The sequence below is a fragment of the Nicotiana tabacum genome, chromosome 22 (assembly GCF_000715075.1).
Source record: "Nicotiana tabacum cultivar K326 chromosome 22, ASM71507v2, whole genome shotgun sequence".
Classification (NCBI taxonomy): domain Eukaryota; kingdom Viridiplantae; phylum Streptophyta; class Magnoliopsida; order Solanales; family Solanaceae; genus Nicotiana; species Nicotiana tabacum.
The window spans coordinates 202,528,570-202,672,748 of NC_134101.1; the positions used below are offsets into that span (position 1 = coordinate 202,528,570).

At 39.7% G+C, this 144,179-nt stretch overlaps 1 protein-coding gene and 2 long non-coding RNA genes across 6 annotated transcripts; all 3 read right to left on the reverse strand.

The window, feature by feature from the left end:
• Positions 1-24,840: 24,840 nt before the first annotated feature.
• Positions 24,841-71,356, reverse strand: LOC107811953 (4-alpha-glucanotransferase DPE2-like). 4 transcript variants are annotated; one of them, XM_075243651.1, is made up of 24 exons: positions 70,969-71,107; positions 70,735-70,828; positions 69,981-70,362; positions 69,156-69,273; positions 69,023-69,075; positions 68,782-68,909; positions 68,555-68,678; positions 68,258-68,454; positions 56,582-56,660; positions 56,425-56,463; positions 51,328-51,447; positions 50,973-51,074; positions 50,804-50,887; positions 50,461-50,703; positions 50,232-50,357; positions 50,075-50,149; positions 49,915-49,986; positions 48,191-48,310; positions 47,956-48,053; positions 47,585-47,744; positions 47,385-47,483; positions 37,310-37,507; positions 36,046-36,139; positions 24,841-25,254 (listed from the first exon to the last, which is right to left on the reverse strand). In XM_075243651.1, the coding sequence occupies exons 3-24, from the start codon at positions 70,332-70,334 to the stop codon at positions 25,037-25,039; spliced, it is 2,901 nt and encodes a 966-aa protein (XP_075099752.1). In that variant the 5' UTR covers positions 70,335-70,362; positions 70,735-70,828; positions 70,969-71,107; the 3' UTR covers positions 24,841-25,036. The 4 variants fall into 4 exon arrangements, with proteins under 4 accessions (XP_075099752.1, XP_075099751.1, XP_075099753.1 ...); XM_075243650.1 differs by lacking the exon at positions 70,735-70,828 and having other exon boundaries at positions 70,969-71,356; XM_075243652.1 differs by lacking the exon at positions 70,735-70,828 and having other exon boundaries at positions 35,985-36,139; positions 70,969-71,356.
• LOC142176356 (uncharacterized) lies at positions 29,377-29,743 on the reverse strand. The gene is made up of 3 exons (XR_012704869.1): positions 29,669-29,743; positions 29,530-29,556; positions 29,377-29,417 (listed from the first exon to the last, which is right to left on the reverse strand). It is a non-coding gene; the product is annotated as an uncharacterized LOC142176356 (long non-coding RNA).
• A 32,833-nt stretch (positions 71,357-104,189) lies between the features above and the next one.
• Positions 104,190-108,427, reverse strand: LOC107829102 (uncharacterized). The gene is made up of 2 exons (XR_001657838.2): positions 107,931-108,427; positions 104,190-104,478 (listed from the first exon to the last, which is right to left on the reverse strand). It is a non-coding gene; the product is annotated as an uncharacterized LOC107829102 (long non-coding RNA).
• Between the last annotated feature and the right edge of the window lie 35,752 nt (positions 108,428-144,179).

Consider the following 144,179-nt stretch of genomic DNA (forward strand, 5'->3'; position numbering starts at 1 on the left):
ATTTAAAGGCAGGCAAGCTCGAGTCAAGGCCTGACTCGGAGACTGAGCCTAAACAGCTGGGCAAAATACGGAGGCCTCGATGCCCACTCACGTCAAGGATTGCACTTAAAAGCTTCCAGGCCCGCCCAATAAGTTCCGGACCTACGGGAATCCCGCCCAACTCCAAAACTAGCCCGCTTGGTCAAAAGCAATACAGAAAGAGATGCAGAAGAAATAAAGCTTCAAGTTTCCTCTTATCTTACATACGCAAAAAAGGGGCACTCTCCATCTACAGACATGCTCTACATATGTCAAATACAAAGCGGGAAAACGGCAAAATCTACACTCTGCTCCAAAGGGCTACAGCTTGTCGGGCTCACTCTTCGCGTCGTCAGCAAGAAGTGACCGCGCGTCACACTTGTCCTGCCTTGCTCAAGCCAATTCCTCCGAGAGAATGAAGCCCCTTTCACTGATCTCCTCGAGTACCTCTCTTCGGGATATGCAATGAACATATTCCTTGATCCTCTTCTCCCGGTCGAGGGTTCGCTTCAGCTCAGCTTGAGCATCAACAGCGTCCTTCATATGAATCGCCATCTCTTGATCAGCCTTGGTTCGGTTTAATGTCGCTTCAGCCCGGGCATCAATTATCTTAGCCCTGATATTCGAGAGATCAGATTCGAGTTTCGCAATCATATCCGCTTGAACTTTGGCATTGTCATAAGCCAAGCAAAGTTGATCTTCGAAGGCAGGGACCTTGGCCGAGGCGCTTGTATCCTCTAAAGTCTGAGCTTGCACCTAAGCCCTTAGCTCACCACAAGCAGTTCTGACGCGGTCAATATCGCCCTTAAGGTACTCCGAAGCCTTCGTCTTTTTCTGCAGCTAATATAACAAAAAGGGGGTTAAGCTTAAGGGCCAAAGGGAGCAAAGCACGAGCTACAAAAAGTTACCTGCCCCATCAAATAGCTCTTGTAATTCGAGCTCCGGTATGCCTCATATCGCCACTGCAGCAACTCAACCTCCTTCTCCTTGCTATGGAGCCTAAGGGACTCGCCCTCATCCAGAATTTTCTGAAGCTTGGCCCCTTGATGGAGCAGCTCGAACATAAGCCTATCACAAGCTTGCACAAAGAAATCTCAATAGAGGGAGGAGGACACGGAATATAGGAAAACTGCACCTAAACTCACCATGAAGTCAAGCCGACGGACTTCCTCGAAGTCAGAACACACTCTTGTTGATCCTGACTCTTCGGCCCTAGAAGAACTGATCTCTGGCAAAGCATGTTCACTCGGAGGAACTGCCGCTCGGGAATCAGATACTCCGAGAATAGCAGACTCGGACGGTGCAGTGCCCACAGAAATACGGACCCATTCGGCACCACTAAATGCTCCTCCATCCTACGGGTGCCAATCTCGCTTATCATCGTCATCCCCCAGCTCGGAGTTTGATGCCTCTTTTTCCCCTTCGGAACAGCACTGTGTCATCCCGAAGAACCGCCCAATGCCTACAAACGGAAAAGCCAGTATAAAATAAAAGAGGAAAATGTTACCTCAAATATACGAAGGCCAAGGCAAAGGCAACGTGTGCGCATTCCTTGGTATTTTGCTCCCCATCTAGCACGGAGTACAACTCGTCATCGACGCTCGTCGCAGGTCAAATGGGTCACCAGCCTCGGGATCCAGCCAGGCAGGTTAAGGACTTTGCCCGGCGTCCATGAAGTTGCTGCAACAAGGGAGACAACATTATTACTCAACTGATTTTCGCTATAGACAAAATCTGAAAAAGCACCAAACGCTTCGCTCACGTGTATAATTCCACCTTTCGGGAAATGGCAAAAGCTCCACGGGGATAATGTCGATCGTGCGGACCCGGATAAACCAACCGGCCCACTCTCGATCCCTGTCCTCTTCGTCGTCAACTACAAAAGGCGTGGACGAACGACACCTAAGGGTTAGTAGGCCCTGGTGATGAAAGGGTCGGTATAGCCTGATGAGATGGTTAAGCGTGAACTCAAGCCCAGCCTTCTCCGCAAAGAACCTCATCATTAGCACCACCCGCCAAAATGACGGATATATCTACGCCAAAGTAACCCGATACTTAAAGCAAAAATCAATCACAACCCTATCAAGGGGACCAAACGCGAAAGGATTTAGGTATACGCTCAAGAATCTGTCAGTAGAGTCCGTAATACTCTCATCCGGGGGAAGCACCTGTAGCACTATCCCCTCGCTCCATCCACAGTATTTTCTCACCATCTCCGGATATTCCCCTCTTATCAAAGACACCATCTTCAGAGCGAACTCCCGCGGTTCCAGAGCACCGGGAGCAGCACTCCCCATGCCTTGCCGAGCCGGCCCCAAAGTGGTTGCCATGACTATGGTAAAACTAACAGATCATACCAATCGCATGCACTAACACTTTTTACACCTGAATAAATGAAGAACCCTATGCCATAGCAAAAGGGCATCTATCTAAAAATAGTGAGGTCTTGCAAAGAAGCCGAAGCCGCCCCACATATATGCGAGAAGCAGCGACGACTCGCCTACCCGAAGTGACCCCCGGGAAACCTACAGCCTCGATGCATATCGATGGGGTGATACCCGATCCCGAAAGCATACTTTTACAAGAAGCCAAGACTCGAGGAATCGTCCATATTATCTCCAATATCGAGGTAGCACTCTACCCCGAGGATCCCCGCCAAAAGGAAGTCGGACTTCGGGAAGTTTTCAACGCCAACACTCAACACGAGGCGGTACCTGATCCCATGGTTCCCTTTCTAAAAGGAGGAATAAGCACAGGAATCTCCGACCACGAAAGCTCCACGAAGGTCTGAGGCAGCGCTCAAGTATAGGCAACTCTTCAGCAGAAGTTTATCCTATGCATTTTAAGAAGGCTATCTGCATCAAGATCAAAAGGGACCCCCAGGTACCCAAAGTTGACCATCATTCAGGATAACATCCTCGAAGGCCCAAAAATTCGGTGTATTATCTCCATACAACTCGGAGGGCCCTGATAGCCTGAGCATATCGGGTCAACTCAAGCTCGGTCCTGGGTATGACGATGGGCTCGGGGAAGAGCCATGTTGATATGGCGGTAGTCTCGGAAAGGATCCATGTCGATCAGTAGAGGATCGGAAAGAATGCTTACGCCCAAGTTAAATGTCAGCAATCAACAATAAAGGAAGACATCCAAAAAAGCCTCGAAGGACACGGAAATACGCAATTACAAAGCAAGAATCAAAAATAGAAGTCAATGAAGTATATTCATATTCATAAAGATCCATGTACAACAGCCCTTGAGGGGGCCTTACATACAATTACAAAAGTCTACAGAGATCTACAGGAGGAACGGAAGGATGTAGATTTGATGAAACCCGAGGGCCCGGTCCACTTTTGAAGATCCATCTCCAGTATCAGCATCCTCGGGCACTGGCCTCCTCGAGGATGATTCCTTCGGCCTCCACCTCCTCTAAGTTCCCAGCTCAGTCCCCCAAGGGATTCCCCCCCCCCCCGGAGAAGATGAATAAGAGGAAAAGGAGGGGATGCAGAGGAGGCAGACAAAAGAGACATGGCCCGCCAAAGCCGAAGGTTGAAGATTCGACGGGCCTCAGCCTCAACGCGGCCGGTAGTGCCACTTTATCCCTTGGTAAAGAAAAAACCCTAGGTATGAAGTGCCACACCAGGACTGGGTAGGAGAGTGCGCAGTGGTGCATAGTCCGAAGGACTGTCTACATAAGAGGGAAACCGACTCCCCGTCCGTCATCATTTTGAGCCAACATCAGCAGCAAAGACAAACATATCAATGACTACAACAGTAACGGGACAGCATGATTATGCTCGACAAAGGGAAGTCCCGGCAAAGGGCCACAACATGATCTGAGGGAGCTCCACCAGACGGCCTTGAGGCCATGAGCCCCAAACATGATGTTCAAGGATAGAAAAACATGATAAAAAGGAATAGGCAAGCAAGCCAATGAAGGCACTGGGATAGGAAAAACAACACCAAAACACCCCTATTTATCGGGGGTTACGGCACGATCATCAAGGCTTTGGAAGATTGACCGATGAGCGCAACTAATACATCCATGAAAAAACAAACCGACGGCGGTACCTTCACCTTGGAAAGCAGGAATCAGGAGTACATTGAATGAGGTCGAAACACATAAGCCCGTGGATGCCTAGTTGTCGTAAAACTCACGCCAGGAGTCGCATCATCGGCATGACGTCGCAGTAAGAAGCTCGAGGACTCAAGTGTCAGAATCATTTCCCATAACTTTGTTATGGGAAACGCAGAGACTACTATACGCGGAAAAATCAGAGGACTTGATTTCTCGCTATCATGTCATTTTGGAAGAACACCTTGAGACCCCGAGGATAGGAAGCCACAGCCGATTTCCTGACCTTGGGACTCATCGAGATCCGAATCAGAGAAGATGGAGATCGAAGCGAGGACAGAGGGGGAAGTTCCTGAGGCACACGGCTAAGTTTGACAGGGCCGCCCATCCAAAGCCCCCCTGAGGCGTCGCGTCAAGCTATCCCATCTCTATACTTTGTAATTAATGCCCATGTACTTGCAGTCGAGTTCCCCTTATATATAATGGGGGATCACACTACCTTGTAAAGGGTTGATGTTGCTCTATTTCTCCACAAGTGCAATAATATATCTCTCTCTCTCTTTTCTTCCTAACTTGTTTGTTCTACTGGCCCGAGGCCATCCTTATATTCATTGTTCTATTACTTTTTCTTCATCATATAGCTTAGTATTGGCTGTAAAGAGCCTCGTTTAATTATATCTTCAATTGTTATCACATCCCCGACTATCCCCAGTAGCTGGAATTCGACCCTGACATCAACCCCGAGTCCTCCATCGACCAGACCTACGCCCGGGCAGCAGGCCCTTCAGTTCGATTACTATCTCGTTTTAGCTTACATTTCATCATTAAACTCCATATTATTAGCATCAACTTCTTTAACAACTAGCTCGGAAATAGATCACGTATTTTTAGAATCTCATTTACAAATTTAAGTGTTGTTACCATTTTCACGGTAAACAATAATTATAACCAACAAGAGCAACAACAACAGTATAATCTAATATGAGTTTCTCCGATTATCATAACAATCATATTGAGCGGCAAGCTCGTTTTTACTCATAACAAGATATAAATTGAATCCAACTCCTATTCCATAAATTAGTTTACAACCTTCAAAACATCATGCTTATATGTTCTATATATTATTTCTAGAAACATCCACAAAATGACTTTCAAAAAAGCCCCATACGTGTAGCACCTTAATTTTTATCGTCAATCACTTGTTTTTCATCTTTTCTTCTTCAATCAACTTAATTAACACCTAGAAAAGCTTAATAAAATTAGCCAAAACATTATCAAATTATTTCTCACCAATTCCAGCCACCACAAACCATATATTTAGCCGCAAAACACTCCAACCAAAAAGACAACCATATCACATGTTCCTTCAAGTGTTATCTTATGGATTTTCACTCAAACAACACAACCAACACAAGATTAACCATAGGCACAATAAAAAAGATGTTATACATACCTTAGACAACATCTAAAACTATAAACCCTATCTCAACTTAGCTTACAATAGCCCTTAATCACACCACAACATTATAGAAGCATTCTCCTGTAGTCTTTAACACCTTTGATGATGATTTGAGTTGATTTCCTTTGAATTTGGTTCTTGGGATCTTCGGATATGTTATGGAGGGTTTAGGAGAGATTGAGAGTGTTTTGGTGTAAGTAATATCTGTATTTTATTTTTGATGAGATATAGGTGATAAGACCACTTATAAGCCCATCGCCTCAATTCTCCAAGCAGGTGGGTACGCTGCCTAGTTGGCTGGCAGCTTGAGCAGTGCAAATTCGCACACTTGTATCTCTCTACTACGATATCGTATTGACAAACAGTTTTTAGCGTGAGAAACTAGACACATGGGGATTTAATTACATATAAATATCTCCCTATAACTCTTAATAGATTGCGATAAAACGATGTCGCAACCTGGCATATAAATATGCCAGTTTCTCCGAAGTGCGGCGACGTCACTTGTCGACCCTACTTTAAAAATCCATATTTCTCTACCCAGATGTCGTATGAATAAATGGTTTAGACCGTTGGAAACTAGGTTCCAAGACCTTCATTTTCGTGCATAATATTTCCCAAAAAGACCTCATATAACCCATAAAATGTATTGCTCAAAATGCTTCATTACAAGACAAATTCTTAGTCGGTTTTTCCGCAACTTAAATCCGATTTTTGCCAAACTTTATATTTCATATAAAACATCATATATAGCCACATGACTTTAAACTCATTTAAATCATGATTAAAAAGTCTTATATTCATCTTAACTTACTTAACACTTCGGTAAACCTTTCTTATCCTTGTAGAAGGATTTCGTCCTTTTTGAATTTACATTAGATAATCTTATAATAACAGTAACCTTTGAAGTACGGGGTGTAACATGCACCTAACACATTTTACATATGAATTATCACTTGAACTTCATGTTCATATTTTTTTGTACGATGATCTAGATTTACTCATAATAATTCATTTCATATATTACTTTTCATCTGCTCATTTTCTCCCCTTAATGTTGGGATGACCAACATATATCTTCAATATTCTTTTGGGCCCTATCTTTGTGGATTGTTGTGGAACAATTAAAATATTTACCACACATCAAAAAAATTTGAATGGGTATTATTGGTTCCTGAACTGAACCAATGATGATAGAGAGAATTTATCACAACTTGTTAGCTTGATACGTACAAGTGTTGTTATATATTAAATAATACATTTCATACCAAATTTCTTTTTGGAAATTTTATTCTCATAACCAATGGTTTAGTTATGATTAGAGTCATACAGGTTTTGCTAAACCATCCAGCATTGTCAAAACCATCATAATTTTATAATTTGAAATTCTGCTCTAATATGTGATCAAGAAACCTTGCAAAAGTCAAATTGAAAGTTGAAACAAATGCACATGTGACCATAGATGCACCTATTAAACTATAAGTAACATAATATATATATATATATATATATATATATATATATATATATATATATATATATATATATATATAAAACCTAATATGGTTTCAAAAACCAAGGGATACAATTCCAACTAGCTAGTATAATTACCAATTTATTAAGAGAACAACTAGCACAAGAGAATTCTTGAAGAATCTCTTATTTCTTCAATATATGTCTATATTAATTCTCAATCCTTTGTGCATGTCACGACCCAAAATCCAATTAATTTTGGTGGCACCTAACCCAACCCATTAGGTAAGCCAATTAACAATAATCCAATTCGAATGAGATTTACCGAGAAATAAATGATGAAAAAGCTGAACTTTTATACAACAACTCAAGGACTGGTAGTAAAAATCATGAGCTTCTAAGAATTAGAGTTTACAAAGCTGGTATGAAATAAATACACCATCTATTCGAGATATACATAAACAGATGTATAAATCTAAACCTACCAAGAACAAGATATAGTTATAATCGGAATGTAGGTACATCATCAATGCTAGCTCCTGCCATGCAAAATTGTAGTATGAGTACAACCAGCCCCATGTACTTAATAAGTAACAAACCTAACCTTAGGTCGAAAGTAGTGACGAGCTCAAAAAATGGTCAGAGTACAACACCAATAGCCAAGAACAACTCAAAACAATATAATGAAAGCACTACAAGTAATAACTAAAAAGATATTATGCTCAGCTCATTCATAGGTATGCAAAAATAGACATGCTTTGCAGGTATAATAGTAAAAGCCAAGTCTTACACCGAAATCACCAAAATATAAGGGTATATTAGAAAACTGTGATTTGTTTCCCAAACTTTCAACAATAGATAAGATATTTCATTTTCAGATAACAAGAGGAAAGTACATCTCTATGCTTACATGTCAATATGCATGTCAAGTCATCAATTATCATGCACTGTCTAGCTAGACCAATATACATCTCAATGCCTACATGTCAAATGTACATGGCAAATCATGAATGTCACAATACTGTATAGCATGAGAAAAATGCATCTATATGCCTACATGCCAAGTATGCATGTCAAATGATTGATTTCACGGAGATATTCCCAAGTTCTCTCACCCTCCAACATACTCATATTGTCTATCTTAAATGTCCACTTTATCACACACATAGAGAACCACTCAGCACTTTATGAGTGCCTACCTCATAAGCCCTCTCACCCAAACACGTGTATATATATCATTATGTCTTCGCTCACTACTGGCATGTCAGACTCCAAGGGGCGAATCCTACCCAAGCGCTAATATAAATCCTATAAGGCTTGTTGTGGCATGCAGCTCGATCCACAATAATAAATAAGCCCATAAGGCCTTCTACGGCGTGCAACCTGATCCCTAATAATAATTATAATAAAGTCAATAAGGCCTGTTGTGGCGTGCATCTCGATCCATAATAATAATAGATAATCATAAAGCCAGTATGGCCTGTTGTGGCGTGCAGCCCGATCCACAATAACACTGACAATAGGGATCTCTAGCCCACCTCAGTCATCAATCTCTCGAGTATCAAGGGCTCACAATCTCATACCACTCAACCCAACAACTCCACATATGAAAAAGAAATGATAACATGCGATGTAACCACGAATGATGAACAGAAACTGAGACATGATATGCAAACGAAGAATCATGACTAAGTGTATAATTATAGTTAAATCAGATAACTCAAAGAAATAGAAATTGTCTCATGACTTTTTACTATCATCCAACCGTTATTAAGGATTTTGCTTGTATTCAATACATAATGACTGAAGCCAACTAGGTCTCAACCGAATACGCATATAGCCTAAACATGATTTTTACCATGAATCACACTTCAATTACTCTAACAAATAGGAATCTCACAGATTGAACAAGACTGTATAGAAACACAGTACATAAATCAACTCGGTTCATGTTTACCACAGTATATCCCACACGCCTATCACCTAGTTTGTGTGTCACCCCAACACAAAACCAACAACACGTTTCAAAGGGATTTACCCTCAATTCCAGGTTTAGAAGTGTTACTTACCTCGAACAAGCCAAATACAATACCGAGCAAACCAAACAATACTCTAGAAATTCCATCATGTGCATCTCGACCTCCAAACGGCTTGAAATTAGCCAAAAGAAACTCAAATACATCAAATAATACCTATGGAAACAATCCTAAATGATAAAGGTCGAATCTTTACATATTTACATAAAGTCAACCAAAAAGTCAAATCCAAGCCCGCACCTCAGAACCCGACAAAATGACAAAATATTACAACCCATTTAATTACGAGTCCGACCATAATAATTTCATCCAATTTTGACTCCGAATCGATGTTCAAAACCCAACTATTCTCCTTAAAAAAGTTTTTGATAAAAAAAAAACAATTCTCCAATCAAAACATAGATAAATTTACAAATGAACTACTGGAATCAAGTTAAAATACAAAATTTTATAGTAGATACTGACCCCCATGAAAATACAAGAAGAACGCCGCAAAAATCACCTTAATCGGAGCTCTAGAACTCAACATATGTTCCAAAGACCAAACGAACACAGTCTGTTTTTTTTATACACATGCATCTCCGCTTTTGCGCCCCAAAAGCCACATCTACGCATTTCCAGGTGTCATTTCTGCTTTTGCGGACCATATTTCGTACCTGCAGGGTCACAGATGCGGATCGAACTTCGCATCTGCAAAGCACTAGCACCAACTCTCTTCTCCGACACTAAAATGAGCATAACTCCCTCGGTCGAAATTCGAAGATTCTTTTTTCTATGGATCCATAATTACGATACGGATCTAATGTCTTAATCAAAACAGAAATGTCGTACTATTTATGCTTGAAGAAACAACGCTAAAATATAAAAAATGAGCGCAAAACAATTCAAACCAGTCGGTAACTCATCCGAGCCCCTCAGAACCCCGTTCGAGCATACCAAGAAGTCCCATAACGTAACACAGACTAACTTGAGGCCTCAAATCACGCATAACTACATCAAAACCACAAATCGCACCTCAAATTGAATTTAATGAACTTTTGAGCTTTCAACTTCCAAAGCTCATGCTGAACCATATCAAATCAACTCGGAATGACCTCAAATTTTGCACATATGTCCCAATTGACGTAACGAAACTATTCAAATTCCCAGAACCATAATCCAAACCCGATATCATCAAGGTCAACTCCCGGTCAAACTTGTGAACATTCTAAATCTTCAAATTGCCAACTTTCGCCAAAATAATGTTGATACCTTCTAGAAGCATCCAAATGAAAATTCGGGCATACGCCTAAGTCCAAAATCACCATACAGGCCTAATAGAACCATCAAAACTTCGATTCGGGATCAAATACACCAAAGACAAACTTAGTCTACTCATCTAACTTAAAGCTTCCTAGTTAAGAATTATTCTTCCAAACCAATCCTGAATCACTTGAAAACCAAAACCGACGATTCACACAAGGCATAATACATCATATGAAGCTACTCAATACTTCAAACAGCTGAGAGGAATGAAAATTCTCAAAACGACCGGTTGGGTCATTACATTCTCCCCCACTTAAACATACGTTTGTCCTTGAACGTACCAAGAGTCATTCCAAAGCCATCAAATCACTGTGTAAACCTACCTAAAACACCCTAGGGGTGGTCCCACGTCACCCCCAATCCGTATAAGCCTGACAACTCAACATAACTAAAGATCCTTACATCAACCTTAGTTTATAAACCCTAGAACCCGATTTCCAACATCCGCAATTTATTACAAGACTAGAATCCCGCATCTACACACTGTATAAGTCTGAACAAGATGTATCAACCCATAACCATAACCAAAGATGTAATCACATGATATACCATATAACTTGCAAATGTAGCAATAATTTTTTATCACAATAGTTTCTCAATAAAAACTGGTATCGGTAATAAACCTCATATCAAATAAAACCTCTTTCAAAACCTTCGTACACTGCCGATGATGAAAGAAACATGCAAAAACTCATAAACACTCATCAAATTAAAAAGTCATGGAGCTCTCTCTCGTCCACAAGAACCTAAGCCAAATTCTAAGTCGACTTCCAATATTGTTCTTCCAAACATACCGTAATCAAATCTGATAGCACCCATTCTAGGTCCAATGACCTTATCTAATCAAACACAGCTATTCTACTGACATGCCACACAACTACAACCTAAATCCACAAACCATGCAATCCATGCACCAATAAGCAACAATTCAAATGTACTCAACATGGAAAATGATGCAATGAGAGAGCCGTCCCGCAAGCTCAACAAGTATCACCACAAATGCAATATTATAACCCATTAAACATAATAGAACCAAGACACACAGATCTAACACAAAGGATCATATCCCAAAATAACCATGTTCCAATGCGTGACCCATCCAAACACCGATTCATATGAAATACCTCAAGCCACAATGCTCAAAATAAACAACCACATGAAATTCGACATCAAGTACACGAAGTGCATGACCATAACCATGGAGAAGCGAATAACACAATATACCACAGCCGAAAAAGAACATAACCAAGACTATCTCGCTCGAATTTCGCCTCAAGGCCCAAACAGAATACATCTAGTGTGCAAATAACCAACAAATCACAACCCATTATTATAGCATAGAAGATGAACACATACAACATATCGGAACACAAACAAACTTAACATTAACCAAATGGCCCATCCTTCAACAACAGCGATGTTGAGTCAACAAATTCGACCCCTTGTAGAATACACATCCTCATTAGGCTTATCAATGGCCTCCAAATCAATTTCGATCCTTCGAAATGAATAGATAACCCTCTTAATGATCCACTGAGACCTATCCATAACACATACCATCAGCTATCTAACTCTGGTCATATATTTATAGTCTACAACTAAGGAATAGTCCCCCTCTGAGACTCCTAGTATCCAAATCATGAGAACACATAAATCACCACATCCGATTCCAACTCCATCACTCAAATGACTAACACTTCTCTCATACACAATCACAAGAAATACTTCTATCATTCTTCTATGCCACATAGCAGAATATGAATATCAGCAATTGATCAACCAGGCGAGTAACGCAATACCAATGAAGCATCCGTAAGTCAAAACATAGGGCGCCTTCTGAAATACACACTCTTTTCAAGTGATACTAGACAGTGCCAGCATTCTTGTAAAGATCATAAACCGTTCATATTGTCTTAAACTCATGACCTTCCCTTCGAAATTGAAATGCAAACTTATACATAAAATTCTCAATTCCACACGCCACACCACATCTATCATGCCACCATATGAAAATACGTGTATCCCATTATCAACTATGAGTCACAAGAAGAATACATACTTAATCAACCAGAAACCATCCACTTGATCACATCCAGGAGAAAATCACAACACGCAACAAACTCCACATGCCTATAGAAATATCAATCTCAAGACGTGATAGAAATCATCGAGAACTCTTCGAAACCCATTTGCAGATAACCAAGCCATCAAAACTGATTCTTTCTAACTCAACAAAATCACGCAGGCCGCCAAACCCAAGAGTATTGCCACAAAGCACCGGTAAAGCCTCACCACATCATAAGAACCAAAAGAACCAATTATATCCATTACCATGCTAATCCAACCTACTACCAAATTGTCCTATTTCTCTAAGTTCCTTCTGAATTGCCTTCAAGTTAACACCTCTCCTTGTTAAAATACCACAATCCTCAACCAAAGCTTGCCACAAGAAATCCTAACATGAAACCACATCTCCCTAAAGCCATAAGCTTTTGTATTCCCTTTTAATCACCCTAAAGTACTAGAACTGAGTTACCCACTCTAAGGAGATCTTCTGTGAATCGAAAGCTGCTTCCTAACCTCTCTGATACTAAAATGTAAAATCTATAATTATATAGAAATATCGCGAGTCTCGACGCCATCCAATGCAAATCTCATATCCTAGCCATATACAAATCTGAAAAATTCTCAATTGAAACATATAAATCTTAGCATTATCTCGAGGTCGGTCATGTTCGGCCTCGATATTCATCGGTCACTTTGATTTTCGAACTTTGCAATCTGCCATCGGCCTCGAACCCAGTGTACTTTAGACTTATACTTGAAGTGGTTCCGCAAGCCCACTAAATCGAGCATACTTGATTTTGACCGTATACAGATAGTCCCCCCGTTTCTTAGAATAAGATGATAGAAACGACTTGATCCTCGATGCTCTGATGCCTCGACCATGATGACAATCTTGTGACGTCAATGACTGAAGTGATTGAAAGTTCACTTCTATGTAGTTCCTAAGGTCATTAATTAGAGGTGGCTGATGGTCGGTTGTTGGTTTCCCCAAACCGTTAAAGTGGCCTCTATAAATAGGCCAATTTCACAATTTTTGCAATCTTTACTTCCTAGATATACCCTTCTTCTGGCGCATCGTCAATCTGATTAGATATTTCTCGGGCTTGGCTGAGGGGATGTCTTTTAACCTCGACCACTTGATCAAGCTATACAGCCCTCGCCTTTATCGATGAGGTCTAATAAAGCTTCAACGTCGATCCTTCGAAATCTTTTTTCTCCAGCATCGATGAGGAAAAAGACAGATGATGGATGAGCTGGTTTGTCTGAATCAGGGCTTCTGATCTGATTCCTGCTGAGAGGATGTCCTTTCCCGAGGAGTGGAATATGAAACGTAAGTATAAACTTATCGATGGTAATTAATATCCTACTTTCCCTACTCTTTCTCGGTCTAATTCTTTTCTGATGATGTAGATGTCTCTTGGTTTCCTGGTGCGGTCCCGGACCTTGCAGGTTGGGTCCAGCAACTGGCCTCCACTTCTTCATATGCGGAACGCATTTGGCATGATTTGGCCAAGGATCGATGGGAAGCTAAAACCATGGTAAGTTCTCTTGTTCACATATTGATGTCTCTTAGTGAAATACTTACTTTACCATTATGCATGCCTTAGAGACGTTGTTGCTATGTGGCCGCTCCCACCCGATGAAGAAGAAATCCTGAAGCCGACCAAAGAGAAGAAGAGGAAAAGGGGTTCGCCTGCAAGTTCCCTGAAGACCAAGAAAAGTAAGGCTCAAAAGCCTAGGGTCGATCCCGTGGCCCTGTCTGTAAAAGTAACCAACACCTTTGGGATGACGAGGAGGGAGAAGATGACGACTTCCAGTTGGTAGCTCGGAAAAGAGGAAGCACTGGGGCTTCAAATTTTGCTGAACCAGTGATGGCTGATGCGGTTCGTTCTCGAACCGGATAAGTTTCGGAGGGGAGATCAAGCTGTGTCCCCAAGCCATCGGGTGGTAAAAATGCATTTTGCCTCGGAGGACAATAGGCAGGTAAGCCCGGGGAGCCTAGTTCCTAGGCCCTCCAAATAGAAGATAATATCCCAAGTGAATCACTTGGGATAATTAATGTAGATGGCTCGCCTCCAGGCCCTGTCTTTTCTGAAGGGCAATTTCGTGATGCCCAGGCCATGAGGGCTCCTGATGTGGGAATGACCCATGAAGGGAGTGATATTTTTCGGGAGTGCCTTGCAGGGGTCAAAGATGTTCCCCATCCCAACACCTCGTTTATCTTTGATAAGGCCCAAAGGTTCCTCAAACAAGTAAGTTTTTATCTTTATAATTACGCTCGAGTTTTTTGTCTTTATAATTACACTCGAGTTTTATTCTCGTTTTTCTAAGTCTTACCCTTTTCCTTTCAGTGAGGGCTGTGGCGCTTCATCGACAAGCATTTTCCGAATCTCGGACCGAGCTTGCCTGATGTGAAGCTGAACTTAAGAAGCTAGTGGAAGAGGGGGACAGTCTTAAGCGCCTTTATGTACAGAAAGGGGGGGAGGTCAGGGATCTCTGGATTGAATTGGCAAAGGCTCGTCAAGAATAGACCGAGCTTATTGAAAAGGTAATATAGCCTTTGAGGGTCTGTTATGCATTCATTTGATTTACCGACTAACACTTCAACTTTGCAGGCCCAGCAGAAGAGCGAGCTGGTGGAGCAGCTTCGAGAAGAGCTCAAAGTGAAAGAGGCCGAGACCTTGGGGTGGAAGCAACACATGGATCATCTTGCCTCATAGAAAGATACACTTCGAGACCATCTAACTTCGATTGAATGCCGGTTTAAAAATGCAAAAGGAGGAAAGCTTGGCCCGAAGCCGCAATATTGAGGAGCTCAAAGCTAAATCAGCCGATGAGCTTGCGAAGGACAAATATGAGGTAGAGGCATTTGTGTCCTCACACCGAGCTGAAGTCGAAGCTTATAACATTCGGACACAGGAGATCTCCATTGCGGCTGAAGTTAAATTATTATGTGCTCTTGACCACGCCAGGCAACAATCCCGGAGATAAACTCTCGAGGAGGTGCACGATCATGGATTTGACCTCTCTACTGATATTGAAAAGAAAAAACTTTGGAGGACGAGGTTGCCACTTTACTCTCTGATGATGAGGATTTCTCTAGTGGTTCAGAGAGCGGAGGAGATAAGGATGAAGTCCCTGAGGAGGAGTTCTCGAAGACACAACTCTTAAAGATGTGGCTCCCGAGGATGCATCTCCCGAGGATATGGCTCGCAAAGATGTGGTTCCTAAGGATGTGGCTCCTAAAGAAGATTAGGTTCTTTTGTTTTTATTTTTGTGTAAGGCCCTTTGTGGGCATTGTAAATACTCTTTATGAATATAAGGAATTCCCTTTCTTTTCGCTTTATCTCCAATTTGTATTGAATTCTGCTTTGTCTTCATTTGTGAAAAAATTTTGATGTTATAACTCTAATGATCAAGTGAACACTGACTCGGACTCGGAATATAACAAACCCTTAGGTTTTTTAGTGATCAATGGGCGATCTTTGAGTTTATAATAGAATACCTCTTAAAGTTTTTGTTAATCCTCGAGTATGCTTAAGTCGATTTAATGCGAGCTCGGGATGATGGGACTCTTGAGTCCAAGTTGAGTGAGAGCAAGGTCTCGAACTCTGCATGCTTCAGCCCTTAGGCTCTTTTATATTGGCCCTTAGGCTCTTTTAGGTCGGCCCTTAGGCTCTTTAAGTTGGTCCAATTCGGCCTCTAAGACGGCTATAATTTTTCCCTCTTTTCATCTAAAAGACTTAGTGAAAAATTCTTTATTCCTTAGCATGTGTTTTTGTACCCGTTAGGTTTTTTGAGGGTTCAGTCAATCGGAACCCCATTTGTAATCTGTTTGTGTTATGATTGAATACCTGTTGAGGTTTTTTTGAAGGTTGTTGTTATTGAAGCTTTTAAATTATTCAAGGGCTGATTTTATCGAAGCCCTTTTTTATTTGGTTTTGCCGATGGTATCCTTATTTAACCGGTTTTTCAAAGTGTTTGAAGGCCTTTAACTTATGAAAGAAGTCAGACGTCTATGAGCCGCATTATTTCGGCCGTAATATTTTTGTATGACCGTAGTCTTTAATATGGTCGTAACCTTCGGGTGTGTCTCTTATACTTGTTTCCCAATAACCTTTCAAACTTGTCCAAAAGATTAGTCCCCGAGTATGATGGCCTTGGACTTTGTGTCAGGGGGATGTCTCTTTGAGGTCTTATGAATTCGAGTTTAAATGAATCTAATGTGTTGACTATCGATGATAGTCCCCGAGTATTCGAGGTGTATTTGTGTTTTGGCCCTTGAGCCATTTCTCACAGAATTACAAGTATGTAGCTCATATAATAGTAGACTTCTTTGAGACACAAAGTGTTTTGATATAGAAAGAATGCTTCTTTGAATGATTTGATACATGTGTACATGTTTTGCCATCGAGGCTCGACTTATTTATAAGGACACGGTTCATTCGACCATTTGGCCCATTACAAAGTTTTCTGACCGAGTCCTTCTTTGGCATGAAGTATTTTCCTCGAAAATATAACCTCCAAGGGTGATGCCCCCCAATATTCGAGGTTGATTGTAAAAAAGCCTTGGATAATGTTGAATTCTTCTTAGGTAGAACATAGATGTTACCTCGTTAAAAACCTCTCCGGAAAAAATCGTTTAGGACAAAATCCAATCTAAAAGGAAAAGAGTGTAATGTGTGCTTTAAAACCTAAGGTCTTCGTGTAGATATGTGCCCTCGACGTCTTCGGTCGAACACCTGCAATGAGTTAGTCTTAAATTCAAATAAAAAATCAGAAAGTCATATCTCACCAGTAATATCGTTTGAGTAGTGATACATTCCAATTGTTTGGCAGTTGTCCGCCCTCCATCCTGCCAAGTTTGTAAGATCCTTTACCGACAACTCTGATGACTCGGTACGATCCTTCCCAATTCGGGACTAGTTTCCTTTCATTCGGGTCTCGAGTATAGAGGGTGACTTTCCGTAGAACTAAGTCCCTGATTCCAAAGTGTCGAAGGTTGGTCCTTCTATTATAATATCTCTCGATTTTTTTCTTCTGCGCGTCCATCCGAACAAGTGTTGCTTCTCGTTTTTCATCTAATAACTCAAGGTTGGTATTCATAGCCTTGATATTTGATTCCTCCGATGCATGTCAAAATCTAGCTCTGGGTTCCCCGACCTCGATCAGAATCAAGGCCTTGGAATCGAATACTAATGAGAACGAGGTCGCCCCCGTGCTGGACTTCGATGTTGTTCGATACACCCAAATAACCTCAGGTAGAACTTCTCTCCATTTTCCTTTTGCATCGTCCAACCTCTTCTTTAAGTTTTGAATGATAGTTTTGTTTGTTGACTTGGCCTGTCCATTCCAGCTCGAGTGGTACTATGTTGATAAGATCCTTTTTATTTTGTGTGCTTCGAGGAACTCCGTTACCTTGTTGCCGATAAATTGCTTCCCGTTGTCACATATGATTTTGGCAGGTATCCCCAATCGATACACAATGTGGTCCCAGATGAAGTCAATAACTTCCTTTTCTCTGACCTTCTCGAAGGCATGTGCTTCCACCCATTTAGAAAAGTAATCAGTCATAAACAAAATGAATTTAGCTTTACCTGGGGTCGTTGGTAGAGGCCCAATGATGTCGATTTCCCATTTCATGAAAGGCCACGGGGACAGGACTGAGTGAAGTTGTTCTCCATGTTGGTGGATCATCAGTGCAAACCGTTGGCACTTATCACATTTTTTAACAAACTCCTTAGTATCTTTTTCCATGATATCCTAGTAATACCCTTCTCTAATAATTTTGTGAATCAAAGACTTGGCGCCAAAGTTATTCCCACAAGTACCTTCGTGGACTTCTCGTTGAACATAATCGGTGTCCCCAGGCCCTAAACATACCGCTAATGGCCCATCGAACGTCCTCTGGTATAATGTTCCATCTTTATCAAATGTGAACCTATCAGCCTTGGCTCGTAGGGCATTTGACTCTTTATGATCCGATAGGAGTTTTCCATTTTTCAAATACTCGATATACTTATTCCTCTAATCCCAAGTCAAACTCGTAGAATTAATCTCGGCATGACCCTCTTCAACCACAAACCTCGATAATTGGATAACAGTCCCCGGGACCATATCATCTTCTTCAACCAATGGCCCTAAATTAGTAAGTGCATCAGCCTCACTATTTTGTTCTCGAGGCACATGATCTAGAGTCCACTCCTTGAATCGATGCAAAGTTACCTGCAGCCTGTCCAAATCTCTTTGCATCCTATCCTCTCGAACTTCAAAGCTTTTGTTTACTTGATTTAAGACCAATAGGGAATCGCATTTGGCTTTAATGACTTCTGCCCCCAGGCTTTTATCTAGCTCGAGACCTACAATCATGGCCTCATAGTCGGCCTCATTATTAGTCAACCTAGAAGTTTTGATAGATTTTCTAATAGTACTACTTGTTGGTGGCTTCAAAACAATGCCGAGCCCGGACCCTTTCACATTCGAGGCACCGTCAGTGAAAAGGGTCCATACCCCCGACGATGTACCCTATTTTATTAGAAGTTCTTTGTCCACTTCGGGTACAAGGTTCGGCATAAAATCACCCACGAAGTTAGCCAAGATTTGAGACTTGATGGCCGGTCAAGATTGGTATTCGATATCGTACCCGCTAAGCTCGGCTGCCCATTTGGACAATCGACCTGATAGCTCGGGCGTATGTAATACATTTCGGAGAGGATAAGTAGTTAGCACACATATTGGGTGGCACTGGAAATATGGCTTCAGCTTTCTAGATGAACTTATTAATGCAAGTGCTAATTTTTCTAAGTGACGGTATCTAGTTTCAGCATCTCCTAGAGTTCGACTTACATAATAAATAGGGAATTGCGTACCTTGCTCTTCCCGAACCAGTATCCCACTTATCGCTATCTCAGATACTTCCAAATATAAATAAAGCTTTTCATCTACCTTCGGGGTGTGAGGCAGAGGTGGGCTCGACAAATATCGCTTCAATTCCTCTAATGCTTGCTGGAATTCCGGGGTCCATACGAAATCTTGTTTCTTTTTTAGCAAGAAAAAGAACATGTGGCTTCGATCTGACGACCTCGAAATGAACCGACCCAGTACGGATATCCATCCTTTTAATCTTTGTACGGCTTTCACACTATCTATGATAGTGATATCTTCTATGGCCTTGATCTTGTTGGGGTTGATTTTGATCCCTAGATTTGATACCATGAAGTTGAGGAACTTGCTTGAACCGACCCCAAAGGCACATTTTTCTGGGTTAAGCTTCATGTTGTACTTCCTTAAGATTTTGAATATTTCCCACAAATGAGATAAATGGTCCTCTGCGTGCAGGGACTTAACTAACATATCATCAATGTAAATTTCCATTGATTTGCCTATCTGTTCCTCAAACATTTTGTTAACTAGGCGTTGGTATGTAGCTCCTACATTTTTTAGACCGAAGGGCATTACGTTGTAACAATAATTTCCAAACTTAGTGATAAATGAGGTCTTCTCCTAGTCCCCCGGGTTCATCTAAATCTGATCGTACTCGGAGTAGGCATCGAGAAAGGTAAGGATCTCGTGGCCGGCTGTAACATCAATCATGCAATCGATGTTAGGCGGTGGAAAAGAATCTTTAGGGCATGCCTTGTATAAATCCTTATAATCTACGCACATCACAAGTTTGGTCTCTTTTTTAGGGACTACAACCACATTTGCTAACCACTCGGGGTATTTTACCTCCCGAATGAATCCTATTTTAAGAATTTTAGTTACCTCATCCTTTATGAATGCATACTTCACCTCGGACTAGGGCCTTCTCTTTTGCTTCACCGGTTTGAATGTGGGGTCGATGCTTAGCCGATGTGTTGTTATGTCTGGTGGGATCCTTGTCATGTCTAAATGGGGCCAAGAAAAATAATCTATATTAATGATAAGAAATTGAATGAGTTTTTTCCTGAGTTCGGGGGTTAACCCCGTTCCAAGGTATACCTTTTTCTCGGGCATGTACTCGATCAGCATAACCTATTCTAGTTCCTCGACCGTTGGCTTGGTTGTGTCTGATTTTTCAGGAACAATGAAAGTTCGAGGAGTAAGGAAATCCTCTTCTTCGATTACCTACTCCTTCGGCTCGATCGGGGCTAGGATCGGTGATTGCTATTTGGCGTCTGCTTATCTTTGGTGCTCGATTTTTTTGAGTTTAAAGGCACTAGTATCGGTGTCACCTCATCGACTGCAAGCATTTCCTTTGCAACGTGTTGTTCTCCGTAAACCATTTTCACACCATTTACTATTGGGAATTTCATCATCTGATGAAGGTTTGAAGGTACTGCCCTCACATTGTGGATCCATGGCCTCCTGAAAAGTGCATTCAATCTCATGTCACCTTCAATGACATGGAATTTTGTATCTTGGATGGTCCCGGCCACGTTTACTGGTAGGATTATCTCCCCCTTCATTGTTTCGCTTGCTATGTTGAAGCCATTTAGGACTCGGATGCAGGTACAATTTGGTCATGTAGGTTGAGCTGCTCTACGACCCTCGATCTGATTATGTTTGTTGAGCTACCTGGATCCACTAGAACACGTTTAGCTTGAATTTTATTTAGCAAAATAGAAATTACCAGGGCGTTATTGTGCGGCTGAGATATGCCTTCCGCTTCCTCATTGAATGATAGAACACCCTCGAGCACATAGCTTTGAGTCTATTTTTCTCTGGTGATTGACACGTTGGTGCATTTGAATACAGGATCTTGTGGAACATCGACACAGCCAACGATCATATGGATTACATGTTGCTATTCTTCCTGCTCATTTTTTCTATTTGTGTCTCTTTCCCTGAAGTGGCTCTTAGCTCGATCACTGAGAAACTCTCGAAGATGACCCTCGTTGAACAATCGAGCTACCTCCTTTCTCAGCTGCATGCAGTCTTCAGTCCTATGGTCATGTGTGCCATGATATTTCACATCAAGTTTGGATTCCTTTGAGAAGAATCGATTTGTATTGTCCTGGGCCACCTGGTGTCTTTGATTCTTCCAATAGCTGACACGATCCCCAATGCATCTACGCTGAACTCATAAGTCCCCGAGAGTTTTGACCTTGATCATTTCTTCGATCGTTTCGAGGAATGTTAGGCCCCAAACTGTTGTTTCTCCGATTGATATATGGCTGATATCGTTCCTTGTTTGATCTTAGTTCCCAGTCCGTGTCCCTCAGGGCCTTAACTGCCAATCTATCAGGATGAACTGAACCCGAGGGGGCTCCCAACTGGTCGTCCTCGACCCTGATCTTTGACTGGTAACGATTATGTACCTCTTACCAAGTTATAGCTGGGTACTCGATTAGATTTTGCTTCAACTGCCGTGAAGCGATCGAACTCCGCTCGTTCAAACCCTGCATAAAAGCTTGTACTGCCCAATCATCCGAAACCGATGGTAATTCCATTCTCTCCATTTGAAATCGGGATACGAACTCCCTTAGCACCACATCGTTCCTCTATCTTATTTTAAAAATGTCTAATTTTCTTGTCGCCGCCTTTATGGCCCCGGCATATACTTTCATGAAGGCGTCTGCTAACATAGCAAACGAATCGATAGAGTTCAGATGCAAGTTCTGATATCAAATCATAGCTCCCTTTGACAAAGTTTTTCCAAATATTTTCAACAATATGGATTTGATCTCATCATCATTCAAGTAGTTTCCTTTAATCCCGCAAGTGTATGAGGTAATATGTTCATTAGGATCGGTTGTTCCGTTGTATTTAGGTATATCGGGCATGCAAAACCTTTTAGGAATGGGCTTCGAAGACGCACTCGGAAGGGACGGCTTTTGTATGAACCTTTTGGCATCCAAACCATTCAAGGTCGGGGGTGCCCCTGGTATTTGATTAACACGGGAGTTATAAGTCTCCACTTTTTTGTCATTATCCTCAATCTTATTCTCCTCGGACTCGATTCTCTTAGTGAGTTCCTCGAGCATCCTCATAATTGTGGGATCAGTCCCCGAGCCATTACCATTTGATCTTTCCAGTATTGTTTCAGTACGTCGAGTATTTTCTGGCTCGACTATACTTGGAGTTTTGTGTTAACTTTGAAGTTGAGCGATAGCAAGCTGTTGAGCTTATGGCATCTCGAATATTACTTGGAGGCTGACTCCCCCATCTCTTATACCCTATGTTCCTTGGCCACCAGATCGGGTTTCCCTGCGTACACTTCCTCTGGGGTCTGTGCCTAAATTCGCGTTCAAAGTAAGTGTGAACTAACATCAACTGGTTCCACATTTGGCATTTCCCCAGAGTTTATCGGTGGTACACCGACACCTACATTATTGGTTTCCCCATGAAACCAAGACCATCGTTGTCATGTACATGTGTGTTTTGCGAGTTTGACCTGTTTTAGCCTGAGAACAAAAATTCTCGAGAAGAACAAGTGTAAAGATAACGTGTGTTATGAGAATGAGTACTGAAATAACCACTATTATCTTTAGCCCATGGTGGGCGCCAAACAGTTTACCTCAAAAATACGAGTAACAGTTAAACTTGTGTATGGTTTTAAACATATGTGATTTAATTCAATACTAATTAATACCAAGAAGAACAACGTATCAATGAAAGAAGTAAGTAAAATCAAACCAATGTGCAAGCCAATCTCGACCTCGAGCTAAGGTGACCTCGAGGTGGGTCAAGAATAATAAAGTTAAAGGACAATTCTGATAAACAATGAGCAAGAAAGTAAAAGAGTATATTCTTTTGTCAATGATTGATGATGGTTACAAATGATTAGGGTCCCCTTTATATAATAGGAGAACTCTAAATAAGGTACATTTCTATTTACAATAAAAAATCTTATTGGGACAGCTGTCTAACCGCCTAGTACGGATTCGTACTAACTCGTACAAATCTATTCCTGGATTTACGCCACGATCTTGGGAACGTGGTGGGAATCTTGCTCTTTCTGTTACAAAGCCACAATGGCATTATCTCGAGGTCGGTCACGTTCGACCTTGATATTCATCGGTCACTTTGATCTTCGAACTTCGAACTCTGTCATCGGCCTCGAACCTAGTGTACTTCGGGCTTATTCTTGAAGTGGTTCCTCGAGCCCACTAAATCAAGCATACTTAATTTTGACCGTATACACCCCCCTAGTTATGTTCATGCCCTTCCAGTGTCATTGTTCTTTCTCTATCGCGATATAACTGCGATTGGAGAGCGGGACGCGCGCGTAGCGTCGATCTCTCCTTCTCAACTTTTGGTCAGCCCCACTACAATTTAGTGGTGGCCAGTTTCATGTCTTATTCTTTTGCATAGCTGAGAACATATCCTATACATAGTTCATCTTTTATACATCATAGAGATTCGGTGATACAGTATAGGGATCTAAACATGTACATAGGTTACTTTATCACATTTATTGCATATGTATTGATTTTCTTATTAGTGAGCCCCACTATTAACTATGCCTTTTATTGTTTCGGCTGTCTTTTAAGAACCATCAACAATTACCAATCAATCAATCATCAATACCTAAATCTTAAATTACTTAGATTAGGTACATGAATCTCTAATTTTAATGCTTAATAATTTGTCATTTAAGGTAAGGTAAAAGCTCTCTGAAGTAAGACGTACTTTAAGTACTTAACTTTAAAGATGTACAAATATGTAACCAAGTAAAGATTAGAGGTCCTTTTAAGTATTTAACTTTAAAGATGTACAAATACGTAACCAAGTAAAGATTACTAACAAACCTAGATCTACATAAATTTAATAACTATGTTTTAACCCTAACTATTTCCTCCGTTTCAAGTTATGCGGCAAAATTTTAATATGCACCAAGTTAAAAAAAATGAAGGCTTTTGAAACTTAAGATTATAAACATGCTATAAAATTTGTTCGGTTATAGACTTTTGAAACTTATAGTCTTAAATACACCATAACATTTGTGTGGCTATAAAAACTTCTGATTAAGGATAAAATAAAAAATTTAACTTAAAAACTTTCTAATTTAGAAAGCTCGCATGCTTTTTAAAAGAGACCAAAAGAAAATGCTTTCAACTGAAGTGGAGCAAGTAGTTATAGCCCATTGTGATTTTTCAGCTTTCATTATGTTCTTTTTTAGTTAAATGCATTGAAACAATAAATTATACATCTATTCAGACTTCCTCTTTACATGCTTTTAGGTCTATCTTATCCACTTCTAACACCTCCAATCACAATATCACACCTAACAGCCTGTATCTGGAGATCTATATAATGACCTTACCTCATTTTATCACCAACAATTACCCGCTCCCAAAAAGGGGCAACTGTGCACGGACTTTTCTCGGAAGAAGCTAGAATTTATCACTAGGATAGCAACAAGAGTAAGTCCTGTTAAGCAGGGCCAGAGCTGTGCCAAATTTAGACACTGAAAAGAACTGAAAGAGTACCACACAATGATATTCTTTTATTGCTAAAATGAGATACAGCTTCAAATACTGTTCATTATGAAGCATGACAAACTATTGAACGTTGTGGTGGACATGGTAGTTGTAGGGATGGGGATTAGGAGCAGGGTTACGGAGGATTTATTGCTTCAACTTTGACATGAACGAACACCTATAAGTCGAAAGGATATTATATTCATACAAGTGCCACAGCTTCCCTGTTGGGAATTCCATTTGTCTGTGCCAGTGAAGGGAGTTCACTTCCTAATGGCAGCTTTGCTGATCCTACACCATTTGCCTGACCTGATTCCAGATCCTTCTGAGGGTAACATCTTCCACTCCCGCGGACTAGATCCTTTATTTTTTTCATGAGGTCTTTATCGTCAAGCAAGGATTCCATCGTCACATGTACACCTGAGAGCAAAGAAGAGTAAGAACAAGATGGAAAAACAATTCTCCTAGCATCAGTATGTAGCAAAATTGCCCTATCAGTTGACGCTAGAGTAAGCCACTGGAACAAAAATGTAAACAAATTGCTAGTGAAGTTCTGTTGCACTTCTATCCACATTGATGTCTTTGATAAGTTCACCGCAATATGCTCCACAAACAATTAAATTCAAATTTGAAACAAGATTTACAGTATTAGTCCATATTAATGTCACTATTTAACAGACAAATCCACGTTGAGTCATCCTTTTTCTCTCATTATATTTGCAGTAGCTTATTTCATGTAACACCAGCAGCCACAAGCAAGAGCAACGTATTCTATATGAATCAAGCATTCCTACCTGAAGGACGCTGCAAAAGAAGACATTCATCATAGAGATCATTGCAGATCTTTCCAAATTTGCTATCAGCAAAAGCAGCCAAAACTCTTAAAACTTCTATCCTATTGTATTGAAGAGTCGCCTTGAAAGCCAAGGAAAATATACTAGTTACAAAAAAGTATGTTCTGTACCTGTCTATACTGTGGTAAAAGTTTGCCAGTTCTGCATGGATACACTTTTAGCATCTTAAACTGCACTTCTACCAATCACTTTCATTCCCAAAAAAGAATATTAAAGTAGACTATTCCAGGCACTGATGGTGTTTCACGCAGTACTAGTAAGAACTCAAATAGGTTCTTGTTCCAGTTGCTTATATATCAATTTATCCTAAATTTTGACAACCAAGTCGGTTTATCAAACAATAAAGGCTGGCAGACTATCCAGTTCTTTTTGTATCTAGGAGAGATCCAACTTAAGCAATCACAGTACAACTTTGTGCACGAATAGATAAAAATGAAACCAAATAATACCGCTTTCATAATATGGGAAAAAAGACTTTATAGACCGCTTTAAATTCTCTCAAATTCTCGACAAAATCCCCCAACTCATTTCAAAACTCATCTGGCATTATGATTTTCCATTTGGTAACACCTAAGCTCTTCAACCAGTATAATCAAGGAGGAGCTTTCATAGTACCAAAGAAATGCCAGAGCTTTATTGAATCCAAAATAAAAATTTTGGGCTTTCTAAAAGTTTTAGATCATACCAAGACGAGAACTTTAATGCAACCAGATGATAAATTAAAGTTTCAAAGCTATAGCACAGATCAAGAGTTTGGATAAAAATGTGGTATTTTCTTGATCTATAGTTATTTAATCTTAATAGAGATCTCTCCAACATTGAGATGTAGCATATTATTTTTTTTGTTAAGAAACAGAAGAAAAACAAAATACATATCATAATGATGTGAAACGTAGTTTGAGATGCATTTTAATTCAAATTTGCAAGTGGTCAATCGAACCTATATTTCTTTCATTTTACTTTCTTATGTTGGTGGCTTTCCAGCCAGCTTGGCACACCTCGACTATTCTACAAGGTACCTACTACCTCCCACTAGCATCGGTACCACGTAATTCTGTCAATCAAAGCGCTTAAGCATATGAGAAAGAATCATCTAGTGTTTTTTGTCCTTGCTAGGATTTGAACCTGAGACCTCCTAATTTTCCTCGCTTCATTAACCACTAGGCCACACCTTTGGGTGTTATGTAGTTACACCTCTTTTTTAATAAGGAAAAAACCCCTCTTTTTTTGGTTAATTAGAGCAGTGTGAAGCAAGATATCAATACATTACTTCGTATGAACATTCACAACTTTATTTAACCTAAAACTAGTTTACTAAATAGTTACAATTTGAATTTAAACACATCATTTATAAGATTATAATGTTTTCTTTAGTTTATTTTATTTAGTAAATTGACAAATATACAAACATATTCTGTTACCAATCTCAAAAAAAAAAAAAAAAAAAAACACCACATTTGAGAAATTATAAGTTTTTGGTAAAATTACCATGAATATACCACAAATTTACAACTCCAATACAAATAACAGATTCTCAACAAAGTGGTCAGATTTGTTCCACTGATATATTCTGTAACTTATTTTAGGTTCAAGAAGAGCACCTAACACTAACATATGGTGGTATTAACCTATGCTTTTCTTGACCGTCAGAAAAATGAATGCCATGTGAGTCAAGATTCAAGAATAAGTTCAAGGGCTCCGTTAAGATTCTGATAGAATTGAGGCTTGCAGAAATTATCTCTTTCCCTAAAAAGTCCTCTAAAAGATCAACTAATAATGTTGAGGTAGGGGTTCCTGGGATTATATGGCCAAGTAAGTGACCGGTAGGTATGCGTGACACCTGACTCTCAAGATGAAATTTTAACCTCTCTTAGATCATATAAGTCTAATGAAACGCAACAAATTGCATGGAAGAAGAACCACTGACTTTTGATACTTGTGATCTGAAATCTATTTAAACTTAAAAAATGATAATAAGGAAACTGGATAAAATTAGGGGTGTCAAAAGGGTTGTTTGGGCTGGTCATGATTGGCTGACTCATTAAATGGGTCATTGTCCAACCGTGCCCAAAGTTCACTTGGGTCAAGATGGGCTAAACAATGGGTTGTAACCCAACCCGCCCAAATTGACCCAAATCTTTGCAATATTCTCAACTTTTAAACAATCATATATACAAATTATCTTATGTTTTGAAAAAAATGTTAATTCATGCCAAATGATTTCTTTCCTCAGTTTGGATTTAGAATTTTATTTGATAGTTCTTCATCTTATAACAATACCAAAGATCAAAATAACAAAAAGTAGCAAAATTAGAACTTTTCACTCACCCCAACCCCCACCCTACCCCCGAACCCCATCCCCACCCTATATAAAAATATTGTTTAGATAAAATAAGTACTTTCGTTTCATGTTATAGAAAAAGTATTTTCTTTTGTTTCAACAAAAAAAGTACTTTCTTTTTATGACGTAGAAACAATATTTTCCTTTTTTCACAAAACGAGTACTTTCTTTCCCTTTTGTAGAAAAAGTAATTTTTTTTAATGTTGTATTCTCTTTCATTTCAACAAAATGAAAATTTTCTTTATGATGTAGAAAAAGTATTTTCTTTCATTTTAATAAAATAAATACTTTCTTCCTATGATGTAAAAACATTACTTTCTTTTTCATAAAATGAGTACTTTCTTTTCATGTTGTAGAAAAAATATTTTCTTTTGTTTCAACAAAAAATTTTAGAAAATATTTCCGTTCTCTTGATACGGAAAATATTTTCCACCAATTGGAGAAAAACAAATTCATAAAAAAAAATATTTTTCAAACATTTAAACCAACCAAACATGGGAAAATTAGAAAATATTCTCCAAAGCATGGTCAAGGTAGAACTTTAAGATTGAGCATTTTCATGGGTCAAGGTTGGGCATCATCATGGGTCCATTTGGGCTGATGATTTTTTATGTGTTAACTTGGGCTAGCCTAAAACAGCCCATCTTCAAAAATGTTTCAGCCCAAACCTATTAAAACTTGGGTGGGTTGGACGGGTCAAATGGGTTTGGGTTAGTTTTGCCACCCCTTCAATGGTTCACATAATATCTTAATTGATGCCCATTAATTGGATAAAATCAATGCTCAGTGGTTCGTATTACAACTTAAAATGGGGCTTTCCCCAGTTCATAGTCTGCCCCTTCTTTCGCCATGTCCAATAATTAATAGCTACAGCCAATTAATTAAAGCTAGCTTAAAGGTAATTTTGAGTCACCTATTTCTTCATTGAAGGTAGTATTTCCCAGATATTTATACAAGCAACCTCTATTCAAGGGAAATTTAATGATAAAGAAAGAAACTATACTTCTTTTTTATGAAGTTTACCTAGCCAATAAAAGGAAGTCAAAAAGAAAGGCTTCAATAGACAATTACCATGTGTCTTACCTATTCAAGGAGGGGCTTTGGGTAGACCTACAAGAAGGTAATTCTATGAGCTCTTAAAGAAACTTTTTATGAAGTTTACCTAGCCAATAAAAGGAAGTCAAAAAGAAAGGCTTCAATAGACAATTACCATGTGTCTTACCTATTCAAGGAGGGGCTTTGGGTAGACCTACAAGAAGGTAATTCTATGAGCTCTTAAAGAAACTTTTTATGAAGTTTACCTAGCCAATAAAAGGAAGTCAAAAAGAAAGGCTTCAATAGACAATTACCATGTGTCTTACCTATTCAAGGAGGGGCTTTGGGTAGACCTACAAGAAGGTAATTCTATGAGCTCTTAAAGAAACTTTTTATGAAGTTTACCTAGCCAATAAAAGGAAGTCAAAAAGAAAGGCTTCAATAGACAATTACCATGTGTCTTACCTATTCAAGGAGGGGCTTTGGGTAGACCTACAAGAAGGTAATTCTATGAGCTCTTAAAGAAACTTTTTATGAAGTTTACCTAGCCAATAAAAGGAAGTCAAAAAGAAAGGCTTCAATAGACAATTACCATGTGTCTTACCTATTCAAGGAGGGGCTTTGGGTAGACCTACAAGAAGGTAATTCTATGAGCTCTTAAAGAAACTTTTTATGAAGTTTACCTAGCCAATAAAAGGAAGTAAAACTATTGCTGATCATGCAGGAAAAACTTTTAATAGTGCCAATCACACAAACTATAGATTTTTTAAAGAGAAATATTAAAAAATTAATAGAGCTTCTAAAGAGAAGTATTACAGCATGAAAAAAGAAGAAAATAAAGTTTTCCAATCAAATATTTATTCACTATCCCATATAGAAATTTTCACCACGGTTTAACTTCTGCGTATTGATTTAATAAACCTTCACGGTAACATTCTCAAGTATCAAGCTAATAGAACTAAAATTAACAGGAAAATGACTAAAGATGAGGAAACGGCAGCAAATGAGGAAGAAAGAAGAAAAGGCAGCAGAAGCAGTAATTGTTGTAGTATAAGAAGTAGCAGTAATACTAATTTACCTTTTTTCAAAAAAGAGATAAAAAAGTACTAATACTAATTATTCATACACTCATGAAAATGTTTTCAAAAGTAGATAGAAATAACTATAATGCAGTTATCTTGAATATTAACTTAAACTGAGTCAATTTTTAATATAAACTTAAAAGTGTAGTCAGAATATGATAATGTAGCCCGGGAAACAGATCACCACCAGAAGATGTATATGGTATCACATGAATATTGGACTTCTAAAGAGAAGTACTAATAAAGTTAAATGTAATGCAGCTGGGTTAGTGATGTTGTTAGTATAGATAATTGTTTATGGTAACGTATTTAGTAGCTACATGCATTAAAACATTACATTTTCTTTATAAAAGATTAAAAAATATTTTAAAAAAAAAAAAGAAGAAGAAGAAGAGGACTAAAATTGGAAGAATTAAGAGTTTCATCAGGATCCTATAATCCTACTTATGATACTGTATAACAACAACAACAACACCTACACCTCAGTCTGAAACAAAGTTGGGGTTGGCGATATAAATCCTCACTTCTTTCTTTTAGCTCAACTCATATAATCATCATGCCAAAATAAAATAAGAGTGGTAGTACTAATGATACTGTATGATCCTACGAAATTTTATTAGTTCCTCTGAAATTTTATTATGACCCTTGTTAGAGATAGCTATGTAAATGTTAGAGATAGTTATGTAATTGTCCCACATTGGAATAGGAGTAGTATCCCTTTTGTATAGAGTAACTATAAATAGCACCTCTTGTATTGCATCACACACAATATCCATATATCATATTTTCTCCCGTGCCTTCTCACATGGTATCAGAGCTATCGTGAGAGATTTATCGCTGTGCATAAATTCCAGCGGTTCCGGGAAGTAAAATCAGTCACCGGAACCCTCTTTTTTCCGGCGACTTTCAAAGTTGTTTTGCGTCTGCTTTGTCTCGGTCAGTGTTGTGCACAAAATCCAACACTACCACAAGAGTAGTCACTGTCCGGCGACCAAATCCCAGTGAAAATCTCCGGCGGTACTGTAGCTGTCCAAAGAAAATTTTCTGGCGAAGTTCCAACATTGCGTGGGCCACCTTCCGGCCATTTTTTGGCAACGATTCTTTAGGACAGATTGTTTCCCTTGTAATTCCGAGCCTACCCATCCAGGTTACACCAAATTCCGACCACTTTTTTATTTTTCCGGCGTGAATAGTGATTTCAAAAAGTTGACTTCCGGCTATTTTTTGAAAAAGTTCCTTCAGAACAGTTGGGTCTTCTGGTAATTCCGATCCTACCCCTACTGTTTTTATTTCATTCCGACCACTTTGAATATTTTCCGGCTGTAACAGTAACTTTCCAACTGCTACAGTAGTTTACTATTCTGGTTCAGTGTTCCCTACTCTATTTTCAGTGGATTACAGTTGATTATTTCTCTTATTTGGTAATAATTTACAAGATGTCTTTGGGAATTGATATTTTTGGGTCTAAAAGCATGAGTTCTGTAAACTCTAATGTTATGATTACCTCGGAACCTTTAATGGGAGGTTCAAACTACTTAGCTTAGGCTTCATCTGTCGAGTTGTGGTGTAAAGGTCAAGGTGTGCAAGATCATCTGATTAAACAGTCTAGCGAAGGAGATGAGAAGGCGATAGCGCTTTGGGCAAAAATTGATGCTCAATTATGTAGCATCTTGTGGCGTTCTATTGATTCTAAGTTGATGCCTTTGTTTCGGCCATTCCAGACATGTTATTTGGTTTGGGCAAAGGCTCGTACGTTATACACTAATGATATATCTCGCTTCTATGATGTGATATCACGGATGACAAACTTAAAGAAGCAAGAATTAGATATGTCTACTTACTTGGGCCAGGTACAGCAGTCATGGAGGAATTTGAGACATTGATGTCAGTTTCTGCTAGTGTGTCAAAACAACAAGAGCAGCGACAGAAAATGTTTCTAGTTCTTACACTCGTTAGACTTCCTCATGATCTTGATTCAGTACGAGACCAGATTTTGGCGAGTCCGACTGTCCCTACAGTTGATGAATTATTCTCTCGATTACTTCGCCTTGCTGCAGCACCAAGTCACCCAGTGATTTCATCACAGATACTTGATTCCTCTGTTCTTGCATCCCAGACAGTGGATGTTCGGGCATCTCAAGCTATGGAGAATAGACGAGGAGGCGGTCGTTTTGGGAGATCTAGACCCAAGTGTTCTTATTGTCACAAACTTGGACACACTCGCGAAATGTGTTATTCCTTAAATGGCCGTCCACCCAAAAATGCCTACGTTGCTCAGAGCGAGACTACAGGTAACCAGGGCTTTTCTGTATCTAAAGAAGAATATAATGAGCTCCTTCAGTATCGAGCAAGTAAGCAAACATCTCCACAAATAGCCTCAGTTGCCCAAACTGACACTCCTATTGTTGGTAATTCTTTTGCTTGTGTTTCCCAGTCTAGTACTCTTGGACCATGGGTCATGGACTCAGGCGCTTCTGATCATATCTCTGGTAATAAATCACTTTTGTCGAATATTGTATATTCACAGTCTCTTCCTACTGTTACTTTAGCCAATGGATGTCAAACTAAGGCACAAGGAGTTGGACAAGCCAACCCATTGTCTTCTATCACCCTAGATTTCGTTCTTTATGTTCCTGGTTGTCCTTTTAGTCTTGCATTTGTTAGTCGTTTGACTCGTGTCCTCAATTGTGGTATATATTTTATTGATGATTCTTTTATTATGCAGGACCGCAATACGGGACGGACAATTGATACAGGTCGTGAATCAGAAGGTCTTTACTACCTTAACTCGCTCAGTCCTTCCACAACATGTCTAGTTACAGATCCTCCAGATCTAATCCACAGACGTTTAGGACATCCGAGTTTATCCAAACTTCAAAAGATGGTGCCTAGTTTATCCAGTTTGTCTAGATTAGATTGTGAGTCGTGTCAGCTTGGGAAACATACCCGAGCTTCCTTTACGCGTAGTGTTGAGAGTCATGCAGAGTCTGTTTTCTCCTTGGTTCATTCTGATATATGGGGTCCTACTAGAGTCAGTTCAACCTTGGGATTTCGTTATTTTGTTAGCTTTATTGATGATTACTCAAGATGTACTTGGCTTTTCTTAATGAAAGATCGTTCTGAGTTATTCTCTATATTCCAGAGTTTTTGTGCTGAAATCAAAAACCAATTTGGTGTCTCTATCCGCATTTTTCGCAGTAATAATGCCTTAGAATATGTATCTTCTCAGTTTCAGCAGTTTATGTCTTCTCATGGAATTATTCATCAGACATCTTGTCCTTATACCTCACAGCAAAATGGGGTTGCAGAAAGAAAGAATAGGCACCTTATTGAGACTGCTCGCACACTTCTAATTGAGTCTCGTGTTCCGCTGCGTTTTTGGGGCGATGCAGTTCTCACAGCTTGTTATTTGATTAATAGGATGCCTTCATCTCCCATCAAGGGTCAGATTCCACATTCAATATTGTTTCCCCAGTCAGCCTTATACCCTCTTCCACCTCGGGTTTTTGGGAGCACATGTTTTGTTCATAACTTAGCCCCGAGGAAAGATAAGTTAGTTCCTCGTGCTCTCAAGTGTGTCTTCCTTGGTTATTCTCGTGTTCAGAAGGGATATCGTTGTTATTCACCTAATCTTCATAGGTACCTTATGTCAGCTGACGTCACATTTTTTGAGTCTAAACCTTTCTTCACAACTGATGTCACTTCTGCTGACCACCATGACATATCTGAAGTCTTACCTATACCGACTTTTGAGGAGTTTAGTAATCCTCCTCCACCTTCAACCACAGAGGTTTCACCCATACCAACTTTTGAGGAGTCCAGTGTTATCCCTCCTAGTTCCCCAGCCACAGGAACACCACTCTTGACTTATCATCGTCGTTCGCGCCCTACATCAGGCCCATCTGGTTCTCGTCCTGCACCTGACACAGCTCCTACTGCGGATCCTGCTCCTAGTACACCGATTGCACTTCGAAAAGGTATACGGACCACACTAAACCCTAATCCTCATTATGTTGGTTTGAGTTATCATCGTCTGTCATCTCCCCATTATGCTTTTATATCTTCATTGTCCTCGGTTTCCATCCCTAAGTCTACAGGTGAAGCATTGTCTCATCCAGGATGGCGACAGGCTATGAGTGACGAGATGTCTGCTTTACATACAAGTGGTACATGGGAGCTTGTTCCTCTTCCTTCAGGTAAATCTACCGTTGGTTGTCGTTGGATTTATGCAGTCAAAGTTGGTCCTGATGGCCAGATTGATCGACTTAAGGCACGTCTTGTTGCCAAAGGATACACTCAAATATCTGGTATATAAAATCGGCTCCAGGTAAAGGATTACTGTTTGAGGATCGAGGTCATGAGCAGATCGTTAGGTACTCGGATGCTGATTGGGCAGGATCACCTTCTGATAGACGTTCTACGTCTGGATATTGTGTTTTAGTAGGAGGAAATTTGGTGTCCTGGAAAAGTAAGAAACAGAATGTAGTTGCTCGGTCTAGTGCAGAAGCAGAATACCGAGCAATGGCTATGGCAACATGTGAACTAGTCTGGACCAAACAATTGCTCAAGGAGTTGAAATTTGGTGAAATCAGTCGGATGGAACTTGTGTGCGATAATCAAGTTGCACTTCATATTGCATCAAATCCGGTGTTTCATGAGAGAACTAAACACATTGAGATTGATTGTCACTTCGTCAGAGAAAAGATACTCTCAGGAGATATTACTACGAAGTTTGTGAGATCGAATGATCAACTTGCAGATATTTTCACCAAGTCCCTCACTAGTCCTCGCATTGATTATATATGTAACAAGCTCGGTACATATGATTTATATGCTCCGGCTTGAGGGGAGTGTTAGAGATAGCTATGTAAATGTTAGAGATAGCTATGTAATTGTCCCACATTGGAATAGGAGTAGTATCCCCTTTGTATAGAGTAGCTATAAATAGCACCTCTTGTATTGCATCACACACAATATCAATATATCATATTTTCTCCCGTGCCTTCTCACATGGTATCAGAGCTATCATGAGAGATTTATCGCTGTGCATAAATTCCAGCGATTCCGGGAAGTAAAATCAGTCACCGGAACCAGATTGTGATTTTGACAAAATAGACCTTTACTAGTAATTACTTGGTGAACATAAGTTCACAGACCTTCTTTCAATTGTTCGACTCAAAATAAAAATGTGATTATACATGCATATAACAAGAAATAACTTTGGGTAGATGGTCAAGACAAAATCTTGAAAAAGAAAAAGTGAGGATACACAACACGTGCCCTATATAGGATGATAAGTTGGAATCACCATAAGAAACTTGGAGTCTAGTTATTGAGGACTTCTCTTCTGCAGAACAGTATTTGCAAGGACTTAGTCCAGGTGCAAACAATACATGCCCTAACTTTGCTTACATGTATAAAGCAAATTAAATTTGGACGAGTCAGCTACTATTACTATTAAGGCGGATTTAATAACACGGCCAAGTTTCTCTTCTCACTTAAACACTTCAAAGTACAAAAACGAGTTAAAATTGATTTCACTGTATGACAAGGGATCAAGCATTGTGAAGCATGTGGTAGAACTTTTATCAGGAACATGAAACACAACCCAACATTTTTCTGTACATTTTAATTTAAAGACCTGATTAAAACTTTAGTTTTGATCAAATCACAGATATGCAAGAAAGGTAAGTTTCCTCTTATGTTTCTTTTTTAGGAAGTGGGTGGGGGACAGAGAGACAACAAAGAGGACGAATGCACATACGGTATCGCCAGTAATGTTTTGGGTAAAGTTTTGATCAAATCACAGATATGCAAGAAAGGTAAGTTTCCTCTTACGTTTCTTCTTTAGGAGGTGGGTGGGGGACAGAGAGACAACAAAGAGGACGAATGCACATACGGTATCGCCAGTAATGTTTTGGGTTTGTTGGATCATTGATTGTCTCTTCCACTGCAGGCCGCGTTGTATAATCTTCTTTGAGTGCTAACAAATCCTGTTCATTATGTTGCAATTTTGTCAGTGCCGTAGAAGAAAATACTGAACGTTGAGATGAGCATTGAAACATTAATCCTGCTGGGCAGCTCATTAACATCAAAAAAGAAATTGCAAATAGTGGAAAGCACAATGTCAAGATCACATGCTTCACAAGAAATGATACCATGACAAACAACCACCTAATTTTTCTTATGACTGCTTTAGAGTAGAACAGAAAAGATGCTCATTAAGTAGCATATTTAGTCACGAAGTGGTTTAGTAGCCCTGACTAAACATTAGTACTACTAAATATCCATGCATTTCAATGCTAACTTGAATAAGTACATAGTTCTAACTTTTTGAATGCCGGTAGACGAAACACAACCATTCAACCATTTCCACAGAGCTACAGAATCTATGCTTTCCAAACTGTTTGAAAACATCCATTCCGAGAAATAAATCAGCTTCTCTTTTGTAGAGCTAAAAAGTCGTAAGATGTCAATATGGTGAACAATCAAACGAATTTGTTTAGAAATTTTTTTCAGTTGGGGGTGGTGGGAGGATAACTAATTTATTACGTAGGATCCTTACATCACCATCCTTTCCAAATTGAATTTGGTTGTTTGAAATTAGCTAAAAGCTCCCCAGGAAAAGGAATTTTGACTTTTTCTTGCTCTTGGAACTAAGTTGCTCCGACATGGCAGTTTAGGTGCCGCACTCATGTCAACACGACACTAGTGTGGGTGTGGGTATGGGATCCGTACAGGATTTGGTCAAACAATTTTGGATACTTTCACCAATACGGACAGAAGAATTCGAGACAAAATAAAATTTGATTCCCGAAATCAGAATCAGACTTAGGGTAAATTTGAAGAAAATAGCATTATGATCCATATCTCTAAATCTCAGAATTTACATATCGTAGGATCCGACTTCTAGATCCGCACCCGTGTCCGAGCAACTTAGTCTTGGGCTAAAGAGCATTATCCTTTAGAAGCCTAGCAAACTAGTGCCTTTAGAAGGAATTAAGGGATTATTGAAAGGACATAGAACCCACTAATCATCATGCTGCATCAGTGTTATGAAGCTTCGAGGCACATGTGAGCGAGCCAATTTAGCACTAACTACTAATCAAGCATCAAGTACATGCTACAAAAAGAGTGGCAGGATCTATATATCAATGAAGTACCTGGAGCGGAAAGATTGACCACATCGATGGAGCTTCAACATGCTGCCGTAAGACAAAGTGCACAATTTCAGGAGTGCATTGATCAGGTGGCAACTCATCAGATCCCACGACTGCTTGAAAAAAGCGGTGCCTTCTCTCTTCATCTTCCTCCCACCAAGCGCGTAGAGTGGAACAGTCATGGCATGATGGAGCACAAACCTTAGTTTAAAGTAGCAAACTTTATTTGGCTAGCCTTTAAGCAACAAGGACTAGTATGCATTAAAACCAGATTGTTACTTAGACGACAAACGCACTCCTAAAAGTCTTACAAGGCTTCCATAGAAGAAAAAGGAAGCATATTCAAAGGTGTCTTCACTCTTTTCATCCAATATATCCCGAAGGGTAAGCATTAAAAGCAGAACAATATTTAGTTCTTTCAAAAAAAAAAAAATTCATGTTAAGCAAGATTAGTGCTTGCATCTAGTTTCCATTGACTTTGAACAGACTTCCAGTCCAGTACATCAGTATGTTTTCATTTAAAAGGTAGAATGACAGAGAATAGGAGTAACAATTAAGAGTTTTGTCAAGCCCCCAGGTGCTGTTTTCTTACAGCCAGAGGGAGCACTTGGACAAATTTTATAGCAACACGACGTATAATCACATGAAGAAAATGCTCAGATTCAATTTGAGTACCTAAGGTAACATCATAATATTGCTCAGCCCTTTTATATTTCTGTCATGGTTTGATTATATTTGTTTAATAGGTTAAGCATGTTTTACAATTTTACAGAAAAAGGTTTGTACAGTAGATTATCATAGAAACTGCTCCACATAAGACTAACGTCCGTTGGTACTTCGTCCTTCAAGTAATTTGATTTGGTTTATGAAAATATATGCACTAGTTAAAAAAGTGAAAAATGCTCTCAGGCACAGTTTACGAGGTGAAGTCTTAAATCTTTTTCTGAGAGCAATTCAGGTCATCGGAGGTTACTGGAGGGACTGTGTTTTCTTCAATGTCGTCAGATCGATTAAAAACACGGTTTGTGAACATGCAAACAAGATCAAAAGGGTCTTTTTCACGGAGGCGGACAAATCTTTTGATATCACGGAGAACTTTTCTGGTTCAGTTCTGTGGTATGACCAGGTGGAGAGAGCTGAATTTAATGTGTAGGATAACAGTTGGCAAGAAGTTCTGCTATGCATTTGTGATTTATGACATGGCGACATGGGCACAAGGATACAAGTATAAAAGTTGGAAGTTAATGACCATTTACACAACTATTATTGCTCTCAAAAGTACAACAGATATGGCAGATTCATTAGTATCATGACAGTACATGGCGAGAGGAGCTCAGTCATTAAAGTTCCTGAACTGTCTTCAAACAAGGGATGGGGACTCATAGCTGGAAAAATCAAAAATTTTGTTCTTGAAGGTGGGATTAACCATGTAGTGAGATAACCCAAGAAGATAAATAATTCTTATGCTGATACGATTGCCCAAGGCAAATGGGAAACTAGGTTAGGAACATCAGCTTCAAGCAGAAAAATGAGTGCATCAACATCTCCGGTTCTGTAGCCATATCTGATAATGATATACTTGGCAGGCGCCTGGTAGGGAGTTTCTCTGGAAACACTGAAGTCCCACTCGCTCGGATCTACGCAGATGGGCAGCGGAGAAATGGAAATCTGATTTCGGAGTCCAGATCTAAGATTTAAATGAGCTGGAATTTCTTTATGAATTCCCCAATAGGAAGATAGCAGAACAAGTTATGCTCGGCGACTGGAGGTGGAAGCAAGAGCCTCTCAAACTGAAATGGTGGTCGCCGGAGGCTGGATGTGCGCCAGTGCGTTCAGGCATTGATTGGTTGTGTATCAGGGTCATTGGCCTGACTCTTCATCTCTGGTCTACAGAGATAATAATGGAAATAGGTTAAAGTTAAAGACAAAGGAGAAGACTATCTTGAAAAATCTCCTAAAGTGGGCAAGAATCAAAGTTAGAGGTCCTACAGATAAAATTCACAAACTTTGTAGAAATGTCTCCTGAGAGTATCTTTTCTCCGACGAAGTCAGAGTCAATCTCAATGTGTTTAGTTCTCGCAATATGAAGGGCAACTTGATTACCACACACAAGTTCCATTTCACTGATTTCACCGAATTTCAACTCCTTGAGCAACTGTTTGATCCAAACTAGTTCACATGTTGCCATAGTCATTGCTTGATATTCTGCTTCAACCACATTCTGTTTCTTGCTCTTCCAAGACACCAAATTACCTCCTACCAAAACACAATATCCAGACATAGAACGTCTATCAGAAGGTGATCCTGCCAAAACAGCAGCTGCGTACCCAACGATCTACTCATGTCCTCGATCCTCAAAACAATAACCTGGAGATGACTTTACATAGCGAAAAATGCGGACGATTGCATCCCAATGACTATCACAAATGTGAGAAAGCACGGGAGAAAATATTATTTCTTATTAATTTTTTAAAGAATTGTACAATGCCCCATTTATATTGACTACATAATCATAGGTATCTACTTCTCGATGTGGGACACTATACATGACTAACTACTTAACACTCCCCCTCAAACCGGTGCATATAAATCATATGTACCGAGCTTGTTACAGATGTAACTAATACGAGAACCAGTAAGAGAATTAGTGAAAATATCTGCTAACTGATCATTCGACTTCACAAACTTTGTAACAATATCTCCTGAGAGTACCTTTCCTTTAACAAAGTGACAGTTGACCTCAATGTGTTTAGTCCTCTCCAGTGTTATCAAAAGTGAAAATCGCAAAAAAACTCTAAGATCTATTGGGGCTTTAAGCGCAAGGCGCAAAAAAAGCGTGGGCTTTAATGATGAAAGGCGCAAATGGAGAAAAACTACAAATATGTATGTGTAGTCCAAGACTAATATGTATAAGCATGATTACCAAACATATGGACAAAGAAACTGAAGAGAACTTACGACAAAGTGAAATATCAATTGTTTAGTGTCGCCTCTTTAGGATTACGCTCATTGGCAAGGAAAAGTATGTGTTAGAACCTTGATGACAACACTAAAGCGTCCACTAAGCGAAGTGAAGCGCTCAACAGGTTTTGAGCCTCGCTTTAAGGCTTAAGCGCGCCTTTGATAACACTGGTCCTCTCATGGAACACCGGATTGACGCAATATGAAGGGCCAGTGTTTATAAAAGCGCTCGCTTCGCGCTTAAGCGAGAGGCTGCACGTTTCACCCTGCTGAAGCGACTCAGGTGCAGAAAAGTGACTGCTTCCCACTAAAAAGCAAGAAGCGGGAAAGCGATGTGATGCGAAGAAGCGACCGCTTCTGTTTTTAAAACAGACCTAGCCCTTCTCCTTCTTTTCACAGTTTAAACGTCCAAAAAGCAGCGAAATGCTCGCGAATTTTTTTTACCTTCGGTTCTTTCTCAGAATTGATGCCAATTTTGAAAAAAATTGCCCAGTTTACTGCCTAGTTTTTGTTTCCTCCTCTGCCCAGTTTTTTTTTTACCTCTAATTTTATATCCTTTTTAAAATTCTGCTTCACTTCAAAAAAACGAGCGCTTCGCTTCTCGCTTTAAGCAAAATGGGGGTTGTCGCTTTTTCTCGCTTCACGCTCTTCATACCACTATGAAGAGCAACTTAATTATCACACATCAGTTCTATCTTGCTGATTTCTCCAAACTTAACTCCTTGAGCAATTGCTTGACCCAAACTAGCTTCCACGTTGCCATAGCCATGGCCGATCATTCAACTTCGGCGCTAGATCGAGCAACTACATTCTGTTTCTTGCTCTTCCAAGAAACCAAATTACCTCTTGCTAGAACACAATATCAAGACGTAGAACGTCTATCAGAAGGTGATCCTGCCCGATCAATATCTGTGTAACCAACAATCTGCTCGTGGCCTCGATCCTCGAATAGTAATCCTTTGCCTGGAGTTGACTTTATATACCGAAGAATGTGAACAACTGCATCCAGTGACTATCACAGGGAGAATCCATAAACTGACTTACAACACTCACCAGAAAAGAAATGTCATATCTATCAGAATATTGCAAAGCATGAAGAGACATCATGGAGGCAGAAGTCCAAAACATTATGGTTGAAGCAAGGGAATAATAACACCAAATTTTTCTAGAGGATGGCTTCCATAGAAGATTCAATCATATAGACAATCTGAGGGTCAAGGGGTTACATTCATGATCCAGATGGAATTAAAAGGGAGATAGAGGCTTTCTACCAGAGATTATATACTGAAACAGAAAATAGGAGACCTGGTTTTACTATGCAGTGAGGGCTCTTATATCACAGATGAAGAAAATGAATGGTTACAAAGGGACTTTGAGAACAGGAAGTGGTGGAATGCTTGAAATATGCGCAGCTGATAAAGCACCTGGTCCTGATGGGTATTCCATGGGATTCTTTCCATATATACTGCCCGATGCCGAAAGAAGACCACATAAATACCATTAAGAATTTCCATTGTAATGCATATTTTGAGAAGTGTTATAATGCATCTTACATAGCTTTAATTCCTAAAAAGAATGGGACTAAAGAACTCAAGGACTTCATGCCCATCAGTCTAATAGGAAGTGCCTATAAAATCATCTCCAAGTTGTTAAAAGATAGCTCAAGAAGGTGGTGGATAAACTGGTGGATGGACAACAAATGACTTTCATTAAGGGTAGACAAATAATAGATGTTGCTCTGATTGCTAATGAATGTGTTGCTAGAGTTAAGCAATCTCTAGGGATCCTTTGTACACTTGAGATTGAGAAGCAGATGACCGTGCCAACTGGAACTTTCTTATTGAAGTTTTAAAGGACATAGGATTTGGGAGGAAGTGGTTAAGCTAAATGTAACGACCGGACCGGTCGTTTTGAGCATTTGCATTCAGTTTGGTGATATGAGGCCATGAGTAGTTTCATATGGTGTATTATGACTTGCATATATTGTCGGTTTTGATTTTTGAGTGCTTCAGGATTGATTTAGAAGAATGATTCTCAAATTAGAAGCTTTAAGTTGGAAGAGTTGATCAAGTTTGACTTTTATGTATTTGATCTTGGATCAGAGTTTTTTGATGGTTCCATTAGGTTCGAATGGTGATTTTAGACTTGGGCGTATGCCCGGATTTGCATTTGGATGTTTCTAGAAGGTTTTAGCTCTATTTGGCGAAATTTAGCAATTTGGAGGTTTGGAAGGTTCATAAGTTTGACCGGGAGTTGGCTTCGATGCTATCAAGTTCGGATTGTTGTTCCGGGAGTTGAGGTAGGTTCATTATGTCATTTAAAACTTGTTTGCAAAATTTGGGTTCATTCCGAATTGGTTAGGCTTGAATCGGACGCTTGGTTGAAGTTTGAAGTTTATGAACTTAAGAGTTTGATCTTGATCGACGATTCATGATTTTGATGTTATTTTACGTGATTTGGGGACTCGAGTAGGTCTCTGTTATGTTTTGGTTGGCATGTTCAGACGGGGTCCCAAGGAGCTCAAATGTATTTCGGATTGGTTTCAGACCATTTCGGAGTTTGCATGAGATGTTGGTTTTTTGGTGCTCTAGTTGAGCTTCGCAACAGCGACAGCAGAGGCGCGATCGCGTGGAGTTTTGTGAGTTGGGTTGGTAGTTCATCGCGTTCGTGTAGGAGCTATCACGTTCGTGGATAAGGAATTGGACTAGAGGAGATTGCTCTTCGCGTTCGTGTGAAGTCAACCGCGTTCGCGAAGGGGAGCTGAGAGGTGGTGATATTGCTTTCGTATTCGCGAAGTCTATACTGCAATCGCGGAGGCTTGGCTGAGTTGTGCATCGTGATTGTGAGCCTGGGGCCGCGAACGCGTAGTGTCTTTCTGGGCAGCGTTCATTTAGTGCTTCGCGATCGCGAAATGGGTCCCGTGATCGCGAATGGTACACCTGAAGCAGAGGTATAAGATATTATTTTCGGATTTGGACCTCATTTTATCACATTTTCAATTTGGGAGCTCGAGTTTGAGAGATTTTAGAGGGGATTTTCACCATTTGGATTGGCGTAAGTAGTTTTTACTCGGATTTGCTTATTTTACATGATTTCATATTTGATTTTGCCATTTGATTAATGAATCTAAAGGAGAAATTGCGGGTTTCTGTCTAAACTTTTCTAAAGTGAATAATTGTGTTTTGAACACCGTTTCGGAATCGGAATTTGATGAAATTAGTATGATTGGACTCGTATTCGCAAGGGTTGTGGGAATTTGTGAGTTTCATCGGATTCCAAGGTGCGAACCCGGGCTGACTACGAGTATTTGATTAAAGATTCGACCTTTCTCGTTTGAGTTTGTTTCTTATGGCATTATTTGATACTATTTTTTAATTGCTTTTGGCTAGTTTCAAGCCGTTCAGATGTCGATTCGCGCGGGATGGCATTTTCGGTTCGAGGTGAGTAACAAATCTAAACTTGGATTTGAGGGTAATTATCCCTGAGAAGTGTGATATTTGAGATGTATTGGAGTAACGCATGTGCTAGGTAACGGGCGTGTGTGCGTGCACCGAGGTATTCATGATTCGGATAGTTCTTAGGGTATTATATGACTTGTTTTACTATCATGCTTTTTTGATGTCATGTTTTCTCCATTTGTATGACTAAATGAGTTATTATTCATGCTAGAAATCACATCTAGGCTATCTGCTTAATTGTTTGAGACATGATAGGGCTATTTTTGCCATGTTGAAATATTTGTCTTCGCCGTAGTCATACTGTTCGGTCATGATAGTTATATCCGCATGTAATATCTCTATCTCCGTACCTGATATGTTGTCTCACATGTTATTGGTGTTCTTGTACGTGATACGAGTTTGAGCTGAATTTGTGGCAAATTGTGATATTGCGTGTTGTGTAATTGGATTATGTTTCTATGAGATGTTGGCATATGGAGACTTGAGCAGATTGATGACTGGTGTAGGCCATAGAGCCGCGTTGTGAGTTATATTTAGATCGGGTTGCACGTCGCAACGGTTTGATATTTGGATCGGATTGCACGCTGCAACGGTTATATTGATTAGCGCTTGGGCAAGGATCCGCCCTTCAGGAGTCTGGTATTCGCAGTAAGGGCAGGCACAGAGATATATATGTGCTTTGGTGAGGGGCATTTATGCAAGGCACCCGTATAGTGCCGAGTGTAATTGTGTGTGTGATGGTGAGGGGCATTTGTGCCAACCACCGTGAGTGTGCTGAGTGTGAGTGTACGTAATGGCTTCGTTTTAATGCTATTAACTTGACATGCATATTTGACATGTAGGCATAGATATGTATTTTCCTCATGCTAGATGTCAATATGGTGTTGTTGACTTGACATGTAGGCATAGAGATGTCTTTTCCTCATGCTAGCTGGTAATGAAATATCTTATCAGTTGTTGAAAGTTCGGAAAATCACAGCTTCCTTGATACTCACATTTTTTAAATTTCGGTGAAAGATTGGACTTTGACTATCATACTGGTTTTTTATGATGTTGATGCAGATGCAGATTCTGGGCTACATGTCAACCGGAGGAAGAGGCTGTTATTCCCAATCAAAGAGGTTGCAAATTACCAGGTTCTAGCTGCTACTCTGAGATGTGAGGCGGGTTCATTACCTACTACTTATCTGGGTTTATCTCTAGGATCCACAATAAAGCTCAGGGAATCTGGAATGTAGTGCTTGAAATCTTGAAAGATGTAAAAAGAGGTTAACAATCTGGAAGAGCCAATATCTTTCCCTGGGAAGGAGAATGATATTGGTGAGTAGTGTACTGGATGCACTTCCTACCTGTGTTATGTCTTTGTTTCCTTTACCTTGTAAGGTAAGATAAAGAATTGTTGCATTAAGGAGGAAATGCCAATCATCTGGTTAATTGGAAAACTCTCATCACTAGTAAGGGACAAGGGGGCTGAGCATCAGGAACCTCAAGGCACACAAACAAAGCCTTCTCATGAAGTAGCTATAGAGGTATAATCCGGAGACAAATGCCTTATGGAGAAGAGTTATCTGCTACAAGTATAGTCAGGATGGACAGTGGTGCACTAGGTCTGTCAATAGCCATTATGGGGTGAATGTTTGGAAATCCATTAGAATGCACTGGAACTCTTTGGCTACAAATTGCAGGATACAACAACAACAAAAAAAAAATAAAGAAAAAAATAACTCAGCGGGGTCTGGGTGGGTAGAGTGTACGCAGACCTTACTCCTATCCGGAAAAGGTAGAGATGTTTCTGATAGACTCTCGGCTCAGGAAAGATGAAACGAAGCAGTAGCAACAAGCAATAACAACAACAAAATACTGAGAAAACCAAAGCGAAAGATAGTGAGAGAACAGCACATAAGAAGAGCAATTTAAGAGCCACAAAAATAGATGGAAAGAAGCAGTAGCAACAAACCGTACCAATAGCAAGATACCAAGAAATCGAAGCTAAAGATAATACAGGTAAATAGCAATCTAAGAACAAGAAAAACTAACAAATTAACACTAATACCACGGGTACGGAAACGAAAAATGCTCGACTACATACTAGCCTTCTACCTTCCTATCAAGGGCCATGTCCTCAATAAGCTGAAGTCGTGGCATGTCCCGCCAGATCACATCTCCTCAATATTTCTTTGGCCTCCCTCTACCTCTTTTAATACCCTCCAAGACCAACCGCTCACACCTCCTTACCGGGGCATCTATGCCTCTCCTCTTCACATGCCCGAATCATCTCAACCTCACTTCCCGCATCTTGTCCTCCACGGGGGCCACTCCCACTTTTACCCGAATATCATCATTCCTAATCTTATCCAACCTCGTATGCTCGCATATCCATCTCAACATATGTTCTTAACTGGCTAACACTCTGCCCCGTACAACATAGTCGTTCTAACCACCACTCTATAGAACTTACCTTTAAGCCTCGGTGGCACATTCTTATCACACAAGACGCCGGATGCTAGCCTCCAATTCATCCACCTCGTTCCGATACGATGTGTGACATCCTCATCAATCTCCTCATTCCCTTGGATAACAGACCCAAGATACTTGAAACTTCCTCTTTTGGGGATAACTTGTGAATCAAGCCTCACGTCCATGTCCACTTCCTCGGTCACGTCGCTGAACTTACACTCCAAGTATTCGATCTTAGTCTTGCTCAACTTGAAACCTTTAGACTTTAGCGTCTGTCTCCAAACCTCCAGCCTCTGGTTGGCACCACCTCGCGTCTCGTCAATCAGTACAATATCGTCTGCGAATAACATACACCATGGCACCTCCCCTTGAATATGGTGCGTCAATGCATCCATCGCTAAGGCAAATAAGAAAACTGATAAGGGTGGATAAGGGTGAGAAATGGAAGGAAAACTCCATTCTAGAGTGATAATTGGCTGGGACATGGTCCACTTAAAGAATTGTATTCCCTGAATTTACAGCATTGCAACAGTACCTACAGCCAATCTAGAAGGAGTTAAGGGTCAGCAAGAGTTGAACATCACTTTCAGAAAATATTTAACTGATTGGAAACTTGAGAGAGTTGGGGAATTCTTTAACACTGTGGAGACTTTTCAAGGATTCACAGACGATACTTTACATTGGAATAATTGTAGGAATGGGATTTTCACTGTCAGATCTGCCTATCTTTTATCTTTAATGACCAGTCAACCACTAGTTTACATTAGAAGGACTGTGCCAGCAACCACTAGTGAATTTTTGAAGTGTTGGAATTATAATGGAGGATCTGTGAGACAGAAGAAATGGAGGAGACTAGTTCCAGCTCGCATATGGCGGACAATTTGGATGGAGAGAAACTTAAGAGTTTTTGAAGACAAATACAATTTCAGGAAGTCAAGATGAATTGTATTCTTTTGTTTCATTTTTGGTGGAAAGAAAGTTAGGTAAATGAGACAGAATCCTTGGTTGACATGTTACTTTTTTTGTGATCCAAGGTGATCTAGCTTTGATTTTTGCTACCCTGTAAATTTTGCTTTGCACTGCCTTAGTGCATTACTTTCTTTCATATATAGATTTAAACATGTTACCATTCTCAAAAAAATAAAACTAACTTCCATTAAAATAAGTTGCACTTTAGTAGCAAAAATCTCTGAGGATTTTACCGTCATGTAGCTGTACTGAGAAGGAATACCAAATTCTAGACCAGGTTCACTTGGCATGCGTTGAATGCGTAAGCCTACTAAGCCCAATTCTTGCATCACCTGCATCAAAGTGGTCATCATTCAAATTGAAAATTAAGATGCAAGAAGTGAAGCAACAATGAAGTATGATTCCGGAGGAATGTTGGTACTGAGTAGCATACAGGATGAACACAGGAGGGAATTAGGCCAAGGTCTTCCCCACAAGCGAGCATATTTGATGAGTTCAAAAGAACAGGCAGAGTTTTCAAAGCATTTTGACGCCAAAGACCTTCTTGTCGCTGGAAGTAGTAATCGTAGTACAATCTTTTTAGGACATTTTGACTGCAATAGTAAACAGATCATAAGAAACCGGATGAATTAGCATAATTTCCTAAGAAAATAGAGGCTAAAACCCTATTATTCTTCACATGCAGAGAGGAAGGTATAGACATCTAAATGGATGAAGGATAGGCAGTGAAGTTACATTGAAAAAGTTACTGCAGTTTATCAATCTGAGATCAGATAGTGCAAACTAGATAAACACTTGAGCTACCTGTGCTGATCCAAATCCTTGAAGCTTGTCGTGTCTTCAATATTGAAGCGAGGGTAAAACTTTCTCAGATCTTCTGGATCCTTAATTAGAGCTACATTCTGTGATAAAGTAGGGAGGATGAATATAAAGACATGCATCAGTTGTAGAATAAGCATAATGCAGAAAAAAGCATAAATTTGTATATACGGGAAGAGAAAAATTAGACTTCTGGACATCAATGCAATGTATACTACACCTGCAGAAGATCAAAGAGTTTTCGTCGTAGCTTCTCTTCACTCTTTACCAACATGGATGTTTCCAAGAATGACTTCAACACAGATGCAATTTTCTTCTCAGTATTGCATTCCTCCTTGAACTACATTGAAAGAAGTAGAATATATTCACTTGGAACTACGCGCATAGCAACCTCAATGAAAGAACCCTCCAGCCCCATAGCTGAGATGCCACTATGACATAAAGAAATAGGTACATGATGCAACAAAGAGAACTGTAGAAATGAGCCCTTGCAAAAGAAAATAAAAGGTTGTGCTTTCGACGAGGTAGCTAGTTCTTTTAACGCTAGAACTAAGATGGTTGTGCATAAACTGAAAGCAATATTGTATGAATAAATCAAGAGATAAAAAAAAAAAAAAAAAAAAAAAGGAAGAATGCATCAGCTCTGTCAGGGTGAGGGACAGATATCTCACAAGAAATTCCAAATCAGACCTACTTAATAATATCCCATAGGTTCCCATATCCCTGTCCCAAACTGTCACTGAGAAGTCCAGCCTAGTGCAGTGGTCTTAAAACGAAATTAGGACTACGAATAGACATTTGAAAAAAAATGCGAAGGAAACACCAAGTAATTTAATACTAGTATTTAACAACAAGAAGAGAAAAAACCCAATTAATTTAGTAAATGAAAAAACTTAATTTAAAAATTAGTAAATGAAAAAATGACAAGAAATTAAAATAGCAATTAAAAAATAGTAAGTCTAAGTCTCATGACAATAACTAATAAAGTTACTCCCGTTTAAGAATGTCTATTCAGGTATAAGTAGAAAGTATAAAAGCACATAGGTTAACTAATACAAGACTAGGAGATAAATGTTCCAGATACTAAATTTTACCTTCAATTGTGTCAACTGTAACAGTATTGGAATATAAGTTTTGCTATTCACATTCACATAAGTATTAAAACTGCAAACCCCATATTCTTATACCTCTCTAGTGTCTCTTGATCTCAAACCCATCTCATATTGTATATTAGCTACCAAACAGGTATCTTATTTGGGGGTTTTGGGAAAACGGGGCCCAAACAAACTTCGAACAACAAGTGAAACTGCAAAGGTCACCTTCTTTTGTAGTTTTTGCAATTGAAAGGTTGAAATTGCACTAACTCATGATATTCAGAAATTTGATACAGCATTCCGGAATAAATAAATAATTACTTAATTTTACAAACTATCTTTTCATGGAAATCTGCCTAACACCTGAGAAAATAAGCCAACCATACTTCTGCAGTGGCAAAGATGGCGTCATCCAGCAGAGGCCACCCTTGAACTAGCTACAGCACGGAAAGAATGCACAATGATACAAGGGAAACTTGAAGAGCTGTTGCAGCTTATTGAGCTTGGTGAGCATATCTATCTTCTACTAATAGCATATTGACACTACTATCATACTTGCCTGCACTGTACAGGGCTTGGGAGAGTGCGGCTCCCTTTCAAAGGACAAGATTAGGATTTTAAATTATACTTACTTACACCTACCACCCTCCCTCCTCCTTACACCACCAAAGGAGAGAGAGAGAGAGAGAAACCGCATACAGGATTTTGAAATGTTTCAATTGACCTACCATTTATAGGATTTCAAACGTTTCATTTGAACTACTTAGAAGTAGTTTGAACAGACTTCTAACAGAATTAAAATAAAAGCAACAAATAAAGAAATTTCAGCAATATGTCATCTCAAAATAACCTCATAAAAGCCCTTCTGATATTCATTCAAAAAGGTAGAAGCTATTATTGTCCAAGAAGCTCCAAATTTTTCCTGTAAAATAAGCAGGGAAAGGTCAAAATCAGACATCGCAAAAGATATTACAAGGACATAAGGCATGCAGGAATATGAAATTCTATACCTGTAAAAGCTCTTGTCCAATATAAGGCTGGGTCAGATGGTTGAAGTCCCATAATCCTTCTGACTCGAGCTCTTCCTGCAAGGAAACTAGTTAGTGCATTTAATACGAGAATTCGAAGAATTGTATGCAGTTTCCGCATAAGCAAAGTATTAGATACCTGACTAATAGGAATAGAAGGTCGAAATTTTCCACAAAGACCAGTCATTGCATGATCTGGAAGCTCCCATATTCTGAAGAATCCCAATATGTGATCAATCCTATAAGCTGTAAAGTACTTTCCCATCTGTAAAGTAACAACATGGATATAGTTTATAATAAACACCTGAAAATTAAAGTACCAGCGTTGAGAAGGAAAAAAACAGAACTTAGTAGCAAGCTTTAGGTACCTGTGTTAGACGAGCACGCCACCACCCATAGTTATCTTTTGACATTTCTTCCCAATTATAAGTGGGGAATCCCCAATTCTGGCCATTTTTATCAAAATAGTCAGGGGGTGCCCCAGTTGAGGTGTTCATGCGAAACAAATTTGGGTAGACCCAGGTATCCACACTATTCCTATCAACACCAATGGGCAGGTCACCTTTCAGCACTACACCTTTCTTTCGTGCATATTCCGCAGCTTCTGATAACTGATATGAAAACCCCAAATGTATGATAGCAGCTTTCTTATAGAAGAGAGATAATATTCATAGCGGAATAGCAAAATGCATAAAGCTTGTCTTTACTTACTTGTAGATGCAAATGGAACTGGATGTAGTAATGAAAACTAATAACTTCATAATGCAAGCTTTCTTTTGAGACGAGTTTCTCAAGCTGCAGAGACAGGAAATATATTGTAAGTCCGAAAGTGTCAGGGAGACTATGAGGCTACCTGAAGTGAATTGTGTCTATGCTTTACCTTCTCTTTTGAAAATTCAGAAAACCGGCCCCATTGGCTGCGGTCAGATGTTTCAAAGAAGTCCCGCAGAAAACAGAAAGCAGCATAGGGTTTCAACCATTCCTACACTCAATAATAAACGACCGACGCAAAAACATAATTAAGATCATCATATTCCAGTCAATTTGTAGGGGGGAAAAAAAATTATTCATGTTATGCTTACAAGCTAAAAGCTACATGAAAAGGATCTCAAGATTGCTTTCTTTTTTTCTTCTCATTTCTTTTCCTTCAGCCATTAAGAGTAAAACTGCCAAAACAAATATCTCTAACCTAAAGTTTTGAATCACAAATGTATTAAAATTCAACCCTTACAAACCTGATTTTCAGAAAAGAACTCCAGGAATGATTTTGAATTTAGTATGCTCTCCTTCTCACGAGCGAAAATTTTCTTGGCAATAGAAAGTTTTGTAGCCATGGCAGCCTCATAATCTACATCCTGCAATAATCATAGGTCAGGCAAAAAGATAAAGAAAACTATCAGATTTATGAATACTGTGAGAAAGCATGGGAGAATATTTTATTCACATGTTCTAACAATGATACAATGAGTCATTTATATAGAATACATGTCCTACTCCTACTACATATGGGATTAGGGCTATTTACAAGTAACTATTTAATTACCAAACTAACACTCCCGCTCAAGCTGGTGCATATAAGTTACATATATACATAATACGAGGACCAGTGAGGGACTTGGTGAAAATATCAACAAGCTGATCATTCGCCTTCACAAATTTTGTAGCAATATCTCCTAAGAGCATCTTTTCTCTAACGAAGTGACAATCAATCTCAATGTGTTTAGTCCTCTCATGGAACTCCGGATTTGATACAATATGAAGGGCAGCTTGATTATCGCACACAAGTTCCATCTGGCTGATTTTACCAAATTTCAACTCCTTGAGTAATTGTTTGATCCAAATTAGCTCACATGTTACCATAGTCATTGCTCGATATTCTACTTCTCACTAGACCAAGCAACTACATTTTGTTTCTTGCTCTTCCAAGACACCAAATTGCCTCCTACTAAAACACAATATCCAAACGTAGATCGTATATCAGAAGGTGATCCTGCCCAATCAGCATCTGAGTATCCAACGATCTGCTCATGGCCTCGATCCTCAAACAATAACCCTTTGCCTGGAGTTGATTTTATATACCGAAGAATGCGGACAACTACATCCCAATGACTATCACAGGGAGAATCCATAAATTGACTTACAACGCTCACAAGAATGGAAATGTCAGGTCTAGTCATTGTGAGATAATTTAATTTACCAACCAACCGCCTATATCTTCCAGGATCGCTAAGCGGCTACCCCTGTCCCGGCAGAAGTTTAGAATTCGGATCCATCGGAGTATCAATCGGTCTACAACCTGTCATTCTTGTCTCCTTAAGAATGTCTAAGGCATACTTCCGCTGTGAGATCACAATACCAGCGCTAGACTGAGCGACCTCAATACCCAGAAAATACTTTAGTCTGCCCAGATCCTTAGTCTGAAAGTGTTAAAAGAGATGTTGCTTCAATTTAGTAATATCATCCTGATCATTGCCGGTAATAACAATATCGTCAACATAGACCACTAGATAAATACAGAGACTTGAATTAGAATCTCGATAAAACACAAACTGATCAGCTTCACTACGAGTCATGCCAAACTCCTGGATAACTGTGCTGAACTTACCAAACCAAGCTCGAGGAGACTGCTTTAGACTATAAAGTGACTGACGCAAGCGACATACAAGGCCACGAGACTCCCCTGAGCAACAAACCAAGGTGGTTGCTCCATATAAACTTCCTCCTCAATGTCACAGTGGAGAAAAGCATTCTTAATGTCCACCTGATAGAGAGGCCAATGGCGAACAGCAGCAATGGATAGAAAAAGGTGGACTGATACTATCTTAGCCACGGGAGAGAAGGTATCACTGTAATCGAGCCCAAATATCTGAGTATAACCCTTGGCAACAAGACGAGCCTTAAGTCGATCAACCTTGCCATCCGGATCAACCTTGACTGCATACACCCAACGACAAACAACAATAGATTTACTTGAAGGAAAAGGAACGAACTCCCAAGTACCACTCGCATGTAAATCAAACATCTCGTCAATCATAGCTTGTCGCCATCCTGGATGAGACAATGCTTCACCCGTAGATTTAGAGATGAAAACAGATGACAAAGAAGATATAAAAGCATAATAGGGTGATGACAGACGATGATAACTTAAACCGACATAATGGGGATTAGGATTAAGTGTGGTTTGTACTAGGGAGAGACAAGTCCGCAGTAGGAGCAGGGTCAGGTGCATGATGTGAATCAGATGGGCATGTTGCTGGGCGCGGACGGCGATGATAAGTCAAGAGTGGTGTTCTTGTGGCTGGGGATCTTGGAGGAGCCACACTAGACTCCCCAACGGTTGAAATGGGTAAGACTTTTGTGGCGAAAGGTGAAGGAGGAGCTATAGTAAACTCCACAATGGTCGGTATAGGTAAGACCTCAGATATATCAAGGTGGTCAGAAGAGGTAAAGAAAGGTTTAGACTCAAAAAATGTGACGTCAGCTGACATAAGGTACCTACGAAGATCAGGTGAGTAACAACGATATCCCTTCTGAACACGAGAATAACCAAGGAAGACACACTTGAGAGTACGAGGAGCTAACTTATCTTTCCCGGGGGCTAAGTTATGAACGAAACAACAACAACAACAACCCAGGAAAATCCCACAAATGCTCACAAAAACACGAGGGGGAAGCGAGTATAAGGGTGACTGGGGAAATAATACTGAATAAGGAATCTGATTCTGGATAGGAGATGAAGGCATCCGATTAACCAAATAACAAGCTGTGAGAACTGCATTGCCCCAAAAACGCAACGAAACATAAGATTCAATGAGAAGTGTGCGAGCAGTCTCAATGAGGTGCCTATTCTTTCTCTCTGCAACCCTATTTTACTGAGGGGTATAAGGACAAGAGGTCTGACGAATAATTCCTTGAGAAGTCATAAACTACAGAAATTGAGAGGATAAATATTCTAAGACATTATCACCGAGAAAAGTGCGACTGGAAACACCAAATTGATTTTTGATTTCAGCACAAAAATTCTGGAATATAGAAAACAACTCAGAACGATCTTTCATTAAGAAAAGCCAAGTACATCTTGAATAATCATCAATGAAACTAACAAAATAATGAAATCCCAAGGTTGAACTAACTTTACTAGGACCCATATAACAAGAATGAACTAAAGAAAAAACAGACTCTGCTTGACTCTCAATACTACGAGGAAAGGAGGCTCGGGTATGTTTCCCGAGCTGACACGACTCACAATCTAATGTAGATAAACTAGACCGGAAAATACAAGCAAAAGAATTACCAGCAACAGAAGCAACAGAAGTATCAGTCTGAGCAAAAGAGGCTACTTGTGGAGATGTGTGCTTACTTACTCGATACTGAAGGAACTCATTATATTCCCCTTCAGATAAAGAAAATCCATGGTTACTTGTAGTCTCGGTCGGAGCAACATAAGCATGTTTGAGCGGACAACCATGTAAAGAATAGCACACGTCACGAGTGTGTCCAAGTTTATGACAATAAGAGCACTTAGGTCTAGATCTTCCAAAACAACCTCCTCCTCGTCTATTCTCCATAGTTTGAGATGCCCGATTGTCCATTGTCTGGGATGCGAGAACAGATGAGTCAAGTGCATGTGATGAGATCACTGGGTGACTTGGTGCTGCAGCAAGGCGAAGTAATCGATAGAATAATTCATCAACTATAGGGACAATCGAACTAGCCAAAATCTCACGTACTGAGTCAAGATCATTAGGAAGTCCAGCGAGAGTAAGAACTAGAAATATCTTTTGTCACTGCTCTTGTTGCTTTTCAAGACTAGCAGAAACTGACATCAACTTCTTAAATTCCTCCATAATTGCCTGTACTTGTCCCAAGTAAGTAGACATGTCTAATTCATGTTTCTTTAAATTTGTCATCCGCGATATCACATCATAGAAACGAGATATGTCATTAGTGCATAAAGTGCGAGCCTTTTCCCAAACCAAATAATATGTCTGGAATGGATGAAACAAGGGCATCAACTTGGAATCAATAGATCGCCACAGAATACTGCATAATTGAGCATCGATCTTCTGCTAAAGTGCTTTGGCCTTTTCATCTCCTTCGCTAGAATTCTTGATTAAATGATCTTGAACACCTTGACCTTTACACCACAACTCGACAGACAAAGTCCAAGCTAAGTAGTTTGAACTTCCCATTAATGGTTCTGAGGTAATCATAACACCGGAACTGCCAGAACCCGAATTTTTAAACCCGAAAGCATCAACTCCCAAAGACATCATTGGATTGAAGAGAGGTCTATAAAATTATCGCTAAATAACAGAAAGAATCAATTGAAAACTCTCTGAAACAAATGAAGGAGACACTGTCTTGGCCGGAAAATATTGTAGCTGCCAGAAAAAATCAGTGTAATCGCCGGAAAAACTCAAAGTGGTCAGAATCAAACGAAAACAGTATGGGTGGGGTCGGAATTAGTAGGCGGCCCAACTCTTCTGAAGAAATTTTTCAAAAAATGGCCGGAAAAGGCTGTACTCGCCGGCGCGTGAGCTCACGCGCGCGCCGGAACCCTAGCTTCTAACGGTGCGTGAGGGCGCGTGAGGAGGCTTTTGTCGGAGATTTTAACTAGGGTTTGGTTGCCGGACAATGACAGGTCTTGTGGTAGTGTTGGATTTTGCACAACACTAACGGAGAGAGATGACGCAAACAGCCTTGAAAAGTCACCGGAAAATTGAGGCACGATGACTCCTGGCTCTGTATTCTAGTTCCCGGATGTGTCTCACCACCACAGCTTTGATACCATATGAGAAAGCATGGGAGAATATTTTATTCACTTGTTCTATCAATGATACAATGAGTCCTATTTATACATAATACATGTCTTACTCCTACTACATATGGGATTAGGGCTATTTACATGTAACTATTTAACTACTAAACTAACAAATACATATGCCCTTCATGATGGAACTGTTCGAACTTGAAGAGGATGTTCAACAAATTCACATGTAAGAGGCTACAGACAAAGGAATAGCATGTTGTAATCATGGTGATAGATTGTTAGTGGTTAGGTAACAGTCACAGCAATACTAGTAAGGTCGCAGTCACGTCTAGGAGGTTTAAGAGAGCAATTATGTGTTACATAAAAAAGAGCCTGTATAGTAGCTGCAGTTAAGATGAAATGCTTTCCTAGTCTAGGAGATTTAAGAGAGCAATTATGTGTTACATCAAAAAGAGCCTGAATAGTATCGGCAATTAAGATGAAAATACTTTCCTGGAATGCCTTTGTCCCTAACAAACTGAGGAAGCAGTTAAAAAAAAAAAAGGAATTGTGTGAATACCTTTTTATCCAACTGAACTCTTGCCTCCCTGATCTCTTGCTGCAAATGAGTAGAAAAATAGTCACCCATAAAATGGCATTTTCACTGTTCAGCTCATCCAACAAAAATGGTGTTGTTTTATATACAGACACAAAAATAATAACGACTAAAATGACACCTTGATATCTTCTTGAATATTTTCTGACATTGCCTCTACCCTTAGGTATAATGGGTGCAGTGCAAAAACTGAGAGTGAGCTGCATAGCCATCAAGCAAGAAAATGGAACAGATAGTATCAAATTATTAGTCCTATACATAATACAGCTTGAAATAATAACAGAAAATGCGTTAGCTCACCGAATAGCCACAAGGTTAAAAGGATAAAGCTGGTAACACCGAATAGCCACTTTTATGAACTGGGGCTCGCAAAAATTTCATGCACTCTCTTTTCTTTAAACAGAACAAATCATTCTATTAAGATTATCTTATGGTTTATGCAGCTACAAACCCCATCAGAATGCTTTCAGAAAGAACTTAGGAAATGCATATAGTCCTTTTAAAACGATTTTTCCTTTGCTATTCAAACCTGACAAGGGAGTACTCCAGCCAAATATGAGACCTGAATTCTTAATTCCCTAATGTAGGATTAAATTGGAATCTCTGTAGCATTATTCTTTTTCTAGTCAGCTTAGGTTTTAGGTGGAGGTACATTTAGTATGATGCTATAGGGAATAGGAGTACAGGTACACAGTCACACTGTTTATTCCGGGTTTAGCTATCGCTGACAATATACTTCTTAGATTTAGAACTTGAACTGTATTTATGTGGCTAAATGTTTTCATTTTACAAATGAACGGTCAATGTAGATCAATGTAGATTTTGACCATATTCCTAGTAGTAACTTGTTTCAAATCTCCAAGGATTTAGCAGTTTCCGTTGAATCTCTTAAGTACAGATCACACAACTATTGTGGATGTTACATGTGGACAAAATTGTTCTTTAAGCTGTTGATGAATACTTCTTGATTACCCTCTGAGTTCAAGCTATTTAATAACATCTATTGTGCAGTTGTTTGATAAAATAGGTTACAGAAATCAGGAGATAACATCAGAAAAGAATATCAACAGAGCTAAAGTGTCTAAGTCAAGCTTTTCCTATCCACTTAACAAGACCCAGAAAGATGTAATTTCTTGCAGCCCTTTTTCCTCCCTTTCTATCTTGATATTTAACCCATTTTACGTTTTTAAAAATTTCCGTCCAGCATGCAAATAGTCTATCAGCATTACGGTAGGCTGTCTACATCACACCCTTGAGGTGCGGCCCTTTCCCGGACACTGCGTGAACTCGGGATGCTTTGTGCATTGGCTGCCCTTTTTTCATGCAAATCAGTCTAGCTATTTCAACAAGGAAATCTTCCCTTTACAATCCTTAACTAAAAATGTATTCAAGGTGAAAACAAGTAGCAAACACGTGAAATTGGGATTCTCTCCTACAATATTTTCTTCTGATAAGCAAATAATTTTACAGAAGAAGCACTAAGGGAAAACCATCCATGTACATCAAACTAATTTATTTTTATTTTTATTTTTGAGAAAAGGTAAAGTATACATCGAACTATACTAAGACCCACACTCAAACAACATAAAGCTTCTCCCCAAAAGACAATTTCCTCCGAACTCTTGAAGCGGAAGATGGATCATAACCATGGATCTTTAAATGTTGTACTTTCAACCTCTAACATAGTAGAGGTGTCCGCAAAGCTTGACCTACACTGCACAGGAACTTACCTTGCGTAACTTCAGTACATAAGGAGGAAAAAGAATAATTAGAAAATAAGAGGAGGGAAATAGTTTATTAATGTATCTCAACAGGCAAAGCCTCTAGAGACTCATGAGGCCACAAGCAGGCCAGTTAAGTAAAAGTGATTATTGTTGTTAGTTTGATAGTTAAATAGGAGTAAATAACCCTAATCCCATATGTAATAGGAGTAGGACATGTATTATATATATAGGGCTCATTGTATCATTGTTAATTAATAAATAAGATTTTTGTCCCGTTCATTCACATATGGTATCAGAGCATCGGTGAGAAGAGATCGTTGTGCGTCATTCCAGCGATATCCGGGAAGAAAGAACTCAATCACCGTGCAATTTTTCGGTGACCTAAGTGACTAATCGCGTCAAAGTCACTGGTGTTGTGCAAAATCCAACACCACCACAAGATTCCCAAGAGAGATCCGACCAAACCCCAGAAAACATCACCGGAAAATAGTTAGCCACACGCCGTCACGCGCCTATCGGAGAACTATTTCCGGCGGCGCGTCTGTCATACGCGCCGGCGCGTGTGACCTCTTCCGGTCAGATTTTGAAAAAAAAAAATTCAGGACTGCTTCATCTCCTTGCAATTCCGAGTCCATTGGTACTATTTCCGACGGATTCCGACAACTTTGGAATTTTCGGCGAGCTACAGTGATTTTTCCCGGCGTGAACAATGATCCCCAGAACATTTGTGCTGTTTCCAGCATGATATTATAATGGCATTCGTATCGGAAGCCTTTAACTCACAATCCGTTGGATCCAATGCATTGAATCCAGTCCAGATGGTTTCTTTACCGGATTATATTGAGTTCCTTCGGTACAAAGCACGTAAACAGGCATTTTCAGGATTAGCCTTCGTTGTTCCAACAAATAATAGCATGACTTGTGTCTCCCAATCTTCACCTTCTGAGTCTTGAGTCATTGATTCAGGTGCATCTGATCATATTTCTGGTAACAAATCTCTTTTCACTAGTATTACTATTCTCAATCTCTTCCAACAGTCACAATGGCCAATGGGTCTCAAGCCATGGCAAGTGCAATAGGTCAAGCAAGTCCACTTCCTTCCTTACCTTTAGACTCTGTTCTTTATGTTCCTGGTAGTCCTTTTAATCTCATAGTCGTTAGTCGTTTAGCCAAATCACTTAAATCTGTTGTTTTATTTCTTGATGACCTTGTTTTTATACAGGAACGCAGTATAGGGCGGATCATTAGTACCGGGCGTGAATCAGATGGACTTTATTACCTTATCCTTGCAAAATCACATGGACTCGCATCTTGTCTTCCTCCAATAACTTGTCCCGTTACTGATTCACCAGATTTATTAGATAAACGGTTAGGACATCCCAGTATGTCAAAACTTCAGAAAATGGTATCTGGCTTATCTCACTTGTCCACTCTAGAGTGAGTCGTGTCAGCTCGGTAAGCATACCTGCTCCCATTTCCCGCGGCGTCTTGATAATCGAGCAACGTCACTTTTTACTTTAGTCCATTCAGATATTTGGGGTCCTAGTCGGGTTAGTTCTACCTTAGGATTCCGCTACTTTGTCAGTTTCATTGATGATTATTCCAGGTGCACTTAGATATTTTTGATGAAAAACCGATCTGAGTTGTTTTCTATTTTCCAGACCTTCCACGCTGAAATTCAAAATCAATTTGGGGTTTCTATCCGCACATTTCGTAGTTGTGAGAAGGCACGGGAGAAAATATGATATATTGATATTGTATGTGATGCAATACAAGAGGTGCTATTTATAGTTACTCTATACAAAGGGGATATTACTCCTATTCCAATGTGGGACAATTACATAGCTATCTCTAACACTCCCCCTCAAGCCGGAGCATATAAATCATATGTACCGAGCTTGTTACATATATAATCAATGCGAGGACTAGTGAGGGACTTGGTGAAAATATATGCAAGTTGATCATTCGATCTCACAAACTTCGTAGTAATATCTCCTGAGAGTATCTTTTCTCTGACGAAGTGACAATCAATCTCAATGTGTTTAGTTCTCTCATGAAACACCGGATTTGATGCAATATGAAGTGCAGCTTGATTATTGCACACAAGTTCCATCCGACTGATTTCACCAAATTTCAACTCCTTGAGCAATTGTTTGGTCCAGACTAGTTCACATGTTGCCATAGCCATTGCTCGGTATTCTGCTTCTGCGCTAGACCGAGCAACTACATTCTGTTTCTTACTTTTCCAGGACACCAAATTTCCTCCTACTAAAACACAATATCCAGACGTAGAACGTCTATCAGAAGGTGATCCTGCCCAATCAGCATCCAAGTACCCAACGATCTGCTCATGACCTCGATCCTCAAACAGTAATCCTTTACCTGGAACCGATTTTATATACCGGATAATGCGGACAACTGCATCCCAATGAATATCACAGGGAGAATTCATAAACTGACTTACAACACTCACAGGATAAGAAATGTCGGGCCTAGTCACTGTGAGATAATTTAATTTACCAACCAGCTGCCTATAGCTTGCAGGATCGCTAAGCGGCTCCCCTGTCCAGGCAGAAGTTTAGAATTCGGATCCATCGGCGTGTCAACAGGTCTGCAACCTGTCATCCCTGTTTCCTCAAGAATGTCTAACACATATTTCCTTTGAGAAATAACAATACCTGAGCTAGATTGAGCAACCTCAATACCTAGAAAGTACTTCAATCTGCCTAGATCCTTAGTTTGAAAGTGCTGGAAGAGATGCTGCTTCAGATTAGTAATACCATCCTGATCATTGCCCGTAATAACAATATCATCAACATAGACTACCAGATAAATACATAGACTTGAAGCAGAGTGGCAATAAAACACAGAGTGATCAGCTTCACTACGAGTCATGCCAAACTCCTGGATAACCGTGCTGAACTTACCAAACCAGGCTCGAGGAGACTGCTTTAGACCATAAAGTGACCGACGCAAGCGACATACAAGGCCACGAGACTCCCCTGAGCAATAAAACCAGGTGGTTGCTCCATATAAACCTCATCCTCAAGATCACCATGAAGAAAGGCATTCTTAATGTCCAACTGATAGACGGGCCAATGACGAACTGCAGCCATGGATAGAAAAAGGCGAACTGATGCCACTTTAGCCACTGGAGAGAAGGTATCACTGTAATCTAGCCCAAATATTTGAGTGTATCCTTTGGCAACAAGACGTGCCTTAAGTCGATCAATCTGGCCATCGGGACCAACTTTGACTGCATAAACCCAACGACAACCAACGGTAGATTTACCTGAAGGAAGAGGAACAAACTCCCATGTACCACTTGTATGTAAAGCAGACATCTCGTCACTCATAGCCTGTCGTCATCCTGGATGAGACAATGCTTCACCTGTAGACTTAGGGATGGAAACCGAGGACAATGAAGATATAAAAGCATAATGGGGAGATGACAGACGATGATAACTCAAACCAACATAATGAGGATTAGGGTTTAGTGTGGTCCGTATACCTTTTCGAAGTGCAATCGGTGTACTAGGAGCAGGATCCGCAGTAGGAGCCGTGTCAGGTGCAGGACGAGAACCAGATGGGCCTGATGTAGGGCGCGAACGAACGATGATAAGTCAAGAGTGGTGTTCCTGTGGCTGGGGAACTAGGAGGGATAACACTGGACTCCTCAAAAGTTGGTATGGGTGAAACCTCTGTGGTTGAAGGTGGAGGAGGATTACTAAACTCCTCAAAAGTCGATATAGGTAAGACCTCAGATATGTCATGGTGGTCAGCAGAAGTGACATCAGTTGTGAAGAAAGGTTTAGACTCGAAAAATGTGACGTCAGCTGACATAAGGTACCTATGAAGATCAGGTGAATAACAACGATATCCCTTCTGAACACGAGAATAACCAAGGAAGACACACTTGAGAGCACGAGGAGCTAACTTATCTTTCCCCGGGGCTAAGTTATGAACAAAACATGTGCTCCCAAAAACCCGAGGTGGAAGAGGGTATAAGGCTGACTGGGGAAACAATATTGAATGTGGAATCTAACCCTTGATGGGAGATGAAGGCATCCTATTAATCAAATAACAAGCTATGAGAACTGCATCGCCCCAAAAACGCAGCGGAACACGAGACTCAATTAGAAGTGTGCGAGCAGCCTCAATAAGGTGCCTATTCTTTCTTTCTGCAACCCCATTTTGCTGAGGGGTATAAGGACAAGATGTCTGATGAATAATTCCATGAGAAGACATAAACTGCTGAAACTGAGAAGATACATATTCTAAGGCATTATCACTACGAAAAATGCGGATAGAGACACCAAATTGGTTTTTGATTTCAGCACAAAAACTCTGGAATATAGAGAATAACTCAGAACGATCTTTCATTAAGAAAAGCCAAGTACATCTTGAATAATCATCAATAAAGCTAACAAAATAACGAAATCCCAAGGTTGAACTGACTCTACTAGGACCCCATATATCAGAATGAACCAAGGAGAAAACAGACTCTGCATGACTCTCAACACTACACGTAAAGGAAGCTCGGGTATGTTTCCCAAGCTGACACGACTCACAATCTAATCTAGACAAACTGGATAAACTAGGCACCATCTTTTGAAGTTTGGATAAACTCGGATGTCCTAAACGTCTGTGGATTAGATCTGGAGGATCTGTAACTAGACATGTTGTGGAAGGACTGAGCGAGTTAAGGTAGTAAAGACCTTCTGATTCACGACCTATACCAATTGTCCGTCCCGTACTGCGGTCCTGCATAATAAAAGAATCATCAATAAAATATATACCACAATTGAGGGCACGAGTCAAACGACTAACAAATGCAAGACTAAAATGACAACCAGGAACATAAAGAACGGAATCTAGGGTAATAGAAAACAATGGGTTGGCTTGTCCAACTCCTTGTGCCTTAGTTTGACATCCATTGGCTAAAGTAACAGTATGAAGAGACTGTGAATATACAATATTCGACAAAAGTGATTTATTACCAGAGATATGATCAGAAGCGCCTGAGTCCATGACCCATGGTCCAAGAGTACTAGACTGGGAAACACAAGCAAAAGAATTACCAGCAATAGAAGCGTCAGTCTGGGCAACTGAGGCTACTTGTGGAGATGTTTGCTTACTTGCTCGATACTGAAGGAGCTCATTATATTCTTCTTTAGATACAGAAAAGCCCTGGTTACTTGTAGTCTCGCTCTGAGCAACGTAAGCATTTTTGGGTGGACGGTCATTTAAGGAATAACACATTTCGCAAGTGTGTCCAAGTTTGTGACAATAAGAACACTTGGGTCTAGATCTCCCAAAACGACCGCCTCCTCGTCTATTCTCCATAGCTTGAGATGCCCGAACATCCACTGTCTGGGATGCAAGAACAGAGGAATCAAGTATCTGTGATGAAATCACTGGGTGACTTGGTGCTGCAGCAAGGCGAAGTAATCGAGAGAATAATTCATCAACTGTAGGGACAGTCGGACTCGCCAAAATCTGGTCTCGTACTGAATCAAGATCATGAGGAAGTTCAGCGAGTGTAAGAACTAGAAACATTTTCTGTCGCTGCTCTTGTTGTTTTGACACACTAGCAGAAACTGGCATCAATGTCTCAAATTCCTCCATGACTGCCTGTACCTGACCCAAGTAAGTAGACATATCTAATTCTTGCTTCTTTAAGTTTGTCATCTGTGATATCACATCATAGAAGCGAGATATATCATTAGTGTATAACGTACGAGCCTTTGCCCAAACCAAATAACATGTCTGGAATGGCCGAAACAAAGGCATCAACTTAGAATCAATAGAACGCCACAAGATGCTACATAATTGAGCATCAATTTTTGCCCAAAGCGCTATCGCCTTTTCATCTCCTTCGCTAGACTGTTTAATCAAATGATCTTGCACACCTTGACCTTTACACCACAACTCGACAGATGAAGCCCAAGCTAAGTAGTTTGAACTTCCCATTAAAGGTTCTGAGGTAATCACAACATTAGAGTTTCCAGAACTCATGCTTTTAGACCCAAAAACATCAATTCCCAAAGACATCTTGTAAATTATTACCAAATAAGAGAAATAATCAACTGTAATCCACTGAAAATAGAGTAGGGAACACTGAACCAGAATAGTAAACTACTGTAGCAGTTGGAAAGTTACTGTTGCAGCCGGAAAATATTCAAAGTGGTCGGAATGAAATAAAACAGTAGGGGTAGGATCGGAATTACCAGAAGACCCAACTGTTCTGAAGGAACTTTTTCAAAAAATGGCCGGAAGTCAACTTTTTGAAATCACTATTCACGCCAGAAAAATAAAAAAAGTGGTCGGAATTTGGTGTAACCTGGATGGGTAGGCTCGGAATTGCAAGGGAAACAATCTGTCCTGAAGAGGCGTCGCCAAAAAATGGCCGGAAGGTGGCCCACGCAACGTTGGAACTTCGCCGGAAAATTTTCTTTGGACAGCTACAGTACCGCCGGAGATTTTCACTGGGATTTGGTCGCTGGACAGTGACTACTCTTGTGGTAGTGTTGGATTTTGTGCACAACACTGACCGAGACAAAGCAGACGCAAAACAACTTTGAAAGTCGCCGGAAAAAAAGGGTTCCGGTGACTGATTTTACTTCCTGGAATCGCTGGAATTTATGCACAGCGATAAATCTCTCACGATAGCTCTGATACCATGTGAGAAGGCACGGGAGAAAATATGATATATTGATATTGTATGTGATGCAATACAGGAGGTGCTATTTATAGCTACTCTATACAAAGGGGATACTACTCCTATTCCAATGTGGGATAATTACATAGCTATCTCTAACAGTAGTGATAATGCCCTAGAGTATTTGTGTTCCCCATTTCAGCAATTTATGAACTCCCATGGGATTATTCATCAAACATCTTGTCCGTACACATTCCAACAAAATGGGGTAGCTGAAAGAAAGAATAGACATCTTATTGAAACTGCTCGTACCCTACTCATACAATCTCATATTCCGCTACGTTTTTGGGGGATGCAGTTCTTACATCTTGTTATCTTATTAATCGTATGCCATCTTCAGCTATCCAAAATCAAGTTCCATTCTCTATCCTGTTTCCCCACTTACCTTTGTTCTCTCTTCCACCCGTGTCTTTGGGAGTATGTGCTTTGTTCATGACCTTACTCCAGGAAAAGATAAGTTAGCTCCTCGTGCTCTTAAGTGCATATTTCTGGGTTACTCGAGAACGCAAAAGGGATATCGATGTTATTCTCCTGACCTGCAGCGATTTCTTATGTCTGCTGATGTTACCTTCTTTGAAACCCAATCATACTTCACCGGTCCAGTTAATCACTTAAATATTTCTGAGGTGCTACCCGTTCCTTCTTTTGGAGATTCAATCTCCATCTCCCATACATCTTCCTCCATAGCTCCACCGCCTACCATTCCAGTTGCAGCTCCACCACCTATAGCTCCAGGGCCACCACCTAGTCCAGTTCCACCAAATATAGCTCCAGTGCCACCACATAGCCCAGTTCCACCAACTATAGCTCCAGTGCCACCACCTAGTCCAGTTCAACCTTCTATAGCTCCACCACTCCTGACTTATCATCGTCGTTCGCCCCCTGCATCAGGCCCAGTTGATTCACGTCCTGCACCTGACCCTGCTACTACTGCGAACTTGTCTCCTCTTAATCAACCGATTGCACTACGAAAAGGTATACAGTCCACGCCTAATCCTAATCCTCATTATATCGGTTTAAGTTACCATCGTCTCTCATCATCCCATTGTGCATTTGTGTCATCTTTGTCCTCTGTTTCCATCTCTAAGTCTACAGGTGAAGCTCTATCTCATCCCGGATGGCGCAGGCTATGATTGACGAGATGTCTGCTTTACATACGAGTGGTACTTGGAAGCCTGTTCCTCTTCCTTCGGGTAAATCGATTGTTGGTTGTCGTTGGGTGTATGCAGTCAAAGTTGGTCCAGATGGCCAGGTTGATCGATTTAAGGCTCGTCTTGTTGCCAAAGGATATACTCAGATATTTGGACTCGATTATAGTGATACTTTCTCTCCCGTGGCTAAAATTGCATCAGCTCGTCTTTTTCTATCCATGGTTGTTGTTCGCCATTAGCCTCTCTATCAGTTGGACATTAAGAATGATTTTCTTCACGGTGACCTTGAGGATGAGGTTTATATGGAGCAACCACCTGGTTTTGTTGCTCATGGGGAGTCTAGTGGCCTTGTATGTCGGTTGCGCCGGTCCCTCTATCGTCTAAAGCAGTCTCCTCGAGCCTGGTTTGGTAAGTTCAGCACGGTTACTCAGGAGTTCGGCATGACTCGTAGTGAAGCCGATCACTCTGTATTTTATCAACATTCTGCTTCAAATCTCTGTATTTATCTGGTCATTTATGTTGACGACAGTGTTATCAAAGGCGAAAAGCGCAAAAAAACTCTAAGGTCCGTTGGGGCTTTAAGTGCAAAGCACAAATAAAGCGTGGGCTTTAATGAAAAAAGGCGCAACAGGAGAAAAAGTAAAAATGTGCATATAGTCTCCAAGACTAATCATTATAAGCATTAATAACAAATATATGGACAAAGAAATAAGATAAAGTGAAATATCAATTGTTTAAGGTCGCTTTTTCAAGATTACACTCATTGGCGAGGAAAAGTATGCCTTAGAGCTTTGATGCGACACTAAAGCGCCGACAAAGCGAGGCGAAGCGCTCAACGTGTTTTGAGCCTCGCTGCAAGGCTTAAGCGCGCTTTTGACGTTTATGTTGACGATATTGTTATTACCGGCAATGATCAGGATGGTATTAGTAAGTTGAAGCAACATCTCTTTCAGCACTTTCAAACTAAGGATCTGGGCAGACTAAAGTATTTTCTAGGTATTGAGGTCGCTCAGTCTAGCTCAGGTATTGTGATCTCACAACGGAAGTATGCCTTAGATATTCTTGAGGAGACAGGAATGACAGGTTGTAGACCTGTTGACACTCCGATGGATCCGAATTCTAAACTTCTGCCAGGACAGGGGGAGCCTCTTAGCGATCTCCTCAGGAATGACAGGTTGTAGACCTGTTGACACTCCGATGGATCCGAATTCTAAACTTCTGCCAGGACAGGGGGAGCCTCTTAGCGATCCTACAAGATATAGGAGGTTGGTTGGTAAATTAAATTACCTCACAATGACTAGACCTGATATTTCCTTTCCTGTTAGTGTTGTGAGTCAGTTTATGGATTCTCCGTGTAATAGTCATTGGGATGCAGTTGTCCGCATTCTTCAGTATATAAAATCAGCTCCAGGCAAAGGCTTATTGTTTGAGGATCGAGGCCATGAGCAGATCGTTGGATACTCGGATGCTGATTGGGCAGGATCACCTTCTGATAAACGTTCTACGTCTGGATATTGTGTCTTAGTAGGAGGAAATTTGGTGTCTTGGAAGAGCAAGAAACAGAATGTGGTTGCTCGGTCTAGTGCAGAAGCAGAATATTGAGCAATGGCTATGGCCACATGTGAGCTAATTTGGATCAAACAGTTGCTGAAGGAGTTGAAATTTGGTGAGATTAGTCAGATGGGACTTGTGTGTGATAATCAAGCTGCTCTTCATATTGCGTCAAATCCAGTGTTCCATGAGATAACTAAACATATTGAGGTTGACTGTCACTTTGTTAGAGAAAAGATACTCTTGGAGATATTGCTACAAAATTTGTGAAGTCGAATGATCAGCTTACTGATATTTTCACCAAGTCCCTCACTGATATGTAACAAGCTCGGTACATATGATTTATATGCACCAGCTTGAGGGGAGTGTTAGTTTGATAGTTAAATAGGAGTAAATAACCTTAATCTCATATGTATTAGGAGTAGGACATGTATTATATATATAGGGCTAATTGTATCATTGTTAATTAATAAATAAGATTTTTCTCCCGTTCACTCTCACAATTGTAAAGCAGAGTTCAAAAGCACTAAAGCTGGATAAACAATATTCTGTCATCTATTCATGGTTGTTGATAAAATATCAAGATGGCATGAATTTGATCTACATGATTATTCAGAGCTTAAATCTAAAATTTTAAGAGGGAAAATTACCTATATGGATAAGAATCCCACCACATACAGTTGACTGATGTATCATTGATGGGCAAAAGCTGAACCAAATGAAAGCCAGATTCAACGGCCCAATCTACAAGTAACTTCAGGTCAAGAAACTCCCCAACTCCAAGATCAGCCTCTGATCGTACAGAAAACATGGGTATTGCGACACCCGCACCCCTCCAAGGCATTTCCTGATAATAACACAGGTTGAGATCTTTTTTTTCAGCTTATACTCCAGTATCAGATTGAGGAGCATAGCAGGCCACTGATTATATCTTGTTGCTGACTTACCCGCATTAAGCCATCTGAAAGAAGTACAAATCTAGATTCACCTGTTGCAACATCAACAAAAAGCTCTCGACTTGCACCACATTCCACTGAGGTTCCAGCCTTACCGTATTTACAATATTTGTATGTTTAAAGCATTAAGGATGAAAGAAAGTAACGGGAAGAAATTATATCAAGTTTATGACAAAATGGAACGGCATTTAGCCTATAACTCAGCAGGCAAAGGATATTTTAAAGGAAAGTCATCTTTTCCCATAATGCAATCTGCCTGCCAAAATGAATCACCAGCATACGCGAGCTTAAGGCCATCCTGAATCTTCCATTGCCCAAGTTTTAAGGAGCTACCAATCACATAAATCTACAGGATAACATGTATGTCGGGTCTGACTTCAAGATGGATTGCAAGGATATTATTGACCACATATACAAGCAAACATATAGCAAAGGTTGTTCTGTGAAAAGAGATCTTACAGATGTTCCTTCCTCTAAATAGGGGCAGCAGATTCTGAATTGCAGAACTGAACCTGTTTCAACAGTAATTTTAGAAAGCCCATTCCAAATAACAATGTTTCATAAATAGAGAATCAGACAGAGAGAAAATTACCATCCTGGTCAGACGTATTCTGAGTGATCCCCCAGGGCCTTTCAACACCCAAACTCCAACTTCTCCCAAAAATGACATCCTTAAATGCACTGCTAAAAGGGATATTGTCAGAACCAGTCTGCAACAGAAGAAACAGTATAAGTTGCTGGAGCGAAGAGGCAAAACTAATAGGATATTGTTGAAATCGGTAGTTGCTTACAAAGAAAAATCAAATACATAAGAAGCATGTTTGAGGTCATGTTGCAGAATATATTGACAATCATGCCAGTTATCAACAACAAATAGTATTAAGATAGAAAAGGACATTTGTAGAGTATTCATAGCTTATAGCTTCATCATACACTCATGTCTAACTAAAGCACGTTTTTTCAAATTGTCACTACTTATATAAAGAATCATACAGCTTACTAATCTGCCCCAAAAATTTATGTGGTAAAGATCATTTGGCATCTAAAGCTAATGACCATTTTTTTATCAATGATAATGAGATTTTTCTTACCAGACCTGGGGGTTCTAAGGGAGAAAAGATGGTAAAATTATGTTAAGTCAAAGTGCAGTTGGCTTGACAGCATGAAGTTCCACAATTTTTGTGGAACAGCGAAAAGCATTTAGATAACTGTCATCTTTTGCTTAATAGTTTAGTTCATATTATGTGCCTTTGACAACTAAGATACAAGCGGAAGAGTTGTACAGCGTAAGAGAGAATTTTAACAGCAACTCGCATACCTTCCTTTCTCATAATTAAGTTCATCCAGGGGACATGCATGCTAGGTAGTGTAGTATTCACAAAACAGTATGGAAAAGAGAAGCAACTAAAATTAGCACCTGCCAAAGATCATGAAGTTCTAACAACTGTCCATCCTGAAGCCCATCAGGCAGCAACAGTTTCCTTTTCTTTCCAACCTCCCATCGCAGGATATTTCTTGTATCATCCACCACATAGTAACTGTACTCGCTTTGGAATCCAGGAGGAACTGGAATGCTTCCAGACCATATCAGCTCTTCCCCTTGGTGAGAAGGCTTCAATAATAGACCCTTTTTCACATTCCATGAACCAAGCAACGCATCTGAACCGCATATCAGAAGATGCTGCCCCCACTGAGTATAATATGGGATTCTGAAGCTCACCTTCCTTGACTTCAAAGGCTTGTTCCCAGTAAACAACCCCAAATTCACCATATTAAATTGGAGAGGAACTCCTCAAAATCTAGCAAAACCAATTAATTAGCGTGTGAAAATTCTACATATAATTCATGAACGATGTCAACAGCTCTCAGGGTAGAGATTCAACTTGCATAAATGGTAACGCATGACATACTTTCGGACTCCCTTAATTGAACTTCCAAGAATAAAATTCTAGGCTAATTGGAATTTAATCTTTATAATATAAACTGGAACACCTAACAGAACAATCATCTAAAACGAAGAATATGGTTATAGGAAGTTCATAATGCAAGATTAAATTCAAATCACATACTTACAAAATATCTACTATTAAATGCATTTTGCCATAAATATCAACTGTAGTACCACAACTTTAACCAATCAAACCCAATTGAAAGAAAAACTCAGCAGTTACCTTCAGTAAAACGGGCAAATTCTATCAATATTTGAATTCTGAGCTGATTAAAATTTAATGCTTGTACTAAGTCTAGACACACCTTACAGAAAACCTATTAATCATTAGAGAAGAATGTATTATTATTGGTAATACAAATTTATAACATTGACAATAACTATACAATTACTTGAATCAGTGAAAACCCAAATCATAAAGAATTCAGTAGTTAACTGGAAAGAGCTCAACTGTTACCTTTAGTCCAATGAAGTATCCAATTCTGAAGAGGATGAATTTGTTAAAGAAGATGAGAAAAGGAATTAAAAAAGCGGCGGTTCTCTTCCTCTGAAGGAAAAATACAAAAAGGACTCAAAGAATATCTTAGATTGTACGAGAGATTTTTTATTGGAATAGTAATAAAGTGAGTAGAAGAAAAGGAGGGTAGTGTTCGTCTTTTAGTGAGAGCAAAGCAAATGAATGGGAAGCAATTGAGTGGCCATTACTTTCACGAGAGAGAGACAGTTGTGTGATGACGGTGACTTCTACGAATCCGTGAATTTTGGACGACGGATCTTCATTCCCTCACGATTCTTCTATTTTTTTACAATAAATTTACTTCCATTTCTTTTCCCTTTTTCCTCATAGTTTATTTTTATATTTTTCCTTATATTTGAGAGAGAAGGGGAAAGATTAATAAGAATCACATCTTTGCACGTTGCCGTTTGTAAGACAAGCCTGTTAACATCACAACTTGGTCTTAAATTACTAATGTGCACATGCAGATGATAAGGAACATTTTGATCGAGGGAAAACTACCTAGTTTAGTCTTTTAGAGCAGAAAAGTACTAATATTAGTCCATTCATAAAATGCTATCACTATTAGTCAAAAGCTACCAATATTAACCATAAATCCTCTTTTTATTATAAAGTGGTTCACAATTTTATTTACCCGTAAAATGGTACAGTTAAATTTGCTATGTGGTTATAGACACATGAATTAATTTGATTCAAGAATATAAATTAATTATGAACAGAAATAAATAAATTAAAGAAACTTGAAGAAAATACGAGTCTGACTGCGAAATTGGCTTCTCCGGAAGCAAGAATAAAAATAGTGTATAGAGCAGAATAAAAGAATATTAATAGATAAATGTAAGTTTAGCCTTTTTTGCGTACAGATATTTTCATGTCTAGAATGAGTACAAATTCTTCTATGTATAGCTAAATTCAAGGGGACAAGATCCTCAAATCAAGCTCGAATTTAATATGAATAAAGACCCCTCTTGATGGCTGCATAACGGTTGAGTATAAATGCAAAGATTATTTGTAAAGTCGCTCCTTGAATTTCCTTCTCCAACCGATATCTTCCATCTAACCTTCATCTCCGGTTCCAGCGTCTTCGAATCTAACACAACACTGGTCACATGTTCGTAACCGGTATCAACTATTTGCTGACTCATATCCTAGCTATCTTTACTACCACGTGTCAGCTCGACGAGTATCCACATGTCATTCATCAATTTTACCTCATACAAATAGTCCCCCTACTTTTCGGTGACTAAACATTATGTTACTGGAAAGTAGATAAGACTCATTTACTTGGCGAGAAAGTTTCTGAATGGTTTCTGACATTTGAAAGGACGCACGTCTCCTTGCATTTAATGAGCCGAACACGTGTTATCCCGTGATTTGACAAATATTTTCGCCAGTTACCTAGGTAATGATGGCTTTCCATTCTGCCCTATAAACTTCTCTCGTTCTTACTACTTTTACCTTTCACTTTTACAAACTTTTCTTCATCGAATTTTCTAAAAGCTTTTCTGCAACTCCATCTTTCTCAATAAAACTTTCTTATTCACATTTTCCATCACCATGTCTTCTAGTACCTCTTCCTCGGCAACTTATATACTTACATCGATGACGGCCCATCCAAGAAGAATAAATCTAAGAAAGTCGGTGTTGGTCCTCCTACTACTAGCACAATCATCCCCTCTCAACTAAATTGTGAGACGGACCTCCAAGTTCAACAGGAACCCCATAACCCTAAAAATGATAGAAACAAACATGTTAGTAAATATCTTTCTTCAATACATCCTGCTAGTATTCTCGTTGTGAAAGAAGATTGTGGCTGGAACAATATTGAAGTTTTAGCCCCTAATAAAGTGGAAAGGGTCACTTTCACTAAACCAGGGTTTATGTGTATTTACACGTACTCTTTCACTTTAAGGATGGACGAAGTCATCGATCCCATCATTTTAGAATTGTGCCAAAATTACTGAGTTTGCTTAGCTCAAGTAGGTCCGTTAATATGGTGAACGATAGCTTGCCTTCGCTTTCTATGTTCCTGGGCCGGTGAAACCCTCTTAGCAAATGCGGTCACCATGCCATCGTCACCAGCATTGATGATGATAATGACTTGGTTGGATGGAGAGGTTCATTGTCATCTCCATCGGGGACATTCTACCAACATCAGGACCTCCTATCCCTGAATTTTGGAACTTTACTTGTGAGTTTTCTTGGAATCCCTCTTTCAATGTGTTAAAGAAAATCCCACTTTCAACTAACTTTTACTTCTGTCATTTCAGCCACCCATTGGGTTCCTCCAATGGTTCAAAACCTAACCCAGTGGGTACACAATTTTTAGATATTTCCAAAATGGACTCCCATAAGTGGAAGGACATTTCACACAGATTCAACTAAAAGGCCAAGAACCATGGTAACTAAAACTTCCCCTTTTCTATTTTGATCTTCAACTTTATGTCACGTAAATTTTTTAACTTTGTTTCATAACATGTAGGCCTTCCATGTGGGTCTTCTATCTACCCAGTTGTCGAGGTTTTCTATGACCCAAGGGTGGCTCATCAACAAATACAAGAAGCCCTTGATCGGAAGAGGGCTCGTGATGCCGCTCTTGCTTCCGGTGAAGACCCTACTTCCCTGAGTCCCCATCCCAAGGTGAAAAAATCAAAAAGAAGAAGTACCTCTAAGGCTGAAACGCAAAAGAAGCCTCTAATAAAAAGAAAATCCAATAGGACTGAACACAATGGTCCTTGATGAGAGGAAACCAAGGTCGATGATGAAGCGATTTCTCTTCAAAGTAGAAGAAGAAGGGGAACTTTTCCAGCTCAATCGGATACTCAACTAGATGACATGCAAGGACTCTTTTATAGAGTCAGAAATGGTTGAAAACATTAAGTCCTATTTACAGGCCCCATTTGTCGCTTCCGGTCAAAGGGGTTATACTTATGATATTCCTCCAACTTCAAACCAGCTGCCACACCATCATCTCATGCCTTTCCACTGGCCCCAATTGAACAAGTGGAAAATATCTGTTCCCCTCGGTTACCTGTTGATACCCAATTTTAGCCTCATGTTTTATAAAATATTATATATACTTTCAAAATATCATTTTTGCATCATTACTCAATTTACAAGAGCCAAATAAGTATTTTTTATAATTTTTCATAATTTTTAAAGATTTAAAATTAATTTTCTCGCATTTAAATTGTTCAAATATTTATTAATTATCCTTTCAAATTATTTTGTAATGATTTAATCATCCAAATTTATTATTTACACCCACATATATGTTTTACGATATTTTTACTTCATTTCATATGATTACATTTGTATTTTTGATCTATTTATATAATTTTGTAATAATAGCCTACATTTTATACATAATTATATTTATTACATTATTTATGTTAGAATCAAATTTTTATATTTTTATAATGTTAATCTATTATTTTTCAATATTTTACTACATAAATAATATTTTGCTTATTTATTAATCATTTTCTATATATTATTTTAAATAATTTTTGCATATTTAAATTCATAGCCCAATTCTAAGCTAATTTTGGACCAAATTACAGGCCCAAACACTTAATCCACTTTATTCAATCCCCCAGCCCAAACAATAAACTCTTATTACTCCAACACGGACGGGACCCGACTAACCCGCCTCATCTCTCACATTAAAATTACAGCCATTGATTTCTCAAGATCACGACTCATATTACCTCCCCCTTCTCTCCTTATAACCGCACAACCCCAAACCCTAATCCATTGTTTCCAACCGGCCACCCTTACACACCCTTATCCTCCTCTTCTCCCTTGAAGAAGCCCTAGCCGCCTCCTCCCAAATCCCTTCTAAATCCGGCTAAGTTATGGAATTCTTTCACGATCTGCTTACCTTATTTACACTATCCAATTATTACTCATACGTTCGTGGCATTACTTAGTACTTGCCCGATTTTGGCAAGTACCACCTCTCCGAAGCAAGTGCAATCGTCCTCAATCTACAAGATTCAGATTGAAATATGTTTGTATACACCCATAACAAGGTCATATGGGTCTAATTCACCAGGATTCTTGGCTAAATTTTGACTATTTGTCAAACTAGGATTTGTCCGATTTTTGCCTACTCTGATTTGGAATAGGATATGCATGTGATTTTCCTTTTCCCTGCTTGAACTTGATTGATTTTCTTTCCTTGTTTGTCTGCTTAATCGAATACTATATAAACCCTTTCCCCATCTCCCCTAAGGTCTTAACGACTATTAATACAACTACTGTTAGCACTACTATTATTCTCTCTACTCTTATTCTTCTACACTTTCTGCACTCTTGGTTGTAGCTGACTGAAAGCCAAGGCCACTAGAATTGTCTCTAATTACCTCTCTAGTGCGAGTACTGCTCGGGGCTCATTCGAAGCTCTTGTGAACTCTAATGCTCTAAGAGTGTAAATTTATGTTACTGTTCTTAATTTGCTATTGGGATTTAGTGATTCTTCTTTATTTGCTGTTAAATTTGCAAATTGGTAAGTGCCCAGGCTCTCTTAATTATGTTTCTTCCCTATTTGTGTTCATGCTTATGAATATCCCTGTTATGTGGGCTTTTCAAAACCAATATGATATTATGCCGACCTTTGTTTGATTTTTCTCTTATAATTCTTCATCTGGATTTGTGTAAGTTATCATGATTAGAAGATTTTCTAGGTTGTGACACTTGTTCGAAGTTGTGTTTATGAATGCCTAATCCCTCACATTTACTGTTTAATACTATATCTTTATGCCTCAATGTGAACACTTGCCCTGAAACGATAAGGAATTACTGCCTGTCCAGAATTTGTCTTAATAAGTTTCTGAATCCTTTATGTAGGCCCTACTATTATCGTTATTTACATGAACCCTATGCTTTAACCAAACATGTAGCTTTAAGAATTGCAATGTGGTTTTTAGCCAACTCTGTGCTCTTTCGTATTACCTAGGTTCCCAGTTGAATCCTAATACACTTAATTTTCTGTATTGTGCATGGTTGACTAGTTTAAGTTCTGAAATCTATTTGCTTTGCTTGATCTTAAGTTGGCAATGTCTTCTACTATGATATTTTTAAACTAGGGAACCTTTGTGTTATACTAAGCACAATTAAGATTCTTATTAGTTGCTATAGATTATGCATGTCTACTTGTTTACTATGTGTAATTGTCATCCTCTAACTATGGCTCTATCAGACCTTCCTAACTTAGATTCATAGTTTTAAAATCCCTTTTTGGACTAATTTTGAACCATGCTCTACCCTAGACTTACTCTGGAAAGCTTAACATGTACATCTTGTGTGTGCTTACCCTGTTATCTCTAAATGGCATGTTTCTACAACTCTCATGATGTTATGTCTACCTTTAGTGCTCTCACCTACTTAATAATTTACCTACGTTATTAGTTTGCCATGTCAAATTTACCATGTTGAAATTAAGTCTATTAATTCTCCTAGTTCCTGTTCCTTGCTTAATCAAATCTGTCACTTTTGCTTCTGAAATGCCCATGTGTTCATGAATCCTGCTAAATGTCACACAATCCCGTCTTTATAAGTTTTTGCATTAGAACTGTTTAGTTGATTTTCATGTGTGGCCCATTAATTTATTTGGTAAAGTGGTCAATATTGTAACTACTGGGCTGGATATGAGTCCATGTATGGCTCTGAGTTGTGCAAATGGACATACCCTCCTATTTTGGGAGCTGTTTGGATCTGGGCCTACTATTTGAGTGTAAGAGTCTGTTGAAGGCATAGGCTGAGCTGGGTTAGCTCTTCTTGAGTCTGCTCTATTTGTTGGGCTTGTAATCATCTCGATTCTGTAATATTTGTGTCTGTTTCTTCTTTTATCTTTGGGCATGTAATTATTTGTAAACAAACGATGGGGGAGATTAGTGAAAAGGGGTTGGGGTATTCTGATTCTCGCATAAATGGGTAGAAAACTTGCTTATAGGATTTAATTATCTTGTTTACTATTCGTTTGACGTGCTCCTATTCTACACACTCATAGAAATCATGCCTATAGGAAATCTCACACTTCACCTAACATGTCTGATACTTGTGCACCATTCAAAGCATGTTCGTTTAAGAATTTGCTATACTTGTTTTGCATGTCCACTATTGTCCATATTTAGACAGCATGCCTATAAGATGCAATAACATGTGCTTCGCTAGTCTCTATACCATGTCTATAGGGCTTCAACCAATCATTTAATCCGTCATTTCTATTTCTTTATTATACTGCTCACCTATATAGGATGACTGTAGGATCTTAATAAATTAATTGATTACTCTTGTTGCTTTGTTGTACTGCCACATTTAGCGTACATGCCTATGGGGATAAGGTATTATGAAATCAATTTCAATTGTCAATTGTTAGAATTCCTGCCTATAGGATACTGTTACTTATCTTAGACAACATGTTTATAAATCAAACGTCTTTAACCTTGAGCTTTCGAACAGTCTTACTGCCTTATTGCGCGAACAATGTAGATGTAATGCCTATAGGTTTGTAATACATTTAATCTGCAAATCCATTAATCTGAAGCTGCAATGCTGCTTGTACAATGTTGGAAGTTAGAATCACATAGAAATCATGCCTATATGACTTAATGATTCTAATGCATCCTAATTCTAAAAACTATCTACTACCTAATCTGCCCGCGTTGCATTTACTATTTATGTGTGGAGGTTAACTTGAGCCCTTTATTATTTCTATGTGAAGTCCTATATCTTTTGAATGTACGCTAGTTTTATCATTTTTGAGCATCCTAAGTAGAGTCTAGAACCATCCAAATAGTAGGTCCAAAGCCTCCTAGACCATAAGTATGGGACGGGTAGTGCATGCATAGGACACGACCTAGAATTGAATTAGAGCGCCTTTAGGTAAACAATTTTAACATAATAATCGGGTAGTAGGAGATGATAATCTATGCCCACTGAATAATATGAGCAACCCCTACCTTAGGGTATTGCGAAGTATTATTTATGTTGCACGGGGTTATCCTTTAGGCTAAAAAACTTAGGATCCCCCCTCCTTTATATGTTTATTGTTCACACTTAGTCATTAATTATTGAATAATTAAGTTGTACTTTGTAACCTCTTAAGACTTGTATTGATTATCTATAGTTTAATTGTTGCCCGATTTTCTTTGCACCTGTTCATAATAGAACCTTTGAATTCCTTATCTTCCCTCACTTATAGAATCACTTAGGAAAATTGTAATCCAATAATCCCACATAGTGTAAACTTCGGCCGGGACCCATAGTTGTGGAACTCGAAGAGTGCCTAACACCTTCTCTTTGAGATACTTTGAGCTCTTACCTGATCTTTAGTGACGTTGACTAGTTAAAATAGAGTTATTTGCAAATAGGTGCCCTAACGCACCTTAAAATCATTAGATGGCGAATCTTCTCTTTTAATACTCATTTAAAAGAGTTGTCACATGTCGAAACCCGTTTTCGAGAAAAAAAGGGGCGCGATAGCATGGTGACTCTGCTGGGGATTTACACTTAGGCTCTTACCATAACAAAGTTGACTTATGTGGATTATTTGATGACATGTACATCCTTTCCCTTATTTTCCCTTATTTGTTTAAATCGCTAAGACATGTACATCCCTCACCTTATTTCCCTTTATTTGTTATGACATGCACATCATCTCTTCACTTCCTTCATCTTGTTTGAAGCTACTATATCATATTTCTCCCATCCCTATCCCCTTAATTGCTTCATTTAATTCTCGCACATTTTCCTGATTTAAACTGACTTCTCTTCCTTTGTCTTTTCTTTCTCCTGTTCATGTTATTACTGTTTTTACGCACTTTCATTATGCAAATATCTGACGACGTATTATCATTTTTGCATAAAGTATACTTTCCATATCATACTCAACTCATGCTTATTATCAACATAGTGGCGCTTGATGAGTGTCCGCGGTTTCCTAAAAACACCCTTTAAGCTGGAACGACTTATTTGCGATAGATTAGTCGATCAGCAGTGTAGTCGACGGTCCCATGCCTTTCCCTCTCGAGTTGTCCACTTGAGAGTATTAGTCTAGAACTTTCTAGAAACCACACTCTAATTTGAAATATACATGCAACATGCTAAACCTAGTACGGATTGAGACGTCATTGACGTATCAACCTCGCTTAGATGAACCTTGTCCAAAGTCCAACGGGATTTCCATCATCCCAAAGGACACCATCATATTATGTGCATTACTTGGAGAAAACGTGCTAACATATTGATCATTATTGCGTAAATAGTCGAATCTGGAGGGGGAAAGTGCTATCTTTTATTTGTTTGCAGAAAATGAAGCACGAAATCCCCAGGTTCGGTATGGTCCAGAATATCCCGCCTTTGCTAATTGACTGGTGGAATGACCTTGCACCATGTGACAGAAATCATGTGAGGAGGGTATGTAACCTGCCATCCTTGCTGAACATTCAAACAAACAGTGGACTGATCTAGACTGTTACCATGTTCTGGGATGAGAAGAGAGCTATTTTTTTATTTGGCAATATAGAAATGATTCCTCCACTGGACGAAATAGGGGGTTTCACCAATTTACAGTGGGATAGTCCAGGACTATTGGTGCTATAAAATCGCACCCCCGTGATTTTCTAAAGATGGTGGGTTTTAAGAAGAACGATGAATTGGTCTGCCTGAAGAAATCATACATCCCCTTTGAATTTCTCTATGAGTGGTATGTGCATAGAAAATCATATCGCCTACATAATGAGGAGCTAGCCAACACTTCTTTGGGATAGGTAAATCGTCGGGTATATGTCTTTATAGTCTGTTTCTTGGGTTTGTTGATCTTTCCAATGCAAGGGGGAAGAATTCATACTCGATTAGCCATGGTCACTAGGACATTAATAGAGGGTATCGAGGGGAAGAAGTACACTATTATCCTGATGATCTTAGCTGAGATGTATCGTGATCTGGATCGGTGCAAGCATGGGTTCGGGCACTTTGAGGGTTGTAATCTCTTGCTAAAAGTTTGGCTACTGAAACACTTTCAAAGGGGTGATTATTGCCAAGGGCTTCTGCGAAGGCCACTGAATGGCTACATAGCCAGTCATCATCCAAAAAAGATGACATTCATTCCATACAGGTCTGCAATTCTTGGAAATGTTGTATGTTAGGTGCGTTTCTTCAGCAATCCGACAAACAAGTAAGCGCATTAGATGTTTGAATGGTTTCCTAGTAGTGAGTTCATCGTCAGATCCACAGGAACTACTCCTTAGTACTGATTCAGCTACGAGGCATCTACCCTTATGCTCCTATAAGGGTAATGAGGCAAGCTGGGAGGAAACAAGTCATACCTCGAGTTTCCAATATGGTTCAGTATAAAGCAGATTTTAAAGAATATGTCATCTCAAGTTTGAAGCCCAACACATGTGGAACCAAAAGATCATCGTGGAGGGAGAGACTATCGAGCTGGACAAGTATCACGCCGGTCATATGTACTACTATCTCTCGTAGTTGGAGGATGAAATAGCCTGGGACGTCAAACTAGGGCTTAATCTGAAAGATAGGATCATAAATGAGGTGGTTGAGGCATAGGTGAAGTATAATAGGCTACGAAAAAGGGTGTTCGAATCAAAAGCTAAACATCTAGAACATCATAAGGTGGATATGGAAGCGATCTGAGAATGGAAGGAAATTGCAAATAAGTCGATAGAGAGGTCAGAACATCTAGAGCTAGGACTGATGGATCTAGAGGGGAAGATGAGAAAGAGGCTTTGGGATTGTCAATGCATGGATCCATATGAAGGAGGTAAGTTGGAAATGGCGTAATTGATACTTGACATGTGCGATCTGGGAAACGATTGATGGAGTCAAGAAACCCAAACATGGAGAAGGTCCTCCAGGGACCAAGTAGGCTATGAGATAATGTTCTTTACTAGTTTCTAGACTAGATTAGATTTCGATGTAACAAGGATTAATGCCATTAGTGACTTTATAATTTTTATTTCGATTTAGTAAAAGATGGATTTGGCTTATTTTCGCATTAATGGAATGAGGTAAACATTGGCATGAATTTTCTCCAAGTCTATGTGTCTCTTAAGCTTACCTCAGGCATAATGAGGTCCCCAAATTAGGACACAAATTTACACATGACCTTATGTGATACTTGTTCAAATATTGCAAACACTCTTTTACTTAGTCTTAGTGACTTGGATACCTTTTGCTTTTTATTTCTTTTGATTACTCCCATTACCAAAGGTTGGTTCGTGCATTCTGGCATCATCAGCTTACCACACTAGATTTAGAGGTCCTCCACCTCATCCTCTACCTAGCGACTAAAAAAGCAAAGGCAAAGGCAAAGGGAATATGTAACCGAAAAAACAATGCTACTATGGCAGAAAATGTTGAAACCTCGGACTGAAGAAGTATACTAGGACAGAATGAGTTGGTCCAACATTTGGAACAAAAAAATCGATTCAGAAACCCTAGTAGAGATGAACTAGGGTAAAAGTCACAAGATACTGAATTAGACTAAGGAGAGATTATGAAAGTCAAAGCACAGAACGAAATAATGTAACGAGTGACACGAAAAAACCTAGAAACGAAGCAAAAGTATAAGAAAAATTGGGGCTTTAGCATAAATCGACTAAGGTCCAAACAATCTTAACATGAATCAGTCAGTAACACTTAAGAACAACGATTAAACACTCAAAAATCAGAAAGGCTTTGAGAAGGTGAGTTCAGTAAACCCTAGTTTTAGGAAAAATGGGAAATCAATTAAAAAACCATAAGACTTTCGTGAAAACATGTGAAATAGGTTCGATTCATCTCAGATATGGACAAATCTAAGAAGGTCAAAGGATAAAAATTAGGGTTTTCAGAAAGGCAACAAAGACGAGCATAGACTTAGGAATCCATGGACTTAAGACAAAAATGAGAAAGATCTTACTCAAGGTCGAGCCAAATGGCCTGAAATAGGCAAGAAAACCCAAAGGTATAAACAGACCTCCTAGGTCCCTTAAAAATCTCCTCAAGGATCCAAGTAATGGAGATACCATAGAAAGTAAGAGGCCAATATAGGCATGAGACGATAGAATATATCATAGAACGGAGGGCTAAGCTGGTGGCATCGCCTGAAGATTAGGGTTTAGGTAGAGAGCATTTGAGAGAGAAGGGAACAGGTGATGACGGGGTATGGTGGGGAAATGATTTAGGTTAGGGGGTCGTTTAGAGTTAAAAATGGTAAGAACCAATGTGGGCCGTTGATCTCAGAGATCAACGACCAAGATTAGAGGGGTCTAGGTCGGTTTAATTGAACGGGTATTTGGGTTTGGGTTTGGGTTGGACGGGTATGGGTAATTAGATTAGGCTAGGTTTAAAATTGGGTATTTTCTAGGGGCTAGATTTTAAATACCTGATTAATTTAGTAAAATAATTTTATAAAATAATTTATAAATGATAAAAAAGTTATTTGTACATAAGAATGCTTTAAAATACTTACTTAATATTGTAAAAATATGTAAAGTTATTTTCTGTATGGATAATATAATTTTACATATATATAGGCTATTGTTGCAAAAATATGCAATTCTAGCCTAAAAATACAAATGTGATTTGTAAAAAATTCAATTAAAATATTTAAGCATTATATGGGCATAAATGATGAATTTAGATGATTAAATATTCATAAAAAATAATATGAGGAATAATTATTGAATATTTGTATAACTAAAAATACAGAAATAAATTGATTTAAAGCCTTTAAAATTATAAAAATACTTGTGCATGTTTGTAAATGCGTATACAATATTTTGAAAGTATGTATGCAGATCTAAATATATATGAAGGAAAAATTGGGTATCAACACTGTCACACCTCCTTTTTCCTACACCCCGGAAGGGTATAAGAGAGTTTTTCCAATTTAAGGACAACCGAAACGGGATTGTTTATTAAAGATTCAGAGTCGCCAGTTGGGATAGTTTATGGTGTCCCAAGTCACCGGTTCAAATCCAGAATCGAGGAAAGATTGACTCTATATTACAGTGCGCGAACCAGAAATCCGGGCAAGGAATTCTGTTAACCCGGGAGAAGGTGTTAGGCATTCCCGAGTGCTGTGGTTCTAGCACGGTCGCACTGCTACAATTGGCCTATTATCTGATTTTAATACATGTTTTAGACTAGGGTATATTTTAACTTTCTAACCGCTTTTAATTATTTTAAGGAAAATTTCAACGTCATCTAAAACACGTCTTTGGATCACGCCACATGAAATGCACCCGCTGTCACACCTCCATTTTGCGCGCCCACCCCGAAGGATAAAATGCGTGAGAGAGTTTTTCCATTTTAAGTGACAATATTCGAAATGGATATTTATTTAATTCAGAGTCGCCACTTGGGAAGGTTTGGCTTTTAGTGTCCCAAGTCACCAGTTTATCTTGAATCCCAAATCGAGGAAATTTTCGACTTTCCAAATGAAGTCTGCGAACCAGAAATTCTAAGTAAGGAATTCTGTTGACCCGAGGGAAGGTGTTAGGCACCCACGGATCCCGTGGTTCTAGCACGGTCGCTTAAATTGTTATAATAGCTAAATATCTGATTTTAATACATGTTATGACTTGTGTGCTTTTATTAAGTGTGAACCGCTTTTATTATTATTATTTTTTATGGAATTGCAACGTCGTGAAAATGCATTTCTAACCACGTCACAATCAATGCGCCTGTGGTTGTTAATACATTCCGACTCCGTTGAGATTTGAATTTGGGTCACATAAATGCACACCCGAATTTAAGAATGTAATTTAATTAAATCGCGCCTAAAGAGTCTAACACGTTATTATCTTTCGGGAAGGTAGTGAAATTCCCTAAACAGTCCGTCCCGAGAAATCTAAATATTTATTACGACCAATTATTGAGGGCCCCGCAATTTGCATTTGTATTTGGCGAGGCTCGTCTCATTTTTTTGAAAGGATAAACCTACAATGACTACATTTTTTCTATTATGTTTGTCTCTAAAAATGAAAGAAGAAAATATACGCTAATTAAATTACATGCTTGGCCAGCTCCGGCCTCTTATTAATTATTAGATTACAAAAGATGTTAACGGAAAATTGCACTCGAATTTGTAAGGCGGGGAATTATTTCGTACCTTATTCCATGAGCGAGCGTGCCTTTTAAAAAATATGCATACAAGATTGATAAAATGTTAAACTCACGCTAAACGTTCTCCAAGTTGAACTTAAACTAACTCGTTTTTAATGAGATTAATGGAATTAACTACTAGAGGATGTTATTAATGGGATTCAAACATTGTCCTATAAACTGCCTAATGGAATCCGATAGACTTAAAACTCAAATGATTAAAGCTATGTTGCATTTGGCAAGGTTAGAAGCAGTCTGCCCTATATGTACAAAATATGACTAGAGATGAAGTCTAATTATCGATATACTAACTACTTGTGCATTCCACAAATTACATAACTATATCATGTATACAACTAAACAACTATAGATCACAGTATGAAACAAACTAAGTTTCAATTAAGTACAAACTACCTAATGCATTTTTCATTGAGTCATAAACCCAAAAAAACTACACAAATCCACTAACATTTTATAAAACTACAAGTACAAAACCAAGTGATTAAACTCCTTCACGCCTTTTATTTCATGCTCAACTCTACTGTTACATCAGTGTGAAATTCTAGTGTGTACCTGGATGTTGGACACAAGAAGGAAAGGGGGTCAGCAGGAACAGTAGTAGCACACACAACAACAACAATAGGTTTGGCAACACAGCAAAACCAGCACAACCAGGAACGACAGTAGCAGGAATTTCAGGAGCAGATTAAAACCAAGAGGAAAAAGCAGTAGCTTGAAGAACAGTGCTCGCAAAATCAGCAGACAAAAACAGGCTGCTAAATGAAGCCCAGCAGTGCAAAAAGATCACAGGCAGAGGCAATAAAACAGTAATTTCTGATTTTTGAACATTTGAGCAAAAAACCAACTGAAGCTCTTTGTTGTGAAACCTAGCCTTAGAGTAGCAACATTTTGGAAAATTTCTCTCAACTACATAGCCTATGTTTTGCTTTTAAGGCTCTTGGAACCTTTTTCAAATTCTGGACTCTTTTGTTCTCCAAATCCTTTTAGTTCAAACTATGCTCTTTCTTTCTTCTATCTTTTTTTTGGGTTCTGACCTCTTTTCTGGTTTTTAAAACTCTTGGTGTCTGACCTCCCCTAGAAAAGAAGAAACCCCCCCTCTTTTAGGCAGGCTGCCCATGGCTTAAAATAAACCCTATAGGCTGTCCTTTCCACTTAGGATTGTCTAGGCATGGGGTTTTCTTCTACTTTAATCTGCTGAAATTCAAAAATGCAGTGGATATCCTACTGTACAGCAGGTTCCACTACTATTGCCATGTGCATTTTTAGCTTTTTATCATCAAGCCCATGTTGTTACTGATTTCCAGCTGCTAAAGGTGCTTAACATATAATCAATCCCACTATTGGTCAATTAATTTCATTAGTTTAATTAATATTTTAGTACCTTACTGTCAGCTCACTTGCCTTTAAGCAATTCAGAACCTTTAAAACCCCAGAATACCCTTGAAACTCCTCTGATTTATTGTATTACCCTTAAGCTTAGAGGTTTGAGGTTATAGTCTATATAGACTTAACTCCTAAGACTGGTTTCAGGTTAGCTTACAGTTCTACAGCTACAACCAATTCCTTTATTTATTGATTCACACTCAATCAAACAGGGAAGTTACTCTAATGATATGAGTAGGTCATATTGGGAACCAATCCTGACCAAATCAAAGCCCAAGGATCAGACAGGCAGCTGAGAAGGTAAACAAGGATCACAAATATACTGAAACCAACTCATTGATACGAGTCCTTAACACAAAGAATATGAGTCATGCTAGAAATCCTACTGGAAAGGGCAGACTCATGTTTTTTCTAGTTTTTCACGTGAGTTTAGTTGACGACACTTACTTAATTGACCATATGAGCTACAACAAATAGCTAACAACCAATAAAATATATCAAACAGGTCATTGGATGGCTTTCAGTGACTTCAGATGTAACATGGGATTTCAAACACGACTTTAACTATCCTATGATTCAAAATATCTTGGACATATAATTCACTGTAAGTACAAGTAACAAGTATTCAGAAGAAAAATGACTACATGAAGGGTCTTTATGAAGACAGACAGAATCGAAAGAAGATAACATACAAAAATCAAACAAACTAACTAATCATACAAGCAAATACAAATACAAACAAAAGCAAAAGGGAAAGAAACTTATCTCGGAAGATCAAGAATAAAATGAACCAGGCCTGAACTGGACTCGACCTCTTTTGAGGTCGAATGGACCTTAATCGAAGTGTTCTCAACTGAGAACACCTCGATTAAGGTCTATTAAACCTCAACCCTTCACTTAACTGGACAAAACCCCAGGTTTTGGATTTCTAGGGTTCTCGGGGCTCAGATTTGAGGTGCGAGCTTTTCTGGTTAGATTCGAACCAAACCAAGCTTGGTTTGGTCACGAGGGAAGTCAGGGGAGTAACTGGTGTGGATTTGGGGTGGTTTGGCATAGGTTGAGGTTTAGCTCGAATCTTCCAATGAAGATTCGAGACGATGGGGGAAGGTTTGAGACCAACGATATGCATATCCGTGTCCAGGGGGTCGAGGTGCACTAGGGGTGTTAATCTGGTGGTCACCGACATTGTTGCCGCCTGGTTTATGGTGAGGGAAAGGAGGGGCGGTGCTAGGGTTCTTGAGGGTGTTTGGGTAAAGAGACGATGATGGGGGAGGGGGTCTGGCTTAGGGGGCGTGGGGGTAAGGGATTGGGTTTATATAGTTAGGGGGAAACTTAATCTAGGCCGTTAGATCATCAAAAATGAAATGGCCTGGATTGATCAGCTTAAATGGAAACGACGCCGTATGGGTTAAGTGAGACCGGTGGGTCTCTGGGTGAGACGGGTCGGGTTAAAACGTGGGTATGGAGATGTGATCTTGGCCGTTGATCATTCTGAGATCAACGGCCCAGATCAAGCATGATCAAAACGACGTTGTCTGGACATCCCTGAGGTCAGCTGATCTGGACCGGGCAAGACAATGCTTTGGGCCCGATTTGGGTCCAATTTGAACGGCCCAATTCCAATTTCAAACTTATTTCTTTTCTTTTTCTATTTCTAATTAAAATCCGAATTTACAAAAAATCCTAAAAATAAAAATATAAAAATATAAAATTAAATTATATCACAAGACATTCATTGATTCTTTAGTAATAATTAACACACAATATCATACAAAAATAAACCTTTAAACGATAGAATGACAAAAATACCAAAGATAATATTTTTTTTGTGATTTTTTATTCATTCAAAACCAAATACGATTTAATTAATTCCTAATAGTAGAACAAAATCCTAAATTTACACGCGACATATATTTTTGTATTTTTAATTGATAAAACTAAACAATCACAGATAAAAACTACAAATAACTATCAAAATGCCATGCATATTGACAAAATTATATACCAAGACAATTTATTATTATTTTTTTTTTCGATTTCTTGTCGTGTAAACAAAAATCACGTGCTCACACCCGCAGTCCGAGACATATTTTATTTAATATTGTTAGGATTTGGGTCACATAAATGCGCACCCGAGTTTAGGAAGATAAATTATTAAAACAACGCGCCTAAAGCAACTACGCGTTTGCAACTTTGTGAGGGCCATGAAAATTCGCTAAATGGCACGCTTCGATCTCTAAGGATAAGCAAGATTAATTAAAATGATGGTCATGCAATTGTCATTTTTGTTTGGCATGGCGCACCTCAATTCTAAAAAAAAGAGAGTTCAAGCTAAATGTTTAATGGCCATAAATTATTTATGTTATTGAATATGGCTCGCCTCAACTAGTTAATAGTCTAATTAATTAACACTAAGTGTAGCTAAAGGTTCCATTTAAACAAACTAAGATGGCTTATACGAGGGAAAACTAATCCATTACATAAAAGGGCTTGAGCTAATACAAGAGGACTCATAGTCCAACAAAAGAAACAGCCTAGATCTCGTTCAAAGGAAATTTCAGAATTGGGCCTCATAATTGAACACAAATTCGGAGCCCTGCAGCTGAGAAGTGAAGTCTCAGGATCTAATCCCTGAGTAACCCAAATTGCACTGATTAATCATGAAAGATCCAATTATTAATGAAGCATGCCACTGATTTTAAACACAAAACAAGATTCCGCTTTGACAACTAACTAACATGCAACTTTAAATCTTTAACTCTTCAAATTAATCTTCAGACCTATGTTGGAGGGAAACATCAACGAATTCTGGAAAATTGGCACTTAACAGCCGGAGAATCACAGTACCCATTATTAAATATTGAACCATCAATTAAACTTAGACTAAATGCCACTTCAAACTTAAGCTAATGAATACTCCAAGCCATCAAAAGGCAAGTTTTGACAACTAAAATGGGAAAGCAGAACGTGAATTGATTGTGTCTGACCCAAAATTCGAATTAATGGATTTGAACCATGGCCAAGCCAAATAACTTCAACTAATCAACTAAAATCTTTATTTCTTAATCACATCAACACATTTAAAAGTCCAAACGGTCCTAAGTCATTACATTCAAGCAAATTCAAACTCCAAGTCTTAAAATGAAATATAACATTGACCATATAGACAACTACTCATGATAACTACATCAGAGAACATGTGGAGAGACTATAGGGAAATCCAATAAGCATTTGATCAAAGAAACATGTAGCCACTTCAACTTGGTTGCATAACCTTCAGCTCTACATTTCATTCATGATTCAGGAGTCATTACATACCTGGAAATGAAGAAAGAAATAAGAGACCAAGGAGTTAATCAACAGCAGCAATACAGTCAGCCCAGAAACAACAAAGAGGAGGTATCAAATGTCATTTTGAATCAATCTGAAACTCCAGATTTGATTAGGACTCCAAACACAAAACTCAATCCAGAATTGGTTTGCAGAAAAACAACCAAATTCAACTCATTCTAAGCCTCAGACAAATCAAAAAATGTTTCAGCACTTGGAAAACTTCAGAAATCAAAGAAAAAGGAGAAAATTTCAATAGAACAGTGAAAACTTTTAGTCGTCTACCTTTTTTCTGGATTTTTTCTTCCCCCCCCCCTTTTATTTTTAGCAAAGTGATCCCTTTATACAAGGTGCTAGGGCAACAGATATAAGTTTCAACTTTTGCTCTTTTACCCTTCTCCAATTTTCAGTTTTGCTACTTAATCCCTGAATTTTTGGCTTGTTTGCCAAGTAAGCTTGTTTTTCAGCTTCCAGGAAACTTCCTAAGTCTGCTATTAACAGATTCCCTTCTCCAATTACCTAAACTACCCTTTTAAACCTAGGTTATTTACCCTTTAGCTCATGGGTCAAAGTGACCCAATGGCTTGGCTGAATAAACATGTTGCCCTTTCCTTTTAAATGGGTCAGAGACCTAAAGCCCAAACCAATAATTGACCCAACAAAATTCTGTATACCTTTGGAAAATAGCATGACACAAACACTGGAACGACTTCCCTAATCAACAAACTAACTAAACTACTGATTAATTCATACATACATGCAGGGAATTAATTAAGTTGTCAAAACAAACTAATCAAATTGGACTAAGAGGTTAAACCAGATAACAATCAACAACTTAGCCATACTTAACAAACTAAAGAAATTAGTGAAACAAACTAGGAAAATAAAGCCAACAAGGAATAGAGCCACACAAATTAACTTTCAACCAGAAGTGTTGGTCACACTTTACTTGAATTGACCAGAGAAAAAGAAAGGAAAAACAGAAAGATAGGCGAGGAAGAATGACAATTAAAGTGACACCAATATGAACAAAATCGGAAAGAAACACCTACCGACCAAAAGCTCGAACCCGGGACTCGACCCACTAATTTCATCTCCAAATAAAGTTAATCGCTTGTTCTTTGTCAAGAACAAACAAGCAACGTCATTTTGAGACCAAATTGCCTCTGGATATTAAGAAATTGCTGGAGGAAGGTCCTGTCATGAATAAATCGACTTGGCTTCTAGAACTCAAAACCCTAGATTTAAGATTCGAACGATTTTGGGGTATTTGAGAGAAAATGAATGTGGATTTGAGATGAGGGGAACGAGGTGGTTATAGGGTGTGATTTTGGGAGAGATTGGAGGTGGCGCCACTAGGCTACTAGGAGGTGGGAATGGGGGCGGCTAGGGTTTGGGGAATTAGTCTCTGAAGGAGGAAGACGAGAATGGGGGAAAGATGGAATGGGGGGGGTGGATGCAATTCGGACACTCTTATACTAACCCCCACCCCAGTTCCTGTCCGTTAGATCATAAAACATAAATGGCTGAGATTAATTTAGGGGGAAACGGGGTCGTTTGGAGTTAATGGAGATGACTGGAACCGGGTAAGGGGATTGGGCCGGTTAGGTAGGGTGTTTGGATGGGTATTTGATTGGGCTAGGGTCAATTTCGGCCCAAAACCTATCTCTCTAATTCCTTTTTCTTTCTTTTTTCTTCAAAATTAATTCTTTTTTCTTTTCTTCTTTTTTTTCCAAAAAATTAAAACTAAAATCCTAAATTAAGTTATAAAACCAAATTAACTTATCAAAAATACTAACTAATCTTTTTATAAAATAACTTAATTAATCCTAAAATGTTAAATTAAATCTTAAATGCAAACACACACATTTTTTGTGTTTTTCATTAATTAAATAAAATAAACGTGCACAGACAAATGCAAACAATTGACAGAAAAATGCCACAAAAATCCACAAAATTGCAAACAATGGGAAAAGTTATTTTGTTTTGAATTTGTGGGAGTAATTCATATAGTGTAAAAATCACGTGCTCACAGCTGCCCCTCTTTGCTCGGAAACATGAAGAGTTTTCGTGCAAAGATAAAGTGAGCGGATATGAGCGATTTTTGCCTGCTTGAATACTCCGTGGGAAGCATTTTTGAAAGATTTGATTGCACCCTGCTTCCGAGGTTGCATATATATCCTTGGCTATAAAGGAATCAAGTCAGTGTAGTTCGGGAATGTTTGGTAGCTGGGGCTACCATGAAGCCGTGATTTCACTATTACTGCTGCTGCTGCTACTGCTTACTAAACCCCTTATTACACCATGTCAAAATAAAAAGAAGCTAGACTAGACTATGATCTATGCATTACAAAAATCCTATCTATATCTTCAAACTTGCTCTTGTAGTTCTTGTTGCCTTGTTGACTTGTATTCTCCCGGTGAAGTCCCTATTTGAATTGTAATATGATATGCTTTCCCTTTTCTCCAGGTGGACGCCTGTTTGCTGAACTTTGAACTGTATTCCCGTGCTCTCCAGGTGGGCGCTTGACTACCGAACTTGAATTGTATTCCCGTGCTCTCCAGGTGGGCTCCTGACTGCTGAACTTGAATTGTATTTTCGTGCTCTCCAGGTGGGCTCCTGCCTGCTGAACTTGAATTATATTTCCGTGCTCTCTAGGTGGGCGACTGACTGCTGAACTTGAATTGTATTCCCGTGCTCTCCAGGTGGGCGCCTGTCTGCTGAACTTGAAATGTATTCCTGTGCTCTCCAGGTGGGTGCCTGACTGCTGAACTTGAATTGTATTCCTGTGCTCTCCAGGTGGGTGCCTGACTGCTGAACTTGAATTGTATTCCCGTGCTCTCCCGGTGGGCTCCTGACTGCTGAACTTGAATTGATTCCCCTTTTCCTCCAAGTGAGTACCTGATTTCAACAAAAATAGACAAAACAAAGAAATTTTTTTCCCCCGGTTTGGTAGCTGGACACATATGTGAGTGTTAAACTGAATCATATTACCAAATATTACTAAGAATTTGAAAGGTAGATCCCATTATCTGGGAGGGTCCTGACAACTCCTAGTTAAATGACAGTTTTAAATCTAAATTATATCTCCTAAAGTTATATCTTATGCTAAATCTTGCTATCCAAGGTAGTTTTAAAACTACATCCTATTATCCAGGAAGGTCCTGAAAATCAAAAGTCACGCTTTATCTGAAAAGTGACTATTTTACGGCTAAATTATATTACCCTACACCAGAACTTACGCTAAATTTTGTTATCCAATGGAAATTTTAAATCTAGGTCCCATTATTCAGGAGGGTCCTAACAACTCTCAATTAAATCATATCTTAAATATGCCAATTTTGAAACCAACTTATATTCCTTGGGGGTACATCTATGCTAGATTTTGCTACTCATGATTGTTTTGATTTTTAAACTAGGTCCCATTTTCCAGAAGGGTCCTGAGAATTTATGGTCAAACCTGTTTGGTGCTTGCCTTTCCTTACGGAGGGTTTTTCCGAAACAACAAAACTTTCTGCCCCTGTTTCAATCAAAGAAAAATCTTGTCAGTTTAAAATGTGGTGGTTATTTGATGGCATTCTTGCTGAAGGTCTCTCCGCTGCCGTGCTTTTTTTTGATTGGCTTCCCCAGACTGGCCCTGAACCACTTGACTTTCTAACTGGCTTTCAACACACACGACCTCGGATGACCCGAGTGTTCTATACCCGAACCGTTGTTTTACACCTCTAACCCCTTTAACTGAACCTCTGCATCTCCCATGAAATTACTAAATCATTCTGCCGATGGAACTTTTGCTGGCACTTTATATCCCACTTTACATCATACTATCTTTGGTATGTTCTGGCCACACTGTGCTTTGCAATTTTGAAGTTGGTTGTGAGCTTTGAAATCCTTTCTTATTTGCTTGACCAAGACTAACATTGAAACATCTTAGAGAAACGAAACCCAAAAGAGCTGAAATGCAATGACCCTGAGAGTTAAGGATAAAGAAAATCCAAAACTGGATGACTTGCTAAAAAGAAAAAGGAAAAGAGACTTATCTGAGTGGAACAACTGGTACAAATGATCATGATATGTATTTCGGATTAATCGGCCCAATCTGTCTAACCACTCAACTTTCAGTTGCCATACTTTGTTGCCCCGGAGTTTACATAACCTGATTTCTTCACCAAAACCTTAACCTTGTTCGGCTTGCGGTGCCCTGAAGGGTTTTCACCAACAAGCCTCTCTCATTTGTTCATCTCTCAACTCACTTTCACCTTACGGTGCCCGTGAGGGTTTTCACCAATAACACTCTCTCATTTTTGATTTCTCTTAGCTCCCGTCGCCTTATGGTGCCCGTGAGGGTTTTCACCAATAAGACTCTCTTATTTTCATTATTTTTCCTGCTTGGACCAGAGTGTTACCCCTGATATGAACCACCACCACTTGCCTGACTTAGCATTTTTCGAAGATTGATCGGAAGGTCTTTATTTGGACCGTAATGTGGGCTTTGGATAGGGTTAGAAAGAATAGGTATCAAAGGCTCAAAACAGTTCAAATGAGTTCAAAATTACAACTTTTGGAATCAGATTTCTTGCAACAACCACAACTTCTGCCCTAGTTTCTTTGCTTGGGGGACTTTTGGGATTTTATTTGGAATGGACCGAACCGTGAGGCTGCCTACATATCCTTAAGAGGAATCAGGTCAAACGTAGTTCATGTCGTAGAAATTATTTTGTTGTTGTGATTTTCTTTTCTGTTCTTCCTCTTTCTCTTCTTTCTTTTCTTTCTTCCTTTTCTCTTTTTGTTGTTTTGTTGTTTTGTTGTTGTGTTTTTTTTCCTTTTCTCTTTTCATTCTTTTATTTTCTCTTTTTCCTTTACTCATCTTTCGCACTTGCGCTTCTGATCTTTGCTCCTGATTCCAAAAGAGGGGTATGAAAGAAAATAAATAAGGCTCAAGGGGATAATAAAAGATAAAGTGTTTAGATAGCAGAACAAAATTCCTTCGTCATTCCAATCTTCAAAATATGCCAAGTACAAATAAATACAATTTAAACAAAGAAATCATACATAATATCTCTTGACCGCATCAGAATTGATGGTCATTTCTACACATTTGCCTTCTATATTTGTTAAATACAAAGCACCATTGGACAACACTCTTGTTATGACGAACGGCCCCAGCCAGTTTGGGGCGAACTTGCCTTTTGCTTCAGCCTAATGAGGAAGAATGCGTTTCAATACTAACTGACCTACTTCAAACTTCCGTTGACACACCTTCTTGTTATATGCTCTTTGTCATTCTCTAGTGATACAACTGACCATGACAAACTACTGCCAATCTCTTCTCATCAATTAAACTCAACTGTTCCAAGCGAGTTTTGACCCACTCATCGTCATCAATTTCGGCCTCAGCGACAATCTGAAGGGACACGATTTCAACTTCCGTAGGTATCACCGCCTCAGTGCCATATACCAACAAATAAGGAGTTTCCCCTACTGAAGTACGAATAGTAGTGCGATAACCCAGCAATGCAAAAGGCAGCTTTTTATGCCACTATCTAGAACCCTCCACCATTTTCCGAAGTATCTTCTTTATATTCTTGTTGGCTGCCTCGACTGCTCCATTTGCCTTGGGGCAATATGGGGTGGAATTGCGATGCGTACTTAAACTGTTGACATACCTATTTCATCAAATGACTGTTGAGATTAGCACCATTATCTGTAATGATCACCTTTGGTATCCCAAACCGACAAATGATATTTGAGTGCACAAAATCAACCATCGCTTTCTTGGTTACAGACTTGAACGTTTTAGCCTCTACCCACTTGGTGAAATAGTCGATGGCCATTAGAATGAACCCGTGCCCATTTGATGTTGATGGCTCAATTGGCCCAATGACATCCATGCCCCACGCAACAAAAGGTCATGGTGTAGACATTGTGTGCAATTCATATGGTGGAGAATGAATCAAATCTCCGTACACCTGGCACTGATGACATTTGCGCACAAAACTGATACAATCTCGCTCCATAGTGAGCCAATAATAACCTGCTCGGAGAATCTTCTTTGCCAGCATGTACCCACTCATGTGTGATCCACAGACTCCAGAATGTACTTCGGTCATGATAGCTGTGGCCTGTCTAGCATCTACGCATCTTAACAATCCAAGATCTGGAGTTCTATTGTACAAAACTCCTCCACTGAAGAAAAATCCGGTCGCCAACCACCGAATTGTTCTCTTTTGATCACCTGTGGCTTGTACCGGATACACCCCCATCCTGATATATTCCTTGATATCATGAAACCAAGGCTCACCATCAAGTTCTTCTTCCACCACATTACAGTAAGCATGTTGATCATGGACCTAAATATGCAAAGGGTCCATATAAGCCTTATCTGGGTGATATAACATTGACGCCAGAGTAGCCAAAGTATCGACAACCTCATTATAGATCCTTGGAATATGCCTAAACTCTACCTATCGAAACCGCTGACAAAGATCATGCAAACATTGCCGGTACGGTATGAGTTTTAAATCCCGTGTTTACCATTCCCCTTAGATCTGGTTTACTAGAAGGTTCGAGTCTCCTAAGACCAAGACTTCCTGGACACCCATGTCTGCAGCTAACCTCAAGCCCAAAATGCATGCCACGTACTCAGTCATGTTGTTAGTACAGTAGAAACGAAGCTGAGCCGTAACAGGGTAGTGATGTTCTGTTTCAGAAATCAATACAGCTCCTATCCCAACGCCTTTCATGTTAGCAGCTCCATCAAAGAAAAGTTTCCAACCTGGCTCTCCAGCTTGTTCCAAATCATCAATGTGCATTACCTCTTCATCAGGGAAGTAAGTATTCAAAGGCTCATATTCTTCATCCACTGGGTTCTCAACCAAATGGTCGGCCAATGCCTGGGCTTTCATCACAATCCGGGTCACATAGACGATGTCAAATTCTGTGAGAAAAATCTGCCACTTTGCGAGCCTCCCTGTGGGCATAGGCTTCTGAAAGATATGCTTTAATGGATCCAAACGAGAGATGAGGTAAGTAGTGTAAGATGACAAATAATGCTTAAACTTCTGTGCTACCCAAGTTAGGGCGCAACATGTCCTCTCAAGGTGAGTGTACTTAACCTCATAAGATGTGAACTTCTTGCTGAGATAATAGATAGCCTGCTCTTTCCTGCCGGTGATATCATGCTGACCCAACACACAACCAAATGAATTGTCCAAGACCATCAAATACAGAATCAAAGGTCTCCCGGGTTCTGGTGGCACCAACACGGGTGGGTTTGACAAGTACCCCTTTATCTTATCAAATGCTTATTGACACTCATCTATCCATTTGACTGCATCATCCTTCTTCAACAGTTTGAAGATAGGCTCACAAGTTGTCGTAAGCTGAGCAATAAACCTGCTGATATAATTCAACCTCCCTAATAAACTCATCACCTCAGTTTTGTTCCTTGGGGGTGGCAACTCTTGGATAACTTTGATCTTTGACGGGTCTAATTCGATACCTCGAAGGTTGACTATGAATCCCAACAATTTTCCAGATGGCACACCAAATGCGCATTTTGTAGGATTGAGCTTAAGATTGTACATGCAAAGCCTTTGGAAGAATTTTCTCAAATCTATGAGATGATCAGACTACTTTCTAGACTTTATAATTACATCATCCACATATACCCCGATCTCCTTGTGTATCATGTCGTGAAATATGGTCGTCATCACCCTCATGTAAGTTGCCCTAGCATTTTTCAAACCGAATGGCATGACCCGATAACAGTACGTACCCCATAATATAATGAATGCCGTCTTTTCTGCATCTTCCTCATCCATTAAGATCTGATGATAGCCCGCATAGCAATCTACAAAAGACCCAATCTCATATTTGGCGCAATTGTCAATCAGAATGTGGATATTTGGCAGTGGGAAGTTGTCATTGGGACTTGCCTTGTTGAGATCACGGTAATCAATACACACCCTGGTCTTGCCATCCTTTTTTTGCACAGGTACTACGTTAGCTAACCAAGTGGGATACCGAGTGACTCGAATGACCTTTGCATCAAACTGCTTGGTAACCTCTTCTTTGATCTTCATACTCATATCAGTTTTAAATTTCCTCAGCTTCTACTTGACAGGAGGGAATTCCGGGTCAGTGCGCAATTTGTGAACCACCAAGTTAGTTCTTAAACCCGGCATGTCTTCATATGACCAAGCAAAGACGTCTTTGTACTCAAGTAACGCTTTAATTATCTCCTCCCTGAGTTGAGGTTCAAGATGGACACTTATCTTAGTTTCTCTGATATTATCTGGGTCCTAAATTGATTGCTTCTGTATTACTCAGGTTAGGCTTGGGTTTTTCTTCAAAATGGCTTAATTCTTTACTAATCTCTTCAAAGGCCTCATCCTCGTCGTATTCCGATTCATCATCACACTCTATTTCTTGAATTACTATTTCAGAATTAGATTGGCTTTTAAGACTGGGTCGAAGATTCCTCATGCATGTCATGTTATTGAAACCAACATAAAAAGAACTATACAAGGAAGAAAAGAAAACAAAAATAAAACTGTCAGGAATGAGGAAAAAGGGAAATTGCATTTCATTGAAATTAAAAGATAACAAGGTTTATCCATCCAAATGGACGAAACATAGAATCTGAATTACAACCCTGGAATAATCCAGATAAACTGAAAGAAAATCAAAGCAAACTACCAAAACTCCTTCCTGGTGGGGAGAGGAGTAGCTCCCAATTGTTAATCTTTGCACTGGGCCCAACAAATTGCACATCCGCCTTGCTAAAACCCTCTCCAGCTTCCACCATGTTCACCTCGTCGAATAATTTCTCAAACCTTTCATGCAACTCCTTATCAAGACCAACCACAGAATTTTGAACTGTTGTTCCTGGACGTTTCTTGGTGCCGGGCCTGACAAATGATCTGGAGAGACATGAGATGGGCTTTGGGAGGACACGTGCCCTCTGTTTCAACTTTCTGGCTCTTTTTATGTCTGCAACTGTGGGCTTGAACCCCAATCCAAATGTATCTAAGTTTTTAGGGAGGGTTACTGGTTGTACGATACCTTGCAGAGATGCACCCAAACCTTTGCCCGTTACAAAACCATTTTTCAACATTTCAACGGCTACCATGACTGATGCAACAGCTACCCTCGGAGTTGGAACGCACTTCCCTTCTAGAATTTTCTCTACCGATACTGTGTCAAAAACCTGATAAACCTATGGCCCCTTGTCGTCTTCAAACTCTATGAACGGAACAATGGCATCACTAAGAACACACAAATTGTCTTCATCGTGCACAACAATTTCCTGTCTATCCCATTCAAATTTGACCATTTGGTACAGAGTAGACGGGACCGCTTTGGCAGCATTAATCCAGGGTCGACCTAACAGCAGATTGTAAGAAACAGCCACATCGAGCACCTGGAACTCCATGGTAAATTCAACTGCCCCTATTGTAAGCTGAAACACTATATCCCCGACTGAATCTTTCCCTCCACCGTCGAATCCCCGAACGCAGATACTATTTTTGTGAATTCTTTCATCATCCACCTTTAACTCGTTCAGAGTGGAGAGAGGGCAAATGTTCGCACTAGAACCATTGTCAACCAGTACTTGAGTAATCACGGAATTTTCGCATTTTACCGTAAGATAGAGGGCTCTATTGTGCTCAGTACCCTCCACGGGCAACTCATCAGCAGAAAAAGTGACTCTGTTTACCTCAAATATCTTGTTAGCTATCCTTTCCAAATGGTTTACTGAGATTTTGTCAGGAACATGGGCCTTATTCAGGATCTTCATCAAAGCCCGACGGTGCTCGTCTGAATGGATCAATAATGACAATAGTGAAATCTGAGTCGGTGTCTTCCTCAACTGCTCCATAATGGAATAGTCATGCACTTTCATCTTTCTCAAAAATTCCTCTGCTTCTTCCTCGGTCACAACTTTCTTCACTAGCACCGGGTTATCTTTGGAGATCTTAGCTTTTCTCAACTCTTCGGGGGCAAAGCATCTCCCCGATCGAGTCAAACCATAGGTCTCACAAACTTCTTCTTTAATATTTTTCCCCTTGTAAGTCACTGTCACTCGTTCATAATTCCACGGGACCGCCTTGCTGTTGACTATCGGTAATTGAGTTACCGGCTTGATATTGACAGGATCTGTGCGGGCACCCTCCACAATTACAACAGGCTTGTTCGCCACTCCTGGCACAACCACTTTTGTTCTTTCTTATTTTACTGCCACATCACTTGGGGTCCCCTTCTTGACTACTGCAGATGGTTCACTGTTTGCCCCGCTCAACCTGATCACTGATTTCTCACTTGTTGGCTTTTCAACTGGTCTGACTTCACTGAACTGAATCATCATGATGGTCTATGAAGGCTTCTTAGGCTCCCCTCCCCTATGTACTATCTCGATCATATTTGTCTTATGATGGGCCGACAACGGATTCTGGTTGATATTGGGCGCTTTCGGAGCTTGGACCTCAATCCGATTAGTATCAATGAGCTCTTAAATAGATGTTTTCAATTGCCATCACTTCTCTGTGTCGTGTCCTAGAGCACCAAAACAATATTCGCAACTCATAGAGTGATCAAGATTCCTCGGGGAGGGTTTAGTAGTTTTGGCTCGATTGGACTCATCATACCCAATTGTCTCAACCTGTGGAACAAACTGGTATAGGATTCTCCCAATAGAGTGAATGTTTTCTTCTTTTGCAACCTCTCATTCTTAAATGCTTGGCTAGTCCGGAAACCAGATCCAAGAGGGTTTCGGTAGGCTCTTGGGGGTGGATAGGCATTTTGTGGAGCTGAGTATGTATTTTGTGGGATTGGTGCACGCCATTGTGCGTGGGCTGGAGGTTGGCTGTATGTTTGGGCATGGTGGACAGAAAGATAGGGGACTGGTGGTGGGTAGTAGTGTTGTGGTGGGCTATATGGGGTATGAGGGTAGGTTTGGTGGTGGGGTCGAGGCTGGTTATAGTAATGTGATGGACCCCTGGGTCCGAACCAAGCTCCTGAATCAATCGTTGCTACATCCTCTTTCTTCTTCTTTTCAATTACTCCCCCAGTTCTGCTTTGAATAGATTGGGTGGTTCCCTTAATAGCCAAGTAAATCATGATTTTGTTTGTCTTGAGCCCTTCTTCTACCATACTGCTCATCTTTACCACTTCATTGAAGGACTTGCCTATAGTTGATAACAGATGATCGTAATAAGTAGGTTCTAAGGCCTGCAGAAAATAATCCACCATTTCACTTCCTTTCATTGGAGGGTCAACCCTTGCTGCCTGTTCTCTCCACCTAAAACCATACTCCCTGAAACTCTCATTGTGCTTTTTCTCAAGTTTCATCAAAGACAGACGATCCAGAATAATCTCGAGTTTGTACTGGAAGTGACAAGCAAATGTCTGGGCTAGATCATCCCATGTGTACCATCTTCCGTGATCCTGCCGAGTGTACCACTCCAGAGCCGAACCACTGAGACTTTGACTGAAATATACCATTAGCAACTCATCTTTCCCGCCAGCTCCCCTCATTTATCTACAAAAACCTCTCAGATGCGCTACTGGATCACCGTGCCCATCATACAAGTCAAACTTGGGCATCTTAAACCCTGCCGACAATTGCACATCTGGAAATAGACATACATTTTTGTAAGCCACACTTACCTGACCTCCCAACCCCCGCATGTCTCTGAATGACTGTTCCAGGCTTTTAACTTTCCTAAACATCTCCTCCTGTTCGGGATTTTTAGATGGTTTTTTGGTTTCTGCAGGGAGGTCAAAATGAGGAGTGTAGGAATAGGGTTCGGGAACCTTGAAAGTGGCTCCGGGGAGTAATACTGGTTGTCGTGAGTCTGGAACAGAGGCTCACTAGAGGATCGTGCCAAAAAAACAGGAGTGACTGGTGGATGAGGGTACGAGACTTGTTTGGGTGGTGGAGCTTGTGATGTATGGGAAGTGGTGTCGTGGCATTGTTGGTATAGGGGAAAGGCCGGAGATGAGTTCACAGTGGGAGGTTCCTGTGGCTGAGCCAATGGCGGGATAAAAGCAGGGTTGGCGGGGTAAACTGGCGGTGGGTGCCCTTTTGCCCATGCTTGGTACATTTCAGCCATCTGCTGCTTCAGCTTATACAACTCATCTTTTAGATTAACCTCCGATTCTTCCACCTCTTTTGACAGATCGACAATACTTGCCTCAAGTTCCTGATTGGCCACGATCAATTTATTTTTGGACCGGGTGTTGTAGGAGTGAGTTGCCAGAATGCCAATCAAATTAACCACCTGCCTGAACTATAATTTCATCAATAACAAACTTGTTAGCGATTAGGGCTTTAACAGATAAGCAACCGCACATTTGAGGAGTGAATGCACCTAAGCAGTTAACCGTTTCTATTATGCATTTGATCGGCTGCTTGCGTCATCCCGACTTTTCCTTATTTCCATTTGCAACTTCTCTTTTCTCCCTCTTTTTTCTCTTTTTCATTCTTATTTTTCCTCTCTCTCTTTTTTCTTCTTTTCTTTTTTTTTTTTCTTTTGGTTATGATCGAATCCTATAGAGATTGCCTACATATCATGACCCCGCATGAATCAGACCGAGCGTAGTTCTTGAAGATCATGAATAAAGTAAATAAACTAACTTTTTTTTTTGAATTTTTTATTTTATTTTTTCAAAAGAAAGACTTATAAAGAAGAAAGAGAATATTTTTGGATTTTGATTTTTCTTCAGCATTTTTGCAAAAAAAGACTTCTAAAGAAGAAAGATTTTTTTTTGAATATTTTTTCTGGAATTTCAAAAGAAAAACTTCTAAAGAAGAAAGAAAATATTTTTGGAATTTTATTTTGAATTTTTGAAAGAAATGCTTCTAAAAAAAGAAAATATTTTTGAATTTTGAATTTTCTTTTCAATTTTGAAAGAAGAATGAAAATATTAATGGATTTTTGGAAGAAATTAAAAGAAAATATTTTTGTATATTTTTTTTAAAAACAATTAGGGTCTAAAAGAAAGGCTTTCTAAAGAAGCAAGTAATGGAAAATATTTTTGGATTTTTTGAAATTGGGGTCTAAAAAAAGACTTTTCTAGAGAGGAAGTAAAGGAAAATATTTTTGGATTTTTTGAAAATTATGGGCCGGAACCGATGAGGTTTGCCTACGTATCTCACATCCGGTGAGAACCAGACCTGCGTAGTTCGCCAACTTTGACACATTTGAAAAGGACACAGTGTCTGACTCTTTTGAAATAACTCTCTTTTTTGAAAGATTTTGGCAGAGTTTTGGGATGTTTTCAGATATCGGGTTTTTCTTTAGAATCGGGCTTTATTTCCTTCCCTACATCACTCTTGATTTTTCTTTTTGCTTTATTTTCCCTAGTCGGTCAACATGTAAGCCGAAACAAATAAATATGCACATAGCACATATAGTGTATCAGGATGGTCTGTTTTCTTTTTGGGCACACCTGTCCTAGACAGACTCAACCCCTGTATCGAGTCCCCTAAGTCAAATGCACATGATGCAAACAAACGTTCATACTAGGGATCCAACATGAATTTGTGTTTTTCTAGGTTTAAATCCTGGGGTTTTTGGTCTAGACTTGGGGTACCCGAGCGGACAACTGGGGTCGAAGAGGGGGAAACGTACCGGAAGCACTAAAGTCTATCCGGCCTTGTTGCTTTCCCAGCCTCGATCTATTTGGTATAATTTCTATAGAAAAAGTGGGCCACGCGAAAGTGTGCACCATTTTCAGAAGCTCAGAGGGATGTTGTAAGAAGACATTTAAATACAATTCAAATAATATCAAAGCGGTAAATGACAATTAGCACATTAAGTCTACAAAATACAGTAATATCAGCAAATCCAAATAAAAATCGCATTAAAAAGCTCAAATTCTTGAACTCTGAACCGGAAATTCTGGGTTTTTCTCCCCAACAAAGCCGCCAGAGCTGTCACACCTCCTTTTTCCTACACTCCGGAAGGGTATAAGGGAGTTTTACCAATTTAAGGACAACCGAAACGAGATTGTTTATTAAAGATTCAGAGTCGCCACTTGGGATAGTTTATGGTGTCCCAAGTCACCGTTTCAAATCCCGAATCGAGGAAAGATTGACTCTGTATTACAGTCCGCGAACCAGAAATCCGGGCAAGGAATTCTGTTAACCCGGAAGAAGGTGTTAGGCATTCCCGAGTCCCGTGGTTCTAGCACGGTCACTCAACTGTTACAATTGACATATTATCTGATTTTAATACATGTTTTAGCCTAGGGTATATTTTAACTTTCTAACCGCTTTTAATTATTTTAAGGAAAATTTCAACGTCATCTAAAACACGTCTTTGGATCACGCCACATGAAATGCACCCGCAGTCCGAGACATATTTTATTTAACGTTGTTAAGATTTGGGTCACATAAATGCGCACCCGAGTTTAGGGAGGTAAATTAATAAAACAACGCGCCTAAAGCAACTACGCATTTACAACTTTGCGAGAGCCATGAAAATTCGCTAAATGGCACGCCTCGATCTCTAAGGATAAGCAAGATTAATTAAAATGATGGCCATGCAATTGTCATTTTTGTTTGGCACCGCGCACCTCAATTCTAAAAAAAAAAGAGAGTTCAAGCTAAATGTTTGAGGGCCATAAATTATTTATGTTATCGAATATGACCCGCCTCATCTAGTTAATAGTCTAATTAATTAACACTAAATGTAGCTAAAGGTTCCATTAAAACTAACTAAGATGGCTTATACAAGGAAAAACTAATCCATTACATAAAAGGGCTTGAGCTAATACAAGAGGACTGATAGTTCAACAAAAGAAACGGCCTAGATCTCGTCCAAAGGAACTTTCAGAATTGGCCACATAATTGAACACAAATTCGGAGCCCTGCAGCTGAGAAGTGAAGTCTTAGGATCGAATCCCTGAGGAACCCAAATTGCACTGATTAATCATGAAAGATCTAATTATTAATGAAGCATGCCACTGATTTTACACACAAAACAAGATTCCGCTTTGACAACTAACTAACATGCAACTTTAAATCTTTAACTCTTCAAATTAATCTGCAAAACTATGTTGGAGGGAAACATCAACGAATTCTGGAAAATTGGCACTTAACAGCCGGAGAATCACAATACCCATTATTAAACATTGCACCATCAATTAAACTTAGACAAAAGGCCACTTCAAACTTAAGCTAATGAATACTCCAAGCCATCAAAAAGCAAGTTTTGACAACTAAAATGGGAAAGCAGAACGTGAATTGATTGTGTCAGACCCAAAATTCGAATTAATGGATTTGAACCATGGCCAAGCCAAATAACTTCAACTAATCAACTAAAATCCTTATTTCTTAATCACATCAACACATTTAAAAGTCCAAACGGTCCTAAGTCATTACATTCAAGCAAATTCAAACTCCAAGTCTTAAAATGAAATATAACATTGACCATATAGACAATTACTCATGATAACTGCATCAGAGAACATGTGGAGAGACTATAGGGAAATCCAATAAGCATTTGATCAAAGAAACATGTAGCCACTTCAACTTGGTTGCATAACCTTCAGCTCTACATTTCATTCATGATTCAGGAGTCATCACATACCTGGAATTTAAGAAAGAAATAAGAGATCAAGGAGTTAATCAACAACAGCAGTACAATCAGCCCAGAAACAGCAAAGAGGAGGTATCAAATGTCATTTTGAATCAATTTGAAACTCCAAATTTGATTAGGACTCCAAACACAAAACTCAATCCAGAATTGGTTTGCAGAAAAACAACCAAATTCAACTCATTCTAAGCCTCAGACGAATCAGAAAATGTTTCAGCACTTGGAAAACTTCAGAAATCAAAGAAAAATGAGAAAATTTCAATGGAACAGTGAAAACTTTTAGCCGTCTGCCTTTTTTCTGGATTTTTCTCCTCTCTTTCTTATTTTCAGCAAAGTGATCCCTCTATACAAGGTGCTAGGGTAGCAGATATAAGTTTCAACTTTTGCTATTTTACCCTTCTCCAATTTTCAGTTTTGCTACTTAATCCCTGAATTTTTGGCTTGTTTGCCAAGTAAACTTGCTTTTCAGCTTCCGGGAAGCTTCCTTAGTCTGTTACTAAACAGATTCCCTTCTCCAATTACCTAAACTACCCTTTTAAACCTAGGTTATTTACCCTTTAGCTCATGGGTCAAAGTGACCCAATGGCTTAGCTGAATGAACATGCTAAACTTCCCTTTTAAATGGGTCAGAGACCCAAAGCCCAAATCAATAATTGACCCAGCAAAATTCTGTATGCCTTTGGAAAACAGCATGACACAAATACTGGAACGACTTCCCTAATCAACAAACTAACTAATCTATTGATTAATTCATACAAACATGCAGAGAATTAATTAAGTTGTCAAAACAAACTAATCAAATTGAACTAAGAGGTTAAACCGGATAACAATCAGCAACTTAGCCATACTTAACAAACTAAAGAAATTAGTGAAATAAACTAGGAAAATAACGCCAACAAAGAATAGAGCCACACAAATTAACTTTCAACCAGAAGTGTTGGTCACACTTTACTTGAATTGACCAGAGAAAAAGAAAGGAAAAACAGAAAGATAGGCGAGGAAGAACGACAATTAAAGTGACACCAATATGAACAAAACCGGAAAGAAACACCTACTGACCAAAAGCTCGAACCCGGGACTCGACCCACTGATTTCATCTCCAAATAACATTAATCGCTTGTTCTTTGTCAAGCACAAACGAGTAACGTCATTTTGAGACCAAATCGCCTCTGAATATTAAGAAATAGCTGGAGGAAGGTCCTAGCATGAATAAATCGACTTGGCTTCTAGAACTCGAAACCCTAGATTTAAGATTCGAACGGTTTTGGGGGTATTTGAGAGAAACTGAATGTGGATTTGAGATTAGGGGAACGAGGTGGTTATAGGGTGTGATTTTGGGATATATTGGAGGTGGCGCCGCTGGGCTACTAGGAGGTGGGAATGGGGCCGGCTAGGGTTTGGGGAATTAGTTTCTGAAGGAGTAAGACGGGAATGGGGGAAAGATGGAATGGGGGTGGTGGTGGTGGTGGATGCAATTCGGACACTCTTATATGAACCCCCACAGCAGTTCCCGCCTGTTAGATCATAAAACATAGACGACTGAGATTAATTTAGGGGGAAACGGGGTCGTTTGGAGTTAATGAAGATGACCGGAACCGGGTAAAGGGATTGGGCCGGGTTAGGTGGGGTGTTTGGACGGGTATTTGATTGGGCTGGGGTCATTTTCGGCCCAAAAACCTCTCTCTCTAATTCCTTTTTCTTTTTCAAAATTAATTCTTTTTTCTTTTTTTCCAAAAAATTAAAACTAAAATCCTAAATTAAGTTATAAAACCAAATTAACTTATCAAAAATACTAACTAATCCTAAATAATTACCACAATTAATAAACTAAAGAAAAACTACTCAAAATCAAAATTAAAATTAAAAGGTGCAAAATAACTATTTTTGTGATTTTCCACTTTTTATAAAATAACTCAATTACTTAATTAATCCTAAAATGTTAAATTAAATCCTAAATGCAAACACACATATTTTTTGTGTTTTTTATTAATTAAATAAAATAAACGTGCACAGACAAATGCAAACAATTGACAGAAAAATGCCACAAAAATCCACAAAATTGCAAACAATGGGAAAAGTTATTTTGTTTTGAATTTGTGGGAGTAATTCATATAGGGTAAAAATCACGTGCTCACAACTTAATCCCCAGCAGAGTTGCGAAAGTTGCCACACCTCCTTTTTTACCACCCGAGGGAAGTATAAGGGAGTTTTTTCAATTTAAGTGACATTATTCGAAATGGGATTATTTTATTTAATCAGAGTCGCTACTTGGGATAATTTATTTTGTCTCCCAAGTCACCGATTTATTTTCAATCCCAAATCGAGGAAATTTTGACTTTCTTTTTGAAGTCTGCCAACCAGAAATTCTAAGTAAGGAATTCTGTTAACCCGGGAGAAGGAATTAAGCATTCCCGGGTTCTGTGATTCTAGCACGGTCGCTTAGCAATTTATATTTGGCTTAATTATTTAACTACTCATTCTTAAGACCTATGTGCAATTATCTTTTTACCGCTTTTAAATACTTGATTATTAACTATAAAATATCTTAAAACAAGTCACGCATACGTGTACTCATTTCGTTTGGCGCGTCAAAATCATATCACGCAAACGTGTCCACAATTAATAACACATTATTATTATTAAGAAAGTTTGGCCGAAGTTGAGCGAACGCATACTCCAAATTGGTTTTTAGGATCATAATTATGTCACGCGAACATGTACACAATCACGATAATTTGATTAATCAAGAGCTCGCCTAAAGTATCCTATGGATATTCACGAATTGTTTCGATTTGACGAGCATGAGACTAAAGCACGTATATACAATGGGTTATGTTAGACGTAGAGAGGGATACAAGAATGGTTGATAGGTTCATTTCAAAAAGAACAGTTGATTGGCAAAATGTGAGATATTTATAAACACCTTCAAACATATGTTTCGACATGAATTCTTTGGTATACAAAACGTTGCTACTCTTATTTTTATCAAGTAAGAAAATTGCTAATAAAACAAAGGGCTAATTAAGATAGAAGAACTACAAAAGATTGGGCATATTCACAGCACGAATAAATACAAATCTAGCCAAGTAGAACAAAATCAGAAGGAGCCAAAAGAATATTGTCAAGAAAACCATCAACTTTCCCATCATAAAAAGAGTTAAAGATTGTTCATGTCCTCTATCACAAATCTACAAACCCAATTTACTGTAAGGAAATAGTTAATAATACTACTTACAACTACTCCCAGTCGATGATAAAGAAAAGTGTGATAATTATTGAAACAAACTCCACAAATCAGTAATTCCTAACATAAGGAAAATAGCAAATCGATAGAAGAGCAGGGAATAGTCAAATACTCAAACTCCATATTCGAATGTTCCGTTTTAAATCTCAACGAATACTCAAATATATTTAACGACCATGTAAAGAGCAGGGAAGAATCAGACCTTTATATAAATGCATTTGGATTAAAATTACAGCACCTTGAAACTTGTGGAATTTTTGACCCGAAAATTTTCTATCGACCGAAGAGGACCTCGACGAACTCGGAACTCCTCGGAAAATATGGCAAAAAATAGTGGCAAAGCACAGAGCGACCAGAAAAGCAGTAAGGTTAACGGCGAGGGACGTGACTCCGCCCAAAACGTGGAATATCCGACGCTATAGAATTAAGTTTAGGAAGCTCTACTTCTGAATCCGCCGTCACTCTCATTCCTCTCTCTATATTTCCTCTCTAGGCAGCTTTTTGGTCAGCTTTTTTTGGTCTTTTTTTTAGGTCTTAGGTATTTTTGTTAAATTCTCATGAAGTAGATGATGAGCCTCCGATTTTTTGAAGCGGAAGCAGTAGTCACCAAGGTTTGATGGGGATTAACGAAGAAGATAAAAATTAGGGGGGAAGTCCTTTGTCAAAACGGCGCTCAGGTTAGGGGGGGTCTAATGATCTGATGGATGTTGCCTAGGTTATTAGGTTTTAATAAGGGGATCCGGGTGGGATATGCGGGTCGGGTTTGGGCTGGCGGGTCGGACAGGTCTTTTTGGGCTTTGAGTGGTTTGGAGCCAGATTTTGGGTATATGAACAGCCCAAATTTAAATTAAAACCCCATTCTTCAAATTCTCTTCTTATTTTCCTTTTTTCTTTGTTTTTCTTTTTCTTTTCTTTAATTGAAAATCCTAATTAAAACCCTAGATTATCTAAAAATATGAAATTAAACTAATTAACTAATTATAATAAATCCTACCAATTAATCCTAAAAATGTAAAAATAAGGTCTAAATGTCATACGTGATATTTTGATATTTTTCATGATTAAAAATGATTACAAAACATTAATGAAACTATTTTTTTTTGTAATTTTCGTTTTCTTGTAATAAAATAAAGTAAAAGAGTAAAAATTAGCTGAAATAACTATATTATGCCTAAATTAAATATTTACGTGCTAAAAATATGAAAAATCTTGGGGAAGGTCAAAAATCACATGTCTACAAACACTTGTGTTAATTATTGACATTGGTCGTGTGAGGCCATTGTCGTTATTGATGATTGTGGTCTTATGTGGCGTTGAATTATTGAGTTTCTATAGGAAGAGTTGGTAGTAGTATTGTTACCAAGGCGACACTGCCAAAGTTTATATAGATCCCGGGGAGTTAAATATTCGAGGACGAATGTTTCTAAGGGAGGAAATGATGTTACACCTTGCATTTTCGTACGTTAAAGTTTTGTCTTCAGTTAATCGACGTAAGTTCGAGAATGAGGTTATTTTGGGACTATAAGCATTATGATATATAAAACACATGATGAGTAAACTCGTGAAGGAGAGAGGGTAAGTAAATATAAGAAAATGAGTTTCGTCGATGTTTTGCAATTTGGGATAAAATACGGTCCAAACTATAATACCTCATATTTATGGACTAATACCATATAAGGTACTACATGACCATGATAGTAAGATGTATAAGGTATGTTAAAAGTGAGTAGTATTTTAAGTAAGCTAAGGTAATTCTTAATTATGTAGGTAATTAATTAATTATTGGGTAATGGGAGATTACCTAGTTAATTCAGGAATCATTCGATAATTAATTAAAGGACTGTGTAAGATAAGACCCTCCCCCATGTGGCAACAAGCCACCCCAAGGAATTGTGACTCTTAAGTTGTTATGTTACGTGGCAAGACTAGAGAAGTGATATTTGGCAAGTCTTGAGAACATGAGTCACATATTCATTTAATGAAAGAGAGTCATTTTAAGTCTTAAGCACATGAGTCACATATCCATCTAATAAAAGAGAGCCAATTTAAGTCTTAAGAATGTGAGTATCTTCAAATGAATTCATGTGTACATTACAAATCAAATGGAATCTCTTTTAGAGAGGGGCTGGTCGTGAGTTCTTCAAAGGGCAAAACAATTCCATACCAAAATTAGATAATGTTGGTTGTTGATTTTGTAAAGCGTGAATTGCAAATTCTAAGAGAATTGGTTCAGGTATGTTAAGGCTATCCCTTTTTTCTTTTTGGAATGATCCATACGATACAAACAAAACGAGCAAATGCACAACTTCCATAAATGACCCTATTCATAGGAGTATTAGATGTGCATGTGTTCTTAAATTCCCATGTATCTTATTATCACATCTTCTGTTCATGAGTCTCAGAAAATAAGTAGCTGATAAAGTTTATTCTAAAGGTATATTGATTTTATTAACATATTTTTATGCATTTCATTTATTTATACATGTACATTGATCCATGACCAGATGACGTTATACATGCGTATATATATGTACTTATATGTATATAAGATATGGCAAATGGTTACCGCGTTATATACGCACTACCACCTGCTCAGTTGGTATATGTTGATGATATTGCCCATAATGGCCGAGATTATACAGTGGGATGCCCTTAAAGTCTTGATGATGTTATGTACACCTATACCTATGCATGGCACGACATTTATATGCACATGCATGACATTATAAATGTTTCAGGATTTACAAAGTGATTTAGACTTACAGGTGGAATTCCTTGTTCCATGTTTTATTTATGTCTCTTATGTACTGATTTTCATGCCTTACATACTCAGTACATTATTCGTACTGACGCCTTATTTCCCAGGGCCTGTGTTTCATGCCCGCATGTGCGGGTGGACAAGCTAACGGTCCCCCTCCTTAGGATCCTTGATCAGCGAGAGTTGGTGTGCTCCATTTGATCCAGAGCTGCTTTTGATCTTGGTACGATATGTTTGTATACATATATGGGTATGACAGGGCCCAGTCCTGTCCTTGTATAGTTGTATATTCTAATAGAGGTCTGTAGACAATTATGTATAGTTGGATAGTATGTGGCCTTATTAGCTTTCAGTTTGGGGTACATAGCTGTCTATAGTAGCCTTGCCGGTTCGTCCCACTATATTTTGCATGTATATATACATATGTCTTTTGGACAAGTTTCCCTCACATATGTTATTCATGTTTATATCTTAGACGCATGATTAATGGTGTTTGGCAGGTAGGACTCAGGAACCCGTCACGGCCCATCGGTTTGTGCCGTGATAATGTTTATGTACTCATAGAGTCTTGTAGACAGATTTCATATATTTGGATACTAGTATGGCTTTGGCGGCCTATGTTTTGAGTGTACAAATGATTAAGTCAGCCTCATAGGCCTATATGTCACATGTATAAGTTTGTATATCATGTTGAGTCATCCTATATCGAGTATTCTCTTATGTTTTATTCTGGTTATCTCATGTCGTACTTTCTAGTGCATTTACCCATGATATTGCGACAAGAAAGATATGTTATGTTGGTGGTCAGTTGAGTAAGGCACCGGGTGCCTGTTGCGCCCCTTCGATTTTGGTTGTGACACTTCAAGGGCTACGAACATATATGTAGCTCTACCTCAACTCTCCAATGTCTTTAGCTAAGCACCTCCTTGGACTCCATTGGGACCAATACCTGAATCTACAAAACAAGTGCAGAAGTGTACAATGAGTATAACCGACCCAATATACACAATAACTATCGACCTAACCTCGATGAGTGTCACAACCCCAATTTCCCTCCATAGGATGTCGTGATGTCACCTAGTCTCTAAGACTAGGTAAGCCTAGCATACGTGTAGAATTTAATTGAAATAATAACAAAACATTCAATTTAAAAAATACCTATCATAAAAAGACTCCGCAACTCAACTGAACTTAGCTACCAAAATCCGGTGATACCAAATCACAAACTCTACAAGAGTATATAGAATATCCATATACTACAGTGTCTATAAAAAAGAAAATGGAATAGAGCTAGATTGAGGGTGACTCCGAGGCCTGCGAACACCGACAAGTATACCTTGAAGTCTCCGATCTGAGCTCGACTCACTGGTGCCTAGGGTGATATAAAGTACATGGATCTATACAAAAAGATGTCTAGAAGCGTAGCATGAGTACATCACAACGGTATCGTGTAAGTATCAAGTCTAACCTCAGTAGAGTAATGATGAGGTCGAGTCAAGACACCTACTGGAATAAATATTGAAACTAAACATGTATAGCATAGTATGATAATGAAAACAGTGAAATGATACAAGGAAGAAATATAACAAGAATAATTACACTGAGACTAAGGCAATTAAGGCATCACGGAAGTAACACATAATAAGAATGCCAAGGAAATAATTCAACCAAAACCCAAGGGATGTAAATGAAAGGTATCAACAATATTCACTACCGAGGTACTGCCTCGTAGTCTCATATCACAAATAAAATTACAATATTTTCTTATATCATTGCGGGAGACTTGTGTTTAGTTTTAGAAATCATTTTCTCGAAATAGCTACCCGCGTTTTAGCCCACCTTATCACACAGTGTGGCTTCGAGTAGTTCCCCTACTAGAAACACGCTTATCAAGCCCATCGTATCTCACCGCATGCGTTTCAACCCCAATCCTTGTACCATCGCATACGTATCAATATCACAACATCTCACAAATCGCACCTCAAATGCCTAATAACACAACTTGCCAAAGATGTCAACAATCATAGTGTTTCCACGATAAGTAGCCCATGGCTTAACCACAATATGTACAAGAGTCGCAACAATAGCAACTAAAATGAATAACTCAACAAGAATGTTATTTAAACAAATGTACAACTTTGCCTCAATGTGAATCATGACCTTTATAACTTCAATACCAAATACAACAATAAGATATTCCAAGAAATAACAACTTCAAGTAAAAGAACTAAACAGTTAAATAATAAATAAGGAATTGAGAGAACAATAAATTCAACTAAATATACAAAGACAATTAGCAAGTAAGAGATAAGACAAGTATTAGTGATGTCAAGTAAAGCATGTGAAGATACAAATGATGATGAATATGATATGTTATGGTACTCAATAAAAGGCATGAAAGGAATCTACATAGCTAAAACCGGTCAATTACAATATTTAGCCTTTTTACACACTTGTCACCTTGCGTACACGGTTTTCACATACAAATATTAACACAAAACAACACCAATCCTAGGGGATAATTTCCCTATACAAAGTTAGGCAAGACACTTATCTCAAAACACGCTAACTCAATCCACTAGTAAGCCTTTCTCGCGATTATCTAACTCTGAATGTCTCAAATCTAGACAAAACAACTTCATACCATAAATACTGTAAGGCCCCGCAAATTTCCTACTCAGAACCCCGAATCCCGTGGTGCCAAGTTAGGAGCATGTCTTAAGATTCATAAAAGCTCGCCGCGGTTCGGACCCCTTTGGATTGAACAGTGCATTAAAAAGTTAAGAAATAATGTTTTCCAGAGAAGTGCGATTTTGCGGTCGAGAATGCGGTCGCATATAAGGTATGCAGACCGCATAGGGGGCATAGTCACCACAAAGTGAGTCAGTGTGTTAGTCAAATTTGAGGTTAAATATGCGGTCCATTATGCGATCGCATAACCGATATGCGGACTGCATAGTCGTCGCATATTTTCCTTGGGATTTTGTAAGGAGCAGTTCTGCGGTGAATTATGCGACTGCGGAACGGGTATACGGACCGCATTTCTGCCGCATACCTAGACAGAATGTTCAAATTTTGGGAGCACTTTTGCGTTCCATTCTGCGTGTCGCATTTCCACTTTGCAATCGCAAATGCGATCGCAGACCTGACTCAGGGCTCCAATTTTCTAAATTTTAAACCCAACCCTTATCGATATATTCGGTTTTATAACTCATTTTGAGCATGTTTCCTGATGCTTTTAGAGAGAGAGAGGGTCTTATAGAGGGAAGAGCTTCCCACCAAATTACTCCATGAAACCTTGCCAAATCTTTGAAGATAATCAAGTGAGGGCACCTAAATCTTCATCCCAAGAGATCGAAGTGCTAAAAGTTCCGAAATTTTGTAAGGAATAAGGAAAGCTTTATTGAGGTATGTATGGCTAAAACCCCGTCTTTTAGAAATTGAACTTCATCGTTGGTTGTATGAGTACGGTAAGATTAAATTGAATTGTTGTATTGATTGCTATTTCACTTGACTTGGTGATGCAACCTTATATGCGTGGAAACTGTGTCTCAAATTGATCAACGTGCTATTCTTGATAATTTGAAAAGGTGCAAGGACTATGAATCATGTATCAAAATGCTTAGACCTTATATTGAAATTGAAGTGCATTGTTGTGCCATTTACATGAAGTCTCATCTACGCCTACAACCTTATTTGCTCTTGTGTGTCATACTCTCTTGAATTACAAACCTAATGTTGAAAATGGAAACAATGTGAAACATGAATTGTGGAATGTGAAAATTGTGGCCCCAAGTGCCGGTAAAGTAATACATTTTAACCAAAGATTGGAGTGAGATGAATAATGGAAAATGGTAACACCTCGGTAAGGCGGCCTAGCCGATCAGGCCGCGATCGGACGCCATGACATATACACATGGCAGTTATGCATTGATGATTGAAACTGGAAAGTGTGAATAGAATATTGGTAACGTCTCCAGGAGATGGCCTAGCTGATCAGGTCGAGATCAGACTCTGTTCAAGATAGCGGTGGTAATGTGAACGATGTGGAACAGTATGAAATACCCAACTAAAGGCTATGGAAACATGATGTGAAGGTTGTGTAATTCTTTCATGTTGATAATGTTGTGATCGTTTAAAGCTTTGGAGTGATACCTGTGATTTCCTTATTTGTGTATGAAAGTTCTTTCTAATTTGATGGTGTTTAGTTATACATACTAGTACTATTCCATGGTACTAACGTCCCTTTTGCCGGGGGTGCTACATTTTTTTAAATTAATGTAGGTGGCTCCATAGCGGATAGTGCCGGTCGTGTGTAGCGAAGCATACCTATACTCAAGATCTTGGTGAGCCCCTTTCTCCTTCAAGGGGCTATACTGTATATCTTTGTATTGTGGATTTTCACTTTTGAGGTATAGCCGGGGCCTTGTTGCCGGCGTTGTCAAACTCATCTTTTGTATCCTAGCGGCTCCGTAGACATATGTGTGGGTTATGTACAAGGGTTGGATGGGTCTACGAACCATGTTGTAACTCTAAACTTATGTTGCCTATAAATTGTAACTCTATGGGGATCTTGGAAACTAACTCATCTACGGTTTAATGTGGTATTTAAAATGAACTATCAATATAGAATGTGTTGTCTTTCCCCGTCTAAATGGATAAACAAAAGTATGGTTTCTTTATTCATATCGAGATGGGTAGGAAGTGTATGGTAAGGCTTGCTCAGTTGGGTTCACTCGATTGAGCACCGGTCGCGCCTCCCGAGGTTGGGGCGTGACAAATACAAAATATAGGAAGCTACTCCGAACAATATTTTTCATATTTTAAGAGAAACAAAAAGTCAAATCAAAAAGTCAACCTCGGGCCCGCATCTCGAAACCCAACCAAACTTACAAAACTCGAATACTCATTCGATAATGAGTCCTATATAGGTCCTTATAAGGAGCATCTAATACTCGATTGGTAGCTATAGTTTTAGGAAAACTTTGCAAGCAGCAAGAACTAATCCCAAGAACCCCCGAAATCCATAACACATGCACGAAACATATCTTCCAATATCTGAATGGTGCGCTCGGACTGACCTTTCGTCTGGGGTTGAAATGTTGTACTCAAGTTAACCTGTGTGCCTAACTCATGCTGCACAGCTCTCTAGAAATGTGATGTGAACTACGTACCTCGATTGGAGATAATGGATACCGACACACCGTGAAGTCGAACAATATCGCAGATATGGATATGAGTGAAGAATAGGTGGTCTCTATCGGAATGAAATGAACCGACTTGGTCAACCTGTCTACAATCACCCATGTTGCGTTAAATTTCTTTTGAGATCGTAGGAGCCCGACAACGAAGTCCATAGTAACACGCTCTTACTTCCACTCAGGAATCTCAAATCTCTAAAGCAAAACGGCCCAGCCTCTGATGCTCATACTTCACTTGGTGACAATTTAGGCACCGAGCCACATACTCCACTATATCTTTCTTCATTCTCCTCCACCAATAGTGCTGCCTCGAATCCTAATACATGTTAGTGGCACCCAAATGAATGAAGTAACATGAACTGTGGGCCTCCTCAAGGATCATCTCACACAACCCATCAATATTGTGCACACATAACCGGCATTGCATCCACATCACACTGTCATCTTCGATAGAGACCTCCTTGGCATTGCCATGTTGTACCATGTCCATAAGGACAAGCAAATGGGGTTGATCATACTGACGCTCTCTGATGATATCATATAAAGAGGACCGTGAAACCACACAAGCAAGAACCCAGCTGGGCTCTGAAACATCCAATCTAACAAACTGATTGGACAAGGCCTAAACATCCAGAGCTAGTGTCCTCTTTGTTGCTGGTAGATATGCTAAATTGCCCAATATCTCCTCCTTTCAACTCAAGGCATCAACCACCACATTGACCTTCTCGGAATGATATAGAATAGTGATACCATAGTCTTTAAGCATGTCTAACCATCTCTGTTGCCTCAAGTTAAGATCTTTCTGTTTGAATAGATGCTGGAGACGCTGGTGTTCGTTATAGACCTCACATGTGACACTGTACAGATAATGCCTCCAAATCGTCAATACATGAACAATAGCAGCCAATTCCAAATCATGGATCGAATAATTATTCTCATGGACCTTCAACTACCGAGATACGTAGGCAATCAACTTACCATATTGCATCAACACTGTGCCTATCCCAACACGTGATACATAATAATACACAGTGTAAGACCCCGAACATATAGGTGACACCAACACTGTGTTATAGTCAAAGTAGTATTGAGCTTTTAAAATATTAGCTCACATTCCTCGGACCATCTGAAAGGAGCACCTTTCTGAGTCAATGGGGTCATAGGTGCAACAATGGATGAGAAACCCTGACAAACCAATGAAACTCTGAATCTCAGTAGCTGAAGATAGTCTGGGCCAAATTTGAATTGCTTTAATCTTCTTCGGATCTACCTTGATCCCCTCACTCGACACCATATGACCCGAAAACACCACCTAATCAAGCCAGAATTCACACATTGAGAATTTTGCATATAACTTCTTCTCTCTCAAGGCCTAGAGCACGATCCTCAGATGCTGTTCATGATCTTCCGGACTGCGGGTGTACACCAAGATGTCATCAATAAATACAATAATGAATGACTAAAGATAGATTGGAATACATTGTTCATTAGGTGTATAAATGTTGCAGGGTCATTGGTCAACCCAAATGACATCAGAAGGAACTCGTAGTGACCATACCGAGTCCTGAAGGTAATCTTTGAAATATCTGGGTCCTGAATTTCAGCTGATTATACCCTGACCATAAATTAATCTTTGAGAACACTCTGGCACCCTGCAGTTGATCATATAAGTCATCAATGCATGTCAATGGGTACATGTTCTTCATTGTAACCATGTTCAACTGCCGATAATCAATACACATGCACATAGAACCATCCTTCTTCTTCACAAATAGAACGAGAGCACCCCTAAGGCGACACACTAGGCCGAATGGAACCCCTATCAAGTAACTCTTAAAAATTCTCCTTCAACTCCTTCAAATCTGATGGTGCCATAGATAGGGTGGAATAGAAATGGGTTGAGCTCCCATCAACAAGTCAATGCCAAGTTGATATATTTATCAAGCGGCATGCCCGGAAGATTTTTTGAAAATACATCTAGGAAGTCTCTCACTACCGGACCTGACTCAACGATAGGACTATCAGCACTAACATCTATCACAAATGCTAGATATGCATCACACCCCTTCTCGACCATTTGTTGGGACTTTAGAAAAGACATAACCATGCTAGGAACATAATTTAATTGTTTACCGTGAAAATGGTAACAATAATTAGATTTGTAAATGAGATTCTAAAAATACGTGATCTATTCTCGAGCTAGTTGTTTAGAGGAGTTGATGCTAAAAATGTGAAGTTTAATGATGAAATGCAAGCTAAAATAAGGCAGTAATCAAACCGAGGGTCCTGCTGCCTTGATATAGGATTGGTCGATGGGGGACCTCAGGGTCGATGTCTAAGTCGGGCTCGAGCTATCGGGGCAATCGAGAATGGGATAACAGTTAAGATATGATTAAGCAAGGCTCTTTATGGACAATACTAGGCAATATAATGAAGAACAAGTAAAAAAACGATAGATATTAAAGTGGCCTCAGGCCAGTGAGAACGAGCAAGTTAGAAATAAGAGAGAGAGAGATATTATTGCACTTGGAGAGAATAGTTGGAGCAACATCAGCCGGTCCCTACAAAGTGATGGGGATCCCCTCTATATAGGAGGGGAATCCGTTTATAATACAAAACATGTTAACCATAAAGATATGGAGATAGAATGGCTAGACGTGAGATCTTGAAAATAGGCCCTGGATAGGCCAACCTTGTCAGGTTAAACCACTTACATGGGGAATCCCCCTTGCCTGCTGCAGCCCGCTGTATTTGTTGGAATGTGATACCTTTTGGACCGATATCTGTCAAACCCAGAGGATAAGTCTTGACCTTGGATTCGAGCTTCGAGGGGCATGACCGCGAGACGACCCTATGATAGGGAAATCGAATCCCCGAATTTGCCATATACAGATAGTCTGCGCATTTCTTAGAGTGAAGGCGACAATAAATGATAAGAAAAGGTTCTGAACTCCTGCTTCCTCTGGTGTCCTTGCGGTCGGTTATGGGATGTCAAGGCGCACTATGTGCACCGTTCCTGCAGACTTCAGCATTGACTGTGGCGGTTGGCTTCCTTCAATGCACACCATGGTGCTTTTATAAATACTCGCCTCTTCCTTTATAGATTCTATCTTGTGTTCAAAAACACTTGGTGAGGTCTGTTTTCCCTCGTTCTCGTTCTTTTTCAGGAACGCAACCTCCCTTTTCTTCTTCCTTAAGATCTTCTCCAGGATGACTACTATGTCCGCTTCTGCTTTCTAGGAGGTTTCCTGCTCATCTTCTTCGTTTTTCTCTCAAGGCAAAGTGGCCACTCCCCCACGTGCTGAGGAGTGCATCCCGGGACCCTTTGTGATAACATCCAATTTTAGGGTCGAGAGACACTCCTAGAAGTTAGGGCGCCGCAAGCTTGTAACTCGGTATACCATCTTTGTAACAGATATTAAAAGGGTGAAGGATGTCTGTTGTTGGGGAGATACCATGCTCGTGGAGATTACCGCTCGGGATAAAGATATTACAGCTTATAGGGCCGACTTTCTGAGTGTATACACCTACCCATTCACTTTGGGGCTGGTAGGGCCATCCTCGCCCCCGATCAATCTTGTGATTCTCGACTTCTGCCGGAGTTACCAAGTAACTCTGGGTCAAGTTCATCCTTCATTCTGGCATGTGGTTTATATGACCAGGCATTACTCGAACATGATAGAGGGAATGCCCTTTACCCTGAACCATTTGATCCGGATGTATAGTCCTTGTCTTTTTCGTGTGGGCTTAATCAAGTTTTGCTATCGAGCCCCGAGATCCCTTCTTGCCTCTACGGAGGAGTTCGAGGACGATGGGTGGTTAAGCCTATTCGTCCAAGTGAGCACGTCCGACCTGATTCCAGTGGAAAAGATGCCATTCCCTGAGAAGTGGAATGTCAATCGTAAGTAAACGTGGTGCCTTTGCCCCTTTTTGGTGATATCTCCTTATGTGTCTAACTCTTCTTTTCTTACCTTTTTAGCCGTGGCAATCTACCCTGGCATGGTGTTGGATCTCTAGGGTTGGGTTGGTCGTTTGCACTCAATCTGCCTGTATACCGATCGAGCGTGGCGGGATTTATCCTGAGCTCGGTGGGAAGCCAAAGATCATGGTAAGCCTTGAGCCTTGATGCATCCGTGTATTCTGACGTATCTTGTTGTTAGTATTTTTCTCCGTCCCATGTATTTCACCTCTACATCTATGCAGGTCTGGGAGAAATCCCACTGATGAAGGAGATGTCATCCGTTGGAGGGGGCACTCTGATGCTTGACGAGGAGGAGAAAAGGCAGGAGAGCCTATCGGTTGAGCCATCGGGGCCCAAGAGGCTCAGGGTGAAGGATTCCAAGGTTGACCCATTGATTCTGACTCCCTGGGCGACGGGAAATCCTTGCGCTGAAGGTGAGGGAGAAAGCAGCTTCTTGGCACCCCTCGAAGAGCGTTTGGGATTGATTGATCCTCGGGCTGTGGGGATAGATGATTTTGAATAGGAGTCTAATGTTGGTGCGGCCCAGCTTTGTGGCGTTGAGGCAATGGATAAGGTATCGAGTACTGCCCTTAAATTAGTAGGTGGCTGGAGTCTTTCTCGAACCGAAACGCCCTTGGTAGATAGTTTGAAGGAGCCTCAATCTGGGACTCGGGATGGATAGAGGATGGAGATTTTGGCTGACCTCGTTAGCCTAATGGTTATTGCTGATTCTCTAAAGGGGGAGATCCTTCCATCTTTCGGAATGCAAGACGAGTCTCGCATGGAGCCTTTTGCAAAGAGAGCACTAATCAAAGGCAAAGACGTACTCAAGAGGTCGACGTTCACTCTTGAGGGTAGTTCCGAGGCCAACGCCTCATTTATTTTTGGCAAGATGGGCAGGCTTTGTGAGCGGGTAACTTCAGCTAGCCTTGTTTGCTATTTCGGGCTGCTTCGGCCTTTATTCTCTTAACTTTTTTATGCGGTTTCAGGCCAAAGCACTTTACAACCAGGCTCTCACCCAGTATCAGGACGAGTTGGGCCGTCGTGAACGCGAGAAAGCCTATTTTTCTGAACAAGTTATTCATCCCCTATTTTTACTATCGTTTGAGCGTTTGTGAAATTCCATTGCTTTTAACCCTTTGGGCCCTGATTTGTGCAGTTTGAGAAAGAGAACGCCCTGTTGAGAGGGGAGCTTCGGGCCAGAGATGTTGAAATCTCCAAGCGTAGTCGGCATGTGAGTGAGGTGGTCTCCGAAAGGGACAGCCTTATGGAGAGAGTTACCTTGATTAAGTGTCAACTCCATGATGTAAAGAAGGATAACGGTAAGAATAGGAGCCTCCATTCCGAGTTGGTGGCTGCATTGTTTTGGATCAATGTTGAGGCCGAGGCACTTGTATCTTTGCATGAGGGAGGAACGGTCGTCGTAGATTCTTATGTTGAGAGGACATTTGAGGGGGATGGCTCAATTTTACCTCGAGCCGTGGATCGTTCTTGGCCGGGCTCCCGAAGGTTGACCATCGAGGGTGCATTGGAAAGCAACTCGAGTGGTGATAAAAATGGGGGTGGATCCCCCGAGAGAGGGGACGCCATCGAGAAAGGGCCGTCGAGGGATTCGTAATCACCCGGATGCAACCTTTGAGGCTGTCGGTTCTGCAATAGATTAGGATCTTTGCTTTTCCCTGTTGATCTCCCTGTTTGTATATAGTACTTTTATTTTAGCATATGTATGAAGAGAATCCCGTAGCTTCATTCCACTTATTCCCTTTCTGCTTTGAATTCAGCAAGGATTGGCGAAAGAACCTTAGACCCGAAATATAGCTCTTTGGCCCGTTTAGGCTGGTTTGGGAATTGTCATACGACTGGTCAGTGTGGCCTCTAGCGTGAACTGCCGCGAGGGTCTTGCGCTTTTGCCCAGCTATTTTGCATTGAGTTTCCGGGCTGGGTTTGCCCCGAGCTTTATTGATTTCTGCTGTCTTATGCCTTCACTATTTGGTGATGACGGTTCTAATCTCTTGCCCTTGAGCGTTTGTTTTTGGCTTGTTTTGGGCTTAGTCTCCGAGTCGTGTTGCGACTCGAGCTTTAATTAACACTTAAGCTTTTTGTTCCTGCATGGGCGGATGGCGATGGCTCTTGTGCCATGGGTTGAAGTGACCTTTTGACTGTGTGGCCCGAAGGCTCATTCAGCTGGCGACAATGGCTCTTGCGCTTTTTTCCCGTGGGCATTTTTTAGTTTAACTATTTTGGATCCGGTCTCCGAATCGGGTTACGATACGGGCTCACTTTAATCCTCAAGTTTTCAATTTTCAAGCTAGCGACAATGGCTCTTACGTTATTTGGTCATTGAGACCTTTTAGTGTGCGGCCCGGAGGCTCGTTTGGCTGATGACAATGGCTCTGATGCTTTTTGCCTGTGGGCTTTTTGTAGACTTTGTTTTCCGCTCGTTAAGGTCTTTTTGAAATGACTTTGCCTGACCCGTCTTCGGTTCTAGAAGAACCTCGATTTCAAGTCGTTAGCGGTGATGGTCATACACCTCGGAAGGTTCATAGCTCGTAGGCCGAGTAGGTCGAAGTCTTGTGATTTGGAGTTGACGTGGTCGAAGCTCGTTTGCCTGTTAAGGGAATCCTGTTTTAACCGGTTCTTTCCGAAGTATATTCGAAGTAATGACCTACAATTTTATTTAGCGACGGTCGGGTGTCCCCGAGTCGCGTTAATTTGGCTGTATAACACTTTTTGACCGTAGTCATATGTGTTTGGCCGGAGCCATTTTTGATCCCGAGTGACAGTTTAGGCATCTACACCAAGGGTATGCCCTTTCGGGATTCTTACAAATGCGACATATAGCCTAAACTTCGGAATTTTGAGTTTCATGCCTGTTGAGGTCTTACAGTTTATCATGCCTATTGAGGTCTTACAGTTTTATCATGCTTGTTGAGGTCCTACAGTTTTATCATGCCTGTTGAGGTCTTACAGTTTTATCATGCCTGTTGAGGTCTTACAGTTTGTATTGCTATGTAGAATAGATTTGGTTATACCGAGTTTGCCCGCTCGGGGTCTTACGGCCTCGGGTTTCCCAGTGTAAGGCAATTTGGCGATAGTCTCTGAGTCATCGAGTTTGCTTAGGCTCGAAGGCCCTCATTCGTGGGCTCGGAGTTACCTTTCTAGGGCTTTATGAGCCCAGAGTTCCGACCTGGGGTCGTGCGGGTGCCAATTTGTTGATGCTAAGTCTCTGAGTAATTCAGGACACATTTGGTGGAGAGGCCTTCGCTGTGAGCATGTTGAAATACCCTTTTCTGGAGTGCGAGATGCTGAAAGATATTCTTTATTGCTTGGCGTAAATACACGCTGTAAATATATGCTATTTTGTTGTTGCGAGCTCAGCCCGCAAGGGTGCGGCTCCTTGGACCGTTTGGTCCGGTGCATCATTTCATATTAGGGCTTCGTTCGTCGTTTTCCTGGGGCGGGGCTGATTACAAAGGAAGTCTTGTAGGTCTTTGAATCTTCTTGGGAAGTGTGTGGATGTCGCCTCGCTAAAAACCTTGTCGGCAAAAACCCGTTTTGGGATAAAAAAAAATTCGGTCGAAGGAAAAAAGTGCGATGTTTGCTCGAGGATACTTGTGGGGTTCCACAACCGGATGCCCTAACAGTAATACCGCTTAAGCATCGATACATTTTAGTTACTCAAAAGCTGCTCTCCCTCCATGGTGCCAAGCTTATAGGATCCTTTGCCAACTATCCCAAGGATACGGTATGACCCTTCCTAATTCTGGCCCAGCTTCCCTTCATTAGGGTTTCGGGTGTTGAGAGTAACTTTCCTTAGGACCAAGTCTCCGATTCCGAAGTATCGGAGATTTGTTCTTCTGTTGTAGTATCTTTCGATTTTTTGCTTCTCATCCGAACCAGCGAGGCTTCTCGTCTTTCGTCGAGTAGCTTGAGGGCTGTTGCCATGGCTTCGTTGTTCAATCCCTCATTAGTGTGCCGGAATCTAGCACTTGGTTCCCCGACCTCCATTAGTATCAGTGCTTCGGCGACATATACTAGAGAGAAAGGTGTCTCCCTGGTGCTTGATTTTGGAGTTGTCCGATATGCCCACAACACCTCGGGCAGCGTTTCTCTCCATTTTCCCTTGGCGCTCTCCAACTTCTTTTTCTTTGAATGATGGTTTTATTTGTAGATTCGGCCTGGCCGTTCGCACACTGGTGGTATAGCATTGACAGGATTTTCTTGATTTTGTTGTCTTCAAGGAACTGCGTTACCTTGCTCCCGATGAATTGCCTCCCGTTATCGCATGTTATTTCGGATGGGATCCCGAACCGGCATACGATGTGTTCCCATATAAAATTGATGACTTCCTTCTCTCTTATTTTCTTGAAGGATTGCGCTTCCACCTATTTCGAGAAATAATCAGTCATAAACAGAATGAATCTAGCCTTACTTGGCGCTGTCGGTAAGGGGCCGACGATGTCCATTCCCCATTTCATGAATGGCCATGGTGATAGAATGGAATGCAGTTGTTCGCCGGGCTAGTGGATCATGGGAGCAAACCTCTGACACTTGTCGCATTTTTGGACGAACTCCCTGGCATTATTTTCTATGCTGTCCCAATAGTTGCCCGCTCTGATTACCTTTTGGACTAAGGAGTCGGCCCTGGAGTGATTTTCGCATGTGCCCTCGTGGATCTCTCAGAGCACATAATCTGTGTCGCCCGGTCCCAAGCATATCGCCATGGGGCCGTCGAAAGTTCTCCTGTATAGAGCCCCATTTGGGTCGAGCGAGAACCAGGCCACCTTGGTTCGCAGGGCCCTCGATTCTTTTGGATCTGTGGGTAGCTTCCCGTCCTTCAGATAAATGATGTATTTGTTTCTCCAATCCCATGTCAGGTTGGTGGAATTAATTTCTGCGTGACTTTCCTCGACCACAAATTTGAACAGTTGGACAACAGCTCCAAGGAGCAGGTCTTCTTCTTCGGCGGAGGATCCTAGGTTTCCAAGGGCATCAACCTTGTTGTTCTACTCTCGAGGCACATAGACTAAGGTCCATTCTTTGAAGCGACGTAATGTGATTTGGATTTTATCCAAGTACCTTTGCATCCTATCCTCTCGAGCCTCGTAGCTCCCGTTCACTTGGCTTACCACGAGGAGCGAATCGCATTTTGCCTTGACAGTCTTGGCTACCAAACTTTTAGCCAACTCTAAACCTGCAATCATAGCCTCATACACGACTTTATTGTTAGTAGTCTGTGGAGGTGCACCCCTCCTAAGTGTGGAGCAGTCTCTCGTCATATGAAGGGTATCACCACACATAAAGCAAGCTCACGGTAGGCATGGCTTCTAGAACTGGCCCTGGAGTCGTCGACTAAACTAACCACTGAATGCACCCCATGTAGGAGGTGAACTAGAAGGTAGTTGAGCAAAGTTTGCAACTTGAGACCTCGGAATAGCCGGAGCACCACTAGAAGTTGTAAGTGATGATTGAACTGGACGGCTCACATAGTGTTTACCATGATGGGCTGTAACTGCAGTGTGGCACCACTAAATCCTCCAGTACCTCGAGCCCTTTCGGCCTTCTGTCCTCTCTCTTGTGGACCCACGTACCGTTGATAACATCCAAATCCACTACAAAAAAGCAAATGGACACGGTCACATGCTATATAATATGCCAAACTATGAGTCAGGATCAAATCCTACCGGTATAATATGTAGGCGATTAGGCGTGTAAGATAATTATCGCTTATTATGGTAAGACAAACACTTAGAAAGGTTTTGTGAAAATATTTATAACTAATTGCGTAAATATAAACTAACCTTGAAAGCAAGTAAAAGGATCAACGGCTACAAGCATGGATGCTAGGAAAATTACACTCAAGTAACGATCCAATGTATTTCAAATTTTTCCAAATATGAGTGAGTTTATGTCAATTAGCCTTGGGTAATAATTCTTTATTAGCTTCTTCTAAAGAATAACAAGACTTCCTAATTGAATTATTCCTAAAATAATTAAGAGATTAAGTACACCCGAATATGACTACAAGTAGTTCAATGTTATCCCTAGGTAGAATCTATGAAGTGAGGGTTAACACCTCAAATTCTTGTTAATTGATCTTTCCAACCCCAAATTATCTTATCCAAAATTAATTCAAAATGGGCAAATCCTAGAGTTAGCTAATCCCTTTGGAAACATTAAGGAACAAGAATAATTAAAGAAATAATAACTCACTTCATAATAAATAAAAATCATTCAATACATAAGCATAATAAGATATTTAATCTACACTTTAAATATGAATATTCCCATAAACAAGATTCAAGTGTTGGAAAAAAAATACTACACACTAAGATATACAATACAAAGCAAGAAAATCAAGAAATAAACATAGATGGGTAAGTTATTCTCAACCAAAAGTTTCAAATCTTCAAGACCCAAGTGTGTGTGCAAGAACCCTAGCTTCAAACTTGTCTTCTCTAGTCAACAGACTGAAACATAATCCAAATATATGTTTCCAATAAGCTAGGTCGTGTATTAAATTGTTTGGGGGTCAAAAACGTGAAATTCCAGAACTGCCTTATTTTTCTGCCCATTTCTTCTTTGCGTTTGCGATCATTCCTTCGCGTTCGTAAAGGTTTATTTCCTATAGATTCGCACGCTCACTACTTCGCGTTCACGAAGGTTTGGTTTCCTTCATCTTCGCGTTCATATTACTCCTTCGGGTTCGCATTACTCCTTCGCGTTCGCGAAGGGTTATTCACTTGGCAGTTTCCGATGTTCATTTTAGCTCCTTTTTGACTCATTCACTTGGTTTCTTCATGATCACTTCTAAATCACATAAAAACTATAGCTTAGAAGTAAATGACCTTAAACACACTGTCTAATCAATCAAACATAGCAAAAATCTAAGATTAAAGATAAGATAAGTTAGTAAAATACCAACTTATCAATGCTCCATCCTCCGTGCGATCTCTACCACCGGCTGGTATGGGGTATCTGTCTCCAACTCTAGAGCCATGCTGAATCTAATACCATAATTGAATCCCTTGATGAATCGCCGAACTTGCACCTTGACTATAGAAACCAAGGTAGGTGCATGTCTGAACAACTTACTAAATCTGATGGCATACTCTGACTTTGTCATAGCACCCTGGCGCAGCTGCTCAGACTCCACACACCATGCTTCTCGAAGGGTATGGGGTACAAACTCTCTCAAGAACATCTCTGAAAACTGAATGTTAAGCTTCATCAGCTGGGCTACCCTCCTTATAAGCATGCCACCACTGATACGCTGCTCCTGACAGCTGGAATATAGTAAAAACAACTCCACTCATCTCCATCATACCCACGGTGCGGAAAATACGGTGGCACTTCACTAGAAACCCATGTGCATCCTCTGTAGCTAGGCCATTGTAAGTAGGAGGGTGATATTTCTTGACCCTCTCAAGTCTAAGCTTCTCCTCCTAAGATACCACTACCCTAACCTCGGGCTGAACCAGAATAACAGGCTGCGCTGACATAACATATGGGACCGGATCAACATGGACCCATTTCTCTAGTGTATGAGCCGCAAGAGTTTGAGCTCATCCCCTAGCCTGATATGTGGTTGGTACAAGTGGAATCAACCTCGCCAGAGCTAGAGTGCTGAATATGCTGAAGAAATGTGCGAGGGTATCCTAAAGTGTAGGGGTGGCAACATGCGCTTCAGGTTCCCCCCCCAATTAGAGCTACTAGTGGCTCCTCTGTCGCAGTTTGAGTCGGTGCTCTAGCTTCACCACGTGCCCTTCCTTGGCCTTTGCCCCGACCCCAACCTTTTGCAGCTCTAGCTGGGGGAATGAGTGTCTGATTGTTGGATCTAGCAATTCTTGTCCTTACTATCTATCAGAGAATAGAAAGTCAAAGATTTAGATTTCGAAGTCAATCCATTCGAACGATAAGGAACCAAAGAAATGAAAGATTCCTAACAGTTCTATAGCCTCTTTAATACAAGTACACACATTTCCATACTGATTTGCAAGACTCTACTAAACCTGCTTATGAATCCTAACGCCTAAAAACTTGGAGCTCTAATACCAATTTGTAACGATCTAATTTTGCCACCTTAGGATGTCATGATGACACCTATTCTCTAAGACCAGGTATGCCTAACATTTAGTAATAACTTAACTGAAATAATCTACAAATATACTAAATCAACACTAATAAACTCATATAAACTTTCAAAATAGGATATCAACAACACTCTTCCCAAAACTAGTGGAACTGAGTCATAAGCTCTACAGAATAATCTAGAATGTCTACTACCACATTATGGTTGGCTAAAATATTGTGTTTTAATCGCTTCCTTCCCTGGAAACAACATGACCCAAGAACACGACAAATTCAAGCCAAAATTCACATTTTGAAAATTTTGCATACAATTGATGTTGCTGAAGAGTCTGCAAAACTGCCCTGAGATGGCCAGCATGGTCCTCCCGACTTCGCAAATACACAAGAATATCGTCAATGAACACTATCACAAAGGAGTCTAGAAAAGGCTTGAAGACTCGATTCATAAGATCCATGAAAGCTGCCAGGGCATTTGTTAGCCCAAAAGACATTACCATAAATTCAAAGTGCCCATACCGGGTTCTGAAAGCCGTCTTTGGAATATCCTGCTCCCTTATCTTTAATTGATGATACTCAGACCGCAAGTCAATCTTTGAGAAACATGTAGCACCTTCCAATTGGTCAAACAAGTCATCTATTCTTGGCAGAGGGTATTTGTTTTTGATTGTGACTTTGATGAGTTGTCGGTAGTCAATATACATCTGCAACGACCCATATTTCTTTCTTACAAACAAGGCCGGTGCACCCCATGGCGACACACTCGGCCGGATGAAACCATTTTCTAGCAAAACCTTCAATTGTTCCTTTAACTCTATCAGTTCTGCCGGTGCCATTTTGTAAGGTGGAATTGATATAGGCTGCGTGCCTGGCATCACATCGATCCCAAAATCAATCTCCTGTCTGGTGGAATCCCAGGGAGCTCATCGAAAATTCATTCATAACTGGTAGAGACTCAAGGCTAAGTGCCTCGGCATTGGTGTCCGTAACCAAACTAAATGATAGATACACCCCTTCTTGATCATCTTCGCGGCCTTAAGGTAGGAAATAAACCGACCTCTAGGCACTACATTATCTCCCTCCCATACAATAGCGAGCTCATTAGGAAATTCAAGCCTCATGGTTTTAGTCCGACAATCAAGCTTGGAAAAACTTGAATAAAGCCAATCCATTCCCATTATTACATCAAAATCTACCATTCCCAATTCAATAAGGTCGACCCTGGTATCCCTACCGCACACCGTGACAACACAACTTTTATAAACTCGAGTAGCCAAAATTGACTCACCAATCGGAGTAGACACTGAGAATGGTTCATGAAGCTGTTTTGGTTCTTTCCCGAATTCCATAGCAATAAAAGGGGTAACATAGGACAAGGTGGAACTAGGGTCAATAAGTGCATACACATCATGAGATTGAACAGTCAGAATACCTGTAACAACATCTAGGGAAGCCTCTGCAGTCTAGCGTCCACTCATAGCATAGAACTAGCTGGGTCCTCCTGAACTCTGCGCACCACCCCTAGATACACCACGCCCTGAGGGTGCTAGGGTACCTCGAGATGGAGAGGGGGCTGAAGATGTAGCAGTTGCTGGGCTGGCTGGCTGTGCTATGCCCCTACCTATCCTCTGGTGGGACCCACGACAATGTCTCTGAATATGACCCCTCATCCCACATCCATAACATACGGACAAGTCCATGTAGCAAATCCCCGAGTGCATCTTCCTACACCTGGGGCACAGGGACCTCTACTGCTGCTAGAACCTCTCTCTTGACCGACCCCGCTGATGGGATCCCCTGTTGCCCTGAACAGGCCTAAAATGGCTCCACTGCCACTGGCTGGGCCTTGATGGTGGTGCACTGGCTGAAGACTATGCAACAGACTGGGAAGGCCCTGATGATCCTCCCATAAAAGCTGATCTTCTCCCACCTAGTGACTCTCCCATGTTGCCTATAGACTGGGCCTTGCTGTTACACTCTCTCTCCATTCTGTTCTTCAATTTACAGTTCTCTGTGGCCTGGGAAAATGCTACCATCTTCCCATAATTCATGTCAGAATTTAAGGCAGTTGTAGAAACCTCATTAATAGTTAGAGGATTAAGGCCCTGAAAGAACCGACACACCCTAGCCTCCATTGTGGGAAACATGTGAATAGCATATTTGGACAGGTGGGCAAACTCCATGTGGTACTCCCATACACTCCGACTACCTTCCTTCAGATTCTCAAACTCAGCTGCATGGGCTGCCTTTGTCTCGGCAGGCAGAAAATGATCTATAAATGCGTCGGCCTCCACCTCGCCGGAGAGCTCCCCTCCCCACAAAAATCTTCCCATAACTCAAACCATGAATAGGCCACCCCTTTCAGATGGTAGGCAGCTAACTCTACTCCCTCCATCTCAGTTGCACGCATAACCCTGAGGGTCTTGTGCATCTCATCAATGAAATCCTGAGGGTCATCTTCTGGATTGGCATCTGAAAACACTGAAGGGTCTAACTGAAGAAATCTGTTCACCCTAGAACTAGTGGAATCCTCTTGCTGGCTGGATGAACTGGGCACAACATTTTACCTCTGGGCCTGAGAGGCCACTAGCTGAGTCAACATCTGAATAGCTCTCCTAAGATCCCCTATCAGAAATACCGGAACCAGAAACTGGGGCTGGAGGAGGAACATAAGCATCAACAGGAGGGATAGTGATACCCTCCGTAGGTGTAGGAATTGGGGTAGTCTGCCCTAGAGTAGAAGAATCGGGCAGAGTGATAGCAGGGCAGCTACCCTTACCTACAGTATCAAACAGTGGTTCATCAGCCACTCTTGAAGTGGCATTAGCATTGGCTTCCTGGCCAACTCTCGCCTTTTTCTTAGGTGCCATTTACTGAAAGATAGAACAATGCATTAGTTAGAGAGGGAACAAGTTCATCGCACGATCCAGAATATCAAAGAAGGGTGTTATTCCTAAATGCCCAAGTAGCCTCCAACTTATAGATATGGTCGACTTCACACCGATAAAAAGGACTCTACTAGACACAGCTTTGAGACATACTAGGACACTTTAAAATCTTAGGCTCTGATACCAAGTTTGTCATGGCCCAACCTCGGGAGGTGCGACCGACGCTCAATCGAGAAAACCCAACTGAGCAAGCCTTATCAAATACTTCCTACCCAACTCGATACGAATAAGGGAAACCATGCTTTCATTCATTTATTTAGACGAGGAAAGATAGTGCATTCTACAAGGTTAGTTCATTTTAAATCACAACATTTATCCGTAGTTAAGATTCCAAGATTACATACAATTACACCTTAGAGAAGCAAAAGTTAGGATTACAATGTAGTTCATAGACCCATCCAACACCCATACATAACCCACACATATGACGGAGCCTCTAAGGATACCCAAGACAGTGCTAACAACGCCGGCGACAAGGCCCCGGCTATACCTCAAAATAGACATCTATAACAAAAGGCATATCACAAAACCCCTTGAAGGAGGAAGAGGCTCATCAAGATTTGAGAAGAGGATGCTCCGCTACACACGATCGGCACTATCCGCTATGGATCCATCTACATATATTTACAAATGTAGCGCCCCCGACAAAAAGGACGTTAGTACCATGGAATAGTACTAGTATGTATCACTTAACACCATCTAGTTAGAAAGAACTATACAAGAATAGGAATTCACAAATATAACTCAAAACTTCAAACGACCACCACGTTATCAATCAAAAGAATCGTACAACTTCCACATCATTTTTCCATAGCTTTTTAGTTTTAGGCATTCCATACTATTCATCATATGTTTCCAATACCACCGCTATCTTGAGTGGAGTCCGATCTCGATCTGATCGGCTAGGTTGCCTCGTTTGAGACATATGCTTCAATCACAATCTCATTTTCCTTCTTATCCAGAATTCATTCACAATACCACCGCTATCTTGAGCGGAGTCCGATCCCGGCCCGATCGGCTAGGCCGCCTTACCAAGGCATTGTTTCTTTCTCATTAATTAATTCATTTCACATATATCATTTCATAGGCACTTGGGGCCACAACTTATCATATCATTCTTGGCACTAGGCCACATTTTACATCGTTCCCAATTTCAATATTAGCTTTGCCATTTAGGATAGTAAGTGCACACAAGAGCAATTTAAATTGTAAACATAGATAAGACTTCACGTAGATGACACAATATATTCAACTGCAATCTCGATTAAAGGTCTAAACATTTCAATACATAATTCATACCTTTGCCCCTTTCCAGTTGTCAAGATAGCACGTTGATCATGTTGGGACACATTTTTCACACATATAAGGTTACAACACCAACTCATGTAAAATAACAAGTAATGCAACAATTCAACTTTAATCATACCATGTCCACACAATCACCGATGAAGCTCAATTTCTAAAAGATGGGGAACTCTTAGCACTTCGATCTAATTACAAATTGAACCGAGAATTAGAGATGAGATTGAGATTCTAGCTTGTTTGAGCATATTATCAAACACTAAGGGTGCATTGTGATCTTAGGTCCTCTTTGAGAGAAATTTCTATCATTTTATACCCCAATTGCTTTCTTTTTAGCTCACTACCTCCCAATACTCTATGGTTTGATATGCATGCAAGAAATCCATTCTTATACCCATGAACCCCCTCCCCCAAGCTAAGTACTCTTTCTAGTGTGAATTTGAAACCGGAGATTAGGGGTCAAGTTTCTTACCTCTCGGGGTGAAGATTTAGGTGCCTTCACTTGATTATCTTCAATGTTTTAACAAGGATTTTTGGATCAATATTGATGAAAGTCACTTCCCCTCTCTAAGCCCCCCCCTCTCTAAAAGCATCAGGAAAACAAGCTCAAAATGAGCTATTACACCGTATATAACGCAGAGTTGAAATGTGGCCCGCAGAATGAACCACAAAAGTGCCCCCAAAAATTTGAACAGTCTGCCTGGGTATGCGGTAAAAATGCGGTCCACATACCCGTTATGCGGTCGCATAATGCACCGTAGAACTGCCTCTTTACAAAATCCCAAGGGAATTATGCGACGACTATGCGGTCCACATATCGGTTATGTGATCGCATACTTTAGCGCATATTTGACCTCAAATTTGACCAACACACTGACTCACTTTGCGGTGACTATGCTGTCTGCATACCTGATATGCGATCGCATTCTCGACCGCAAAAATTCAATTTTCTGGAAAACATTATTTCTTGACTTTTTGGAGCATAGATCAGTCCAAAAAGGTACGAAACGCTTTACGCATCCCTAACACATGATCCTAATTGCCATTACGAGCTTTCGGGTTTAGAGAAATTTTTTACGGGGCCTCACATTTCTTAATGTATTTAGAATTGTACGAAAGGTAGGACTCCCCTACTATATAAAGGGGGTTTGACCATTTATAAAAGGGGTCATATTCATGTTACAAATAGCAATACATCATATTCTTAAGCTCTCAATACTTTATTATTCTGTTCATACTTTCTAGTAAAGTACTTAATTGATTTGAGGGTGACCTAGCTCGAGGATCAAAGATACACATCTCATTTGGTTTGCTTTATTTCCGTTTTCAGTTAATTTTAATATCAATGTTGCATTTCTTTCAATTTGTTCTAAGTAACTCACGTGTCGTTAAAACCACCATTTAAATTTGATTGTTATCCATTTTTGGGTAAACATATATTTTTTGTATAGTAAAACCACAAACAACACTTTTATTTCACATAAAATCCAAGAACCATGGCTGCTGCATGCACTGGTTCTAAAACCATGCGTCTTCTCTCTGCTTAAGATAGCACTGATTTCACTCTTGTCCATATATGCCCACAACAAAAATTTCTGAATATGATTCTTAGAAGTTATAGCAGAACTAATAAGTGAAAAAGTCAAACCCTTTCTGCTGTCATATTTAGTCTTATTTTTGCTTTTCATATATTCTTTATCTTCATATTCTATTAACTAAAGAGAGACTTATAACTCGGTTCATTTCTCTTCAATCACAGATATGAGGATTCTTAATGGAGTTTTCTTAGCTTTGTTTGTTGTAACATTAGCTCTTATATGTTCAAGTGGATATGTGTTTTGCAAGAATAAAACAGAGTCATCATCATCAACACTGAAGATTTTTTTGGAGATAATCATTTGTTAATAACCCAGAAATATTCTGAGAGATTGGTCTGAAAACAATCCAAATTACTGCAAATGGAGAGGTGTTTCATGTTCAAGAAACTCAGAACAAGTGGTGAGCCTACACAATTCTGGTTCTTCAGTCAGTGGGTCAATTTCACTATCCATTTGCCTTTTGCATGACCTACTCCAACTTGATCTTTCTTTTCATCTGCTCTCAGGTGCCATTCCACCTACTCTTTCTAACTTTACTTCTTTGGAATCTCTCATCCTTTTTTCCAACCAACTCACTGGCCCCATCCCCACTAAAATTGGCTTGCTGAAAAATTTTCAAGTCCTTAGAATTGGTGATAATGGCCTAATAGTGACAATTCCAACTACTTTTGGTGATCTTGAAAATTTGGTCACTCTTGGCTTGGCTAAATACAACCTAGGTGGCAAGATTCCTACTGAACAAGGAAAACTCAGCCAGCTGGAGAACTTGAATTTAAAGGAGAATTAACTGGAAGGTCCAATTCCAGCTGAAATTGGAAACTACTCTAGCCTAGTTGCATTTAGTGTTACTGTCAACAATCTCAATGGTTCAATCCCAAAAGAATTGACAAACCTTAATAACCTTCAAGTTCTCAATTTTGCTAATAATAGTCTCTCTGGATAGATTCTTGCTGAGTTTGTTGGAATGAATGAGCTGCTTTATCTTAACTTGCTTGGTAATTGTTAGTTTCAATAGCTATGGAAGATGAAGCTCAGATGAAGAAGAGAAGGAAGCTTCGAGAAGACCAGTTGAGAGAACAGAATTTGTTATGAATTGAAAGGAGGAATTGTACTGTACAAACTACTTCTCTATCTACTATTCTGTTTATATACGTTGCATAACTAACTAAATAACTACTTGCTTAACCACTAATAACATTAACTCTACTTTAGCTAACTAGAGTTAGATAATCTCGAGTACTCTCAACACTCCCCCTCAAGCCAATGGCTTGAACAAGTTCTGTACTCCAAGCCTCCCTAGCAAGTAATCATGTTGAAGTTTTTCTAGACCTTTTGTGAGTAGATTAGACAATTGTTCCTTGGTTGAGACGTGCTATGTTCTCAGTATTCCTTGTGCAATCCTTTCTCTTACAAAATGACAATCAATGTCTATGTGCTTTCATGGAAAATTGGATTAGCTGCTATTTGAATTGCAGCCTTGCTGTCACACTTATAGCTTCATATGTAACTCATATCCACTTCAAGATCTTTTAACAATCAAACAAGCTAAGTTATTTCAGCTGTACATGAAGTCATGCTTCTGAACTCAGCTTTAGCTGAGTTTCTGGACACTGTCTCTTGTTTTTTTGACTTCCAAGAGATTAGTGCATCCCCATACATTACTAAATATCCTGTTACTGACCTCCTGGTTTAAAAACATGCTCCCTAGTCTAAGTCACAGTAATCACTTAGTTTATTGGTATTTTGTGTAGGCATCAACAACCCTAAACTTGGGGCTTCTTTTAGATATCTTACTACTCTAAGTGTTGCTTCCATATGAGACTCCTTTGGGCAATGCATGTTTTGACTCAGCACTTGTGCAACAAAGGATAAGTCATGTCTTGTCGTGGTTAGGTATAGAAGTCTGCCCCTAGTCTTTGATAACCTCCTGGATCTTTGAGTAGTTTATCTTCATGCTCCTCATTACCTTTTATACATCTATCATATTCTTTAGAAGTTAGCTTCCTATTCACTTCAAATGGTGTTACTGCTAGTCTTACTCCCCCTAGCCCTGATTTAGAGATGAGTTCAAGTTCATACTTCCTTTGGCACATCACAATCCCTTTCTTGGACCTTGCAAACTTAATGCCTAGAAAGAATTTAAACTAACCTAGATCCTTCATTCTGAACTGACTTTGTAGATCTTTTCTTATTTGATTCAATAGAGATTGGTTGTTGCATGTGATGAGTAGATCATTAACATAGACAAGGATCATTATTAGATCACTACCTACCTTCCTTGTCAATAAGGATTAGTCATAGTGACTCTGTTGGAACCCCATCTCCAGCAGTGACTCTATCAGCTTTTTGTTCCATTGTTTAGGTGCTTATTTAAGACCATATAGGGATTTGTGAAGTTTGCAGACCTTCAAGGACTCCCCCTGACTGCTAAACCCCTCAGGAACATGCATATACACCTCTTCTAGTATCTCCTCATTGAGGAAGACATTGTGGACATCCATTTGATAAATAGTCCATTGCTTAGCTGCAACAAGAGCTACCACAATCCTGATTGTCACCATCTTGGCTATTAGGGAGAAGGTCTCATTATAGTCAAGTCCTTCTCTTTGATTGTAGCCTTTGGCAACCAAACTAGCCTTGTATCGCTCAACCTCCCCTGAGGCTCTATTCTTAGTTATGAAGATCCATTTGCATACAATTGGCACCTTACGAGGTGGCAAGTCAACAATGCTCCATGTATGATTGTCTTCCAAGGCAACTATCTCAATTGCATGGCTTATATCCACTTTGGGTCAGCAGAGGCTTCTTTGAGTGTCTTTGGTTGTGACAAGGCTAAATAAGTAGAGAGAGCTTATAGATATACTGGCTTGAGCTGTTTATAAGATACAAATTATGATAAGGGATATGGGCAAGATTGCTTGAAGCCTTTGGTTACATAGTATTGTAGCCATAGGGAGGCTTACTTGGCCTGGAGGACCTTCGAGGAATCAATGGAGAGGTTTCAGCTGATGAAGGAACTTGCTCAGATAGAGTATGGTCAATGCATGATGACGAAGAAGGTTAGCCAACTCTGATGTATTAGTAAATTGTGCAGGTGTCTCACTAGGATGAGAAGGGATAGCAGGAGACTCACATGAGTGTGTAGAAAGACATGGAACATGGATTTTATCATTCCCATATTGTACACCATCAGAAGACATAAGATCTAGGACTGGAAATACTGGAGTTCTTGCTACTTTCATGTTCTTGAAAAGAAATAGGTTCTCCTGAAACACTACATGCCTGCTTACCAAGAAACTCTGAGAGTGAAGATCATGCAATTTGTACCCTTTCTGGGTAGTAGCATATCCCATGAACACTGTGGTCACAGCTCTGGAGGCAAACTTGTCTACTATCTTGTGAGCAGCAACATAGCATCGAACCCAAATACATTCAGATGAGAAAGTGAGGGAGCATAAGAGTACAACATTTCAAATGGAGATCTGTCAGCAGTAACTCTTGAGGGTAGTCTGTTAATCAGATAGACAGTTGTGGCCACACACTCCCCTAGAACCTTAATGGTATTCCAGCTTGGAATCTGAGGGATCTAACCATATTTAGGATAGTTCGGTGCCTTCTTTTAGCAATCCCATTCCGTTGTGGGGTGTAGACACATGTGCTTTAATGATTAATCCCAAATTCAGACATACGGGTTTTGACCTCATGACTGAAGAATTCACCTCCATTATCTATCCTTAGAGACTTAACTGAACTAGAGAATACATTATTCACTTTATTCAGAAAGTCTCTTAGCACATCTATGGTGTCTTACTTAGAGACAATTAAGCAGATTCAAGTGTATCTTGTGAAGTCATCTACAATTGTATCAAAGAATATTTTCCCATCATATGTTGGGAACATCACAATATATTAATTCAAATGCAGCTTTTGAGACAGTAGTGCTCAGTTGAAAAGGTAATTTTTTTGCTTGGCCAAAGGGCACATAGTACAAAATCATCGATCACATGGTTTTAGCTTGCTGAGAACTCATGCTTTCTAATCACCTCAATAGGTGCATGAACTAATCTCTTATGCCATAGTGAACAAGAATCAGAAACACTAGCACCACTATTGTTGTTCTCACTATCAGTTATAACACCACCTTTATTGTCTGCATTAACTACATTATCTAAAGACTTAGCTATAGTATGTAAAGAACTTCCTTGCAATGAGCTTCCCTGTAGTATGTAGTGTCCCAGTTCCTCCTTACCAATCCCCTTTACCTAACCACTATAGATATCTTGAAAGATACAGATGTCAAGGAAGAATGCAACTAAACACTGTAACTCCTCGGTAAGTTTAGATACTGAAAGCAGGTTGTATTTGAAATTAGGTATACATATAGAACATCACTGATGTCCTGATTAGTGAACACAGATAATTTTCCTCTGTGTGTAACTAATACTACTTCTCTTATAGGTAAATGTACTTTGTATCTCTCAAACTCTAGAACAAGCTGACAAGATTTCAACAACTGCAGGCTAGATGTCATGTGGTTGGAGGCTCTAGTATCTATTATCCATCTATTCTTAACAAATTGATATAACAAGGCAATCGGAGTACATGTTGCTGTAGTCTTGCAAGAAGTGCCTTCTTCCATGCCTTTGTTGAGCAACTGAACAATTTGTTGATATTGTTTATGTGTGAAGAAGGGAGCTGGCTGCTGAACGGACTTCTGAATTACTGATTGTAGAGGCTCCTATGTAAAGTAAGGAGTAGGGTGTTGAATAGGTTGCTGAGGTATTTGAAGATTCTGTTGATTCTGCATTTCAAAGACCATTTTTAGATTGTTGTTAGTGACCTAGTAGGCATCACCAGGGGCATGGCATGCGGCAGGACTTGCATAGTTTGCATACACTCCAAGACTACCTCACTTCTTCTTAGACTTGAAGTCTGAGGTGTAACCAACTAACTTGTAACAAGTCTCCTTTGTATGTCATTTGCAATGACAGTAATCACACTGAGGGATCTTCTTCTAAGGCCTAAGATTTCCCTTACAGTTACTGGACCTCTGTTACTGAACATTGTGTTACCTTCAGCAACTTCTGCAACTTGTACTACCTGTGTAAAGTTAACTGGACTCCTGTGACTCTCAAGATCAACAACCAAGGAGTAGGCTTTGTTGAGATTAAGAATTGGAGACATCATCATAATCTGACTTCTAGCTTGTGAATAAGAATAATTTAGGCATGTGAGGAACTATAGAAGTCTATGATATTCAAAATGAGTAGCATACTTTTTAGATTCTGTGAATGGACACCTAGGTCAAGGCATGAGTGCATCTAATTCATCCCACAAATCTCTAAGCTTAGAGAAATAGTCAGCAACAGACATAGTTCCTTGAATGAGTGTGTGAATCTCCCTGTGGAGATGAATGACTATAGATCCATTTACTTTATTAAACCTTTCCTTTAGATCTTCCTAGTCCTTATGAGCATTGGACATATATACAACAATACTTAGAAATCCTGGTCGTACTGCATTCATTATCCACGACAAAACTACACCATTCACCTTTTCCCATTAGTCATGTAGATCTGGTTCAAATTTAGACTTAGGGTACCTTCCATCAACAAAACCTAACTTGCTTTTGCCTAGCAAACCAATTTGCATAGATCTACTCCATATAGCATAGTTATTTGAGCTTATCAATTGAAGAGAAATCAGAGAGCTAACTGGAGTATCTGTAGGTTGTAGGTAGAGATTGATTGTGATCGATTGTGGCAACCCTAGTTGCACTGGTCGTCCGAGATTCATGTGCAGGTAAGTGATTGTTTTCATCATCTGTAATTGCCATTTTTCAGCTTCCTTGAGTCCAATTCAACTCGATTTCGAAGAAGACCTAACTTCAATACTTTGTCACTTTGAGATAATTCAACACTGAATGCATTAATTCAAGTGACTTAGAGAACGAAAAATCAGAAAATTGAGCTTAGATTAGAGATACATGCTCTGATACCATGTTAGATTCCATAGCTATGGAAGATGAAGAAGAAAAGGAAGCTTCAATAAGAGAAGGAAGCTTCAAGAAGACCAGTTGAGAGAACATAATTTGTTATTAACTGAAAGGAGGAATTGTACTGTACAAACTACCTCTCTTTCTATTTTTCTATTTATATACATTGCATAACTAACAAACTAACTAACTACTTGCTTAACATTAATTAAATTATCTATACTTAAGCTAATTAGAGTTAGATAATGTCGAGTACTCTCAACAGTTGTAACACCCCATAAATTTGAATCCGTTGTAGATGTAATAAATGAGCATTCATGTGATGGTTATCAATTGGTTATGATAATAAGTGTACGAGGCATATAATAAGTGATTTGGGGTCCAAGGAGAGGCCTAAGTCTAAGTCAAGTTTGAAAATTTCATGACAAACTAAAATTCCAAATGAGCATGCACAAGACCAAATTTCGCACGAGCATATATACATTTATATAAGGTATTATGTGATTCAAAACCCATAAAATGAAATGTCTTTGAGTCTAGTTTCTAACGCTTCAAACCGTTCATTATTTGGACACTCCTACCAGAAGTTATGACCAAATTACCAAAAGCAGCGCAGACTTTTACACTACCGCACCGCCCCACGCGCCGCCCCATGCGGCGCGGCTGTGTAAATTAACAAAGCACCTCCAAATTTCGTTTCTAAACACATTTTGCATTACCACGCCGCCCCATGTGTCGCCCCATGCACCGCGGCTGTGCAAATTTGTGTTTTTTGTCAACCCGACCCTATTTTGATATAAAACTTTCGGGGGTTATTTTCCCCACTTTATTTGGACGAATTTTAGGGTCTTCCTTCACCCTCTCAAGACCTCCAACCCCTCCCATCGTCAAGGTAAGTAATACCCATTATCTTGCTGTGAATTTCATCATTTATACACTAGTATTGATGAAATCTATGCATAAATACTTAGATCTTCAAGGGATTTCTTCAAAATCTCAAAGGAGGGTTTTGCAAGATTTCTTCCAAAAAGGTAATCCTACACCCTTATACTTATAGGTATGGATTTATTAAGGGAATATGAGTATGAATAAATATTGGAACTCTTGGTATGGTGATTGGAAACCATAAGTTCCCAATTTGATTACACAACTATTATAGAGATTGAAAGATGTTTATTTAATGAAACTTTATTGGTTGAGTGTGGATGGATGGTCATATATGTGATTTTGGGAGTTATAAATTGGCTAATCATGATGGTGGGATAAATTGTTGATGAATGGTAGTAGTTAGATGAACTAATTATATGACGATGAGATGTAGAGATTTAGGCTTACAAGGTGTTTGATAATATGCCTAAATGGCTTAAGTTATGAAATTTGTTATTAATATTGGGTTCCATTGGATGTTGCTATTGTAGATTGAAGGTTCTTAGTACTGTGGATCATTGTAGTATCATTAAGGGGCGAAATTGAGGTATGTAAGGCTAACTCTTTACGTTTGAGAATGTCTATGATTCTCCCTACTTCCCATTCATTATGATCATTACCAGTTTCCCTGAGAAAGTAACTATGCCTCGGTTCCCTGAATAGTAGTAGAACTTCTATTCTCTAGATGGCATAGTCTCATAATCATTCGATATTCTATGAGTTTCAGTTATGATAAATCTACTTATTATGAATACTCATCTCAGTCTAATCCTATTCACTAATTCAGTATCATGTAACTTGGTATGACTCATTATTTCAGTACCATGTATTGTAATATGATTCTCAGTTCCTGATCTTATATTCTTGAATATTGAACACCTGCATTTGGGCCTGAGGCCGCAGTTTATGCTTTATGCATTTTGGACCTGAGGTCGCAGTTATGTATACGTATACTTGGGCCCGAGGCCGCAGTTGTGCACACACATACACACACACACACACACACACACACACACACACACATATATATATATATATATATATATATATATATATATATATATATATATATATATATATATATATATATATGAGGCCGCAGTTTAATATTCAGTTAAACAGGTTGTTCATCATTCAGAAGAGGGAGTATTCACATCCTTACTTCCTTTTTCAGTTTTCAGTTTATCAGCTAGCAGTTTCAGTTTCAGTATTGACAGTTCTTTTGTTCAGCTATTTTACATACCAGTACAATTCAAATGTACTGACGTCCCTTTTGCCCGCGGGCCTGTATCTCGCGATGCAGGTAACAATTTGCAGGTTGACGATTCTGCTTGTTAGGACATCTCGTATTAGCTATTGGTGAGCCCTAGTCTTCTGGGGCCTTATCTCTCTTTTATTTTAGTCATTATAGTATTTCAGTTAATAAGGTATACCGGTGACCTTGTCCCGGTAAACAGTTAGCATTTTCAGTATTTTTTAGAGGCTTCGCAGACTATAACCGAGTCAGTCAAATATCAGCAGGCTTTCATGTGTTAGCCTTGGCGGCTACTTGTTTATACTTGCAGGCCTTTCAGTATTTTCTGCATCTATGATATTTCAGTCAGACTCTTTAGTAGATTATCATGTTTTACATTTACCTCTAGCTCATAGTTATACCACATGTTGATCCAGCCATGCAGTTGGTTCGCTCGGTCACATACAGTCAGGCACCGAGTGTCGTGTTATGCCCAGACCATGGTTCGGGGCGTGACAAAGCTTGGTATCAGAGCCCTAGGTTCAAGAGTCCTAGGGAGTCTACGAAGCCATGTCTAGTGGGGTCTCTTTTATGTGTGTGTGCGCGCCACACATGTAAACAGTTGACCACCAAGACATCTAAGATTATTTCATTTCTTTCATACTCTAGATCGTGCAGTTAGAGCTTTGCTTTCAGGAATCTTTCTAACCCGTGCGAATTGCGTATTTCAGAAAAATGCCTGCAAAAAGAAAGTACACTAGGAGGGCCTCAGCTACTATCCAGGGGGCCACAACTAATGCTGCTTAGGAGGAGGACACTCCAGCTCAGGGCGTTTCAGCGGGCTCAATGCCTAGTGCTTCAGACATGGATGTCAGGGGAGCTATCCAGTTGCTCACCCAGATTGTTGCTAATCAGGCTCAAAGGCAGGGAACAAGTGATGTTCATGAGATGGGTAGTTCCAGGTCTAGGGAATTCCTCAACATGAAACCTCCCATCTTCACAGGGTCCAAAAAGGATAAGGATCCGCAAAACTTCATTGATGAGGTTCAGAAGATATTTCGAGTGATGCATGCTACAGACACTGAGGCAGCAGAGCTTGCTGCGTACCAGCTGAAGGATGTTGCCAACACTTGGTATGAAACATGGGAAGAGTCCCGAGGGGAGGATGCGGATCTTGCGACTTGGAAGGAGTTTGCAAATGCGTTCCTTGAGCACTTTCTACCCATTGAGGTCTTGGAAGCTAAGACTTTGGAGTTTGAGAGACTCAGACAGAATGATATGAGTGTGAATGAGTACTACCTCAAGTTCGTCTCTCTAGCCAAGTATGCTCCGAAAATGGTACGTGATATGAGGGCCAGAGTTAGGCGGTTTGTGTTGGGGCTTTCAGATGATTTGTTTGCTGATGCTAATATAGCTGCTCAGAATAATGACATGACCATCACTAAGATGGTTGCCTTTTTTCAAGGGAACGAAGACAGGTTGAAGGAAGAAGAGCGGCTACAGAGAGAGAAGGAGAGGGAATTCAGCAAAAGAGCTAAGTCTGCAGGAAATTTCAACCATGGGGGATCTCAAGCAGGAGGCAATCGCCAGTTTTTCAAGAAATCAAAATTAGGACCTGCTCCATCTTCATCTAGTGCACCGGTTCCGAGGTCGAAGTTTAACAAGAAAAACTAGAATTTCAGAACAGCAGACTCGTAGTCACAGGCTAGTGTGGTCTACAGAGTCCCTAGTTACCCTATTTGCAACACGTGTGGTAAGAGGCACCTAGGGTTATGTCGTTTGGGCACAAATGGTTGCTTTGGGTGCGGTCAGCAGGTACACTTCTTGAGGAATTGTCCATCGGGAAAGCAGAACAATGGAGGCAATGCAGCTCAGTCCACTAATTCAGTAGCCCATCATAACTCTCAAGCCCAACAAGGGCGCGGTGCAGCAAAGTCTAATAGTGCAGGCGGTGGTCGAAACCGCTTGTATGCACTGGCAGACTGTCAGGATACAGAGGCTCGTGGGGATGTTGTCACAAGTATGCTAACAATATTCACTTTTGATGTCTATGCTCTTATAGATCCGGGATCCACCCTATCTTATGTAACCCCATATATTGCAAAGAAATTTGGGATAGAACTAGAAAAGTTGTGTGAACCCTTTGAAGTGTCCACTCCAGTTGGAGAATCAGTTATAGCAAGGTGCATCTATAAGGGATTTCCAGTCAAAGTGCATCATCGTCTTACTGTAGCAGACTTAGTAGAATTGGAGATGTTAGACTTCGATGTGATCATGGGCATGGATTGGTTAGAGTCATGTTATGCCAAAGTGGGTTGTAGAACCAAAATAGTAAGTTTTGAATTTCCTGGTGAACCAGTATTAGAATGGAAGGGTGATGCAGTAGTGCCTAGGGGTAGGTTTATTTCCTATCTTAAAGCCAGAAAGATGATCTCCAAG

Excerpts from the sequence above, each read along its gene's own strand:
- LOC107811953 (XM_075243650.1), bottom strand. The coding sequence starts at position 70,334 with ATGGTGAATTTGGGGTTGTTTACTGGGAACAAGCCTTTGAAGTCAAGG. Across the intron at positions 69,274-69,980 it reads AACTTCATGATCTTTGGCAG|ACTGGTTCTGACAATATCCC; the intron begins GTGCTAATTTTA and ends CTTCTGTTGCAG. Across the intron at positions 51,075-51,327 it reads AGTTCTTTTCTGAAAATCAG|GAATGGTTGAAACCCTATGC; the intron begins GTTTGTAAGGGT and ends TATTGAGTGTAG.